Source organism: Plecotus auritus (assembly GCF_963455305.1).
Source record: "Plecotus auritus genome assembly, chromosome: 8".
Classification (NCBI taxonomy): domain Eukaryota; kingdom Metazoa; phylum Chordata; class Mammalia; order Chiroptera; family Vespertilionidae; genus Plecotus; species Plecotus auritus.
The window spans coordinates 149,822,213-149,966,391 of record NC_137782.1 but is presented as its reverse complement, the minus strand read 5'-3'; the positions used below and the strand labels follow the sequence as shown (position 1 = coordinate 149,966,391).

At 43.6% G+C, this 144,179-nt stretch overlaps 5 protein-coding genes and 1 pseudogene across 10 annotated transcripts; 4 read left to right on the top strand and 2 right to left on the bottom strand.

The window, feature by feature from the left end:
* The first annotated feature begins 1,194 nt into the window (after positions 1–1,194).
* LOC308256999 (large ribosomal subunit protein uL11-like) lies at positions 1,195–1,713 on the top strand (annotated as a pseudogene). Its single transcript has one exon. The product of its transcript is annotated as a large ribosomal subunit protein uL11-like (transcript).
* Positions 1,714–35,571: 33,858 nt separating this feature from the next.
* Positions 35,572–39,997, top strand: TMEM247 (transmembrane protein 247; the record flags this gene model as incomplete). Its single annotated transcript, XM_080684961.1, has 3 exons — positions 35,572–35,781; positions 36,504–36,836; positions 39,809–39,997. The coding sequence occupies 3 exons, from the start codon at positions 35,572–35,574 to the stop codon at positions 39,995–39,997; spliced, it is 732 nt and encodes a 243-aa protein (XP_080541087.1).
* Positions 39,998–64,870: 24,873 nt separating this feature from the next.
* On the bottom strand, positions 64,871–65,551 carry ATP6V1E2 (ATPase H+ transporting V1 subunit E2; the record flags this gene model as incomplete). The annotated part of the gene is made up of 1 exon (XM_080684221.1): positions 64,871–65,551. The coding sequence occupies one exon, from the start codon at positions 65,549–65,551 to the stop codon at positions 64,871–64,873; it is 681 nt and encodes a 226-aa protein (XP_080540347.1).
* A 16,321-nt stretch (positions 65,552–81,872) lies between these two features.
* RHOQ (ras homolog family member Q) lies at positions 81,873–114,171 on the top strand. 2 transcript variants are annotated; one of them, XM_080682875.1, is made up of 5 exons: positions 81,873–82,519; positions 83,105–83,163; positions 107,108–107,272; positions 107,588–107,683; positions 110,972–114,171. In XM_080682875.1, the coding sequence occupies exons 1-5, from the start codon at positions 82,378–82,380 to the stop codon at positions 111,125–111,127; spliced, it is 618 nt and encodes a 205-aa protein (XP_080539001.1). In that variant the 5' UTR covers positions 81,873–82,377; the 3' UTR covers positions 111,128–114,171. The 2 variants fall into 2 exon arrangements, with proteins under 2 accessions (XP_080539001.1, XP_080539002.1); XM_080682876.1 differs by having other exon boundaries at positions 82,265–82,519; positions 110,976–114,171.
* On the bottom strand, positions 111,330–135,196 carry PIGF (phosphatidylinositol glycan anchor biosynthesis class F; the record flags this gene model as incomplete). 4 transcript variants are annotated; one of them, XR_013961344.1, is made up of 8 exons in its annotated part: positions 135,109–135,195; positions 133,140–133,388; positions 132,494–132,585; positions 130,966–131,082; positions 128,322–128,359; positions 127,456–127,497; positions 120,800–120,908; positions 111,330–111,640 (listed from the first exon to the last, which is right to left on the bottom strand). XR_013961344.1 is itself a non-coding variant. In XM_080682872.1 (6 exons), the coding sequence occupies exons 2-6, from the start codon at positions 133,365–133,367 to the stop codon at positions 111,527–111,529; spliced, it is 660 nt and encodes a 219-aa protein (XP_080538998.1). In that variant the 5' UTR covers positions 133,368–133,388; positions 135,109–135,196. The 4 variants fall into 4 exon arrangements, 3 of the variants coding, with proteins under 3 accessions (XP_080538998.1, XP_080538999.1, XP_080539000.1); XM_080682872.1 differs by lacking the exons at positions 127,456–127,497; positions 128,322–128,359 and having other exon boundaries at positions 135,109–135,196; XM_080682873.1 differs by lacking the exons at positions 127,456–127,497; positions 128,322–128,359 and having other exon boundaries at positions 133,140–133,384; positions 135,109–135,170.
* Positions 135,197–135,295: 99 nt separating this feature from the next.
* Positions 135,296–143,637, top strand: CRIPT (CXXC repeat containing interactor of PDZ3 domain). The gene is made up of 5 exons (XM_080682877.1): positions 135,296–135,447; positions 139,161–139,226; positions 139,904–139,958; positions 142,094–142,197; positions 142,504–143,637. The coding sequence occupies exons 1-5, from the start codon at positions 135,432–135,434 to the stop codon at positions 142,566–142,568; spliced, it is 306 nt and encodes a 101-aa protein (XP_080539003.1). The 5' UTR covers positions 135,296–135,431; the 3' UTR covers positions 142,569–143,637.
* The last annotated feature ends 542 nt before the right edge of the window (positions 143,638–144,179 follow it).

The following is a 144,179-nucleotide window of genomic DNA, read 5'->3' as shown; positions in this document are numbered from 1 at the left end:
TGAAGGAAAAATAAGGTAGGCAAAAGCAATAAGGCAAGGAGTAAGATACAATGCTAGGTAGAGAGAAGACCACAAATTTGACAGTATTCTTCCCAGGGCAAATGCACAGAGGGTAATATTGGTTATAAGATGTTTGGTTTCTAAAAGGTTTTTTTTTTTAAAAAAAAAGTGCCCAGTTAATGCACAGTTGTACTGATACGTAAAGTAGAGAGAATTTCCTCCTAGCTGCAATGTAGTGCGTTGAATTCCTCCTTCAATAATGACCCACAATGAATACAACAGCAGGTTCCAAGAGGCTATTCTTCAATACAGACTAATGGCACAAGTCAAAGTTCAATTCATCAGAATTATTTATTTGAAAAAAAAAAAGAGAGAGACAATGTAGTCCAAGTCTGCAACCATCTGATGGTACCCTTTTACCCAAGGATGACGTTTAGAATGTAAAGAAGTAGATGAATGGCTTCTCCTTCATGTTGTCCTTAATTAACATTATTAATTTTAAATGAGCTTCTGATCCAGGGTAGAGGCTCCAGAGTTTGAAGTTATACTATCAAGCAAAAGCTTGAGGTTCAGATCACCTATGGTTCCTATTAAAGGAAGACTGGATATGCTTTGGCCACAAGCCAAGTGTAGGGTAGGGCCAATGTACTCTTTTGCCAAGGCAAGGATCCTAATCAGGATTGGAGCCACATGAAAATCTACTGAACCTCCACATAGAAGGGGGCCAAGAGGAGCAGCAAAGTTTCCCACAGGAATTTACTCTGCATCTATTCCAACCTGTGGCAAAATCCCAAAAGCTCTATGTCATAGAGAACAGTCACTGCATGTTAGCCTAGAAAATGTTCAAGTCAACCATTACCAATTGCCCACTAAGACCACAAAACTTTTAATAAAGTGCCCAGGACATTTAGAATCTTAATGCCGGTTCATGGATAAAAACACTGCCCCTAACCAAAACAAGCTATACACAGTTATCTTTACAAGTCATAGAATGAGCGTGCTAGTATGAGAAAGAAGGGGGAAGAGTATACCAATGTTTGGGGGAGGGGGGAAGGTTTGGCTATCACTATGAATTATTGTCTTAAAATAGATATTTGAGGGGGTTTTCTTTGGTTTTCAGCTTGGAGGAGGCTTAGGTGCAACTTTCTTTGGTGGTCCCAAATCCAGGTTCATCCAACACCAGCTGCCTCCACCATGCCACTGAAGCTTGACCCCACCAAGATCAAAGTCATATAACTGAGATGTACCAGTGAGGAAGTCGGTGCCACGTCTGCCCTGGCCCCCAAGATCTATCCCCTAGGCCTGTCTCCAAAAAAGGTTGGTGATGACACTGTCAAAATAACTGGTGGTGATTGGAAGGGTCTGAGGATTACAGTGAAACTGACCATTCAGAACAGGCAGGGTCAGATTGAGGTAGTACCTTCTACCTCTGCCCTCATTAATCAAAGTCCTCAAAGAACTGCCAAGAGACCGGAAAAAGAAAAAAAAAAAGAAGAAAAAAGAACACCATTAAGCACAGTGGAAATATCACTTTTGATGAGATTGTCAACATTTTCCTGCAGAGGTGGCACCGATCTTTAGCTAGAGAACTCTCTGGAACCATAGAGAGATCCTGAGACTGCCCAGTCTGTGGGCTGCAGTGTTGAAGGCCACCACCCTCATGACATCATGGATGACATCTGCAGTCGTGCAGTGAAATGCCCAGCTAGTTGAGAACTACAAAAAAAGATATTTCAATTAAAGATGGTTTGGCAACCAGAAAAAAAAAAAAATTGATACTTGTCCCCACAATGACTTCTGATGACATGAAAAGAAAGTTCTAAGGAATTCTCACCTGTGTTTCCCCTCAGCTCCACTGTCTACAGCTCACTCAGCTCACCCATGCACCCTGAAAGTCTGCTTCCCACGCAAGCATTACACTGACAGTCTGGCCTTTCCAAACCACTACTGGCCACTTCAACTGAAGTGATTGATCATATAACATTTAAGTTTAGGCCAGTCCTGATCCCAAGAAACTATGACATTGTCCCCATCAGAAATCACAACCCTCGTCTGACAAGCTGGACTCATCCCACAGGTGAGTGAAGGAACAGTTTCTCCTGTTATTTATCTGAAACAATGAATTTGGAACACAATTCAAATTAGCCTTAAGTGCCTTAAGAGAGAAGGATTAGTTTATACACATCGATTCCCTATAGCACCTAGTGGAGTTTTGTGTACACTATAGGAGTTCACTAATCGCTATCATTTGGTGAATACTTACCTTAGTACAGGTGCTGCACTTGAAGCTTTACATAATTTATTTCACGCATACCCTTTGTCATTCATTCTAACAATTCTCCTAAAAAGGTATTATTATCCCCATTTTAAAGGCTCTGGTAAATCCATTGACTCACCCAAGACAGTACAGTTACTAGTAGCAGACTGGACTTTTATCCCAAGACTGCCTGATGCTAAAGCCTAGGCTCTTTCCACTACTCCATGCTATCTCCCTAAAAACACTTCATGAAAGCTATAAGCTCCTCCAGTCACTGTTGAACGAATGATGGAAGTCATAGGTGGGCAAACCTTCTACAGTTACAAAGTCCAGCAGCAGAACAGACCATGAGGTAGTAAATAATTAGCACAGAAACAATATTCTGTCTGAAATAGTACAGAGGGAATCACTTCTCAGCTTGAAAAGCTGGACTAGATGTTTCAATATCTGAAAAAAAAAAAAAAGACAAAGTCAGATCCTGACAAGGGAAGCCAAAGCTGAATCCCAGGCTCTTCCTTATATACATGAGACTCTGTGTTTCAGGAGACACAGAGATGAAAAAGACACAATTCCCAAAATGGGAAAAGGGTTGTAATTTGAGCTTGGTAGTAAACAAAACTAGGCTTTCAGAAAATGGGAGTGGAAAAGAGTTGACTATTATTCCTAGTTCCCAATGAAGGGAACAGGGTATTTAAAAACAGAGTGGGGGAAAAATAATAATGATAAAATAAATAAAATAAAAACAGAATGGTGAGAAATTATAGAAAATATTTAGGGAAATAGAGGGTACTTCACAGAAAGGACTGGGAAACAAGCATAAAAGGGTAAATTGGTGGGCCAGTTTATAGAGAGCTTTGAATCATGAAGGGATCTGGATTTTAGTTGCTTACACTTGGAAGCCACTGAGGCTTTTGAACAAGTGAACGATTTATCCATGGCTGTGGCTTAAATAAAGTTATATGAATCCTCAATAAAATATTAACAAACAGAATCCAATAATGAATAAAAATAATTATATACCAAGACCAAGTGAAGTTTTTTCCTTGTATGCAAAGCTAGTTCAGCATTCAAAAATCAATCAATGTTGTCTACAACATCAACAGGCTAATGACAAAAAAAATTATACGATCATATTAATTGACTCAAAAAAGCATTAACATTCATTCACGGTGGAAAAAAAAAAAAACCTTAGCAAACTAGGAATAGAGAAGAACTTTATCAACTTGATAAAGAATATCTACCAAAAAATGGACAGCTAACATCATATTTAATGGTGAGAAGTGGGTAACTTTCCCCTAAGACAGTGGTCAGCAAACTGCGGCTCTGTTGACTAATGAGTTTGCTGACCACTGCCCTAAGATAAGGAACAAGGCAAAGATATTAACTCTCACCATTCCTTTTCACAATCATACTGGAAGTCCTAGCTGCTAAAGTAGGACAATAAAAGGGGGGTGAGGTGGAGAAAAGTATACAAATGGAAAGGAAGGAATGAAACTGTCTTCACTCAGAGATGACATGATTGCCTATGTAAATAGATCAACAGGGCACCCAGTATCAGAGGAACCCTTACTAATTTGGTAGCATAAGTTTGAGTCAAGAGAGTGAAACTAATTTCTTAAGCTCATGCTAGAGTAAAGAACTGCCAGAGACCACATAAAAAAGGATATCCAAAGCAACAAGCAAACAAAGCCAAACTCCCAATTTAAATGGCAAACCTGAGCTGAGTTGATATGGATGCTAAGACACCTAGATGAAAAGTGAGGAATTTCACTAAATGTCAGATATCAAGTCATCTTTTCTGTCTAGGCCAGTGGTCGGCAAACTCATTAGTCAACAGAGCCAAATATCAACAGTACAACGATTGAAATTTCTTTTGAGAGCCAAATTTTTTAAACTTAAACTTCTTCTAACGCCACTTCTTCAAAATAGACTTGCCCAGGCTGTGGTATTTTGTGGAAGAGCCACACTCAAGGGGCCAAAGAGCCGCATGTGGCTTGTAAGCCACAGTTTGCCGACCACGGGTCTAGGCCAACTCAGTAGCACTCTCCCTCTCTTCCTCCACCTCAGAAATCAAATTCTGTTCTGGAAGGTGGGGCATGATGTGATAGCTGTGTACTAATAAGCTGCTTTATAATGGCAATATATTTATTTCATCTTTGTCTTCATCTTCTTCCAGGCTCAACCCAAGAAATTAGGATAACACTAGAAACAAAAATGGCCACAATCCAATCCAGTATTTCCATATTTCTGTGATGGTTTCCAAAGTGAATGTGTGCCTCTATTAACATCAAACTGGAGCAGAAATCTTTGGAACAATTCAATCGACGAGAATGTAGTTGAGTGCTGAGAATATCTAAGACTCAGAAAATAAAAGGAAGTTTAAGACAAGTAGAGTGGGGTGGAAGACAAAAAAGTAGAAGTTTTAGAGTCAGATGAACCAACCAACCTGAGTTCTGAAGTCTTGCACTGTTACCCCCAACCATGTGACAAGCAAGTTTCTTAATCTTCCTGAGCCTTCAGCTTTCTCACCTTTGCCATGAGAATAATGACACCTAATGTCATAAGAATTAAAGTAAAAATACACATAAACTTGGTTGGCGGCAAATGGCTAAACAACGTTAGGTTCATCTATCCAATTGGTAAGGCAGAGCCTACATCTGAGAGCATTACGTGTTCAAAGCAGTTGAGAGGTATAGATAGTAAAAACAACAAAGCGAGGATTCTGTGGGCTGCAGTGGACAACAAAGGCATCCCAAAGGATGTGATATTCCAATTGAATCTTAAAGGGTTCAGGGTAGAATTCAGATAGAGAAGAAGGGAAAGTTGCTGGCATAAAGGAAGCACTAAGAATAATTACTGAATGAATGCATGAAAAGCAGAGAGAAACAAGTGAACATATTGGAATGTCCAAGATATAAGAAGCAGTGAGTAGACCTGAGATTAAAATTAAAGATGGCCCTTGACTCTACAGAAATTTTGTTTTAAATGAGTTTTCTCCTATGGGTGCCCATGTGAGCATTCAGGTGTTTTCTAGAGATGGGCATTTCTGTTCCCCTGGCCCTGGAGAGGACGCATGTCTATAGAAACCACACAGTGGCTAGTTTGATTCCCTGGTACTGCACCATCTCTCTGACCTACCTGTGACATGCATATTTGGGTGAAAACATTTCCTGTAGCCCCAGTGGGACAAGACAGCTTTACACCTGCTGACGTATGTAGACCCATACATTGTCTCAACGGCCACTGTTCTCTTTTGATAACCACCACAGCACCTAATTGCTAGAGTCAGCTTCCTCCACAAACCACAGTGTAAAAGATTCTCATGGGAAAGAGGAGAAAAAAAAAAAGTGCCAAGGCATTTTCTGGCTTTGGTGCTTGTATTTTGAAAATGAAGCTTTCAGGTAAAAATAATGGTCAGATGGGTTGGGAGCAGATGCAAGGGTAGAGTCTGAGAACAGGCAAGGGAGAGAGGAAGAGGAAGCAGAAATTGATGGAAAGAATCCTAGAGATTTGGGCTTTGCGTTAGGGCTTATCATTAGCTCTCTGTGATCTTGGGCTTTTCACTTAACTTCTCTGGGCATTGCTTTTGTCATATGAGCAGTGGGAGGTTGATGGAAGTGACTTCTGAGACTCTTGCAGTGCTTCCTTTCTAGGACTGCAAATAAAAGAGATCCTGTGCTCTATGCTGGGAGAGGCGAGTCAAGCCAACTCTTCTGATGCTCTTTTATCCGTTCCCACCCCCATGACCCTTAATGACTCAGGAAAGTAACTGTCCCACCACTAGAGAGCCAATGATGAACTCAAGTTGGGTGCAATTACCAGGCTTGTTTTTCTCTTTGTTACTCTCACTGTCCCACAGAGAAGAAAAAGTCACTGCAGGAAGGTTATCTCTACCCACCAAGGCTTAAGTGGAACTGATCACCAAGTCCTAAGCCCATAAACATCACTATGGGTACCACACTGTTAGATGTTAACACACTGGCCTTTGCCTGGAAGAGACACATTGGAATGGCAATGTCTGATGAGGAATGAGGAGGAATGAGGGCATTTAGGCTGGAAAGGAGCACACCTGAGAGAAGCATGATGACAGCCACAACCACCTGAGAGGTGGACAAAGAGGTTGGGTTTGCTTGGCGTTGCTCCACAGGGCGGAACACAGGGCCACCCAAGAAAGATCCCGGGGAGGCGAATGACATCACCACTGGAAGAAGAGCTTACCCACAAGCCACACATCTAAGGGTATCTCATCGGGGTAGGGACTTCCCACACCAGGAAGTGTTCTAGGCCCAAAACACCATGCCCATCTGCCAGGAGACCTCAGAGAGTATAGACTCCACAGGCGAGGGGGCGAGGGTCCTTCCCAAGGCTGTGATTCTATGATTCCACCCCAGACTTGACTGAAGCGCAGCAAATGTTGTTCACCTTACTTTCTAGGTGGTTTTATTTTTAACTTGCCTGAATTTTTACGAACTGAATCCTGTGCTGTGTGCCTGGACTGATTACTTTTCCATTAATATTCAAGGGGGCAGGGACCCCCAGGCTTTTAGTTTGAAGTCCCCTAATTTCCATCTCCTCTCCCAATCAGAACTCCTACCAATGTGATCAGGAATAAAACAATTTAGATGAAATACTAGAACTCATTATGTAAAGGTTTTATAAAGTCCTTTATCCCTTTGCAGAGTTAAAAATGCTGTAAGTTTGATTTTTCTGTTTAGACTATTATAGAGAGGGTCCCACCCTGCTCATGCTGGACAGAGAAGAGTAAAATGCCGTCACTGACACAGTATCTGGGTCAGCCTAACACAGGGCAGTGGAGGGGATTCAGAACAAATTCCACAGCATCCCGGAGAACATACCACATCAACTGTCACCCTGGGACACAGAAGGACAACTGACTATGACCTCTTGTACTGGTTTCAAGTTTCTTTGCCCACTTCTGGAAGCCTTGGCTTAGCTTTCCTTTCTTCTTTTTCTTTCTTTTTTTTTTTTTTTTAATATGTTTTTGTTGATTTTTAAAGAGAGGGGAAGGGAGAGGGATAGAGATATAGAAACAATGATGAGAGAGAAACATCATCAATCAACTGCCTCCTGCACACAACCCCATCGGGGATCGAGGCAGCAACCCCTTGGTTCCTGGGTCGACGTTCAACTGCTGAGCCACACTGGCCGGGCTAGCTTTTCTTTCTTAAGTTGTTCCCTAATTTGTATCCAAGACATTCCTCTTCAAGAAATCATTATATTTGACATGCAATACTGTCTATAAACAGAAACCACCTGGCTCTCCAATGCCAGAGGAACATTCCATTAACCCCTGAACTGCTCATGCACTGCAATATCATGCAGCCCCGAGCAAAATCTCAAATCCATAAAGCAACATATAAAGATGCCAAGGCCAGGTGGAAAGAATATATACATACTTAAGGGTCATAGCGCTACCAAATATGCATGCATATGTACAATGATGTGAAAAGAAAAACTGTTTAAGGCAAGCAGTTGAAATGACCTCAGGGGACAGGTTTTCCCTCTTCTCTCTCCCCCAATTTAAATTAAACACTTAAAAGTGGTTGCATGGCAAGCAAAAACATAAATAAACAACTTATAAAAACAAACATTACCCTTTTTTCCAGCACTACCTTTTGAAGGCTAGTGTCCTTCCCCCAAAACACACTCACGTGTGAACTGGAGCTGATCTGATTAATCTGCTTTTTATTTGAAGTTGCCACAGTGTTCACTGTGAAGCTACATGCATGGGAAAAACCTCATAGGGAAATAGCAATAAGCCTCCTGCTTCATTTTCTCAGCTAGAAAAAGTTCCTAGTCCCTCACAACAGGAAGAGGCCTGCCCGTGGTAGCACGGACACCAATAGCAAAACCCACCCGAAAATGCTGGCCCTCCACCTCGAGGGATCTATCTGAGCTTCCTCTTCCTTTGGGGATAGCTGGTGCTCTGTTGCTTAACACCCCACAGGCCCTGGGGCCGAGGCATGGACCCCAGCTCATCCCCAGAATGAGACTCATGACTGCCAGGGGCTTAGCCGAGTTCTCCTTCTGGAGAGTCAGTTCCCTAGACAACACCCTCGTCCTCCGTTTTTACAAATGAACCCACGGCCTTAGAAGGACTGGAATAGGACCCTCCCCGCACAGTGTTCCTGAGTTTTTGCCATGCTAACATTCCCCACAATCTGACCGTTGTGGAGGGACCCACTTCTGAGGAAAGCTAAACGCTCTTGACGGGAACTGAACCCAGGACTCTTCAGTCTGCAGGCCAATACTCTATCCACTGAGCCAAACTGGCTAGGGCCTAAAGAACTTTGATGGGTAACTGCAATGTTGCAAGGCCGGGGCACCAGAGGGATGCCCACATCACTGGAGAAAACAGTCCCCAGAAATACGTACATGTGCAGGGGCCCTGGGTTGCTCACATCCTCTGATGTCCCCTCTGTACAGTGATCCCAAAGGATCTTTCCACATGGAGATACACAGATTCTTCTAGTCCCTTAGATCCTAACTGTGGACACTGGATTTCAGTCACCTGGTTTATAAATCATATCAATTGTACTAGAGTTGTTGAACATTCCATAGCATGGGAAAAGCCACCCTGTGTCAGCTGTAGAGAGCCCCCAGCCCAACACTGGCCTCTGATATCTGTTCTAACTCCATTCTGTTTAAAATGGGTCCTTCCCCAAACTCCAGCCGCACCAGCCCTGACTCTGGGGGCCATACTTCGAAGGTGAGTCTTGTCACTGTCTGATTCTCCTCTGGTTAGCCCTGTCTCCTCCACTGGACTGGGAGCTCCTGCTGGGGCACCTGGAACCAAGCCCGGGAAATCGATGCTGGATAGGGGCACACAGCATGTGCTCAGTGGGGACTTTAGGGAATTAAACTGGACACAGAGATGTTCCGAAACACCAGGAGTAACCCTTCATAATCCAAGAGGAATGCCATCCGTGAGCTTATCTGGAACACTCGAATCAAATACTTTGTCCTACAAATCCTCCCAGGTATTTGCTTCTGGAATGTGGGTGGCAGGCATATGCCCCTTTGCCATGACATCTAAAATACGGAACAAGTCCTCTAGCCACAGAGGAATGCTAAAAGTTTAAGTGACAGAAAATGTCACAGCGCACACGTGTTGGACCGCAGAAAGGCATTGCTGGCCCTGCCTCTTCCTCCTGCTCCTGGGCACCAACTGCAGGGGGGACCCCAACACCCAGAGGAGCCCCTCCGGAAGCCCAGTCTCATGTCTCCCCATTCACCCCAGTGTCTCCCTCCTCCTAAGGGCCAGGGTCCTGTGGAGCCTTCCTTTGGGCTCCTCCTCCAGTCATGGCCCTACTCTCCTCAAGGAGCAGAGGTGAGAACTCCTCCCAGTCTCCCTCCAGCTGCCAGCCAGCGACCCCCTAGATGTGAAGAGGTCCATACGCTTACTCCCCACTGACTCAAGTGGGACTGACTAAGGGTCCTAAATTCACACACCGCTCCAAATTCCAGGGGAAACTACCCCTCACGCTTTACATTAGAGCCTTGTCCTCGCTCTGAGACCCTTCCCGGGGCGGAAGCAGAGACGCAGGGAGCGGGGGTTTCCAAGTCGCTGTGCCAACTTGGCCCCTCTCGTGTGCCTGGGAGGGTCCCTCACAGCGTGAACACTTGAGTTTTTCCACAGCTGAGGGCCAGTGACAGCGCACACCCTTAATCCCTCCCAACACCTGAAAAGCATGTGGAATCTTGTGACTTAGTTTTTAACATCTCCAGATAGTCAGACCTTGGACATCTTCCATCTACATCTCCGCTCAGAAGGACAGACCTTTCCCCTCAAGCATTTGCCAATCACGGAAAGGAGGTTTCCTTTTCATGAAACTTTAAAATTATTACTTTTTAAATATCTTTATTGATTTCAGAGAGGAAGAGAGAGAGAGAGAGAGAGAGAGAGAGAGAGAGAGAGAGAGAGAGAAACATCAATGATGAGAGTAAATCACTGATCCGCTGCCTCCTGCATATCCCCCAATGGGGATCGAGCCCGCATCCCCTACACATGCCCTGACCGAGAATCGAATTGTGATCTCCTGGTCCACGATCAACCACCGAGCCACGCCAGCTGGGTTAAAATGTGTTACTTTTAGACTTATATGCTTTCTTAAGTTTATACAAAATACTGGAGCTACCATATTTATACTTTAACGTAATATATTTTTGAAAAATGTTTCAAGTATATAAATCAGAAGATAATATTGATTAATCAGACATTTGGAACACTTAAAAATAAAAATGGAATATATTGAACTGTAAAGGCGGTTTGAATATTCTAGAGCCGTGGTCGGCAAACTGCGGCTCGCAAGCCACATGTGGCTCTTTGGCCCCTTGAGTGTGGCTCTTCCACAAAATATCACGGCCTGGGCAAGTCTATTTTGAAGAAGTGGCATTAGAAGAAGTTTAAGTTTAAAAAAATTGACTCTCAAAAGAAATTTCAATCATTGTACTGTTGATATTTGGCTCTGTTGACTAATGAGTTTGCCGACCACTGTTCTAGAGGAAATTATAATGTTCCCCTTTCAATGTGATTCTAAATATTCGCTGATTGACAAAGAGAATTATGAAACTGGCAGGTTCCACTTAAAAGCTCCAGGGAAAACTAGAGCATTTCCTACCTAAAATGTTAATATAAATTTCGAAACAAAAATAAATCCTAAATAATCTTTTATGTGTCGATGCCCCTTCCTCCTCCACCCACCCCCAGTACCAAAAAGCTTACATTGAAAACACACTCCAGCCTTCCTAAAGCACAGTGTGAAACCCATTGCTGTAAGCTGTGGGCAGTCATTGATGGGTTTTCATGAGCCTAATGATAGCTAACCCTGATTGAAATGTGTCAACCAATAATCATTGGTGCCAATTCAATGCCAATGGGCCACGCCCCTGTCGGCTAACCAGCTCTGCTTCCAGATGGTCTGCTTTGCTCTTGGCACTGTGCCAGTTCGCTCTGCTCTGAGATGGTCTGCTGCACCCCACATCAGCTTGATGGTCCAACTCAGCCAAGGGCACATACTCTTCATTCTTCTGTGGGAAGAGAAAGTTCACTCTCCAAGCCAGAGGGGGGGTGCTGGCTTATATGAACAGGAGGCCCCATCCTGGACCCTGATTGGTCCATCTTCATGCAAATGAGGGCTCTGAATCCTCACAGTTTGATTGGCCCAAAAGGCACTGTCCTGACTGGTCTGAATAGAGCTGCTCTGATTGAATGGAGAAAGCCTCAACCCTATTTGTTGAAATAGGATTTCAGGAAACATTTATAAGGGCTAGCTGAGCTGGCAGAAACACACTGCAGTCAGGCAGTTTAGCACAGAGACCTTCTGAGAAGTGTAATTTGCGTGAGCAGCCCCGTGTATAATGTTCCATAGGCTCTGCCTTTTTATTTTTTTTCTTTCTTTTTCTTTTTTTCTTTTTTCTGAGCCTCGTTAGCCACCAGGAGCCCTTCTTAGGTGTCCTTTCTCTTCCCTCTCAGGATTCACAACAGCTAACTCTGTACCAGGCACAGTGCTTTACAGATTCACTCACTGAACTGTCATGATATCCCTCTAAAGTAGAGATTACTTTTAGTCCTGGTTTTACCAGCAAGGCAACCAAGGTTCACAGTCAGGAAGTGTAGAGCTGGGGTTCAGACCCAGGCCTCTCAATCCAGAGTCAGTGCCCTCAGCCACTGTGCCATGTGCACTGTGATCCCTGTATGTTTTTTGTTTGTTGTTTGTTTTGTTTGCCTTGGCTTTCAAAGTACTAGTATATTCCAGCAACAACACAGAGGATGGGTCTGCGAGAAGGCACAGTCAGGGAGGCCAGCTGGGAAAGGGCTGTCCCCATCCAAGTCATGGGTAACAGGGACATGAGCCAGGACTGTGCTCATGGATGGAGTTGGAGAAAAAGAGGACAGATTTTAGAGGAAAGTTGGGAAAGGGAAGTACCCATCGGACTAGATGAGAAAGATGACCCTAAGTTACTGTGAGGGGTTGGGTAGGAGCACTGGGAAGAATCGCTGGGATCAAAGTGGAGAGAAGGGAAAGGTTGTATGTGGAGTGCCTGTGAAACAGTCAGTAAACTGCTGGACATGTGGTCTGAAGGTTAGGACAAGGAGAGGGGTTAAAAACTGGGGAGGCAAGACATTTACTAACACTTATAATGATATGAAAAGAATATTGTTAATCCCAATCAAAAACTAGCATAGCTAGTTTTTGGCTAAAGCTATAGTTTGGTGTGTTTTTTTTAAAAAAATAAAATATATATATATATATATATATATATATATATATATATATATATATAATTGATTTTTTTACAGAGAGGAAAAGAGAGGAATAGTTAGAAACATCTATGAGAGAGAAACATCAATCAGCTGCCTCCTGCACACCCCCTACTGGGGCTGTGCCTGCAACCAAGGTACATGCCCTTGACTGGAATTGAACCTGGGACCCTTCAGGCCACAGGCCGATGCTCTATCCACTGAGCCAAACTAGTTAGGGCTTGGTTTGGTTTTTGTTTGCCAATTTTTACAGATCTAAGTCTCTGAGGGCTAACATGGAATCAAAGTGTGAACTAGAACTGCCTTTTACAAATCACCCTCAAAAGAGAAAACGTTGTAGCCAACTATATCAGGAAAACCAGCAAGTCCTCCTTATTCAGGGGAGCAAAACTGAGCGTTCCTGAACCAACTGTGGCCAATGCCTGGGTACCCAAGAGTATCAAACATGGTACCTGCCTAGAGGGGGCTACCAACATCCCTCTGTCCCTCTATCAAATCTGCTAACCAGCAGCAGGTTACCAGGTAAAGGGCTTGGTCTAATATGTATTAATGAGTCCTGAAGTAGCTTTCATAATTTAGGATCTGGTCTTGCCTTGAAATTGCCAGGTTCTAGAAACTTCGTTATTTCTTCTTTTATTCACTTGCATCATCAAAGGGATAACACATATAATCATTTTTCCATTGTTTGAGCAGAACCCATTACAGTTGCTGAGAAGTGGTAATTGAGTTTATCAAATATAATTACCTCCACTCAACCCACCTTCTCTCTAGTTTGCCTCGCTCAATCAGAAAGAACCAACTCCACCTTCCACAAAGGACACTTGCATATTTGAATGGTTTCCCAAGAGTCTTTGAGTGGCATATAATTACACTTAATTTAATTTTTTTGACATTAGTCCCCAAGGCTTTGATTCAAAGTCTGTATTATTCTGATATAAGGAAAATAAAGCTCCACCTCAAATTAAATATTTGCTTTTGCGTACAGTTTGCTGTTCACTGTACAACTGATCTTCTGGTAGAGTCTTTGGTTTCCAGCAGCCTCTTCTGGGCTTGGCATCTTTTCCAGTTTCCTGTGTTTTCCCGTCAGCTGTCAGGTCCCCAGCAGCCTGCGTGTCCCCAGGTTTCAGGGACACTTTCGGACCCCAAGGCCCGAGGAGATGGGAATCTAACATCTCTCTTATTTTCCATGTGAGAAGCAAACCATCCTGACTTTGAGTAGGGGGTGGGGTGTTTATGTTGAAATACACATTGATGAGGGTAAATAAAGCTGTCACAAATTTTGTTTCAAAGTTGGCCAGTCACAATCTGGCCAACTTTCCCAACATTTATTAAGTACTTGCAACGTGAGAATACACTATACCTGTCCCTGAGGACCTAACAATATTGTAAAAGAAAGAGACTGAAAAGGTTGGTAATAGCAGGAGGCCAGATGAAATACAGGCTGTCCTAAAGATACAAAAATTATGCTGAGGAACCTCAGAAAGAAGAACTTATCAGGCTGTTCCTCTTTAGCTTTGGGGTTAAACCCCTTCCCTCGTTGGTGACTAAGCCAAGCACCACATTGTCCTGACTCACCATTATCACTATTCTTTAGGAACTGCCTGGATCTCCCTAAATTAGATTGAGGAGACCCACTGACTTCCTTTTCACCCAATTCCCAGAATCATCTTGGGAGAATTTTGCATTCATGTTAAATGATATCTAATGTCCCAGTCTCTAGGTCCTTAACATTTTCAGCCCTAGTGACCTTCACCTCTTCTCCACTTTGAAGTCTTACCCTCAATACTCCACTCCCAGGTCACAGCCTCCGATTCCTCCAGCTCTCACTCGACCTCACCTTGACCTCTCTGAGCTCTTGCCTCTACCTGGTTCTTCATAGTCATCAGCATCTACTTCATTTCCTTCCTATCTAGCCAAGATCATACAGTTTCAGTTCAGTTCAGTTGTTCTCTTGAAAACCACCTCAGCGTTATCTGCTTGTCTTTCTATCATAACAATAGTTCATCCACCCCCTAAACTCCTAAATATGGACCTAAATATCCACCTCCTATAGCAAAGTTACCTTTAGGACTGCCATGCCAGGGGAAAAAAATCTCACCACAATGAAGAATGGTGCCCCACAAATTTCCAGCATCAGTTACACCTTCATCACTCTCAGCATCTCCACGATTTCTCCCACTCCCCTCAGGGTCTCTTCTAACCTTTGTTTTTCCACCTTCCCAGCTCAACTACCTTCTCTTTTAGTTGACCATGGTTCTTATTTTACAGAAATATAAAATAAAGTCTCTCAACTTCCTGCCTTTTCATCACCACTACATCTGCCCTTAACATTGCCCCTCCTCAGAGGAAAAGACAAGCTAGATATTCAGATGTATCCAGTATCGTCGACTCCCTCAAGGGCCTGGCTCCATCAAGTCCAATTTCTCTCCCATGATTGTCAACCTATGAATTCCCACTGCATTCTTCACTTCTTGCTGTAAAGAAACTCATGCCTCTTCTTTTAAAAAATATTCTCCTTGAACCCATCCCTCCCGCCTTTCACCACATGGTAAAGAATACCCTCCTTCTGTAGCCAGGCTCATCATGTACAGTTTCCACCTCCACCGTCTCACCTCCAGTCCACTCCCCAACACAGATAATCTGGTTTCCACACCTCTTGTGCCACTGAAAATGCCTACTCAACATCTATACTTAGGTGTCTAATGGACAACTCAGACTCAAATGTCCAAAACTAAATTTCTGGTCTCTGAACCCGAACCTTCTTCACCCATAATTCTTGCCAACTCATTGGAGGGTAATACTCTCCTTCCAGTTGCTCATGCTAAGAAATTCAAAGTAATCCTTTTCTTCTTTCTTTCAGACCCCATAGCCCAATCCAATCAGGAATTCTGTTGGATCTACCATCAGAATATATCCAGAATTTGACATTTCTAACCATGTCCAGTGCCATCATCCTGACTTAAGATACACCATCTCTTGCCTGGATTACAACAGCAGGTCTCCCTTGCCTTCCTACACTCTCTTAGCAGTGCAGTAGCCAGAATACCCCTTTCAAAGCATAAGTTATACGATATTGTTCCTTGGCTCAAAACTCTTCAGTGCTCCCCAAAGTCAAAGTCCTGCCAATGGTCTACCAGAACCTGGAAGATTTGACTTCACCCTTACCTTCTTGACTTTATCTGTTTATTCTCCCTCCCTCACCCACTTCCAGCCACACTGGCTTCCTTGTTATTCCTAGAACATGTCATTCACTTTAAGGCCTTTTCATGGGCTATTCCTTTTGCCTGAAATCCTCCCCCTCACAACCTCTCCGGACATTCACATGGTCAACTTTTCACCACTTTCAAGTCGTTTCTTACATGTAACTGTCTGACCAACATATTTAAAATTGCAACCCCTGCTAACATCCCTGATGCCCTCTTTAACAGGTTAAACTTTTTTATCTACTAGAGGTCCAGTGCATGAGATTCATGCACAGGGCGGGGGTGGGGGGGGGGCGCGGGGTGGGGAGATGTTCCTCAGCCTGGCCTGCGGTCTCTCAGTCTGGGACCCCTTGGGTGATGTCCCTCTTACAGTTCCGGACCCCTCGCTCCTTACCACCTGTCTGCAATAGAGACTGGAGAGGCTCCTGCTACCGCCACTGGGCTCGCCAGCCATGAGCCCGGCTTCTGGCTGAACAGCGCTCCACCTGTGGGAGTGCACTGACCACCAGGGGACAGCTCCTGCATTGAGCGTCTGCCCCCTGGTGGTCAGTGTGCATCATAGCAACCAGTTGTCCCACTGTTTGGCCAATTTGCATATTTCACTTTTATTATATAGGATAGCTCTTACCAGCTTCTACCATGCTATAAAAAGGCTTGTTATGTCCATTCTTTTTTAAAAATATATTTTTATTGATTTCAGAGAGGGAGAGAGAGATAGAAACATCAATGATGACAGAGAGTCACCCATTGGCTGCCTCCTGCATGCCTCCTACTGGGGATCGAGCCTGCAACCGGGGCATGTGCCCTTGACCAGAATCAAACCCGGGACACTTTAATCCACAGGCGACGCTCTATCCATTGAACCAAACCAGCTAGGGTTGTTATGTCCATTCTTTATTAGCTGGTTCCCTTCACTAGAATGGAATTATTTGCCAATATATCCCAAGCGCTAAAAACAGTGCCTGCCATAGTAGGCATTCGATATATGTTTGTTGAAAATGAATTGAATTACCAAGGTCACTGGTGACCTTCTGCCAGATCCAAAGGGAACTTTCCAGTCCTCACCTTTTTGGATGTCCCCAACACTGTTGACTACTGCATCCTCCTTTCTTTTCCTTCCATATCTCCAGCCACCCCTCCCTTCCTGCTTGCAGGTTTCTCTTCCTTTAAGGAGCGATGGTCCTCCCAGCTCTACCTTCAGTCCTCCCTAGTCTTCATATTCTCCCTAAACCAAGGTCATCTACTCAAGGCTTCAACTGCTACATGAACATTGACTCACCTAAAATATACCCCTTCAGAAAGACCTCTCTCTCTCTCTCTCCTTCTATCCTTCTCGCTCCTCCTCTCTCTCTCTCTCTCTCTCTCTTTCTCATCTATATAATCATCTGGTTCCAGAAAACCTGAAATTCACTGTGTCCAGCCCTGCATCTCTTGCAGAGAGGTCCCTTTCTCGGTGAGCACTGTGTGCACAATTGTCCAGGCCAGAAACCTGGGCATAGTCCTAGATCACTCCCCCTCTCTAACCCTCCACATCCGATCTATCACCTTGTGACCAACCCCACTGCCATCTCCTAGTCACCTCTCACTTGCTGCCATCACAGGCTGCTCACAGTCTTTGTGCTTCTAACCTCCCACTCCAGCCCAACCTCTGCATTGTCTCTGTGTGGTCACTCAGCCAGGTGGGAACCCACCCCCCCACCCACCCCCGCTGAGCAGGAATGCTGGGCCCCTCCTATAGGTCCCACTCCTCAATTTGACAATCCTGAACACATGCTTCAGGCTGCCCTGAAAGTGCCAGGCCTGATCAGGTCTCTGAGCCTTCGTGCATGCTTTTCTCTCTGCTGGTAAAGTCCTACCCTTGCCTATCTGTCTTTAGATGTCTTGTTTTTTGAAACTCAGGCATACATAACATTTTCCTTGTCTGTTTACCTCCAGGGAACCCACAGCATTCCCCTCATTCTCCAGCCCTGTTTTGTACATACCTCCACCATGGCAATTATGTTATAGTCTTGCAATTATAATAACCATCCCTAATGACCTTCCATGATGGTTCTGGGGATCAAACGATAATGGGGGGAAGGGCCTGATAAACTGTAAAACCTCAAATAGATGTTAGTCACCCAGAGAGGTAGGAGCCAATAGTGAGAAATGCAAGAAAACTAAGAATTACAATACAATACAATTAGATGATTACTATCATGCAGCTCTAGATGTGGAAATTAAGGCTCAGAGAACCTCAAGCTTCAACAGAGAGCAAAAGACTTCGATCTAAGCATCTGGTATATCAGGAGTGTCAGTCAGGGTTCAAGTACAGGAAATAGAATCCACTCTTATTTGTTAAACAAAAATTCTGGAATGATGACTTCTGCATAGTTACCAGGAAATGCAATTCTAGTTCTCACAATCGAATTAGCCCAGATTTCTGAGAAGTGATATCTAGAAGAGAGATTATGTCTTCTCTCAGTTGATACATAGCCATGTTTGATTACCATCTAAGATACAAAGTAAATAGTCAATATAGGAAGGCCTGGTTCAGGCTGGAAAACTTTGGTGCTTACAGAATGGACCACGGAAAGAGCAGGAGAAGAGGGCTTAGGCTGGGCCATCAGCAATGCCGATCAGAACCCTGACTCCCAACTTGCCCACCAGGGGAGCTGCCACCTCTGCCCAATCAGGATGGCAGAGAATCAAAGTCCAACACACAGAATCATGGAACTCAAGAGCACACCACCCAAACTCCAGGATCAGGGAGGCACTGCCACCCCACCCATGTGCCGTGACCCCACGCAGCTAGTGCTGCACACCGCTGGCTGCCAGCGAGAGCCGGTGCAGCATGCCGACCCCCTTCATGTCCACCGCCAGATGTCTCATGAGTGCAACTAATGGTGGAAACTAATCCCAGAACCCTAGGGACAGGGGGATCTGGGAAATGATATTTTTAGCTTTTCAGCCTCTTGGGTACGGGAAAACACAAAGGAGGAGTTTGAAATGGATGCCAAGTGCCAATCCAGGGCACCCAGCCCACAGCACAAAGAGAGAATTGCATGAAGGTCCTCTCGGGGGACATGGAATCGGGGGCCTCACCTGTCCCCATATCTGTCATCAGAGTCTGGTCCTAGGTCAGCCGCTTTCAAACTGTGCTCCCCAGAGCCTGCAGGTGCCCTATGTCCCTTTTACACAGTAGCCAGAGTCTTACCTGTGCTGACTGCCACATAGAATTCCCTTTGAAACAGGGTTTAATTGCTTTTAAAATGTTTGAAATTTAGTCTTTGACCATCTCTCATAAAACTTATTTGTTACAACCAGCTTTTGGGAGGAGCCAGGCTCTGAACAATGTGAGGTTTGACACTGGCCCACAAGACCAGAATTCTGTTCCACTGGTCAAGACTGATTCACAGCTTTTGAGGGGCCCAAGATAGTCGATTTTGCAGTGGCTTTTTCCAGACGACAAAGTGTGTGCATCTCTCCCCACCATTGCCCACAGAACCCAGGTCCAGGCTGGGATGGGGACACAAAATAAGCTGTAGAACAACAGGGTACAAAAGGAGCTAGAAGGTCCTCCAGCTGGGACTCTTGTTTTACAGGTGAGAAAACTGAGGTCTGGAGGAATAAGGGACTGGTTAACCACAGAGCTGGGCCTCCCTCCCCACCCAACTCCTTGTGGGCACTTGCACCTCTTCTCCTGCCGGTTCTGTGCTTACTCCATGTCTTGCGTGCACCTGCAACTCCCTTAGAATTAAAACGCACACCTCACAATGCCAGCAGCATTCTCCTGCGGGCTGCTGAGCATTTGCTAGAGAGTCGTAAGTCCATAAACTACAGCAAATATATGTCTCCATCAAGCATATGGGCAGCTGCCTGCAAGGACCTGAACAGAGGAAGCAAAGGCCTCCTGCCACCCTGTGCTATTCCCAGAAAATGACCTGCCAACTTCGTTGTTCCTCTCCCCATTCTTAGAACTCTGGGTCTTGACTCCCCAGACACAGCCTACCCAACGTGGCTAAGCTTCCTCCCTGTCCAACAAGAGCAGCTGAGGCCTGGCCTTGCAGGGAGAGGATCGCCAGCCACTGCTGAGGTGAAGCCCAGACAGAGCCAGGGATCGTTCTGCCTCGGTCAAGGTCAAATCTCATCAACATTCCTAAAAAATAAGGTTAGAGTGTGAAGAGCGTCTGTGGAGGAGTCCTATCAATTGTGGGCCTCCGCTCTCCTCCTCACCTGTTCCTGCTTGTATTTGGCCAAATGAACCCAGTCACCTCACGTGGAATCCCCTTCAAGCTGAACCTTCTGCCCTCGACGACCTTTGCCTCCACGACCTTGCCTGTTCCTTCCACGGTAGCACCATCCTCCTAGTCTCTGAGGCCTGCACTCAGTCCAGTCCTGTGGATTCTTCCGCATAATGGCATTGATCTCTGTCCCCAGGTTGCCATCTTGGTCTCCCACACCAGTGTCTCTGACCCAGAACTTCCAACGTCTCCTAAATGGGCCTCCTCCCCTTGGTCTCTCCAACCCTCTCTCACACACAGTCACACTAGTCTTCCCCCCACTGCTCTGTATGTGATCCTTGCTCATAAACGTGCAACGATCCCCAGAGGAATGAGCTGGTCTTCAAGACACCCCATAGTTAGACCTCACACCAATTTCCAGATTCGTATCCCGATTATGAACACACTTGCATGTGTACATGTACACACACACACACACACACACACACACAGCTTTTGACTAAGCCAGAATGATGTACCCACTATTCCTAGGAAATGTCCCATGGATTCCTGTCATTGTGCCATTATCCCACCATTTCCCCGCCCGGCACCCCTCCCCCATAATGTGCACCTGCCTACATCCCTCTCATCCTCTTGACCTTCCCTTGCTCCTTCACCTTCCAGGCCCAGGGAGAGCCCTATCCATCTTGAACGCACACCCTGTTTGTCAATTCAACCAACTATCTATATCATATAGATTCTATATGAACGTGGACTCCAGACAACTGGTAAGTTAGACTGCACACAGGTTATTATCCTGTTTGCAGGAGAAGGAACTGTGCCTAAAGAGCTAAAAAACAAACAAACAAAAAAACAACTCCATCTCCCAGTTTGCACACAATGGGCAGTGTCAGCAGAACTAGTCCTGGGCTCCAGCCCAGCCAGTCTGCGCTCACTACCCAGGGCAGAGGTCCCAGGGTGCTGGGAGGCGGAGGGAAGAAGGGGCTGTCACTCACTCACGCTCCAAAGACCCTGAGGAGAAGCAGTGAGTAATGGGCAGCTCCCCAGTCAACCAGGAAAAAATAGGCCAAGCTCGTGGTTAAGGAAGCATCCAGCCCAGCATCTGCCACGTGATCAGCCAGACCTGGGCAGAGGCGGCCGCTTCTTGTAAACAACCCCGCTGCTACCTGGTAGAAACACCAGGGGGCAGTGTTTCTGGCTCCCTAGGAGGGCGGAGGAAGCAACTGCCATCTTTGCATACTTCTATGTTATCACATTGACTTTGGGGAGTTCGACACCCTTGGTCAGCCTGTGTAGGAAAACACAGCAGCCAGACCTTCAAAACAGGGCGCCTTTGTCCACAGCTGACACCCTGGCCTGGAGCCCGGCTCGGCTTCAGGGGAGGATTTAGGTCAGAGAGAAAATGGGGGTGGCAGTGGCTGCAGCCTTCAAATCTGTTTTAGCACAGGATTCGGGAGATGTTTCCCACTTCCCAGTCACACTTGTGCCTGTGAGGCAGGGGGCAAGGGGCAGCTGGCCTTGCCTTCGTAATACAGCTGACCTTCTGGAGAAAGAAAAAAAACACCTCTTTGGCAACTTCCCATCATCCTGGAAAGTCTCCGGGCCATTTTGTTAGGCCATCACCTCCTTCCAGAGGGCGCAAGCCTGGAAAGTCTTCACTTACCTCTTCGGAGTGTGCAGACTTGTGCAAAGCAGGACGGCGTGGGAGAAACTTCCAACGGGAGAGGCGGCCACAGGACTGGGAGTGAATTTCAAGGCAAATGCACTTCAAGAGACAAAAAAGATGTCGTCCCGAGTCACTTAGAGTCTGAGGGGTGTGTCAGCTCTGTTCTAAGTTCATTCCCACACGTTTCAAAAACATGAAAGCCGGGTTATAAGGAGCAACCTCTTCCCGGCCTGCTGTCACATTGTCCCTTTAAACACACTTTCCAAAAGGCTGCTCCTCAAGCGATCAGCCATAGAACCGACCGGAGGCCAGGTCTTACCATCCATGCTCTTTTATAGGGTTAGCTAATAGGTTTCAGGTTTGTGCATTTCTTATGAAAGGGGTCACCTGCGCGGGCCTGGCTGCAGAGCGATGCTTACCTACTGGGCCTCGCGCGCCATCTTGTGGACAAACGTGGTACTGCGTCCAGAGAGAGGCTTCTCTTTCAGAGACTTCTAGAGCAAACTTGAAAATCAGGGCGAGGGGGGAGGGGAGCAGATTACTCTTAAATGCCAAGAAAGCAGAACAGGCATGCCTCAGAGATACTACAGGTTCCATTCCAGAGCACAGCAATAAAGAGAGTCTCACAATCAAGTAAGTCGTAATCTTTTTGCTAGTGGAGGGTCTTGCCTTCAATTTGTAAAACACGCAACATCTGTGAAGCTCAATAGAGCCAAGCTCAATAAACGTGCTATACCTGTAATAAAGTTCCTTTCCTCCAGCAAAGATGTATGCTATGTTGTTTTTAATCATTTCCGTTGTGTCTTACATCACTCGACAAAGCATGTACTTGAGCACCTACTATGTGCCAGATATCCTGCTGAGTCCTGGAGTAGAGATGAATCAAGCAGTCCTGGTCCCCGCCCCGTGTCCCCCAAAAGTTAAATTTATCAGAAAAGAAGCCTGAAGTCCAGAGGTCCAGAAACACATAAGCCAATAGTACATTTCAATGTGTAGTGCCTGGAAGGGTGTGCCACATGCCCCGAAGCCCCAAAGAGGAAGTCTGCTTGGGGAAGGAAGGAGAAACGGTCCCTGGGAATAGAGGTGACATTTGTCTGGTGGTAAGAAGCACAACAGGAGGGCAGAGAAGCTTTGATTAAGTCTTGTTGAAAGGAAAGCTCTCACCACTTCCCTCACACTCCATAGCGGTCAGCAACACGGTCAGTAAAACGCCCGTCACTGGGAACCTGAAGGGCATCCAGGGAAGGGAAGAGGTGAGAGGTTATGGGATCTTCTTGAAGATGATGTGGGGGCTGCCTGTAGGCCATTGGCTCAGTCTGTGGCTATGGGACAATACGTGCTGGGGCCAAGAGGAAGTAAGATGCTGGACTTTGGAGTTAAAGAAACTTGGATCTCAACTTTGCTACGTCACAGCTGTGTGACCTGGACAAATCACGTAACCTCTCTGAGCTGCAGTTTTTTCACCATAGATCAAAGTGATAGTAGCAACCACTCCTGAGGGGCAGGAAAGGAAGCAATGCATGCAGAGCCCCGCCCGAGGCCTCACACACAGCTGCCCCATACATGACTGGCTGTGGTGGTGTCAGGATGTGATGCCAGGGTCCTAGTGTGGCTCTCTGGTGGAGCTGTGTATTCATTCACTGTTCCCAGAGGCTCGCCACACCTCACACGTATCTTCAAATGGGGTTATCACACACTGCATGGAACACACTTACACTAAAACATTTGTTGTTTATCTGAACTCAAATGCAGCTGGTCCCCCTGTAATTTTAGCTGCTACATCTGGCATCCCTAATTACAATGCCAGGTTGGAGGCGTAACCCTGGGTAGCCCAAGGAGCTGATGATTTGGGGCTGCCATGGAAGCCCCTCGAAGACGCAGGGAACTCAGGAACTTCTGCAAGTCAGAGCTTCATTTTCATTCGCCCTCTGATAATGATCCCAGCACACGCAGGCAGGTGCCCTGGGAGTTCCGTAGAAAACCAGTTTTAGGGCAGCAAGCACCAAGCACGCAGGGGAAAATAATTCTGGATCAAGTAAAGCTGGGAAATCGCACTAAACTCAAGTGCAGTGTTCCTTCGCTGCTAGACTTCTCAGGCCTTTAATCTGCTGGTGTGAATTGGGGGTTCCAGCAGTGGGGACATGGTGTATAGAGCTTCCCAAACTGACCTGGAAACTTGACCTTCATGTGCATCCCTTAGGACTGCCTTTGGAGAAATGACACCTGAAAACAAAGCCACATCCCAAACACCATAAACTGCAGGCAGGACACAGGTGCTCACCCAGTCCCTGTCAGAGTGAGCCATTCTTGACCCTACCAGTGATGATTAGCCTCTTGGCCAAGTAATAACAGCACAGCCATGGCTCATCTGTGGGTTTTTAAGGAAGGTCCCACTCTCAGTGCCTGGGTATTTATTGTCTTGTGGTGCAATGAGGGGTTCTGAGAAGCTTTCCCCAAACTCCCACCCTCTCTCCCATCATTCTGCTTCTGCACCTAAAATTCCATCATTTGGGTGTAGAGGCCTTCACACCAGTCCCAATGCAAATATGCCGGGGAAGAGGGGCTTGTTGAGGCACGTGGTGGGATTCAGTAGGTGGGATCTCTCTCAGGTATCAGCTCCAGCAGCAGCCTTGTGTACCTGGCAGGAAGTTACTCGGAGACCCAGAGCAGGTACACACGCTGAGGGAAGGAGCAGGCCTGGCCACCAGAGAGGAGCAGGGCCCTGCGGGGCAGGCAGAGACTGCAAGCTCAGCTCTTTCAGAATGTACCAAGCTCAGGCCTTACATGAAATCTTATAGAAAGCTAAACCCAAGCCTGAAATGACAGCCCCCCACATACAGCTAGAGGCTTAATCCTTTCCCGTAGGTTTGGCCATCCCCTTGGAGCCTCCATCTGTCCAGGGCCTCTAGTCCCCTGTGTGATTACAGAGCATTTACAGGCCCAGGTCAGACTCAGGGCCAGGCCTGCTCTAACCTGGCCCCCAATTCTAGTAACTGAACCCACCTGCTACCCCAGTTCCAAGACCTGAGTGCTTACTTCTATGTTATCACATTGTCCCCTCACCTGATTTCCTAAGCCCCCAAATTTTTTAAATCCTCACTCAAGGATATGTTTATTGATTTTTAGAGAGGGAGGAAGAGAGAAAGAGAGAGAGAGAAACATCAATGTGAGAGAGAAACATCAATCGGTTGCCTCTGGTACGTCCCCCAACTGGAATAGAATCTGCAACCTTCTGGGTATATGGGATGACTCTCCAAGCAACTGAGTCACCTGGCCGGCTGACTAAGCCCTGAATTTGATTCCCTGCCAGACCCTCCTGTCCTCCTGTCTTAATTTTCTGCCTGTCATTCCATTTCTTTCCCCCCAGATCTGTAGCCCTGTACCCTTTAAGGACCAGGGTCCTACCCCAAGCCCGAGGACATACCCAGCTGTTTGCTGTCACCGCTCTCCTACCTGCTGGAGTGAGCCTCCAGGGGCCCCGCCCCACCCCCCTGCCTGCCGGGAGGGCTGCTGGCTGCTTCCTTTAGATGCCCCAAATGCCTAATGCCCACCTTGTGGCCCCTTTCATTGTCGGTGTCATTGTCAGAGCTCTCTCTGGGCTCAGTTCCCAGGAGTTTCTGTTGGCGACATATTCCATCCCACCTTGACCTCCTCCCTGGAACACAGACCTCCGCAAGCCGGTTCTGAAGACTTGGGTTGCCTCCAGGCATTCTCTTGGGCTGGAGCTCCTCCCAAAGGTCTTGTAGGTCTAGCTTTTCTGGGGTGACTTTCTGATAATTCTGCAAATGGCCGGGAGCAGGAATCTATAAAAACTCCTGGCCTAAAAGCCTCCCAGTAAGGACAAGCTGGACCACCAGAGGGCAGTATTGGCCAACACCAGCTTCACAGAGTTGGGGTCTCTTTCCTATAGCTAGGGAGAGGAGGGATGGAGCAGCACAATGATGAGGCGAGTAAAGTTCTTTATGGGAATACATTTTTTACGTGAAATGAAAAGGGGTATCATATAAAATATCCAAGGAGGCTCCCTGGTGGACAACTTCAACAATGTTAATGTCATTACCTCATGCAGCTAAGCCCGACTGGGCCCACCACTAGGAAGCACATGTGCAAAGTGGGGCAGCTCTAGTAGCAAACACATCACAGGCCTCCAAGCCCGTGCAAGTGTAAGGTAGGAACCATGGTAACAGGCCTGTATGGAGAGGGCAGCCTTACCTGCCCCAGCTTTGTACATGTAGAGGCTGCCCCCCACCCCCACCCCAGCCCTGGAGGTTTCAATGACTTGCCAAGGTCTTAGCTTAGCTATGGCAGAGCTTGGGCCAGAACCTCAGGACCCCAGTCTCTGGTACACTCCACCAGGCCGCTCCTCTGACCCCAAATGAATTCATCCGAAGTGGTTACTGAGAGCCACTGTGTCTGGATGTCTCCCAGGTAACCTCCCAGCTCTGGATGGCAAGTCCAGAATTTCAACCTTACGCAGAATCTTCACTGGAATATCCCCCCATCAGGAGCTCCAACCTGGTTAGGGCACAGGCACCTAATTCAGGCTTCTCCAAGGTCTCCAAGAGGTGGGCTTTGCATTAACAAGCCCAGAGCATGAATAGCTGTCAGATTTACATAAACTGTAGGTTCGGGAAAGCATCTTCGTGAAATTATGCACAAAATTCCTTTAAATAGTGAAGCTCCCACATCCATCACCCTACTTCCCAAAATTGAGTTGAACTTACAGGACTGATTTATACCCAGCTTTGTGGGAATTTGTCTACTGCTAAGTCACACCCATTAAAGTAGAGGGATCAAACAAGGAGCGTGCTTAGGAAGTGGGGTCTCCGGTTCTGCTTGGGGTGTGTAAAGACAGAAGGTGTAGCCCCTTAACTCTCTGCTCTGCCTGCCTATGTCACACTCACTAGCCAGAAAGGAGGCACAGCCTGGCCAGGGCCATTGGCTAAACCAGCCCTTTGTTGGCACCTACTGGGAGCAAGGCAGTGTGCTCCGCGCTCACCCAGCCCCTACTCCAGGGGGAGTGATGCGACAAGCATCATATCTTTTTAACACCAAGCAGCTTGAGACACAAAGCACTCAGTTTCACAGGGAGCAGTAACTGGCTGGGTCCTGAAGATTGGAGGGTTTTCCTCAGGTGGAGATCAAGGAGAGAGTGTTTTGTAGGCTGAGGAAACTGCCAGCAAAAAGTCAGCAAGGCAGGCAAACTGAGGTGCATTCAGGGAACATCGGAAAGTAGTCCTTCTCTCTCCAGCTAGGTTATGAAGTCCACAAAGGTAAGAACGGCATATGATGATCCTTGGTTTTACCTCCATGCCTAGCACAGGGTCATGAACCTGGAAAGGGCTTGTGAAATATTGCTTTGGATGAATTCTCAAAGGGCAGGACAGTCCCCCGGGACAACGGGGCAGGTGCGGTGAAAGAAAATTGAATTCCTGGTGTGCACCTGCTGTGCCAGTTACCAAGGCATTGCCTCTCTGCTGCAAACCCACCCTTCATTGCCCTGCTCCTGATACACCAGGGGAACACTATAAACATTTCTTTGCCAGTCCACGATGCTAAACTTGGTCAGTAGAGGGCGTTGGAGAGACACTGCAGAGGGAAGGGCCTCGTTCTGGCTCTGGCCCACATTCCTCTGTCTTTCTCTCCATCCATGGCATTGCAATGCCTGATCAGCACACCTCGTGGCACTCACCTCCCATGAGTCCCAGGGCACCTTAGGGGCAGCTTCTCGAGTTTCCCACCAGAGATTCTCTCCAGTGACTTCCTGGCAAGTTCAACTCCACCCCCTAGGCAGCAATCTGGTCAGTTTCACTGGCACCTCAGTGAATAGCTTCCTGTTTGTCAGTCTTGACCTCAGTGAGCTTTCACACCATCCAGAGGTTTAGCCACACCCTCCCCAGTGAGATCTGAATTTCAGCCGCAGAGGAACTCCTCTCCCAAATGTATAATTTAGAGTTCTCATGACCCCTTACTAGGTGTACCGGTTAATAATGCGGATTTTTTTCAATAGATGGAGTTACACATATGTTGATAATGTATGCCATTTTGTTGTAGTGACAACAAGCTGCAAAACTTCATATGTCAAATTTTCTGAAGGTATTAATATCATAGATGTTTTTATGCTCAAAAATGTCAAATTTCATGCCAAAAAAGAAGAGAATCTGCAGGAAGTTTTAATTCATTACTTTATTTTGAAGAAAAGTGCTGCTGAAAGTTATCTATACTTCAGGAAGCTTGTGGTGACCATGCTCCATCTCAAGATCCTTGTGAACGCTGGTTTAAAAGTGATGATTTTGATGTGAAAGACAAAGAACATCCAGGTCAACCGAAAAAAAGTTTGAAGACCAACAATTACAAGCATTACTGGATGAAGATGCATGTCAAACTCAAAAACAACTTGCAGAAAGATTGAATGTTGCTCAGCAAACAATTTTCAAACGTTTAAAAGCAATAGGAAAGATTTTAAAGGAAGGAAAATGGGTGCCACATCAACTGAACAAGAGACCGAATGGAAAACTGAAAAGTCATCAGTAAAATGTTACTTCAATGGCACAAAAGAAAGTCTTTTTTGCATCGAATTGTGACTGGCGATGAAAAGTGGATTTATTTTGAGAATCCCAAACGCACAAAAATCATGGGTTGACCCAGGTCAACCATCAACATAGACTGCAAGGCCAAATCCCTTTGGAAAGAAGACAATGCTCTGTGTTTGGTGGGATCAGGAAGGTGTGGTGTATTATGAGCTTCTAAAAATAGGTGAAACCGTTAATACTGATCGCTACCGACAACAAATAATCAATTTGAACCACGCTTTGATCATAACAGGACCAGATTGGGCCAGAAGACATGCCAAAGTAATTTTGCTTCATGATGACGCACCATCACACACTTCAAAACCAGTTAAAGACACGTCAGAAGATCTTGCCTGGGAAGTATGAACCCACCCACTGTATTCACCAAACCTTGCTCCTTCAGATTACCAATTTTTTCAATGGATGGCACACACAGTTTCTGAGCAGCACTTCAAAACGTACAAGAAAGTGGAAAGTTGGGTTTCTGAATGGTCTGCCTCAAAACAAGAAAAGTTCTATTGGGACAGAATCCACAAATTACCTGAAAGATGGGGAAATGTGTAGCTAGCAATGGACATTACTTTGAATAATGCACTTTTGATGTTTCTCTTATCGTGTTTTCTTTGATTACAAAACCTGCTTTATTAACCGGTAAAGGTCAATCCACATTTTTAACCTGTATCAGTTAATAATTCGGATACCGGTTTATAATGCCAATTGAACATTTATAGGTTAATAATGCGGATTTTGTAATCAAAGAAAACACTATAATTTCAAGAGAAACATCAAAATTGTTTTATTCAAAGTAATGTCCATCGCTAGCTACACATTTTTTCCATCTTTCAGGTAATTTGTGGATACCGACACAATAGAACTTTTCTTGTTTTGAGGCAGACCATTCAGAGACCCAATTTTCCACCTCTTTGTACGTTTTGAAGTGCTGCTCAGAAAATGCCTGTGCCATCGATCAGAAAAAGTGGTAATCTGAAGGAGCAAGGTCTGGTGAATACAGCAGGTGGGTTAATACTTCCCAGGCAAGATCTTTTAATGTGTCTTTAACTGGTTTTGAAGTGTGTGATGGTGCGTCATCATGAAGCAAAATTACTTTGGCGTGTCTTCTGGCCCAATCCGGTCCTGTTATGATCAAATCGTGGTTCAAATTGATTATTTGTTGTCGGTAGCGATCAGTATTAACGGTTTCACCTGGTTTTAGAAGCTCATAATACACCACACCTTCTTGATCCCACCAAACACAGAGCATTGTCTTCTTTCCAAAGGGATTTGGCCTTGCAATCTATGTAGATGGTTGACCTGGGTCAATCCATGATTTTGTGCATTTGGGATTCTCAAAATAAATCAACAAAATACCATACATATATTAACATGTGTGTAACTTCATCTATTGAAAAAAATCCGCATTATTAACCGGTACACCTAGTAGTAGCCAATTCTTATTAGCAGTTAATCATTCTTTAGAGTGTACCTTCCCTGTTGGAATTACTGTGTAATTACTTCTAATTGCCCTACCCCACACCACTCCCTCACCCCCACTGATTCAACGTTCACACACTTGCCTTCACACACATCCCTGCCCTGCTGGGGGAAGAAGGCGTGTCCCCAAACAACTCCTTGCTCCCTCCTTGGTGGGATTTCCCCAACTAATCCTCTGAGCATCTTGAGTCTCCTCCTCCTATATCAGCCAGAGTTCAGCCAAGAAAACAGAAACCACTCTCAGTAGTCAAGCAGGAAGGGACTGAACACGGGGACTTTGGTGCTTCAGTCTCGGCGTCACCTGCTCCTCTTCTTGTGCCAGGTGCTTTTGTCTCTCTGAGACTCACTCCCCACCCCTGTAATGACAGAGATAATACTAGTACTTACTAGTAACTCATATGGTTCCTCAAAAATTATGTAAAATAATCTATGAAAAATTCCCGGTGCCTGGTACATGGTTAGTGCCCAATAACTGTAAGCTAGTATTAGTGTACCTGTTATAATCTCCTAATTGTTCCAGCACATCTGACCTGAAGTGCCCCCAAATCACAATAGTCTGAGGCTGAGGCAGCCGGGAAGGGAAGAGGCCATTTCAGCAGTAAGACCTTCATCCTGAAGAAAAACTACCCTAGACTGGTAGGGGGCCATGGGAGGGGAGATGATGTGTAGGTTGGATGTGGCTCAGTGGCTCCAAGATGCCCCTCCTGTCCTCAACTAGAACAAGTTCTGCATCCTAAACTTCTGTCACTCATACTGAGCAGAGCTCTCTCTTCCAGACACCTTTTTAAAAGTCTAATTTAAAATGTAATATATGCACATTGTTTTCTTAAAAACCATAGGGTACAAAATGCTATACAGTTAATAATGTCCCCCACCCCACCCTAAACCCCCAACACCGCAGTTCTCTCACTGCGAGACAGCCATGAACCACTCTTATGTAGGCACATACACAAGTATGACATGTTTGCATACCCCGATACATATGGGAGCACTGGTTTTGCTTTTCCACTGAATAGTATATTTTGGAGAGCATTCCACATTTGCACTGATGCCTCTACCTATTTGGATTTTTCTTTAAGCTTATTCTTTTTAAAATCTGCATACTATTCTTGATATGGATACAGCACTAATTAACCAGATCCTTCCTGGCAGAAAGTTCAATTTTCCCCAGTCTTTTGCTGTTATAAACAGTGTTGTACATACCACCTTCTTTCATTTTTTGAGGTAGAAAATCATCTCACCTCTTAGAGTTGGAGTCCCTAAAAAACCATCTCCATGGTCTGGTATTAAAAAGACAACAGGAAGGGGGGGTGGAAAACGCATTCCAGTCCTGGTTCGGCCGCTAACATCCTTTGCGCTCAGACACCAATCACTTCATCCCTCTTATGACTCAGGATCCCTGCTTGCCAGGCAGCAATAATTGTACCTGCTTCAAATTACCTCACAAGGGCATTCTGAGAATCAAATGAGATCATGTACATGAAAGCTTGTGAGCCCTGTGTTAATATACAAGTCTCTCCTCTGGTTATTTGCCAAAGCTATGATTGATATGTGGCTCTTTGAATGTGCCCATAATCATCAACATGGTGCCTGCTGCCCCTTCTAAGGGAAACTGACCCCACACACACAGGTCCCACTCATGGACAATCCCAAGCTGCTGTGCCCCGCACTGTACGTCCCTGCCTTCCCCATCTTTCCACTTCTCCATGGCCGAGTGACCGGGCTGGGCACTTTCCCAATCATTCAACTGCCCAGTGGCTAGAAGGAAACACTTTGCCCAAATCGAAGGCAACCAGGTCGTTCTGATTCTTGCCCTTGGAAAAGTCCACCAGGAACCAGAGAGTTAGGACAAACAACACAAGAGAGTGGCCACGAGGCGCCATGAGAAGCTGAAGTTACAAATACACTGAAATCGGGAGGAGGCAGAGACCCCAAGCACCTGGGGCTATGAGGTAGGAAAATGTCAGGAAGGGTGACAGTGAGAAGTGAGAGGATAAGCTGCAGCAGCAACACCAGAACCAGCCGCACCGTAACAATGACAGGGCATATGAAGGTGCACCAGCCCTGGCTGTTGAACCCAGCACAGTCCCCAGACACCTGAGTCCCTGCCCTGTCTCCACTGTTCTCTCATGTGGCCTTACTACACATCCCTTCCTCTGGGCTCAGTGGAGGAAGGGGGGACCCTTTCCATACTGCCAGGAATGCCATATCACCCAAGGCTTATGAGACCTACCTTCCCAGCTTCCTACAAAGTCCCCTCAAGGACAGGAGTGTGAGGATTCCACCTTGGGACAGGGGAAATGAGAATTCTAGACTCCATGTTGCATTAGAGCATATTGCTTTGCTTAATGAATTAGTGCAGTTTTGTGAGGTCCACCTCCAAGGGAAAGGGGAGGGTGGAGAAGGACAGAAAGCAGAAATTGAGATGCAAATGGATAATAATTATCAATTGAGACATTGCTCATGCTAGTCCTACCCTCTTGCCCAAATCCCACCCATCCTTCATGTCACTGCCTCCCACAAACGTTCCCTAGCTGCTCCAACCATATCAGTACAGACCTTTTTTTTTTAATATTTTATTTATTTGTTACAGAGAGGAAGGGAGAGGGATAGAGAGTTAGAAACATCAATGAGAGAGAAACATTGATCATTTGCCTCCTGCACACCTCCTACTGGGGATGTGCCCGCAACCAAGGTACATGCCCTTGATCGGAATCGAACCTGGGACCCTTGAGTCCGCAGGTCGACGTTCTATCCACTGAGCCAAACCAGTTAGGGCAAGTCCTTTTTTTAAAAAAAATGTTTTTATTGATGTTAGAGAAAGAGGAAGGGAGAGGGAGAGAGATAGAAACATTGATAAGAGCCCTAGCTGGTTTGGTTCAATGTATAGCGCATCAGCCTATGAACTGAAGGGTCCCAGATCCAATTCTGGTCCAGGGCACATGCCCAGGTTGCAGGCTCAATCCCCAGTAGGCGTGCAGGGGGCAGCTAATCAATGATTCTCTCTCATCATTGATGGTTCTCTCTTTCCTTCTCCCTTCCTCTCTGAAATCAATTAAAAGTAAATTAATTAATTAATTCATTAATTAACTTAAACAAAAGTGGGTGGTAGACTCAGGATTTTAAAAAAAGAAACATTGATGAGAGAGAAACATCCATCAGCTGCCTCCTGCACACCGGCTACTAGGGATTGAACCCGCAACCCAGGCATGTGCCCTGACTGGGAATCGAACCAGTGACCTCTTGGATCATGGGTTGAAGCTTAACCACTGAGCCACACCAGCCAGGACCAACCTTCTTGACTATGATGACAGATTGCGTTTGGGGCCCTAACTCTTCATCCGTCCCATAGCCACACTTGTTGCCCTAGGTCCGTGGTCGGCAAACTGTGGCTCGTGAGCCACATGCGGCTCTTTGGCTCCTTGAGTGTGGCTTTTCCACAAAATCCCACGGCCTAGGCGAGTCTATTTTGAAGAAGTGGCGTTAGAAGAAGTTTAAGTTTAAAAAATTTGGCTCTCAAAAGAAATTTCAATCGTTGTACTGTTGATATTTGGCTCTGTTGACTAAAGAGTTTGCTGACCACTGCAGGTCTTTGCAGTTCCTCCCACTAAAGGAACAGAGCACTTTTCACCATCCTCTGACTTTGGGTTTGGCCATATAAACATATTATTGGCCAAAGGTGATGGTGTGTCAGCTCCAGTGCCTCTTGTGCTACTCCCATTGCACTGAAAAGAGCATGCTCAGGCTAGCTCACTGTTCCCAACGAGAGGACAAGGGACATGTGGAATAAAACTGCCTTGGCCAAGCCCCCTAGACGAGCCCAGCCAACTCGTAGATATCCAAGCTAAATAAATGTGTATTGCTGTATACCACTGAGATTTTATGGTGGTTTGATATACTGCTGACCTAACTACCCATAGCACTTATTATATATTTCTGTACTTGGTGGTTTGAATAGTAGTTAATTGTTTCTTTGAGCAGATTAAAATTGACAGGTTTAGCAACTAAAATTACAGGATCTCCAGCTACTTGTGAATTTCAGATAAACAATGAATAATTTTAGTATAAGTGTGTCCCATGCAATTTTTAGTATGTATTTATACTAAAAAATATTTACCTAAAATTCAAATTTTACTGGGTATGTTATGTTTGTCTGGTAAGCCTACTCCTAGTGCTTGAGGCCGGATCAACATCTTACACAACAGCTGTGAGACAGTTCCCATGGTCACCATCATAATGCTGGGAGAGGGAAGTCATGGTTCCGTTAAAGGTTTGCAAGAAGGTAGATCTTGAGCACTTTCTTCTCTCAGTACAAACCCATCCCTTATAATAATGATATGATGGTTACCATTTACTTAGTCCCTGTATAGGCAGGTAGTGAACAAATACACATTTTATTTTTACATCAGTGCTGTAATTGTAGGGGACTGGCTAAATCCTAATCCCCTTTAGAATGAGCAGACAGCTAGAGTGAGTACCAAAGCTAGAATTTAAATGCAGCCCTTTCTCTCTTCATAATATAACCCTGCCTTCAACTACCAAAAATGTTTGATGTCATTTTCCCCAAAACTGAAGATGGCAAAGTGTATTCCCCAGCCCCTCAATCTCTTTGCTGGCCCACCTTAACCCATCAATGAATGACAGGTTATATGAATTTGCTAGGGCTATTGTAACAAAGTACCACAAACTGGGTGGCTTAAACAATAGAAATTAATTTTCTCAAGTTCTGGAGGTTAGACATCCAAGATCCAGGTGTCAGCAGGGTTGGGTCCTTCTAAAGGCTGTGAGGAAAGAATCTGTCCCAGGCCTGTGATTACTGTGTCAACTTGACTACCCATGGAATGTCCAAATATCTGGTTAAGCAATATTTCTGGGTGTATCTGTGGGGGTGTTTCTGGAAGAGATTAGCATTTGAATTGGTGGACTGAGTCAACCAGATTGCTCTACACCAAGCATGTCAAACCCACGGCCAGTGGGCGGCATGCTCTATACAGTGTGGTTGGCCATCACCTAATTCTTTGAGGGCCTGCATAGAAAAAAAGAAGGTGGAGGAAAGCTATATTGGTGCTATCTGCCTGACTGCTTGAGCTGAATATTGGTCTGCTCCTGGCCTTGGACTGAGAATTATACCAGCAGCATTCTTAGTTACTAGGCCTTTGAACTCAAACTGGTTTTCCTGGGCCTCCCACTTGTAGATAGCAGCTCAAGCCACTTCTCAGCCTCCAGAATTACATGAGCCAATTCCTTATAATAAAGTACATGTATAACACACACACACACACACACACACACACACACACACACACACACACCACACACCTATCCATCCTCCTGGTTCTGTTTCTCTGGAGAACCCTGACTCACACAAAGGCCCTCTTCTTGATTTATAGATGACATCTTCTGCCTTATTGTCATGTCATCTTCCTCTGTGTATGTCTGGGTCCACATTTCCTCTTCTTTTAAGGACATCAGTCATAGTGGATTAGAACCTACCCTAATGACCTTATTTAACTTAATCACATCTCTAAAGACCCTATCTTCAAATAAGGTCACATTATAAGGTACTGGGGGTGAAGACTTCAATATATGAATTGAGAGTGGGGGCCATAATTCAGCCCACAACAGGGTTTGTGGAGCTAATTGTGACCCATCACATACAGTCTACATTTAAAAGAGGACTCGAAGGGAGCAGATTTCAAATGATGGAATTCTGGATTTCAAGTGGTGGAATTCTAGTTTTCAAAGCAGCCCCTAGGAGTGGCAAAGGCCCACCCTGCAGTTCTTAATAATGGCACCTCGAAGGTGTGACAACCTCTACCAAAGGGGCCCTAGCAACTGGTAGAATGTGGGTTATTATGAGGGCAGGGGATTGTGATGGTGGCCAAGGCTGTGGAATCTGGTGAGGCCAAATGTGAGTCCCTCAAAAGATGTCCTTTGGTCCCAATTGGCAGCATTGTGGATTTCAGGATGACAACAGACGCCAGGGAGATGATGGAAGCCCGGGGGGCGGGAGAAAGCTGCCCAACCTTCCCCAAGACGGTGCCTGATGACCCCATGTTTGAAGGGAAGTTCAGGGCTGCTTTGGTAAGGAGGATACCTCATCTCACTGCTCCAGCCAGACCCCCAGAGGGAGGGAGAGGACTGTGGGGAGATGTGATAGGAGCTGAGTGCTATGAGATTCCAGAGAGCTGCTAAGAAGAGCAGGTGGTGGGCACCCCATCCCCACAACTGGCATCCAGTTATAACCTGGAGCCAGAGAGCCCTTCATAAGACTGAAGCCACTTGAAGTTGAAAGGTCTTTCCCATACACCTCCCCATTTGGGACCCTTTCTTTCCTCCGTGTATGGGGTCTAGCTCCTATATAGCCCTTTGGTTGGTCCCCATATATTTAGGTCCCCTTAACATAGACGCTGGGTTTCTTCCTCCCACTGTAGCCCCAGAGGACTGGGTGTCTAGATCTTCTCAAGGATAAGTGGAGTAGGAGGTGGGGAAGTTACCTCCAAAGTGATTTGAAATTACCAGGAAGAGAGCCTTTTGCCTCAGCTCCCCATCATCTCTTTCAATTCTAGGGTTTCATTCCTTTGTGTCAGCTTGCCCTCTTCCTCTTAACTCAGGTCCTGATAACCCCATGTAAGTGCATGTCTAGTAAGAACTCAGTCTAGATCTTTATAACTCCCAACAAGCACTCTTCCAAACACTGCAGTCCACTGTGGCCTGGGGCTCTGGAAGTGCCCTGGGGTGGGAGAAGGGGAGCAGCTCCATACTGACTCCTCACCATCCTTCTACTTCCCCCTTCCCCACCTCAGGAGGCAGAGTCCCCTAAGCCAGACTCCTCCTCTGACTACATGGAGGAGATGGAAACTTGTGAAGACAAAGGCTGCTCAGGGTCACCCAAATCACTGTCCTCCAAGACTGGCTCCACCACCAAAGGCCAGGCGGGCGATGGACCTGAATTCTTCTCAGAGCGGCCCATGACCCTGGGGAACCCAGGAATTGAGCTCAGTGCTGAGATGGAGCTGGAGAAGGTGCGCATGGAGTTTGAGCTCACACGGCTCAAGTACCTGCACCAGGAGAATGAGCGGCAGCGGCAGCATGAGGAGGTGATGGAGCAGCTGCAGCAGCAGGCACGGCCCCGCCTGGTAAGTGACATGAAAGTGGAGGGAACTTTGCAGGTCTCGCCAGATGGCCAGGGGCTGACTTCAGGGTTGAGGGAACCCCCATCCCTGAAGCCCACTCTACCTGCTTCAGAGCCGCATCCTGCCCTGGGTCCAGAGCTGGGAGCTCACTGCTTTAGAGTTTCCATGTTAAACTGAGAGTTGACCCTGGAAGGGCCTCCACCTGGTCCACCCACCTGCCCATGGTTTTCCTTCTCAGGGAAAAGTCTTCAACATTTCCTCCTGGGCTGGAATTCCACCACTCTTTGATCCTCTCTGCATCTGAGATGCAGTGCTTAAGCTAGACCCAGAACCCCCACTGCAGTCTGGCAAATGGAGTTTGATAAAACCACCACCTCCCCTGATCAGGGCTGCATTCGCTCTGTTGGATCACTCTGCCTTATTGTCAACTAAAACTTAGACATCTTTGGCAAGAAATGGACCATTCTCCCCTAATCTGTACTAAATGGGGATGAGAACGCCTACTTGTGATTAAATGGGATGTGAAGTGCTTAGCACAGTGACTGGGCCATAATTAACACTAAGTAATGAAAGATGTTATTGTTTAAAGAAGTCTCTTCTGAGCTTTAAAATCAGACAGTTAAAATCTTGGCTCCATCGCGTATAAACTGTGTGACATTGGGCAAGTTACTCATTGTCTTGGAGCCTGGGTTTGCACACCCATAAGGTAGTATCTACCTCATAGGGTCATTGTGAGGATTAAATGAGAGAATGCATGTAAGGCACGTTGCCATGAGCCTAGCACATTAGGTAAGCACTCAATAAATGTTAGCTATTACCATTTTTATGTACTCATGCAATTCACTTCTTGACCCAAATGCAACATTCATCATTTTTCAGTTTTATTGGAATATAATGTATGAGCTATGCTTCCCAGCTCTGAGTCATCCTCAATTCTGAGAAACTTGCCTTTTGCCTTTATTCAAGTCATTGCTATAACTGTTAGGAGGGAATGATCTAAAGAAAATACCACCAGAAAATCTCCCTGCGTGTTCCATTAATCACCACCTATGTGTTACATTTTATCCAGCTCACATTTCTCTACTTTGTCCAAAACACTGTCTTGAGACACACTGTCAGATGGTTTCTCAGAATTATGATATTACACTACCTGTAGCATTTCCCCAATATATAGTTTTTAAGAAAATGGAGTTGGTTTTGCATGATTTGTTCTCAAAGAATACATGCTGTCTTCTTAGCAATTATCATTTTTTTCTTGCTCACAAAATACCTCCTTTATCGTACACTGAATGCATTTGCTGAGCCAGGTCAAGCTAATTGAATGGGGATTTCCAGAATCCAACTTTTCCCCCTGCTTTTTAAAAATCTGGAAAATATTTGCCTATTTCTAAGATTCTGGCACATTTCCTGATGTTTTTGACATCTCACAAATAATTTCCATTTTAAACTTGTTGTATTCTCAGTATCCTGGGATAAAATTTGTTATAAGTTGGAGCCCGAAACTATTGAAAACAGGTATGTATGGAACTATGCCTTTGTTCAATGTCTCCTCCCAGCCATATTTATTTTCCCTTTTCCATTTGAAGACCTTTGTCCTTGCCAGATGAGATAGAAACCTTTGGTGCAGAGTCCTAATCTGCTTTCTGACTTTTACTCAAAAGATAAACCATTGAAAGTGTTTTAAAAGTCTAAAAGGTTTCACAAATGCATGCTTTGTTATCAAAATCATACATCTCACCCAGCAGCATTTCAGATGGAAAACGCATGCAGACCACAAAAGGTGGCAGAGGTTAAGCCCGAGGATCCAGAGCCATAGGGAGTCTGCAGGGGAACATTAGACCCGCCTAGCCCTCCCATCCTGCTAAAACACAGGCTTCCTCCTCTGGGCTCCAGCCCTGCTTGCCCTTCATTCTAGAGTGGGCATCACGGAATTATTTTCTTCCCCCTCTGTTTGATTTCGTTGCCCTCACATTTTATGTAGCGATTTCAGCAACGCTGTGTCCAAATCCCCAGTCTCTAGCAATAGTTTACAAAAGTGTTTTATGGAAAGGTGGAGAGCTGACTTGATATTTCAACTTCCTCCCCGCTCTCTCTTTTCTGGGTGAATGGGATACATTCCATTGCATTGAAAACTACCTCTGTGGGTGTGTTTCTACTGAGTTTAGGGAACCACAGTCCCTGCCCTCTGCCTGCTTACAAAAAATGTGGCATGGTTTTAAAAGATATTTTAAAGAATAAACCATGGGTGGTATCTTAACTGCAGATCAAAATATCACCTTCCTTATATGTTGGCACTTTCTACAGTTACAATGGGCTCTGTCAACCTCAATTATATAGATTCCCAAAAAGAACAACACACAGGCAGGGTCAGCCAGACAACTTCAGTAACTTTCCTCGGGACTATGATTCTCAGGGTTGAGGGAGGTCCCCACCCCCCATCTCTCACCACCTGTCCACAGGAAGACCAAACCCTGGGCTGAAGGACCACAGACTAACCTATGTGCCATGGGACAGGACCCAGAGAGTCAGAAACAGTCATTTGTGCCCAGGGGACACCTCGCATTGTGCTACTGTGCAGAAAACAAACTGTTAAGTGTCCCGGGAAAACTGTCAGAGGACACACTGAGACCCGTCCTCCAGATCTAGGGTCTCAGAGACCCAGGAGACTGCCTACCTGTGTGACTCAGAGGCAGCATGAAACAGAGAGGGAAGGCCTGAGTCAGGAGGGATAAGAGCAGCCTCAAGAAGTGAAGGCCCATGAATGCCCTCTCTGTGCCAGTGACCTTGCTAGGAATTTATTCCTTGCCTCTCTCTCCTGGTAACCCCATGAGGTAGGCACTATTACTTCCCTCAGGTGACGGCAACGACCTGCTGGAGGTCCCATTCAGGAAGGCACAAGAGCAGGATGGCAGCCCAGCTCTGCCTGGCACCCAGGCCCCCGGTTTGCCAGCTCCACGCTCTTCTTTCCCCCACAGTTCTCAGGAAGCTTCCAGGACCTCCTGCACCCCCAGAACCAGTTTGCCATGTTCCTGTACTGCTTCATCTTCATACACATAATCTATGTCACCAAGGAGATGATCTTCTTCCTCTTCTCCAAGCACTACCTGTTCTGCATTGCAGCCATCTTGCTCTGTTTGATTAAAACTTTGTGGTCATACTTCTAAGTGCCTTTGTTCTCTCCATCACTGAGAGCCTCCGTGCTGGTGTTAATGGGACATGATCCACGTGAGCCCAAGCCACCCTGCCTCCTCCCTCCCTGGTGCCTCCTGCCCTAACATGCTGCCTCCTGGCAATCAGAACTCGCTGTTAGAAATCACCACTGGCTGTGAGCCTTTTACACCTTAGTGTGAGTGACATGTTCAGGCCTTGCACTCAGCCCAAGTTCTCACTAAGGATGGTGATGCTCAGTCTGCTCAGAGGGCAATTTCACAAGTTAGCAGGTTAGGGGCGCATCTGTAGGAAGAGGGGTTTAGAAAGCCTTTCCAGAATCACAGAAATCATGCCACAACCAGGCTGGCTTTGGATCCATCACATCTCCTCACTTTCATAGATCTGAGGTGTGGGGAGCTGTGGTAGCCTTGGCGGTGGGCCCTCCAAAGATGTCCATGTCTCAGTCCCAAGAACCTATGAATATGTCACCTTATGTGGCAAAGAAGACTTTGAGGTGTGACTAAATGAAGGACCTTGAAATGGGGAGATCGTCCCCAGTTATCCAGGTGAGCCCAATGTAATCACAAGGGTGCTTATAAGAGGGAGATGGGAAGGTGAGGACTGGAGAGGAGATGTGACCTTGGAAGCAGAGGTTGGAGTGATGTGGGTACACAAGCCAAGGACTGCAGGCAGCCTCTGGGTGCTAGAAAGAGCAAGAAGATGGGTTCTCTCCCAAACCTTCAGAAAGAATGCAGCCCTGGCCTTCAGAACTATAAGAGAATACATGGGAGGTGCCCTGCGCCTCTAAGTTTATAGTCATGTGTTATAGCAGCAACACTAGTGCAGGAAACTAGTACAAGACCCGGGACTCCCTGAGCTCTTTCCAGCTCTGCAAACGTGTCAGCGGAGCATCACTAGGCCACTGGCAAGGGTTCATGTATCGCTGGGCTGAACAGGACTGCACAGTCAGTCATGCAGACTTGGAGCCTGCCCTCGGGCCACACAGAGGGATGCTGAAGCTCTGGGAGCCCAGGACAGGCCTATCCGAATCTAATTGGCAAAGGGTGTCCCTATCCCTGAGCAGTGCATGCCTGGGTGAGGCAGGGGAGCAAAATCTGGACATCCTCCTAGGGAAGGAGGAATTGAATGCCTGATTGAGCCCAGAGCAAGTCAGCAATGCAGCTCCAGTTGGAAAAGTGGGAGGAGGAAAAAAAACAGGCCACACAGCCCAACCCTCAACACACACACACACACACACACACACACACACACACACACACACACACACACACACCACAGCAGATAAACAGTTATCCACAATAGAATTGCACAAACCTTCCTCCACCCCAGATAAACAGGCAGCCACAACCTAAAGGAACAGACTTTGAACACTAGAGGGCTCGCAGGAAGCACCAAATGAAGCTGTAGGGTGCATATGTATCAAGATAAAGAACTTCAACTCCCCATTGCCAGCCCCCACCCCTTCTCACACACATCCCGGCTCACTGTCAGCTGCACTGACCCCAGCAGCCCCGTCCAGGAATGATGGCTGACCGGCTGCCGAAGGAATAGGAATCTTTAGGGGATACATGCAGCAAACTGAATGTGGCTGGACAGCTGTACAATCAATCAAGTCTTTAGGAACCTCTTCTCTTCCCAGGCATAGGGCTCTGCCTTAAGAGGACAAAAGAGTAAGTTTCTGTCTCAGGCTCCGAGTGATGCTCAGTGAAAACTCATGAAAAGAAGATGACCTCCCCAGGATTCAATGTCATTACACATTATCCTGCCATCCAAGTCTATGGTGACTTCTCATCTTCCACTCTACTCAGTGCATCCACCCCCATGTGTAGCTCCATGGGACAGGTTACTTGGAAGTAAGAAAGCTGTCATTTCTCATTAAATGCTCAATGGTAGGGTTTTCACTATGGGTCCTTTTCACAACCTTCTTGGAGAAGATGGTCAAGTGGCTGCTCCTAGCTGCAGGGCATCAGAGATGGCAAGTTTTGTTTTGTTCTGTTTTTTGAATGGACACTATGGCAGAATTGAACAAAATTAGGATTCTGAGAGTATGGGAAGAGGGAGGAGTGGATATTGAATAAGTGACTGTGTCTACCGTACACAGCCTTTTTTAGGCCCAGCTCCCACTCCATTCCCCAGCGCTGAGCCAGAGTCATGGTGGGGTTGAGACAATTGGGTGGAGTACAGCTGCAGCCAATCTGAGCCTGGCCCACTTCTGTCTGAAGACCTCATTCTCATACCACAGCAGGAAGGTCATGGTTTCCCCTGGATACATGACTGGAACAGCTCTGCCCTCATCTTCCTGACCTCTGCCTGAGGCCCCATAACCTTACACAGCCAGTACAGCAGCCTGGTCTGGGGACTTAGAAGGATGCCCCTCTGTGCTGGGTACTTTCAGCAAAAATGCAAGAGGAAGCAAGTTTGTTCCTAGATCCCTCCTCCTCCTGAGTCCCAGATCCCACAGGGCGAAGCCCAGTGTCCCCTACAGCTCAACAGACAGCTTGCCTGTCAGCCCACTCACACCATACTGAGCTGCTCAAGACTGAGGGTGTAACAGAGCCGCACATTACACTCAGCTTTCATCCAAACAATCATGTGCTCAGAGCCAAGTTTCAGGCAGGCTTAGGGAGAGGAAGATGGAACTATCTTTCCTGCTCCCCAAATGGAATCACACTGGTGGCAACTGGGCTCAAGGGCAAGACCAGTCCTGGAGACTGCTGGTCACAGGAGGGAAGGGGGAGCCGGCTGGTTCCAAAGGCCACTTCCTGCCATGTATGTTTCTAATCCCGCTTTAGGGGATGACTGGCTGCAGCAAGTTGGTTAAGCTTTCTATTTTGGTGACCTGTAAGTTATCTAGACTCAGTTTTTTGTTTTTTGTTTTTTAAATATATACTTTTTTTTACTGATTTCGGAGAGTAAGGGAGAGGGACAAAGAGATAGAAACATCAATGATGGGATAGAACCATTGATTGGCTGCCTCCTGCATGCCCCACACTGGGGATTGAGCCTGCAACCCAGGCGTGTGCCCCGACCCGGAATCGAACCAGTGACCTCCTGGTTCATAGGTCAACGCTCAACCACTGAGCCACACCAGCTGGGCTCAAACTCAGTTTTATTAAAAATTTAAAAAGAACCAAAGCCTAGGGTTGAATTTAATTGATTTGTGATGGTGTCCAGGGGGGTTGGTAGCCTTAAAAGTGCCCCACTGGTTGTACTGGGCAGCCACATTACAAAACCTAAATCCTTGCTACTCAACATGCCATCCGGCCACCAGCTGCATCCACACTGCCTGGGGCATCTCAGAAAGGCTAGGAAGCTCTCTGCTCTAGGTGACATAACTCAATTCTACCTGTGCCTTGTTGTGAAGACATTGCTCTTAGCCTCGAGGGTCTGGGGGAGGAAAGGTGCAGATGGGCAGGACAAGAGAGAGAGGATAACTGAGCCCATAGCTCCTGGAAGTACTCGGGGAGCCTCCATCAGCTCTGGGTGCAGCCCGGGGTGTCCATGCATATGGCCTCCCTCTGTGCTCTTTCTAAGTCCTTGCCCTGGGCTTCTAAGGAACCAAATGATTTTTCCCAGCACTCCAGGACTCACAGAAACTTCAGGAATCCCCCAGGCCTGTCTCTGTCTCTGTCCCTTTTTTGATCCACCTCTAATGTGTGCAGCTTTGGGAAAATCTTGCTAGTAGACGTTCATTCATTATTTAAAGGCTGCCACTGTTCCTTCAGGAAGGTTAAGCATGATTAAAAGATGGGGTTTTTCCACAGGGCACAGCAGAAAAGCTGGGGCTCCCGCATTTTTAAGCTGTTTTGACCAAGCCTTGTTGCATAATTTAAAGTCTGTGACTTATTTAGACTTAATTAGCCACCGGAGCAGCAGCTGCAGGTTCATTAGTCAGTATTTATTAAGCACCCTCAGAGGGTTTGGTTGGCTTTTAAGAGCAAAGTGGAGAATCAGCTTCGGACTTGCAAATTTCCTACACTTCAGTAGGATGGGTTATGCATGTGTCAGGAGGCAAGCGTTTTTGTTCCTCAAGGGGAACACAGGGCCTGAGGGCATGGGACAAATCCCCACAAACGACCTCCTCCTCAGCCGCGAGTGGGTGATGTAACCACCTCACAGGGCTGTGGTGACAGATGCGTTTGATAAGGGGTGCAAGCTCATGGTAAATGGGGAGCTATACAAATGATAGGTGTTAGTAAGAGATGAGCAGGGAAAGGTAGGAATTGTCCACTCGATCTCAAGAACTGGGAGAAGTGAAGAGGACTGGCTCCAGAATTTGTGGGGCCCAGTGCAAAAGGACAATGCAGATGTTCAAAAATATTAAAAATTGCAAGGTGGCGATAGCAGAGCCTGAAACCAAGCGTGCCCCTTCCCACAAATGCAGAGGTACCTTTCAGCTTGGCATCCTCTCAGCACAGGGGTCCCTCTGATCACAGGGTCCCCTTGAGCATGGGGCCTGGTGCCACTGCCCTGGTGGTCCACACATGAGGCCAGACTGGGAGTTATATGAAGGAGACCCCCTGAGGTAAGGGGCTTTGGTAGTACTTCTCAAATCCCACCCTGAGAGACTATGTCCTTGGACACCCGACCAGCAGGAGGGAGGGGAGCAGGAGCTGTGCATTGTGAAAGGGGGTGGAGGATGCTGAGGCCTCCTCCCAGGTAAAGTGGACCCCTGGTTCACCCATGGGCTCTGGAAGCAGCATCTGAGGGAGCAGGAGGCACCTCTCTGCGCACAGGTCACACCCAGGGCTGGCAGCTGCTAATCACAGGGCTAATGACCTGAAGCCTCAAGCTCTCCAACTCCTCCGAGGTTCCCCTCCCTCCTGGCTCTGCCCCTAGCCCCATTCAGCTGACCATTTGGCTCTGGGTTAGAAAATCCAAAATTAGAAGAATAAAGCTCAACTTGTACCCCCAGGAGCCTAATTTGTATCAAATGACACAGTCACTTTGCCTCAAACTTTTCATCAAAGGGGCCTTTGTAAGGTCCTGGGACAGAAAGCAGGCCTTGGATGCCAGCCACCAGGAAGCTGGGCAGAAAGTGCTGAGCAAGGCAACTTTTGGCGAGGAGGTGGGGTGGGTGGGATGGAGGTCTCCAGGTCTCCCCCACCCCCAGGAAGGGCCAGTGCTATAGCTCCCTACCATGAGCAGCTCTTCTCCCAGCTCTGGCTTCAGCCAGGAGACACCAGAGAAGCTAACAGTGTGGCTGCAGGGAGCTCCCAGTACTTGAGGAATAAATGAATGAACAATCCAACAAACAAAAGGATGCAACAGGCTGAGCAGGGCTCTGTGGGCTGAAATACTCTGTGAAGGCTTCTTGGAGAGGGGAGAAGGGTGCGCACAATACCTCCTGCATATTCTGCCTGTCCAATGCACTTTATGTCTCCTCATTTCATCCCATGCCCACCCGCACCCCACCCCATCCCATCTCCCGAAGGAGCATGATTACCACCCTCTCTTTGCAGCTGAGAAAGCAGACTTAGAGAGGTTCAGGAGTTGCCTGGGCTTCCTCAGCTGGAAGATGGCAGAGACCAAGTGTGGCAAGGAGCTGAAAGTTGATTTAAAGAAAACAGAGAAATATATATGTCTATTTGGGCTTGTGGATGAAGATTCAGAGCTGCTTTGAAGAGTACTGTTACTGAATTTCCAATGGTATTGTGCAGCCCTACTGTGTGTCTCTCTACTTGCGCACTTAGCAGTAGCAAATTCAAAAGTGTTTGAATTAAAAGCCTACCCTTTTATTCTACCCATTCTCTTCCTGCCTCCCATCAAAGGCTGTGGAGGGAAATGTCTTTCAGAGGGGACATAATGTAAGTCCTCACTCACTGGCCCAACCGGTGTCATACCCCTGCCGTGTTCTTGAGAAGTACACAGGAGATCCATACTCAGAGCCCTGGAGAGCTTCCTCTAGACCCCAACCAACATCCTCTATTTTGTCCCTCAAGTCAGGTGAGTGGGTCTGTAGCTGGCCTGGAGGTCTTCCCTCTTGAATCAGCCATACCTAGCTCTCTCTCTGGAGACCAGGATACTAAGGCAGGTATAAAAAAGAAGAGGAAGGTGTTTGGACCCCAAGAGAAATCTTATAGCTCACACTCACTAAGGTTCACTTGTGGTCAATTTCTGTATCCTCACATGCACAAAGCTCCCTGGTACCAGAGCTGCCCCAGTGGGTTCCTAGAAATCAGTGTGCTTTGATTGGAAGAGTCTGGAAGCAGAAGTAAAGTGGTAAAAAGCTCACCTGCCCTCAGATACCAAGCTAACTTCAGAGAAGCTTCAGATGGCTCTCCTAAGCAAACCACACACTGCAGGACAAGCCCCATTCACCAAATTGGGATGCCCAGAGGGCACAGACAGGGCAGGTAAAAGAGGGACGCTGGTCTGGTGTAGTTACCAGGAAAGGAAGAGCGGATGTAAAAGAAGCAGCCCCTACTCACCTCCCTCCTGCCCATCTTGACCATGTGAGGATGCAGGCCTCATGTACAGTTTTTCAAGGGCAGCAAGAATTGAATCTTTTTATGTGAACCTGCTGATTTTCAACTGCTGGTTCAAGTTTCTTAGCTACTCTCCACACTGAACAAAAGTCTGGGCCACCAGCTCACAACCTCTGAACTTCAGATATGATTTCCCTTATGATAGAGTCTGTTTCACTCAGAGACCTGCTGAGGGATCTCTTTAAACAGAATGCACTCTTAGTACAAAAATAGAACATGATCGCTCTCGTCCACGGTTTAAGCAGCAGTAAGGGACTCTTCTCTTCACAAATTGCCTCACTTTGAGGTGTTTCAAGAGAGACAGACCTCTTAATGCGTTTCAAATCAAGTTAGAGTGGTTAAAAATCTAATTTTCATATACAACTTCTTGAAGAAAGATAGGACTTTGGCTCAAGCCTGGACTAGGAATGAAGAAGGGGCCTGGAAGCACCAAAATGAGGAGGGAGGGAGTGTTGGGGTGGAGGGCAGAGCTGGGTGCCCAGGCTGAGTTATGGAGAGAGAGGCTGACAACAGCTCTATGAAGTTGGTCAGACAGAGCAGAAACAGCGAGAGAGGGGAATAGGAGGAGGAAGCATCATTTGTTGCCATGGTGATAAAAGAATAAGGAAATGGGGAGAAAGAATGAGGAGGGATCTCTGAGAAGAGCTATATTGTGCTGCTGTCTACAACCAGCTCTCTCCTCTCCACCAGGGGCCTTGCCTATGACTCCCTGACCCCTTTCTTACCGCCCCCACCTGACTCGGCTCATCCCTGGCATGCATAAATTACTATGACATTATATCAAGGATATTTAGATCCTAAACATGAGTGGGCTGGGTGGGTACCTACTTACTGTGCCTCTGGGTCTCAAAGGGCCTCTTGAATTAAAAAAATATTTTCTCCAGGCTTGTGTGGCTCAGTTGGTTAGTGTCATCTGTGCACTAAAAGGTAAGGTGGCAGGTTTGATTCCTGGTCAGGTTGCATGCCTGAGTTACAGGCTCCATCTCCGGTAAGGGGCATGCAGGTGGCAACCAATAGATGCTTCATTCTCACATCGATGTCTCTCCCTCTCCCTTCCTCTCTCTAAAAATCAATAAAAAAATCTTTAAAATTTTTTTATTTCTCTAGTGTTCTGCGATAAAGCTTATATACCATTAGGGCAAAATTTCTTAAACTAAGGATTTGTTCATGTTCAATTACAAACCATCATTAGGAAGGTAATTATTAAATATCAATTTCTAGAATCTAATAAGAAATTAATTTATTATATTTAGCAGGGACCTCAGCTGCAGCCTAGGAAAGTCCACTACTCGAGTTAAGGCATATCTGAACATGTATGATAAACTGGTAGGGCAGATCCCAGACAGGCCAGGTCACAGGATGATTCCAATGGCATCCAATGCCGGATGTGTCCAGCATTCATTGTCCCTTGATTCTCCTTTGAGGAACTCCTTGTTACTCAATCTCTGTCCATGAGGTTCAGGTGGGCTGACTTTCAGTCAAGGGAGGTCCAAGACCCAGACCTGACCGATTGGAACTTTTCATCTCTTGGCCAAAATACTTGGTTGTTGTGTTGTCACATGATCCAAGCCTGACCAATTAATCTCAGAACTAGGACTTTTCCTGGAACTCTTGGGAAAATAAACTGTCTTTTCACGGGGTACTCAGCTGATAGAATATATGTCCAAAGCTGCTGGAGGCCATCTTGTTCCACGTGGAAAAAGCCTTCCTGAGAACAGAACCAGTAGAGAGAAAAGCAGAGCCAAGAAAAGATGAGAATGCACAGATATGGCGGGGGGAGAGGGGGCGGGGAGAGGAGAGAGAAAGTGAGTCCTTGTTGGCATGCTTTGAGCCCCTGGATTCATTTAGAATAAGGGACACCCTAAAGCTTTCAGTTGCTATTAACTTGGATTGGAATTGGGTTTCTGTCACTGGAACCAAGAGTTCTAAATCATACAAGGGCTTTCCCATTTGGCTAAAAAGTTGGAACCTGGGCTTAGCAATGGCTAATAGAAGAGGTATCATGGCATCTGTTCCCAGGCTGTCCTATGGAGAAAGCTGTGGGGATGGAACTAAACAAGGGTGTTTGGGAGACATTGGGGAGAAGTGGTGTTCTCTCATGTGCTCTTCCTCAGGAAAAGGAGCCATTTCCCCCATTCCTTGAGAAAAAACAGCCCTGCTCTGGCATCATGAAGGTGGAGATATTGATGACAGAGCCAAGGGAAATGGCAGCATGGCCCGACTGAGAGGGACACCCAGTGGGAAACTCCACAGACAAGCATATGCCATGCACCACCAACATTACAGAGTACTACACTCAGAAGAGGGTCCATTGAAAAGACCATGAAAGCTCGGCTGGCATGGCTCAGTGGTTGAGCGTCAACCTATAAACCAGGAGGTCATGGTTCGATTCCCATCAAGGCACATCCCTGGGTTGCAGGCTCAATCCCCAGTGTGGGGCATGCAGGAGGCAGCCAATCAATGATTCTCTTTCATCGTTGACATTTCTAACTCTCTCTCCCTCTCCCTTTCTCTCTGAAATAATTTTTTTTTTAATTTAGAAAAAAAAAGACCATGAAAGGTCGGGAAACAACCCCAATGTTCATCACCTGATGGGAGGATAACTACAGTGAGGAATAGCCACACAGTAGAAGATTATTTGGGAATACAAAGGAATGAAGCACTGACATATGCTACAACATGAATGAACCTTGAAAACATTATGCTAAGTGAAAGAAGCCAATCACAAAAGACCACCTATTCTATGACTCCTTTTATATGAAATGTCCAAAATAGGCAAATCTATAGAGACAGAAAGTAGATTAGGGCTGGAGGAATTGGGAGCTAAGGTTCCCAATTGACAGCTAAGGTTCTGGGTTTCCTTTGGGATGATAAAATGTTCTAAAATTGATTGTGGTGATAGTTGCACAACTCTGAATACACTAAAGGTCATTGGATTCTACACTTTAAATAGGCAAATAAAGTATGAGTATATGAATTATATCTCTAAAAAAAAGTGGCTCTTGTGGTTCCTACCCATCTGCATGTGGTGAGGATAAGGGTGGGGGGTAGATCTCTAAAAGGCCCAGGGCACATCATGTAGCTGCTGCTACTCAGAGACTGGTTCTACCCTTAGATCTGATAAGTGGGACATCATGCTGGGCTGGCACTTTAAGAGGGCCCCACTCTGACTCTTCTCTGGTCTCTTCCTCCCTCTCAGGTAAGAAATCTGTAGGGTCAAGTGCATGTGTCCACCATGCTCACACATTTTTCCTAGACCCTGGGTATATAGGATCCAGGAATGCCTTGCCCAAAAGATACCAAACCTGTTTTTAAAGCCTGCAGGCTTCTTCCCCTCCCCAGAGGAGACTGAATTGGTGGTGAGCATCCAAGAGATGTGATTGGGACTTAAACATGTAGGCTGAAATGTCCTTACCAGGTCCCTCAAAGGATGAGGCAGAGCTGGGGGAGAGAAGAAAGAGGCAGGCCATGTGTCATGAGTATAGGGTCAGAGGAGGTATGGGACCAGCTCTCCGCATAATCACCATGTTCCAGCATAGTAATGTAAGGAGTATAAAAATTCTCAATTCAACTTGACCTTCCAGGTCATTATGAAGATTTTTTTTTTTTTCAAGATAGGCGGTTAGAACATTAAACAATATGTTAGCTAGCTTTAAAGTTATTTAAACACATGGTTTGTGGACCCCCACAAATACAAACATCTGACCTGCTGGGAGATGATGCATTTAAGAGAGAAATCTATCTGAGCTTTTCTTTCTAATGAATCCTGTGTGGGATTTTCCTAAGCTGCATTTACGGGTTTAGGAAACATGGTTTATGGATTCCTTGCTCCAGGCTAAAGAGAAAGCTGACACATGCTTGCCCACAACCTTGAAATTTAATGATCTTTCTCAACATTTTCTCAGCTGAGCCCAGGGTTTAGGCATGTAGTGAAGTGTGGGCTGAAAATGGGGGTGGTTGTATAAGCCATACTAAGGAATTTTGTGGCTCTCTTTTTGTTTTATCATGGTTTGTCAAGATATAATGTAATAGAGTCCAATTGGCAAGAAATTCTAGCAGAAGCTCAAAAGTAAACTCTGAGAGCATCTTCTACATCTTCCTGACAGCCCAAAACCCTGGGGGATCTGGTGCTGGTTCCCTTCAGGCATGGTCTCTGTCCTCCAAGAATTCACCATCTGGTTGAAGAAGTACCCCTGACACTGAAGTCATAAAAATACATTGTAACTCTACCCAGTTTGCTCAGTGGATAGAGCAGGGGTCCTCAAACTTTTTAAACAGGGGGCCAGTTCACTGTCCCTCAGACCGTTGGAGGGCCGAACTATAGTTTAAAAAAAAAAACTATGAACAAATTCCTATGCACACTGCAGGCCCGGGACGAGTCGGCTGCTAAGCAGGACAGGCAACGGCATCGGTGGGCCGGATAAATGTCCTCGGCGGACTGCATGTGGCCCGCGGGCCGTAGTTTGAGGACCCCTGGGATAGAGCATCAGCCTGCGGACCAAAGGGTCCTGAGTACCTCAGTTGCAGGCTCCTCCCAGGCCCAGGGCCCTGGTCAGGGCTCATGCAGGAGGCAACCAATCGATGTGTTCCTCTCACATTGATATTCCTCTCTGTCTTTCCCTTTCTCTCCCACTCTATCTAGAAAATCCATGGAAAAATATCCCCAGGGGAGGATTAAAAATAAATAAATAAATAAATAACACATTGTAAACCAACCAACCAAACAAACAAACTCAAAAAATATTATTTAGGGTGTGACATAAAGTCTTTTCAAGTCTAGAGATCATGTCATCCAGAGTTTCTCCTTGACACTACTGACATTTTGGGCCAGATCATTCTTCATTTGGGGGGATGGGACTGGGTGGGAAGGGGAGCTGTCCTGTGCATTGTAGTATGTTTAGCAGCATCTCTGGCCTCTACCCACTAGATACCAGTATCAAGCTCCCTGCCCTAGTTGTGACAACAATGTCTCCAGACACTGCCAATCATCCTCTGGGGGTGAAAATTGCTCCCAGTTGAGAACCACTGCTCTAGTGTAACTCCCCACCATTCCCAGTGTAATTAATGTGTATAGACTGACAGTCCTGCAGGAAGCCTGGGGAGGGGGAGATGACTGTCGGGGGAGGAGCCTGGTTCCCGACAGAAGAGGCAGCACATGAACTGGGCTTCCAAGCATGGGTAAGACTGGCTAAACTATCTAGAAGGCCAACACTCCACATAGGGGAACAGTGAGCTCAAAGGCAGAGAGGCGGGAACCTGTAGCATATCCAACATGGCCATGCAAGTGTGCAATGCCTAAAGGTGCCCAGATGAGGAGACAAGTGTGAGCTGAAATGCAGCCCACCCTCCCTGGCCAAACCATGCCCCATGCACTAAGCTGTGTCTGCCCAGAGGAAAGGGAGCCTCTTTCTTAGTACAAAGGTGTCTTGTGCTCTCCACTTCATAGGCTCATAGTGCTGCATGTGCGCAGAGAAGCCCTTTCCTAAGGACACAAAGGCACCACAGAGGCCAGCCAAAGCCTCATGAGAGAGCACGTCTTGGAATGGAGAGGAGACGCAGGCCAGCAAAGAAGCCAGTTCTCTGTTGGGGTCTGATGGAGGCTCTAGCTTTCTCTGGCCCTCGTTGGTCCCACTATGTTCCTTTCCACTCTACCTGGTCTATGGTTACCCCACCCTGCCCTGCAGAGACCTCCACATGGAAGAATGAGAAGGAAGTTCATTCAAGAGCTCAAAGCAGGTTGAGCCAAAAGGAGGAGGAAGGCTCTGAGAGAAGAATCTGGATCAGGAGACAGACAGCATCCAGTGTACCTAGGATTCAGATTACTGTTCCTCTGCCCCCTCAGCAGAGAGGTCCTACAGAGAGGTGGTCCCCCCCAGGGAGATCACCTCTACCTAGAGCATCTTTCCTTCTACCACTAGAACTTCACCCCATTACCTTCCCTTCCTTTGTTCATCAATCCAGCAATGGGCCAAATCAAACTAAGGTTCAGATGCTCTTGGGGATACATGGAGACTCTCCACAGGGTCTTTTTAAAAGCCTCACACAAGCACTCTCTCATACAGATGTCCTATCTGACCTCTTGGTCAAGGGTTCCTGCTGTTTCTCATGATCACCTTCCTCCCACATCCCCAAAGAAAGGCACACTTCTGACTCATCCCAAATCTTACCATGTGCATTGATGTGGAGGGAAAGGCACAGTGCCAGAAGGGGACAATCTAAATCCTGGTATCCATGTTGAAAAAAAGGAGGGACTGATAACTGGGCACATCAACTAGCCTCCAATTCTCTCCTTTAATTCAAAATGAAGGAGAACCTATTCCACTTGTCGACTGATAAGATGCTTGATGATTCACTCATGCGATCTTTGGCATACAGCTCGAAAGGAGTTCATAAAATTGAGTGACATTGTTGTAACAAAACTCCTTACATGCCTTTGTACTTACGTATGTGAAACTGTTTCTGAGCTCAGCTCTTGTATCTATTAAAAACAAAACAAAAAAAATACAAAACACAACACACAAAAAAAAACCAAAACACACACACACACACCACACACACACCAGAAATAGAATGCTGAACCCTAACCCCTTCTAGCAATGAGTAATAGTCATCCAAGGATATATGAACTAATTAGTGTAGGGGAAAAAATAGCTTCATCTCATTAAGAGATGTGTTTCCAATTAAGCTTTAGTTTTTTATGCTTCCTTAGTATCTATTAAATTTTCTAATAGCATTTGTTTTGATTAATTGTGTACTAGTTGTCATGGTACAAATCCAGACAAAATGTTCCCTAACATTTAGAGTCTATGGTCACAGGAAATTTTAAAAATAAATTCATTTTATATACACAGCTTTGTTGGAGAGAAATATGAGAGGTGATACATAAAAGACATTCAATCATAAAAAAATATGTTAAGATAAAATTCTATAGGGGAGGTAGAATGAAAATATAAATTCAAGGAGCAAAAAGAAAGATGAAATATTTTCCACATTTAAGGACGAACTTTATGTATTTTTTAAAAGGATGATGGAGGGTATTTCATTTAGAAACATTTTTCAGAGTACTAAAACAGTTTTATTTTAAAAAGTCAATATTTGCATACATCAGAAGGCACACCCTATGTAAGTATTTATACTATGAAAAATTTTTGAATGTTTGCTTCTAACAATGTGCAAACAGGTACACTGAATGTTTGCTTCTAAAAATGTGCAGATCCATAGGAGGATGCAAGAAAAACGTTTAAAACACCTGGGTCATCATGGCTCTTGCCTGCGAGCAGAGTGTGCCTACAATGAATGCAATCAACAGCGTTCCCTAAATCTTGGGGGACCTGTGGGCACTCTCAAAGGGGAAGTAGGACTCTCACTGGTGCCCACTTCATCCTATCAATACTTTCCTCGATCTTTTTTGTTTTCTTGCTTTATTTTAAGCTTTCCTCTAAAATCCCATGCTCTCTACTACAAATCCCCATCATACTTTTTCCCACGTGGCCTCAACTCTTCCTTTCTTCCAGAAGCTTTCGGTGCCCCACCCCCACCCCCAGCCTCGTGGGGGCAGTCTAATACCCCTTTTAACGCCTGGCACCCACTGTTTCCTCCCGTTTTCTGTTGCTTTGGGCCTGTCCTCACTCCCCAGCTAGGCCGTAAGTTTTCTCATCTGTGTCTCCAAGTCTCTTTCCTCAGCAGTAAGAAGGGTGTGGATAATAAGAATTGAGCGAGATGAAATTTGCACAGAGTATGGCCACAAGCCTGGCCTGCAGCCAGAACTGGACACCCAGTTGGTTCAGCAAATACTTGCTAATCATGCTGTTAAATTTTCTCGCTGACCAGTGATTACAGAGGTCTGGGCATTCTAGCGTCCCCCTTCTTCGCCCAGGAAACCAAGGACAGTTACCTAATCCCCGGGTCTCCTTTAGGTAACTTGCTAGCTGGGAGTGACGAACACGCCCTCCCCCTCCTGCTGCCCTCGCTGGGTCCGCTGGCGGAGGGGGTTGGGGGGGAAGGGGGGGCGGGGCGCGCGGAGAAGCCGGGGAGCTATGAGGTCATGCTCAGGTCACGTGACCGCTGCTGCACTGTCAACTGTGGTACAATTACAGAGACTGTCTGGGCTTGTGACATTCAAACTAGTATCTCTCCCTCCTCCCTCTCCCGAGCGCTGGCCCCTTTCACATCAAGGGACCGTCTCAAAAGTCTAGGACCCTGAAGGTTATGGCTACAACTTAAGATCTGGGAAAGAAAGATTGAAGGAGAGAGGAAAATTGCACTTCTTGCTGCCGCAGTTTGAAAACCATGTTTAAGCCCCGGGCTCTTTAAAATCTTTTCTGCCAACGCAATTTGGCATAAGCATTAAAGAGCCTTTTAAAAATCGTCATACTCCTTAACCCATTAATTCCAGTTCTAGGATGCCTGCCTGTGGAAATAATCCAAACTGAGGCAAAGGTTTAGGTACATAAAATTCATGCCTTGTTATTGAAACTATATATATATATATATATATATATACTGACTAGATTACAGTATAAATAAGCAATATAATATTGGGCAGTCATTATAAATAGTGATTTCCAAGACATTTTCAATACATGGAAAATGCATGAAAAAATGGCCATGGGGCATATTTGTTGAGCATTTACTTATGTGCCAGATGTTTTTGCTAAATGCTTTATATGGATTGAGTCCTACAACCTCAGGAGACAGATACTATTATTATTCTTTTAAAAACTGGCCTATAGCCCTGGCTGGTTTGGCTCAGTGGATAGAGCGTCGGCCTGCGGACTGAAGGGTCCCAGGTTCGATTCCGGTCAAGGGCATGTACCTTGGTTGCGGGCACATCTCCAGTGGGAGGTGTGCAGGAGGCAGCTGATCGATGTTTCTCTCTCATCGATGTTTCTAGCTCTCTATCCCTCTCCCTTCCTCTCTGTAAAATATCAATAAAATATATTTAAAAATAAAAAAAATAAAAAAATTAAAACTGGCCTAGAGAAGGAACTTCCTAAGGTTAGCTAGCTAATAAAGTATGAAAATTGAGGCTTAGAGTTTATTCAGAAGGCTTAACTGAGTAAGTGGCAGAGGCAGCATTTAAAGTCAGAGTATCTCAATCTAGAGTTCAGTCTCTTAACTCCCATGCTCTCAGCTGCCTGCCACAATAGTAACTTGTAGAGATCAGGATGCAACACAGTACATACACACCATCAGGTCAATAATGTGTATCCACATGTGTGCTCCTACATACAACATATGTAACGAAAGAAATAGAAGTACAGACTCCACATTTTCTTGATGGTACTCCCAGTGGTATAATTACCAGTGAGATAAATTTTCTTTAAACTCTTCTGGATCTTTAAATTTTTCTACAGTGTGTGTGTATTAATTTAACAAATAGGCAAAACGTTACATACAGATAAATTCCACTAAAAGGCCATGTGCCAATCACAGTATCATTTATTATAATGAAAACTTGAAAGTAGCTCAAATGTCTGTTTGAATGGTTAAATAAATTATAAAACGCTAGAGGCCCAATGCACAAAATTCATGCAGGGGCCTCTGCCGTCTCTGCCTCAGCCCGCTGTGGCTTTGTCCAGAAGGAAGGATGTCTGGTCTAATTAGCATATTGTGATTTTATTATTATAGATGACAGGTACAATAATTTGCAGGCATGGAAAATGAAGGTACCAAAGATCAAGTATCACTATGTGAAAGATCACAGTATAAAATGGTAGGCATATTATGCATAATTATTTGAGAATATCACTGTGAAATCTGAAAGAAAATAGAAAAGGGTAACTGTATCAGGATTTTTAAAACTTTTTAAAACTTCTATGTTTTCCTATTTCTTGTATAACAATAAAAATATTTTCATTAAGTTAAGGTTCAGTAATCAAAATTAGCACGAAACACATGGGAATCTGTTTTTTCCTTTCTGTTTTATCTCATTTCATTGCCAAAACACCCCAATAAGAATAGGCCTTTTACTGATAAGAAAGGTGAGGCCAAGAGAAGGTGAGTTTCTTGGAGTAAACTAGCAAATAAATGGCAACCCTGGGACTAGAATCTCCCACCGCAGGGCTCTGGCTGATAAACCACACCTATCCTTCTGTAAAGGGCTGCATGGTACTGCCTGAAGAATACAAGCTACAGTTAGTAAGACCCCAAACTCTGAGATGCAAGTGTGGATTCTCTCCAGTGGGTGAGAGCCTGGAAGCAGGAAGCAGGCCCGATTTATGCTCTTTGTCTTCAGAGTGGGAACGCCTAAGGCTGTCTCCATCCACCCTCCAAACCCATCCACCCACACCCACACACACAGCCTGCCTTGTCCCCAAAACAGGCTCTCAGAGAACATGCCTTTCCCTTGGATGAGGAGGTCAGTAGGTTTGCAGTTTATCCTTCCCCACCCCCTTTAGGGTACAGTCCTGCGCACAGCCCTCATAAGAAGAACTGTGACCCCCATAGGCCAGCATATGTCAAAGGCTAGTTGCAAACCAGGTGGATACCAGAGAAGCAAACCTGGGAAGAGAGATCAGAAGAGGTCAGAGGTCAACAACAATGGGTGAAGCTAGCAGTGGGGACCTGGGAAGCTGAAGTGCCCCAGAGAACATGGTCATCAGGCCCTGGTCCCTTATTTAACAAAGTGTGATTTGCCAGGTTCACACAACAGCTAGAGAGAGTAGGAGTGAGTCTAATCCAAAGCCCCAGGGAATCAAAGGCCAGGCGATGACGCCACAGAACCAGGCTCCATCATCTGTTCAACACACCTGGTGCCATTCCTGCTTATCCCATCTTTCCTTTCTCATGGGGTCAGAGCCAGTACCCGATCTCCAATTCCACTTCACTTGGGGGTCCAGTGACCCATAGCTCAAGGTGGAAAAAACCTGGGAAGTCACGGGCAAAGGAGCAGCTCCCCCTCCAGGGAAATAAGCCCAAACTTCAAAGCACATGAAACAAACCAATGGGCTGAGAGCCCAAAGATGTGTCCAAGTCCAAGAATTCCAGAGCCAGGTGGGGAAATGTTCCAGAAGGCAGGAGGAGTCGGGAAGAGTCACGACTTGTGTGGTCCAGAAAGAGGGGCCTGCTATAAAGGGCTCAGAGAAACGCAGAGGTCCCACAGGTACGGTAATGCCACAGAAAGTTCAGATGTGGGTCTAAGCCCAGGTTTACCAATCCCAATGGCGGGGTGGGCCCCTAATGAGGGGAAACGGAGATGGCCGTGCTTGGATGGGGTGACTCTTGTCATTCGTGCATTGAAGTGTTTGTTCCCACCTTGAAGTGGAAACCATGGAGTACCTGAATGCTAGCAGCTCCTGCTACTGAAGATAAACTGAAGTTAATGGACTTTTTGTAAGAAGAGGAATGGCGTTGGCCCCAAATGCTACTTACAGGGGGCTTTTCAGGGGGGGGGGGGGGGAAAGTGTTACCTATAAAAATACCTGTGCATTGATCTGAACTGGCTGGTGACTGGCTGACTTGGCTTTGATATTTCTGTGGGGTCAGTGTGGTTTCCTTTGTGCCAAGAAGGGGAGGGGCAAGTGTTATATCAGAAACCTAACAGAGAAGCTGATACATTTTACACAATAAAATGAAGTCATGCCCCTTTCATGCTTGCCGGCCCTCAAGGGCTTTCCACTGTACATAGAATAAACCTGAATTTGTCGTGTGCCATTCACAAGATCCTCTCCCTTCCCTCCCCTCTCCCCTTCACACACTTAGTGAAGCTCCACTGGCCTCCTCTCTGCTCCTCAAACTGGCATGGCTTTTTCTACCTCAGTGCCTTAATTTGTGGTTCCTTCTGCTCAGAATGCCCTTCCTTTCTGCCCACTCCCAGCCTCCTCCTCTGCTGTTTGCATGGCCAGCTCCTTCTCAGGCGTTAGGTGCACGGGGGAGCCCTGATTGAGCAGGGGTCAGGGAAGGCCTCACTGCCTACAGCTCTGCACTGAGATCAACCTGAAATCACCAGTTGTCCACTTGTTTGGTGTCCTCTTCCCAGTCCTGATGCCTTCCTGTGTCCCCACCCCCACACATCACATTAGAATGTTCCTTTCTGAAAGCTGGGGCCTTAATTGTCCTGTTCACTGCAAGGGATGGAAAGCCTGGCAGAGCATCTGACATTTGGTAACCACTCAATAAATATTTGTGGAATGAATGAATGAATGAATGAATGAATGAATGAATGAAAGTTCTGCTGATGGGAATTTATCCAAGTGAAAACCCAGGGCTCACACGCCAAACCAGAAAAAAACAAGACTCTTAAAACTCTTTATTGTTCCCCTTCCTCCAATGGAGCCCAGCGCATCTTGCTTCCTCTTTTCCTCTCCTCCTCCTTCCCTCTCTCCCTCCATTAGCTCCATTAGCACCTGCTCTGTGCCAGTTCTAGGCTAGGTACTATGCCACCTTCCTACCCACTCTGCTCCCCAACATGCCCCCTGTGCCCTGACCTCCCACAAGGTCCCAGTCTTCCCCTGGGCTCCGTCAAGTCACATCCCTCGTGCAGTCACCCACTGGTACTCCTTCTCTGTGGGCCTTCATTACGACCGAGGCCTGAGGCCAGAACAACCGGAAAGAGAAAGGAAGGATTCTCTGAGGATCCAGCTATGGCCATGTATTTGCTACATCTCTGACCTGCAGGGAGTCAGCGTTCTGGAGCTTCTATATGATAACTGTTTCATAAAACGAATGACAACAACATGGTCTTTTCAGGTTTTTTTCTTTGCTGATTCCCAAGTGTCTTAGCTGATTATGACCCTGGACAGTGTCCTTGCTTCTTCTGAGCTTCAGATTCAAATGAACCTTTGGCTCTCAAGATCCCTTCAAGGTCTAAACATTCTGGAACCTCTGGGACATGAATCCACCCAGATTTGTAGGCACCAGGATGAGTTAACACTTCACCCTGTATGGGCTTATCTCCCAGAGACAAAAGAACGTGCTCAGTTCTATCGTGCCCAGGGTGTGTGGGAGGGTGTGGCGACTGGGCCAAGGGTCTGCCAGGACTGTCTCTCAGATTTAGAGATTCTCTCACTGTGTCTGCAGGGAGAAGTGGAGTGGCCTGCCTCCCCGTGAAAGGGCTGCTGACCTGCAGGAAAAGGCCACGGGGTGAGCTGTGAGATGGTGCCGTGAGAGAGTGCAGGTTTATCATGCTTTAGAACAGTTTAGAAAGGTGGGATGGACGCGATGCTTCCCCAGTGCCTTCGATAACAGGTATGATTTCAGGATGAGGTAATGATTTAGAAGGGTATAGGGACAGAAACAGGAAAGCATAGGAAGGGGCAGACTTGAGCAAATTTCCCCTGGAGAGCTCAGTGAGGGGCTGCACTTGATCCCCAGAGGTGTGTGTGTGGGGGGGAGGGGGGATATGATTGGCCTAGAGTAGATCTGCTGACCCACTTCCAGGGTCCTGGGACCCCAGAGAGACAGAGAGGAAGCCCTGCGCATTTTCTGTTCTGCCAGTCTGCTCTCCCTGCCTTCTCTGAGCTTCCAGCCCATGCTCAACGCATCCCCTTTGCTTCTGGCTCTCCAGGCAGCTCAAAATCAAAACTAACTCTATACTCTTCCTCCACCAGTCACCCCTGCCAACAAGATTCCTGGGGTGGAGGCCTCCATGAGGGGCAGGGCCTGGCTGGGTGTGTTTCAGACCCTCCAGCCCTCTCCCAGAGCAGGGAGTGAGCCGACCAAAGCAGCCTCGCCCTAACTCAGCACAGCCTGTCTCTGCCTCTGCAGCAAACAGCTTCCCTTGCACCTCAGGAGGAAGTGTTAATGAGGAAAGGGGTGGGGAGGGTTGGGCCTGCCTGCGGTTATAACAGTTTGCTCACGGGGATTGAGGAGCTAAAAGGAGAAGGGCGCCTTCTTGAGGATAGGACAGTTAACAAGGCGGGTGGAAAGGGATCAACCAAAGAACTTGTATGCATATATGCATAACCCATGGACACAGACAATAGGGTGGTGAAGGCTTGGGGTGGGAAGGCGGGCTAGAAGGGGTCAATGGGGGGAAAAGGGGAACATATGTAGTACTTTCAATAATAAATAATTTTAAAAAAAGAATGCCTGTACATGTGTACCAGTCAACTAACAAAGTGCCAGTGCATGCATTTCTAAAGCAGAGACCCCTGTGGGGGTGCAGCTATCAGAATGGTGACAAACAGCCCAAGGCTAGCGTTGGGGCTGCAGAAAGGTAAAGGCTAAGGTTTGCCTCCCATGCCTGAGCCCCCTAAGGATGACCCCGCCTCTAACTTTGCACCCAGGTCCAAAGCAAACCTCCTCCCTCATGTATTTCTGAGGGAGGGAGAGAAGCAACAGGGCCCCAGGTTTGTCCAGGAGGTAACCAAACCCAGACAAGGTGAGGCAGGGGCACAGGCCCGCCTGAGTTCAGGCTCCGCCCATCCACAGCCTTCCCCAGGGAGCAGAAGAGAAGGGTTTTCTTGTCAAGCACCATCCCTGGACTACAGTGCAGGCCCTTATTCTCCCTACCCTTGCCCCCATCTCCCATCCTTGCCCCTTTCTGTGGCACAATCTAGGGGCCAAAGAGAAGAGAGAGTCCGAAGGCCTCCATTCAGGAAGCGGAGCCAGGCGGGAAAGAAGGACGTAGCAATCAGAAATGTCTGTTCAGAACGTACGACGTGCACACCCAACGTCAGCACTGAAATAACGAGGAGCAGGGAGTGTAAAGAGGGAAGAGTATACACTGTCGCTGCCCACGTGGAGCCGAGTCTAGGAAGGTGGGACAAGTGGAAACAGGGGCTCCCAGTAAATGAAGGTGAAGTACTCGATGGAGCTGCTGTCCTTGCAGCCAGGACTGTGGACGGCCAGGCATGGTGGGCCGCCAGTCTATGTTTTGCTGAAGGGACATTATGAGGGAGGAGACTGGAGCCCATGGGTTGAGAGGGCTGAGGAGAAGAAGGTTGAGGAGAAAGAGAGAGTGTCTGGCAGCTTTGGGATAGAGAAAATTGGGGGGAAACAGATATTTAAATGGGACTTAAGGGAAATTTTGCCCCACAGGCACTAAACCTTTCATAAAACCTATCAATTTTTTTGAAGATGAATTAATGTCATGCCCCAGTAATGGATGGGAGCCAGTTCAGGGGGCCAGAGCTGGGGTAGGCCAATGGGGTCCAGTCATTCCTGGGTTACATCAGGAAATGGGGTTCCAGGTCCCAGAAGGAGCAGCAGCTGGGGGCTGGGTCAGCTGGGAAGGGACTGCTATGCTGGGCCTGGAAAGACGACTAGGAGAGAAGTTGGAAGGAGAGAAGGCAGGAGGAGAGAAGGTGGGAGGAGAGAAGGTAGGGGAACCCTGATTAAAAATTGTAAGACGGTGTGAAACTGTGATGGAAAGCCTCGGGGCCTGGACAGGTAGGAGGAGTAGAGGCGGGAGTAGATAGGACATACAGGTCACTGATTCTAAACTCTTCCAGTCTATGTATCAATGAATTTGATGACCTCACACAAGAGCTGGGTAGGGTATTTATCATCTCTCACTTGGGCTGATAGATTGTTCCTAACGGGGCTTCTACCTCCCCACTCTCCCTCCCTCCAATGTGTCTTCCACATACAGTGACACTAAAATAATCTTTGAGAAGTCCAGTTTCCATGGTATCATTCTTATCTAAAGTCCTTCAATGACCCTTCACCACCCTCCCCCCACCCCACCAGAATCAGTGTAACTCCTAAGCAGGGCATGCAGCACCACCTGCAGATCAGGCTCCCTGTGCCTTCCCAGCCTCTACATGGTCACTCCCCCCTCACTCCTCACACTCATCACCATGAACCACACACCATTCCTCTAACACCACTTGCTTTTTCACTCCTTGGGGCCTTGCATATACTTTCCCCCCTTTTCCTGGAGTACTTTCCCTGGCTCCATTGCCAACACCCCAGAAGCTTTCTGTGACCCTCTCTTTCTTGTATATAGCACTAGGCTGGCCTTTCCACGTTGTAGCATTATCATGATCCTCATGATAATGTTTATGTGCCTGTGACTAGTGAAAGGACAGGACCAGATCGCATTCTTTGCCCCCCAGCACCTAGCACAGGGCCTCGCTAGCTCTTTATTGGCATTCAGAAAACGTTTATTGAATGAGAGAATGTGTAACTCGAAAGGGCCCACATAGAAGACACCTTTTGGAGACTCTGTCTAGCTGACAAAGACCCCCTTTTCTCTGAGAACTGAAGACCAACTGGACCATAAGAGGACATCTGATCTGAGCTGGGCCAAACGGACTCTCAGGAAAGTGGAACTAACTCCAAGAGAAGCACATTTGTTTCTGGAGCCACAACATGTAAAGTTGGGAATGTAAACTCTGTGGGGCATGCACACTCCATAATTTAAACTGCACAGTAGAGAAAGTCACTCCTTAAAGTAAGAAAATGAGTGGCCACTCAGGGAATTTCAGATGGCTTTCTGATCCCCACGTCAGTTCTCTCCTGAGACCATCAAAGAGTCCTGTCCTTTGGTACTGGGAGGCACCCAGTTGAGCAATAACCTGTCCCTAAATTTCTATACCTTACACAGTCCTTACTGCACAAGCCAACCTTTGCTGTTGGCAAAGTTACTTGGGTTTTTCTCTTTAAAAATCTTTGATTTTAATATAAAAATTAAGCTCTAATTTATAGAGTTTAATACATTAGACTCTAAATCACCATATCATGCAGAACTGGCCACATTATTTACAGGGGCCCAAAGCAAAGTGAAAATATGGTGTCCTTTGTTCAAAAAGTACAACGAGAGAGATAAACTATAAAGCTTTTTCCTTTTTTCTGCAGTCTCTCTTTTGATTTGTCATAGTTTTTATTTACAATGTTAGTGACTATGTAAATAAAAATTAAAAGTTTAAATCATAAGTATGAATTTTATTATTTATCTTTATATTGTGCCTGCCCAATGGAGAGTCACCAAAGTTACAGTGTGTATTTCTTGGCTTCTCCCAGAATATTCACCAAGCTGGCGGGAAGAGATGACCCCAAGTCTCCTCAGGCACTGACGGAGCTGTTTGATGAGAACTCTGTGAGTCACGGGGATACTTGGCAGGGCAAGTACAGACCCTCATAAGCTCCCTAAGTTCCCGCCCTGAGACTCAGGCCCAGTAAGCTTGACAACTGCTGTGTCCTCTTTCCCACAGATCTATGTGCTACGTGCTGGCTGGGAACAGGGAAGTCCTGCCATTACAGCATCTGCCATTACAGCAGGCTGGCTGGCCCAACCCACAGCAGACACATGAACCCAGGGTCTTTAAACCTCCACACCAGGATGTGCTCAGTATCTGGTGGGAGAGATACTCACCTTCATTGAGTCACCTGCTGAATGGAGCTGCCAGCCAGGGTGCTGATGGCCACTATTATGCCCAGTCATAAGACCCTGCAGAGCATGTATACTCCCCTCTGACCCTCCCTGCATGCACACCGGGCCCTCACCAGGGGCAGAGGGCAGCAATATTTACTGGGTGAGGAAGAGGAAGGCTGGGGCACAGGGAGCTGGCAAGTGGTGGCTAAGAAGCCATCCAAGGGAGATGGGCAGGCTTTGGGAGTTGGCACCAGGTGTGAGCCAAGGCTCCAAGCAATAGTGCATGCTCCGAAGCCACATGGGGCTTCACTTACAAAACACACATTCAAAGTTAAATTACGAATTTCAGGCCCGGCCGGCAAGGCTCAATGGTTGAACATTGACCTATGAACCAGAAGGTCACGGTTCAATTCCTGGTCAGGGCACATGCCTGGGTTGCGGGCTCAATCCCCAGTGTGGGTGTGCAGGAGGCAGCCTGTCAATGATTCTCTCTCATCACTGATGTTTCTATCTCTCTCTCCCTCTCCCTTCCTCTCTGAACTCAATAAAATTTAAAAAAATTTTTTAAAAAACAGAATTTCAAGGCAGTGGCTACAGAGCATTAAACCCCAAGCACTGAGCTCTTTTGAGCATGGAGCCCTGTGTGAGTGACTGCACTGGTCGCATATGCCCATGGAGTTGACCCTGTACATAAGAGGAAGATCTCTAAATCTCTTTAAACAACATAAGTACAGGATGTTGAAACAAAAGAAGGAAAACATTCTTCACACACATACTAAAGAAATTTAGAGCACTCAGACCCATAAGCCAAAAATACCACTCACATCTCACCTTGAGGATGAGCTAAAGAATAGACATCTCGTCTTTACTCCCTTCAACCAGACTGCAGAACTGAGCAGAAGCTGTGGTATGGATGGATGAACTGGAATTAGATTTCTAAGCATTAAGTCAGGCTTTATTCCAAAGTAGAATGCCTTTAGCTATTCAAAGGGTATTTCTTAAAAGAAGATAGAATCATTTCAGAGCAACAAAGAAGAGGAAACATGACTAGTTTTCTTTGCCTTAATAACATGCTTTTATGGCTCAGAAGTTCAACATGAGCTTCATTTCCCAGAGGTTTATATAAAAAACTTCCTGGTGGGATTGGCTCCAAATAAGGTCTTTCGGATTTCTGCCATCTTTTGATGGGCTAAGAGATCCAGTCGACTCTCTAGAGTATTGGAAACCTTTATTTTCTGATTGCTACTGTAGACCTCCACACCTCCCGCTGCATTCATAGGCAGGTGCACCTCTAGATCAAGGTGGACATTCACATGTTTTTTGGAGACTGTCTTGTATTGAGGGATGGCTTTTTTCACTGCATCCTCAACCAGGAGGTAGTCCTGTGGCCTATAGCGTATAATTACCTCAGGCTCCAGCAGTCGGAACAGACCTTGTAGCACCAGTTTATACAACATCTCCTGGTAGACTTCTGGGTCTTCCACAATCCTGATGAGTCTCAACTTTGCTTCACTTAGCAACTCTGAGACGAGGTCATTCCGGGCTTTCAGGAAATTCAGCCTTGCCTGACTCCTCATGGTGGACATCTGGATTTTCTTCTGCTGCTCTATTTGCTTTTCCTTTTTCTCATAATACTCCATAATCTTCAGTCGCTGGGTTTGCACAAGGCGTCCTTTCTCGATGTTGAATTCTTCCTCAGCCTTGGCATCTATTTGTTCTGCCTTCTCAATGGCTTCCTGCTCAATGAAAGCCATCATGTGCTTAATCCGCTTCTGCACATCGGCATCACTCAGGGCCATGGCTGCTCCTGGAAAAGGAGGTGGAGGGAGAGCTGGCAGACCCTCTGGTTGCTTTGATTAGGGCAGAGTTTTAGGAGTTCCACTTCCTTAGCTGTGGAGTGTGTAAGGGGAGGAAGGAGAGAGTCAACATCCAAAGAAAAGGATCCTAGAGACCATCTATTGGCTACTCGTTTCACAGATGAGGAAAATGAGACCCAGAGAGGGAAAGCCACCTGTCCAAGGTCATACCTTAGAACAGTGGTTGGCAAACTCATTAGTCAACAGAGCCAAATATCAACAGTACAACGATTGAAATTTCTTTTGAGAGCCAAAAACCGACTTCTGTGCATGGGCCACAAAGTTTCAATCGCACTGTATGTGCGCGCCCGCACGTGGTATTTTGTGGAAGAGCCACACTCAAGGGGCCAAAGAGCCGCATGTGGCTCGCGAGCCGCAGTTTGCCGACCACTGCCTTAGAAGAAGAAAGACTTGAACCTGGGTTCCTAGGGTTCTCTCTTTATTATACTTTCCACCTTTTTGTCATCAAATAATAATGAGACAATTAGGGCAGACCTAGTCCAGAAGTTTTCTAGGCAGTGATGGTTCAATACACAGAAAGCATTACTATTGATGTGACAGAAATAAAAAGAATTATAAGATACTACTACGAACAATTATATGCCAACAAATTGGAAAACCTAGAAGAGATGGGTAGATTCCTATAAACATACAATCTACCAAGACTGAAGAAAAAGACATGAAGAAATAGAAAATCTGAACATGTCTATAACTAGTGAGGAGATTAAGTCAGTAATTAAAAAAAAACACAACAACTCCCAACAAACAAAAGCCCAGGACCAGATGGCTTCATTGGAGAATTCTACTACAAATAAAAATAAAAATGAATGTCAATCCCTCTCAAATTATTCCCCCCACAAATGAAGAGGAAGAAATGCTTCCAAATATATTTTATGAGGCCTACATTACCTTGACACCAAAGTCAAACAAAGACACTATAAGAAAACTACAAGACAATATCCCTGATGAACACAGGTGTGAAAATCCTCAACAAAATACTAGTAAACCAAATTCAACAGCACATTAAAAGGTTCATACACCAGGAACAAGTAGGATTTATCCCTGGGATGCAGGAATGGTTCAACATACAAATATCAATCAATGTGATACACCACATTAACAGAATGAAGGATAAAATTACATGACCATCTCAATAGATGTAGAAAAAGAATTTGAGAAAATTCAACACCCTTTCATAATAAAAACCACTTAACAAACTAGGAATAAAAGGAAATAACATCACACTCAACAATGAAAAAGTGAAAGTTTTTCCCTCTAAGATCAAGAACAAAGCAAGGATGCCCACACTTACCCCTTTTATTAACATAATATTAAAAGTCCTTGCTATAGCAATTAAGCAAGAGAAAAGAAATAAAAGGCATCCAAATTGAAAAGAAAGAAGTAAAATTATTTCTATTCCCAGCTGACATGATGTTATATCTAGAAAACCCTAACAATTCCACAAAAAATAAAATGCTAGAACTAATAAACAAATTCAGAGTTGCAAGATACAAAATCAATATACAAAATCAGTTGTGTTTCTATACATTAGCAACAAATAATCTAAAAGGAAATTAAGAAAACAATCCCATTTACAGTATCGCCCACAAAAAACAAAATACTAGAAATAAACTCAACTAAGGAAGCTAAATACTCATGCACTATAAACTACAAAATGCTGCTGAAAGAAATTAAAGAAGACTCAATAAATGGAAAGATATCCCATGTTAATAGATTAGAAGACAATATTGTTAAGATGTTCATACTACCCAAAACTATCTATAAATTCAATGTCCCTATGGCATCTTTTGAAGAAAGAGAAAAAGACAACCCTAAAAATTCATATGGAAACTACAAAGAACTCTGAATAGCCAAAAGCAATCTTGAAAGAGAACAAAGCTGGCGGTCTCACACTCCTGACTTCAAATCATATTACAAACCTACACTAACGTAAATAGTATGGCACAATAAAGACAGACATATAGACCAATGCAACAGAACAGAGAACCCAGAAATAAATCCACACATACACAGTGAAATGATTTTTGACAAGGGTACCAAGACTGTGGAGAAAGGATAGTGTCCTCAACAAATGGCGATGGGAAAATTAAATACCTACATAACATAAAAACCAACTGAAATTGATTAGAGACTTAAACATAAGACCTAAAATTATAAAACTCCTAGAAGAAAACATTGGGAAAGACTTCATAACATTGGTCTTGGCAATGACTTCTTGACATGATAACCAAAGCATAGGCAACAAAAGCAAATAGGACTATATCAAACTCAAAATCTGTGCAGCACATAAAATGATCAGTATAGCAATAAGGCAACTTATGGAATGGGAGAAAATATTTGCAAACCATATATCTGATAAGGGATTAATATCCAAAGTATATAAGAAACTTCTACAACTCAATAAGAAAAAAAATTAAAGAATAGATATTTCTCCAAAGAAGACATATAAATGCCCAAAAGGTATATAAGAAAATGCTCAACATCACTAATCATCAGGGAATTGCAAATCAAAACCACAATGATATATCACCTTATATTTGTTAGGATGTCCATTATTCACCCTCCCCCCGCCCCCCGCCAAAAAAAATAAATAAATAAAGCTGAAAATAATGTGTTGGAGAAGATATAGCGAAATTGAAACCCTTGTATAATATTGGTGGGAACGTAAAATGGTGTTGCAGCTATGGAAAACAGCATGAAGGATCCTTAAAAGGTTAAAACGGAACTACTATATGATCTAGCAATCCCACTTTAGGGCATTTATCCAAAAGAGTTGAAAATAGGACCTCAAAGAGACCCTCCCCCATGTTCATTGCAGCCTTATTCACAAAAGCTAATAGATGGAAACAACCTAAGTACCGTTGAGAGTTGAATTGATAAAGAAAATGTTGTATATACATACAATGGTATATTATTGTGACTTGAAAATATGACAAGGATATCCTGTAACCCGCTACATCATGGATGAACCTTGACATTATGCTAAGTGAAATAAGCCAGTCACAGGACAAATACTGCCTGATTCTATTTACATGAAGTATTAAAAGTGGACCAATTCATAAAAGCAGAAAATAGAATGGTGGTTGCCAGGGGCAAAGGGGAGGGAAAGTTGGGGAGTTGATGTCAATGGTTATAGAGTTGCAGTCACGCAAGATGAAAATGTTCTAGAGATTCAACAATGTGCTTATAGTTTACAATATTAACAATACTATACTGTAACTTAAAAATCTGTTAAGATGGTAGATTTCATGTTATGTGGTGTGTTTTTTAACACAATAACAAAATAGAATGCTGTCCCAGAAAGATACACCAAGCTTGGTGAAAATGACCCAGTGATGGTGACAAAGACCAAGACTCTGGATTCAACCTTACAAACTGCTATCAGAAATTAAAAAGAAAATTCCCACATTAATTTAGGATGTAATTTTTTTTAAGACTGCACTTTTGTAAATAGAGCAAAACATTCTCTGCTCCTAAATAAGACAAGTCAACTAAATGGTTAGGCGGGGGTGGAAATGCTCCCTGGGTAAGCAGAGAGAGCAGGAGATCTAGGACGCCCCAGCTTATGTGTGTAGAAGGAAAAATGTACCCTCACCAGTCCGCTGCCAAGGGCCTGCCTTTGCTCCGGCGCCTGGAGTCCTCAGGCAGAATGTGGAACTTGGAACACACACTGGAACCTGGCACTGTTTCTTCCTTCTTTCTGCAGGCGACCCTCGCAGTCTGCCCAGGCAGCTTGATCTGAAGAGCCAGGCTGTCACCAGGGAAGGCTGGCCAAGTCTGCAAAAGGAGGCCAAGAGGGATTTCCTTGGCACACAGGCCATGCTGGGGGCTTCCCTTGCATGCTCAGAATCTCAATAAAGTTGGCATACAGTGGGCTTCAGGTCTGGGGTAGGCTGACCTTAACCGGGATATCAGAAATGGATACGTGTGTGAACCAGGCAGACAGTTTATTAATTTACTAATGAAAAATACAGCTGTTGTGTTGGCAGATCCTGGCCTTCCCCCCTCTCCACTCCTGTATGTGAGAAGGCAATCCAAAAGCAGTTTAATGAGAAACCAGAGCAAGCAAAATTTGCCAGATAGTCTTTAAGGGGGCCACACCCACCACAGGGGCTGGCCTGCTCCAGTGGGGAGGGACACCCTCTCCAGGCCAGGACGAGGTTGACCTGGGCATCGCTGGCTCCTCAGGGTGGGCTCGGGAGTCAGTCTGCCAAATTTAGGTCCTAGTGCTGCATTTACCATTTTGTATGACTTTGGTAAAGTAGCTCACCACTTGAAGCCTCATCTGTATAATGTAAATAATAACATCCCCAACAGAATTATTGTGAAGATAAAATAAAAGAAATGAATATATAGCTTAATCCTCATGCTTGGTAGTTATCATCATTACTACTACTATTACTACCATGATTAGTGTCTCTTCTCTGCTTCAGGCCTCGTTCCTCCTCACAGTCACTCTGTGTATTCAGAGTGCCTGTGACTGACTTGGTTTCCACTCGCTAAAGTAAGTGGAAACACAGCCTAGTTTTGCCTCCTTATATTACACTTAGGAGCCCTGCCTGGAGTTTGGGAAGCTCCCAGCACTTCATGGCATCTTCACCCACAGCCTCAGGTGGCCGGCCACATCCTTGGTGATGGTGGGTGAAGTCCCAGGGCTCCAGGGCTCCAGGGCTTGGGTGGAATCCCCTCAGAGCCTGTCACAGTCACCGTCCAGAAACTCAGTCCTGAGTTCTCCTGCCCCCTCCCACTTCTCAACAGCTGATCAGTGCAGCGACCTGAAGGCAGCTGCAAGGTGGGGCAGGTTTAAAAGTCAGGATTGAGCAACCGTCTCTGCAGGCATGTGGGTGCCCGTGTAATGCATCTGGCAGCTGTAACTCTTAGTCTGTCTGGAATGGGGATTATGAGGCCAATGGGCCTGTGGCTTGAGCAAAACAACAAGACAAACCAAGAAATGAGAATCCCACATGTCTGCTCCTGCATGAGAGCCCGTATGCCTCCATTCCAATGAGGCAGGCTTGTGCTATAAGTGGCATCCACTTTGCCATTGTTTGGGGCCAGGGAAGGGCAGCATCTAGGGTTCTTTAAGAAGGCCTTCCTCCTATAAACTATTCAGTACCGGGGTCTTTCATTGCCTGCCCAACACATCAAGCTCCACTGCACCTAACAGCTTCTGCTCATACCATTTTCTCAGGTAAAATGCCCTCCTCTGCTTCTTGTCCCACCTATATTTTCAGGCCCAGTTTGAGCCCCACCACCTCCTTAACCTCTGGATTCCTTCTCAAAACAATGACAGCATGGTTATTTCCATGACAGAATCAGAGCTGGATTCAGTGTCTTGTTTTCTCAATGACTCTGCTTCTTCCAGGAACTTCCTTGAAGACAAAGGATCTCCTTCTCTAGCAGGGGCTGGGCGCAGAGAGACATGGGTTCAAATGGATCAATCAGATTAAGAGTTGGGGAAGGGGCAGGACTTCCTTTTTTTGTCTTTTTTTTATTGTGAATATACATATATTACACATATGGAGAAGTGTATAGAATGTAAATGTATGGCTTAATGACTTACTATGATATACAAATATCCTGTAACCACCACCCAGGTCAAGAAATAGAACATTGCCAGCACCCCCAAAAGCCCCTCCTTATGACATGAGGGAGACATTTCAAAACTGGTGATTTTGTATTTGTGGGCATAGGAGGGTTCTTAGAGGAAATGTGAGTTTGGGGATCTCTTCTGGGCCCTCACAGTTGCCCAGTGAGCATGCGTGAGCCTGGGGAAGGAAATGCAAATCCCCAGCCATTGAAAGGGAGGAGGGGCTGGCAGGAGTGCCCTGTGCGCAAAAGGTAAAACCTGTCCTTTGGCCTGGAGCCCTGCCAGAGCCTCCAGCAACTGGTCTTCATTCCAGCTAGGATTTGTAAGCAAGTCTAAGGGCAAACGTCTGGGTGTGGGCTCCCTATCCCTGACCAGAAGGGAGGCAGCCCAACCTGGGCTGCCAGACACTTGGAGATTGCAGAGCGAGAAAGGGAAGGGACTTTCCAGAGTTAGGAGCACCGGGCAACTTGCAGAGCCCAGGAAGTGGGTGAGGAAATTGAGAGGAACACTGATTCCTTCAGGGGATTTCAGATGCTAAATATGTGGGAAGGCCGAATCCCTTTGTTGTCTCTCAACAAATGATTGATGACTATCTGTTATGTGCCAGGTGTAGGCATTGGAGATATAAGAGAGAACACGTCAGACACCAGCCCTGCCTCTCCAGCCCACAATGTAATGGGGGAGGGAAACCAGGTAACCACTTGACAGTGTTCGGTGTTAGCAGTTTTAAGAAAGCTAAGTGAATGCAGGGGTTTAGTGTCTTAAGTCCCCTTCCTAATTCATCACGGACTCTTTTATAATACATTGCCTTACAGATAGATAAGCCACGTCGTGGGTGGTTTGAGATATTTCATCATTGACAACAGATGTCTTAACTTGGAGGCAAGTCACCTGGCAAAAGTAGCAAGTTGGGATAAAGAGACCAAGATGGAGGCGTAGGCAAATGCCTGGCCGCCTCCTACAACCACATCAAAATTACAACTAAAATACAGAACAACCATCATCCAGAACTGCTGGAAAGCTGGCTGAATGAAAGTCCTACAACTAGAGACATAAAGAAGAAAGCACACTGAGACTGGTAGGAGACACGAAGGCACAGAACGGGCTGGTCTGGCACCCTCGTGTGCCGCTTTGTTAATTAGGAGGGAGACTGTCTCTGTGGAGGCTGCCTAGAGGAGCAAGGGGTCTCAGCCCCACAGCAGATGCCTAGCCCACAGTCCCAGAGCTGAGAAAAGAAGTCCCCGTAACTATTGGGCTGTAAAAACCAGTGTGGATTGGGTCTCAGTGACACAGAGGCTGCTGGAGACCCAGCTGCTCCTCTTAAAAGGCCTGCACACAAACTGAACTTACAAGCTCCCTCTTCCTCTGAGCTCCAGTGCCAGGGCGAAGCTCTGGGGGACACAGACACATACAAGGAGGAGCTGGATTGTCTGGCATCAGGGCAGGAACTCGAGGGCAGCTTTCTTCCAGATGGAGGTGCTTTTAGGGATCATTGTTCCTATGCTGGGATCTTCCCGATTGCAGGGCTTACTGGCAGCCATTTCCGTTTGCTCTGCCCTGGTGATTCCCTGAGAACCCGCCCTATCCAATTTGCAGCCCCACCCAACCTGTGTGGAGTGGGTTTTGCATATGAATGGCCTGTCCTTGAAAATCTCAAACAAGCTGCAGCTGGGTCAGGGAGCCCCAAACCTATCATTAAAAGGCCCAAGACCCAGCACCAGCATCAGCCTGCCTTGCTTCACAGCCGGGCCTCATCTGGGCATTTCAAAACCTAATGCAAAGAGGAGGGATCTGTAGATCTCTCTGTAGCTCCTGTTGGGGGGCCTCAGGCAGGGCTGACTTTACTCCTCCCTGGAAACCCAAGAGCCAGTGTACCCAGTGGTTAGTGTCAGACCATACCAGATTATAATTCTACACATCCATTAGCAACACACCCAAGGGTCAGTCTTAGCACCAAAGCCCCACTGAAGCAAGTCCTGCTCCACAAGGGTTCAAATGGATCAATCAGATTAAGAGTTGGGGACACGCCGAAACCGGTTTGGCTCAATGGATAGAGCGTCGGCCTGCGGACTGAAGGGTCCCGAGTTCGATTCCGGTCAAGGGCATGTACCTTGGTTGCGGGCACATCCCCAGTGGGAGGTGTGCAGGAGGCAGCTGATCGATGTTTCTCTCTCATCGATGTTTCTAGCTCTCTATCCCTCTCCCTTCCTCTCTGTAAAATATCAATAAAATATATTTAAAAAAAAAAAAAAAAGAGTTGGGGACACAAGGGTGTCTCCTGCACAGCAGTTCTCCCACTGTAGTTGCAGCTGGTCCTCACAGCCATTGGCCTGGAGGTCAATTCCTCCCAGTGACACCAACAGCAAACAAATCTCAACTACATCAAGACTGTGCACAAAGCCCACAAAGGGGTGCACCTAGAGTGTCCACCTCAGGTGATTGGGGATGCTGAACCACTGTGTTCTATAGGGCCACTCTATCAACTCAAGGAGACCATTAGCAGCTCTACCCAATATATAGAAATAAACACAGGGAAGCAGCCAAAATGTGGAGACAAAGAAATATATCACAAATGGAAGAAAGCAAACTACTAGATATAGAGTTCAAAATCACAGTTATAAGGTTACTCAAGAATCTTCTAGAAACCTCTAAGGGACTTAGTGAGACTTTCAAGTATCTTAGTGAGAATGCCAAAATAATGGAAAAGGACCAGTCAGAAATTAAGCATACTGTACACTGACTGAAATAAAGAATAATATACAGGAATTCAACAGTAGACTAGAGGATCAGGAGGATCAAATCAATGATTTGAAATATGAGGAAGCAAAAAACACCCAACCAGAAGAGCAAAAAGAAAAAAGAATCCAAAAATATGAAGATAGTGTAAGGAGTCTCTGGGACAACTTCAAGTGTACCAACATCCACATTATGAGGGTGCCAGAAGAAGAGAGAGAGCAAGATATTGAAAACCTATTTGAAGAAATAATGACAGAAAACTTACCCTACCTGGTGAAAGAAATAGACTTATAAGTCCAGAAAGTGCACAGAGTCCCAAACAAAAGGAACCCAAAGAGGACCACACCAAGACATATCATAATTAAAATGCGAAGGGCTAAAGACAAAGAGAGAATCTTAAAAGCAGCAAGAGAAAAGCAGTTAATTACCTACAAGGGAGTGCCCATACGACTGTCAGCTGATTACTCAACAGAAGCTATGCAGGCCAGAAATATTCAAAGTGATGAATAGCAAGGACCTAAAACCAAGATTACCCAGCAAAGCTCTCATTTAGAATTTAAGGTCAGATAAAGAGCTTCACATACAAGAAAAAGCTAAAGGAGTTAGCTTTTATATGAAACCAGTATTGTACGAAATGTTGAAGAGTATTCTTTAAGAAGAAGAAGAAGAAAAAGAAAAGGATCAAATATATGAACAACAAAATGGCAACAAATACATACCTATCAACAATTGAATCAAAATAAACGAATAAGAGATCTAATGAACAGAATAAACTGGTGAGTAAAATAGAATCAGAAGCATGGAAATGGAACAGACTGATGATTCTCAGAGGGAAGAGGTGTGTGGGGAGTGGGAAGAGATTAAACAAAGATCTTATTTGCATATATGCATTACCTATGGACACAGACAATAGGATGGCGAAGGCCTGGGGTGGGGCAGAAACCAGGTGAAGGGGAGCAATGGGGATTGGGGAAAGAGGGACATCTGTACTAACCTCACCAATAAAGACTTAAAAATGATAATAATGAAAAGAACATAGAAAAAATAGTAGCAAGTTGGTAGTATTCATTAAGGAGAATTTATCCAAATAGACAAGAATTGATTAGGTTGTTGTGGATACCTGACTCTACCCAATCCAGAGAACCTTGGTTCAGAAATGTGGAAAGGTATTTGGCACCCAAAATGGGATGGGATAAGAGCCAGGAGAGAACACAGGATGAGTTGCTGTAGGCGTCAGCTGAAGGAGTGGCCTTGGGGGAAGGGGTCAATCCAGGAGGCAGGAGTTAAGACGATTATTGTGGGACTGATCATTGAGATAAGCAGAAAGAGAGAGCCTCTAGATGGGGAGAATGCTGTGGGCCATGGCATAGTTGTGGGGATGTGTAGGAGGTCTGAGTGCAAAGAGTAGATTGGGTTGGCAGTAGCAAGCAGGCCTGCAGTGGCAGTGGGTGTGAGCAGTGTCCAGAAAGACTGGTGTTCAGTTGGGGAAGGTTGGAAATGTCAGACTGAGATTGGGGCAGTAGGCGAAGGAGACCCATCAAAGGCTTCTGAGCAGGGCTGGAACTTGGCCAAACCTGGGTTTAAGGAGATTAGCAGAGGCAGGAGAGTCTGGCTATAAGCCAAATAAGTGCCATGTCGAGACTGCCTGGGTGAGGGTTTGGACAAGAACACAAGGACAGGCTTTGGGGTAGAAGGAGATTTTGTACAGAGCCAGCTGGCAGGTTTGATGAGTCAGGGGCAGGTCCTGGCAGCCTGCTGCAGCTCACAGAGCCTCGAAGCTCAGCTCACGGTGAGGATGTGGGAAGCAGAGACTGTGCGCCCTGCTACCTTTGGAGCATGCTGAGGGAGAAGAGCATGAGCCAGAGAGTTCATTTGGTCTGGAAGTAAACGGAGACACCAGAGAGAAAAAAGTGCCCAGAAAGCTTCAACTCTTTTCCAGTGCTGATGAGTAAGGGGACACATACAGTTTTAATCCAAGAACTCGAACCCCCAGTGCAAAGCAGGCTTTGGTCAGGGCAGGAGAAAGCTAATGCCTGCAGGGGCCAGAACCAGACAGGGTAAGAAACATTTCTCCTCAAATAATTTACATTAAGAATTCACACCTTGCCCAGCATCCACCTATGAACCAGGAGGTCTCGGTTCGATTCCCGGTCAGGGCATATGCTTGGGTTGTGATCCCCAGGGTGGGGTGTGCAGCAGACAGTCTATCAATGATACTTTCTCATCATTGATGTTTCTGTCTCTCTCTCTCTCTCTCTCTCTCTCCCCCCTTTCCTGAGATCAATAAAAACATATATTTTTTAAAAAATAATTCACACCTAAGCCAGTGTGGCTCAGTTGGTTGGAGCATTGTTCCGTCCACTAGAAGGTTGAGGGTTCAATTCCTGGTCAGGACACATATCTAGATTGTGGATTTGATCCTCAACTCAGGGTGTGTACAGGAGGCAACTGATCGATTGATCTCTCTCCCCCTTCCTCCCTCTCTGTTCAGGTTTCAGTCCTGATGTCACTCATAGGCCAGGCAATCTGGATAAAGGCTCAAAATCTGCCTGAATTCCATCTGGATCAAGACAAAAGCCTCATCTATAAAATAAGGATATTAATGAGGAATTCTGCTGCCTTGTCAATGGAGCTGTGAAAGCCAAATGTTGTAAGGAGTGAGCAAGCTTTGTGAAGTGCTAGGTAAATGTCAGATGCCATTCACAAAATACCCTGCCCCTCATCTGCCTTCCTAGAACCACAGTTCTTCAGCTGTCTGTGGAGAGGCAGGCCCAGGCCAGAGCCCAGGGAACCTGCAGAAGGCTGGGAGAAAGGATGAGGAGAGCAAGGAGTCCCAGGACAAGCCTCCAGTGAGCTATAGGCAGGAACAGCCCCAAGGAGTACAGATGCTCTGCTTGCTCAGAAACACACAGTCCTCAGCTCAGAGGACATATTCAGATGCCAAACATTGCTTTATTGTTGACTTAATTCTCAACTGAATTAAGTCCTGGCTGGCCTCACCTCTGCTAAGAGGCACATCTCAATGCCTGACACAAGGAAGAGAGTGTGTCCATCCAACCCTGCCCCTCACCATGGGTAGGGACTTCCGTGATGACCTTATTGGGGAAAGTACTATTTCTGATTCATCTTAGTACTTCCCACAGAGTCAAGCACACAGCAATCACTTAATAATAATTATAGTTGGATAGATAGAGGAATAGATCGGTGGTGAGGAAACAGTCTTCCCTATAGACTGTCAAAACTTTAGGGGTTTGCAACTCTCTTTGAGAAGAGAGAGGAAAGGGAAGGTGCAAAGAGTGCTGCTGTGGCCTGCCCTAAGGGGTACCTCCTCCTGTCCTGACCACACTCCTAGAACACAGAGCTCAATAAGAATTTTAAAAATGTAAGTTATTTGGATGAATTTTCCCAGATTCTCTAGTTGAGTCTATTCTTCTCAGAAAGTGACTTGAAAGCCCAAGAATGCTCCCACAGTCCTAACATGTCCCTGTAATCACCGATCAAAATTAACAGCTAACCAACCATAATTGTCCTGCCTCAGTTGCAACAGGGTTCTGCCAGGCATTAACCCTTTATGTTGAATCAGGAGGTCAGAGGGAGCCAGGGAAAGGCCTGGGGTCTGGGGCACCTGGGGGAGGAGGGTTCAGGGCAGGGAGCTTTGACCAACCAACATGAAATGATTTCATTTCGTTTACTACCTGTTCTACTACATTGTTGTAAAGGGGTTGAAGGTTAGCCCTGCCCCCTATGGAATCCGTTGGAAATTTCTACCTTTAACTAAATGCCTCAGGAATGTAGTTTAGGACACAGCAATTGTGTTTTGTTTTATTTCCTTAGGCCTTTTCTCTGTGTGCTTTAGTTTGGATAGGTTCTATTGTTATGTCTTCAATGTCACATTTTTTTTTTTCTACCATGCCCAATCTGCTGTTAAAACCGGCCAGTGAATTTTTCCTTTCAGGTATTATGTTCTTCAATTCCAGAAGTTCGAAATCCTCATCTGCTAATTCCATTATCTCTCATTTCTGGGTTTGTTTCTACTGACTAATTTTTCTCCTGATTATGTTTTCCTACTTATTTGCATGTCTATTAATTCTTGACATTCTGAATTTTATGTTGTTGAATGTCTCTATTATGTTGCTGTTCTTTAAAAATGATGAAATCCATTTTGCCTGGCATTTATGGTAATAGTGGATGAACTTGTTCTTTAGGAGGCTTGTTTATAAACTTTGTTGGTGGGACATCTAAAGTTACTTTTACTCTAGTGCTAACATAGCCCTTCAACAAATGCACACCCCTCCTGTAGTTTCTACTGAATCCTCTGGACATTCTACAAAGTCCCTTCCTATTGGCTGGTTGGAACTCAAACAGCTCCTAACTCTGTGTGAGCCCTGGGAACCAACCAGCTCATGTTCTCAGGCAGTTCTTTGCCTAGCATTGTGGAGTTTGCTAGGAATGTACAATTTAGTATCAGCAGCAGACTCAAGAGGATCATGTTGCTATACTCCCTCCATTCTGGTACTCCGTCTTGAAAAGTCTCCTCAGCTATCTTTTCAATTCAGCAAGCCACTGCCATCTACTTCAGTTCCCCCCTCATATGCTGCAATTCAGAAAGTACTTTCAGTAGAAATTTAGGGTTATAGCAGAGCTTGCCTCATTTGTTCTGTTCTTTTAGGAACCACTGTCCCTTGCTATGTTTTGTCCAATTGCAGAAAAGAGTGGTCTTGTATATTTTGTGCAATTTCCAAGTTACTTACATTAGGAAGGTATTATAAGTTCAATGTGTTCCCCCAAATTTGTATGTTAAAACCTAAAGCCCAAAGTATTGGTATTAGCACGTGGGACCTTCTGGAAGTGATTAGGTCACCAGGGCAGAGCCTTCATGAATGGGATTAGTGCCCTTATAAAGAGGGTGGACAGAGCTCCCTAATGCCTTCTCCCATATGCAGACACAACAAGTCTGCAACCCTCACCAAACCACACTGGTATCCTGATCCCAGACTTCCAGCTCCAGAAATATGTAAAATACATTTCTGTTGTTTATAAGCTACCCAGTCTATGGTATATTGTTATAGCAGCGAGAACAGATTAAGACAGAAGGTAGGTATGACAGAAATGGGAACCTCTGCATGAAGCACAATCAATATTATAGTGCCCAATTAAATACAAAGCAGTTCCCCGGCACCACTAATCCTGCACTCTGTCCACCCTAGATGGCTCACTATTCCCACGAAATTGTGTGCTGTTCCTTCTTGCCCTGGTGTGGGGCTGTCTTTCGCAGGCACTCTTATCTTGCTCCTATTAGCCTCTTAAACGGCAGGCCAATGACACCCTTCTGCAAATCCTTCTTCAGCTCGGTACTAATAGCCTCCCCTGCACTTCCAGAAGTCTGTTCTTTATCCTCTACCACAGCACTGATCACATTATTTAGTAATTATCTATTTGCTCATCAGTTCCTTTCTGCCTCTCCCTCCAGCGATTGCGGTTTTCCAGCTTTGTCCCCTGCCCAGGAATAAAGCCTGGCATCTAGTAAATCCCAATAAATGCTTGTTAAATGAAGTACTGGATGAATCAACGAAGAGTAGGAACTACAGGAAAAAGAGAAGGCTAAGTAGAGATTTCCTGATTCTCACACAGATTATTGTGTTTTGATATATGCAATTGACACAAAAGGAGAAAAGCAAGCACAGAGCCTATGGGATGCTTAGAAACAAAGTTGATTTCTGTCTCTCAAGTCCCTGAAATTGGAGAATTATTTTTGTTGTTGTTTTGACCACTTGAAGCATTATCCTTTTTGCCCATAGGAAAAAGGTTTCTGCTAAATCTATCTGGTCCTTCCAGCTAAACCATCTGTGGGCTGATCTGGGGCATCCAGGATAATCCTCCCTCCCACTCCGAATACACACTAGTGGAATCAACCCAGAGCACTAAGTATTCCTGGCAGTCAATTTTGGCTTTTCTATGGGCCAAAGGGATGAAGTCATCATCACCAATGAAGTCATCTCTGCATGATTCATCTGACATCAGTTCCCCACGTGAAGTGCTCTGACTTTTTCAGAGCTTCTCCCAGACCATCCAGAACCTGGGGGCCCTGACATTTTTCAAGGTTCTGAAGCAGGTCCTCCACCTCCTTGGATCACTAGTAAATGCCTGCCCCAATAGGAACTGGGAGGCCAGAGTCCTGAACTGGGAAGCCTCCCTACTCCAGTCCTGGGAGAGACCTTGTCATCCTCATAAAGGCCTTCCCCATGTCTCCAACAATTGTTTCTCCTCTTGTCCCAAAACTGTAAGCAGGACACATTCTGAGTCACCCTAGAGTTCTCAAGGGTGAGACCTGTTCTTATTCTTACAGATGCACTCACATTTATAGATGAGGAAGCTGAGGCTTAGAGAAGTGGGCCTCTAACTAGTATCAGAGACCAAATGCACTCTCCTGGCTGAGTAGACTACAGTAGCTCCTAACCTCTTCCAATAGAACTTCCTTTCAGAATACTGGACCCAGCAAATGCTGCCTGAAGAAATGGTCTTATAGGCAAAGGGAGCAAGTCCTCCTTTCTTCCCTTCAAAGTGGCAGAAGGTGACCTTGAACCAAGATCTGACTTCAAGGCTGCCTTTCTTGTCATTCATACAAAGTTTCTTCCAGATTCATTGCAGCGGGCAATGCACATGCCCACGCACACTTAGATGCATTTGGAGGGATCTGGTGAGATCTTGAGTGTGATGCCACAAGGAACTACCAGTAATCCAGGAAGTCCTCCTGGGACAATGGAAGTCAGATTTGGGGTTTGAGAGCTGAGGCCTCAGAAGTGAGGCACAGGGACCTAACAGTGAGCATTTCCCAAAGTGAAGTGTCCTTGAGTGCTGGAATTCGCTGGGAGCCTTGAGATAACCACTCCACCTCTCTAGGTCTGTTTTCTTACCTACCACCTAAGGAGTCTAAGGAAGATGGTCCAGTTGACTTCTGCACTGCCTCTGAACACAGCATTTTCTAATCCTGTGAATCAATGAAAGGAAGTGGTTTCTCTCATGTCAGCAGGGGGTGCAGCGTCAGCGCAAGAGTACCTCCTCTCCTCCACCCCTCTCCCCCAGTGCCTGATGTTCAAAGCAGCACTATTGGTCAGTGAATGGGACCTGGGCAGCCCGGTGTTTCCAGGCTTTGCCCAGGCAGGGGGATAGGCGTTGCTGCCTGGATCGCAGGCCAAGGCTTAGAGCACCATAGAGTGTGGCTCCTCAGGGATCACAACCTAACACCTTCGAGGGGCACTGGGGACTGCAAGGGGGCCTCCAAGAATGTCTCCTCCAGGGGGAACAAAGGTCCATTTGTGGGGTCCAAAGCCAGCGGTGTCTCCCTTTTCTGGCTGGTTCTGGGTGCTTCCATGATTCAAGATGCTGTAACTTCCTTAGTCACCAGTTTCAAAGTAAAGGATTCAAGCTTCTGCTGCGAACGGCTTGGGTGGTTGTGGGAAGGGGGAGCCAAGCAATAAGCCAGGAGTCCCTACTTTCTAGCCCAGGATCGACCACTACCCCTCCCCCATCACTCTACCCGCCTTAATGAAAAACATTTTTAATCCTCTTGGTCTTTCTTCCGTCCCGGTTTCTAGTTCTGTTGTACGTAGAGGCCGATGGATCCTGCCTTCCGGGTGGAGTTTAAATATATATATGTATAATTTTGCATGGCTATTGCGTCATCGTTGGAGTCGTCGTAGTTCCCCAAGAGGCCTCCTCATCTCCCAGCATCGGGGCCTCTGGACGCTTCCGGGCGCTGCGGGCACTTTCGCGAGGAGCCCTCGGCTCCTCCCAGGCGCTCCCCTCACGGCCCCCTCCCCCAGCCTCACCTTTCTCCCCTCCCTCCTCCTCCTCCGCGCCTCCGCCTCCTTTCCGCTGCCCTCGCGGGGAATCCAGCTAGGGCAAGCCGACTGGGCCCGTGGCGGGCGCGGGCGGGGCGCGGAAGCCGGTGGCGGGCGCGGGCGGGCGCCCCGCACTCGGGGGAGGCGCCTGGGACCGCCCTCCTCCGGGCCCAGCGGGGAGGGGGCCCGGGCCCGCGCGGGGCGGGGACAGCCGCCTGGCCCCTCCCCTCTCTGCCCTCCCCAAAGTTGCGGTCTCCCCCGGGGCCGGACAGTCTTATGATCCAGCGGATCCTCCTGGGGAGGCCGGGTCGGGGAGCGGGCGCGGGCGCCGAGCAGCTGGGGCAGCGGGCGGGCGCGGAGACCGGGGCCCGGGCGGGGATCCGGGCAGCGACCGAGGCGGCGGCTGCGCCCCGGACCCGCCGCCCCCTCCCCTTGGGCGGGGGGAGCCGCTGCATGGGGCCGGGGGGACGGCCCAGCTGCGCGGAGCGGCGGCGGCGGACCCCCCAGGCGGGCTGGGGTTGAGCCGGGGGCCGGGGCAGGGGCTCCGGGGGGACCATGCCGGGAGGCCGGCCGGCCGCAGCATGGCTCACGGGCCCGGCGCGCTGATGCTCAAGTGTGTGGTGGTCGGCGACGGGGCGGTGGGCAAGACGTGCCTGCTCATGAGCTATGCCAACGACGCCTTCCCGGAGGAGTACGTGCCCACCGTCTTCGACCACTACGCAGGTAAGCCTCGGCGCGCCGACTGAGGGGCTGCCCCCGGGCCGGGAACTTTGGAGCAACTTTGGCGGAGCCCCCTCGCCGCCTCCCCTGAGCGCTCTCCCCACCCCTCCCCCGCCGCGCCCTCCTCCGGGCGCCAGCCCCACCCCCAGGCTTTGCCTCAGGCCACCCCTTTGGGGCAGATTGGACCCTTCTTCCTACCCCCACTCCCCTACCTCCGCACTCAGTGCCAGCTCCCCGCACTTCCCAACCCCCTTGGCGTCCTGGACCAACCTCCTTGACCTTCCTAACCACCGCCTCCCCTACTGCTCCAAGCCCCCGGGGAAAACATTTGGGGGACCGGGCGGGAGACACGGGGCTACGGGACTTGGGAGAAGGGAGTAGGCTGTAGCTGGGGGTCCATCGCACCCCCACCTCACGCCACTTCATAGTGAGCCGGACACTAGGGAAAAGGGGTGACATCTCCTTTACAGCGCCCTCATGCCTCCAGCTGGGTTGGGAGTGGAAGGTCGTGGTGGGAAGCGAAATTGCCCAGAGTCTAAGTAATTGCGAGCTTTTCTTCCCCCCCCCCCCCCACCTCTGCCCCTGCAGTCAGCGTCACCGTAGGGGGCAAGCAGTACCTCTTGGGACTCTATGACACGGCCGGACAGGTGAGTGTCTTGGCTCCTGGCCTACACCCCCTTCCCTTTCTAGATTCAGGGTGCTTGCGAAGGGCCTTTGGAAACTGAGGTGTCTAAGGAGGGAGGGTGTGTCTGTGAGGGGCTGCTCTGGATCGTCTTTATTTCTTTTTTTCAAGTCAGCAAATTAGGAAAAGGAAAAAACCCAACAACAAACCCCAGACCTGCCCACCCCATGTGAACGCTTGGGCTGTGAAAGTTTTTGCTTGTGTGTGTGTGCCTTCTGTATGGTGCCTGGTGTGTGGGTCCCAACTCCTGTTGCAAAGTGGCAGCAGCCAATCGTGAAGCGCCCTTATTTTTGGTTGCAGATGCCCAGGTCTCCCCCTCACAGCCTCTGTCTGGTCCCTCATTGGTGAGTGGCCTGCCTGCCGGAGGAGCCTGATTGGTGGAAAATGGCATCATCTAATATGATGGGAAGGCATTTGGTCCTGGTTATGTTTATTACAACATCACTGCACTCTGGGACTGGAGTCCCTGAAAACATAATTTGTGGTGTTACCAGGGGACCACAGGGAAAAAAAGAAAAGAAACAACAACCATTTAGCCACTCCCTGGGACTGGGAGGGGCTGGAAGGGTTAGGAGTTCAGTGTGAATCTTGGAAGAAGGACTTTATTTATTTTCCCTAGGAAGGCCAGGTGACTGGCTTTTTTTCTGGGAGAGATTATTTTGTAGAAATTCTGGAAATGCACACTTCTTCTGGCAGCCTCTGACCATTATTTGCAAATTAGAGGTGTCTCCTAAAGGTTTAAGGTCTCTTCTCTCTTCCTGTCCCAGCTCCACCCTCTTCCCAGACCCACGATTGCTGTGGGACTAGATTGTATGATGAAGTTTTGCAGAATGCAGGCATGTGATTAGATATGAAGACTCAGACAGAAGTTTCCACATGTCATGCAGAGTTGGGACCTTGAGGATATGTGAGCAGCTGAGAGAAATAACGAGTGTCTTTGGGGGATGCTCTTATCTGTAAAATGGGGGCTTATCACCAAGTCTGGCACATACTAGGTAGGTGCTCAATAAAGGGGATCTGTTCTTTGTGGCTTTTCTAGTTTTGGATTTCAGAATTGTGGTACCAGGTTAGATTCTGAAAAATGTCTTGTTTGGGGGGTTCCTTGATGTGACCTCTGGTTTCTACACTGCTAAATTAGAGAAACATCTGAGGGTTGAGAAACTGTTTCAGTGGGAGGTGCCTGAGGCTGCCCCTTTATCCAAACCGACCCAAGTCAGTACAACCAGTTCTGGGCCCCTTTTGGTTGCTTGCTTTGTATTCTTTCCAGCTATCAGGATGCATGGAGACCAACTTTTAAGCAGTACACTCTACTTTTAAACAACAGGTTAAAATTATTGGTTGACAGGAGCCAGGTTTTAAAATATGGTCTCTATTTTTAACTTCTGTCACTACCCCTTCTTTCCTTTTCTCTTTTACTTGTCACCACGACTGTTTTTTGTTTTTCATTGTGTTTTTTTTTTTTTTTTACCACAGTCTCTATTCAATAGGACGTGTATATGTCAGAGCTGTTCCGTGCACATTCAAACCCAATTAATATTTACTGAGTTTCTTCTATATATCAGGCATGGGATGACCACTTGCAAATCCTATCTAATAAAGAGGGAATATGCTAATTGACCCTCACCCCCTCACAAAAATGGTGGCACCCGCAGCCAATAAAGAGTAAATATGCTAATTGATTGCCACACCCTCAAAGATGGCGGCGCCCACAGCCACAAGATGGCGGCACCCAGTCCCCTCAGCCCTGCTGGGGTGGCAGGCACACTGCACGGCCGGGCCCGTCCCCAGGCGGGTCCAGCTGCTCTGCACGCCTGCCTCCGCAGTGCCCCAGTCCCCTCAGCCCCCGAGCCACCCAGGGCCAGCCCAAGGTGCAGGCAAGCCTCAAATGGTGGCTGCCTGGCTGCCCAGGGCTGGCCTGAGGTGCAGGCAAGCCTTGGATGGTGGCTGCCCAGCCACCCAGGGCCACCCAAGGCTCAGGTAACCAGGGCCAGTTGAGGCTTGTGCTGCCGGCAGTGGTAGCAGCAGAGGTGTCATGGGGGCATCTCCTTCCCCTGATCGCTGGGTCGCCTCCTGCCCGTGAGGGCTCCCAGACTGCGAGAGGGGGCAGGCCAGGCTGAGGGACCCCCTCTCCAGTGCATGAATTTTCATGCACCAGGCCTCTAATATTATTATATTTTCTTCAGAAAACAACCCTATGAGATAGGTGATATTTCATCTTTGCTAATGAGGAAACTGGGACTCAGAGAGATGAGGTTGCTGACCTAAGGTCACAGCTACTGAGAGGTCTTGCTTTGTTTAGGACATGGGTCTGAATCTGTCCTACTTGAGGCAGAAAGCCATGGGAGGTGCCGAGATACCACCTGATGGAATTGCTTGTGTGTCTGTAGACATGGTATTGGGAATTTTTTAAAAAATGTTTTTATTGATTTCAGAGAGGAAGGGTGAGGGAGAGAGAAAGAGAAAATCAATGAATGAGAGAATCATTGATCAGCTGCCCCCTGCATACCTCCTACCGGGAATTGAGCCCACAACCTAGACATGTGCCCTGACTGGGAATCAAACCATCACTTCCTGGTTCATAGCTCAATGCTCAACCATTGAGCCACACTGGCTGGGGAGTATTTGAAATCTTCACAGCCATTTTCTGAGTGGGGGCTGTATGCCACCTTTACAGAAAATAGAGAACCCCGATCCAAAAAGTCACTTAAAATTAGGGCCCACTCACAAAATCGGGGTTTTCCATATGTCATTATAATGGCTGTTTCCTATGGAGATTGTAAGATATATACCAAGTGGGGGGTCAACCTATTAGTGAGGTTCAAATATTAATGTTTTTGCCCAGTGGGTGGAACACCTCCTCTGTTGGTCAAGTTGGTGTTTCTCCCAATGTCTGAGACTTTTGTATAAAAGTTAGTGATAATTCATCTTTAAGCATCTAAGGGTTTATTACTACTGTAATATGCAATCATAGCAAAGTAATCACCAGTGAGATTAAATGGCAAGTGCCCACTGTGTACCTAGCACTGTGCTAAGCACTTGGCAGGTCAAAAGAATAAATTTATTAGAAGGATCTGCCGTGACTGATGACAGTATAGGGGGAAGTGTCTGGATCAGATGCCTGTTTATGCATGTTATGTAGGAGATTTCAATGTTGTATTTGGTCATTAAGACCCATGCCTCTATGAATAGGTATCAGGTTAATCTTATAGTAATAATGATAAACACATGTACGCATACACACACGCATGCATGCACGCACACGCGCACGCAAGAATTCTTAAGCCTGATGGGCAGTAGAGGAAAGGCCATGGACTTTGAAACCAAAGGGGGCTCGATCTCTCCCTTGCTCTACTAGTCATGTGATTCTAGCTAAGTTATTTTCCTTCTTTGTGATCTAGTAAAGATGTGGATAATTAGACTCTATACTGCAGTGTTTTAGGCCAGTTTATATTGTTTAATGTATGTAAATTTCTTCATTCATAGTAGATGTATAATACTATATTACAACAAATTATTATATTCCACCCTGGGCAGCTTTGTGGGGGGAAGGGATCACAGGTGGAAGAGGACAGTGTATTATGCCTGGAGTTGATAGCAGTTCCACTAGGATTCCAGATCCTATACTGTTCTCAGCAGAGGTGTGGAGCCAGCTTTGCACTTTATGATTCCCACAGTCCCCATCACGGACCGACCCATGACACAGTCGAGTGCTCCCTGCTCTAAGTGCCCTGTTGTGTCATAAGGCTTTCTTTCTGAATCAGAGCCTGCATCCTCAGTGATGTAAAAGAAACTCTTAGAAAAACTAAGAGTTCAGTGTAGAATTTGAGAAAAAAGTGGGTTGTGTAGGTTTCAGTTGATTCTACTTTGGGAGACAAAATGGGATGAGGAGGAAGCTCACAGCACTGGAAACAGATGCTTTCCCTCATGCACATGGGCGCTCACTGTATTTGAACAACAGCAACACTACCTCCCTCTGGTTGGAACTTGTAGTCCATGTACTTATTCTTCTTGGTCTCAGACCCCAGTGAAGTTCAAAGCCATCGGCAAACATTTGCCCAATTTATGTATCAGGGAACTCAAGAGATGACTACAGGTATAGCTTATTTCATTGCGCTTCGCTTTATTGCACTTCCCAGAGGTTGCACTTTTTTACAGATGGAAGGCAAGACCCTCCACCAGCAAAGGTTACAACTCACTTTATTGTGGTGGTCTGGAACTAAACCCACACTATCTCTAAGGTATGCCTATAGTGGATGACCTTTTGCCTTCCAGAGCAGGCTGCTTCCCCTATTGACTTCCGCTGAGACCTCTGAGAGACAGAGAGAGAGGAAAGAGGAAGAAATATGAATGTGATTGTGTTGGCCAGTATTGGTCCCCATCACATTTTCTGCCTGGGGACATCCCTCAACATCCCCAACACACTCACTGGCATTTCCTGCTAAAGGGAAGCCCCCTCTCCTGGCCAAGCCCCGGGGTGGTCCAGGAGCAGCTGACATTTTGACTGCCTAGCATTTTGGAGTGGAAGTTGAGGCCAGTGCCTTCCTACTCACTGGTGCCTTTCCAGGGGTCTGGCTTCCGGCTCTGTGCAGCTTCTCCTTTCTTGCTTAGCTTTCAGGATCAGCGTAGGCTCTGCAGCAGTCCCACTGTCTGCTCAGGGAGGGGCTGAAGAGGCGAGACTTTCCCTCCTGCCTCTGCACTGTTTGGAAGCACATGGGAAGTGGGAAGAGCTCTTGCTCTCTGTGCAGATGAGAGGTGGGGACCTGCTTGGCAAGCTGCTCTTGAGCTTCTGGCTCCAGGCTGATCTCTTAATCCTTGGCAGGAAGGCAGAACTTGATACCTTGAAGAGAGAGGACTGACGCCCAGTTTATCCCAGGCCCTGGAATACCCACACTCAGGAGAGTGTGTTGGGGGTGAGTTTGGGTTCTCCAGAGTTCCAGATTTAGCCACTGCCTCTGTGTGTGGAAGTCTATATGTGCGCTTTTGGGCGTGCCGTTGCTATGTCTGTTAACTTCAATGCACACAAGTTTAAGGGCACATCCATGAGAGCTATAAATACCCTTAATTCAGATGTCCCTTGGGGTTGCTTTTTTAGTGACAAGCCAGATCTGTTTCTCTGCTAACAGCCTAGCATCTGTGGCTGCCCTGCAAGCCCTCTGGGCACCCAGGGAAGCACTTCCTCACCAGAAGGGAATCTCCCTGAGAGGCAGCCTCAGAATTCCCCGCCAGGCCCCGCCCTCTGCATTTCCTGGGGCTGCCCCCAAGGGCCCTGTGTAATGGGAAGGGGGAAAGGGGAGGACCAGGGTGAGCTCCTCCCACCTTTAGGCCGCGTTCCTCCCTATATCTTCCCAGGTAGACTTTTCCCAGATGAGAAAATTGGGCTTATATGAAGCAGAGATGTGATTAGGAAAAAAGTTTACTTTGGAGGGGGCCTGCGGGGAATATCAGTTGGGCGTAGGAAGTGCCCACTCATGTCATCTATGAGGGGCCCAGGGAGCAGAGTTTAGGAGGAGCCACAGGGTTCCTTCCAGACATTAGCTGCAACAGGTGGGATGCTGACACTAAGCATCCTGGTTTCCCTTAGTAACCTACTGTAGATTTGTCATCTGTGCATTTTGCTAACCTTTTTAGAAGCTATTTATATCTCCAGCCTGCACCATGTCACATGGAATGCTGGCTTCCTTCTCTGCTGGGAAGGTGGACGGCCTTTGTTGACTCCAAAGCCTTTGCAGTGACTGAATGCCCTGTGTTTCCCTCTCCTGGGACTGGGATGTGGGTTTGGGATGTGCCAGCTCAGGCAGGCAGCAGGGACCTCAGGGTGGGGCAGTCCTATCAGATCTGATTGGTTTCTCTTTGTGCCTCACACGGGTCCCTCCCCTTCCTGACTCTTTGATCCATCTGGCTTCTCCACTTCTGCCCTGATTCTCTTGAGGTTTGGTGACATTTACACTCTGGGAACCAAAGTTTTCCAGCAGGTGTATCAGGAATGGGTGTTACAGGTGGGCCGCAGGGGGTGGGGCAGTGTGCCATTCTCAGTGTGTGCCAGGGTATCAGAAAGGTGGGGAGCACGGCTGTAAAGCTCCTGGGTCAGAGGCCTAATGGAGAGCTGGGCTTTTGCGATTTTGTTGTGGAATTTGGGGTTTCAGTATTAAAAGGAGACAAAACAAAGCAGCTCTCCAGGGGGTATCAGTTTCTAGCAATGACACACATGTTGGCAGCAGCAGGTCCTACCAAGAGGCCTCCGAAGCAGAAAAGCAATACTGCAAGGAGGAGACAAGAGAAGCAGTTACAAAGAAACAAAACTAAGGACCACACATGTCTTTTTAAAGAAAATGAAATTCGTGAGCCTCTGCTGAATTTCCTTTCACTCAGAGGGGCTTGGTTTTGCCCTGATTTGGCATGAGGGGTGAAGGAGCAGCTTTCCTGGCCCTCAGCAGTTCGCTCTTCCTTTTTTTTTTTTTTTTTTTTTTTAGTTTCAGGCAGGCAGTTGCTTTGCTTGAGGAAGTGAGGGGACACACAGCCAGGGAGGCTGCATGGGGTGGCAGGATGGCTATGGCTAGGCCATCGGAGCTCCCCCAGGTCTCCCAGCTCCCCCAGTAGAGATCTCCCAGATCCACTGCCTGCAGCACCTCCTGGCCGGTGCTTGCTCTCCGGAAGCTCCATGGGGACAGACCACTGTGTCTGTTTTTCTCCACATTTCCAGTACTTAGCCCAGAACCGGGTGCATGGAAGGCATACATCAAATATTCCTTAGATTGAGTTGATTCTCATTTGGCTGTCAAGTCATTTTTGCTACAAGGTTAACCAAAGACTAAGGTTATGGCTATTAGAGAATAACTTCAGGCAGAACCCCTTTCTTGAAAAAAAAAAAAAAGCTTTGTTAACCCAGCAGTAGGCTGGAAGGTTAAAAGGAGTGATGGCATGGAGGTGTGCAGGGGCCATCAATTTCATCCCCACCCAGAACCTGCACATATGGTCACCAGTGGGTCCATCCCCCAGGCTCAGGCCTCTGCATCTCACCTGAGACTTCTCAGCCTCAGGTCTCCTGGGGAGGTGGCAGCTTGGCAGTGATGGATTCTTGTGGGGTTTAGATTCTCCAGACCAACCTTGAACCCCAGGTCCTCTTCTCTGTAGCTGTGAGACTGTTGGCCAGCAGCTCACCCCTGTGAGCCTCCTCCCCTCCCTGTAACAGGAGATGATGTCTACCTTGCAGGGTGGCTGTGAGGGTTAGGCATGAGGTGTAGTTGCCCTATATGGCCTGATGCTCAGCCTGTGGTTACTGAGAGTGATGGCCCAGGCCAGCCTGGGCGGCGCCACACCAGTTCATGTCAGTTGGTGTGGATTCAGGGCCTGCTCTGTGTTCTGATCTTCTGTGGAGAAGAAAGGGGGGATCCGAACGCAGAAAGGTCCGCCTGTGCAACTGGGAAAGCTCATTGTGTGAAACTGAGCGCTGCCCGGTCCCAGCCAGGAAGGGGTGGCAGGGATGAGCTTTTGGGGAGCTCTATGCTTTCAGGAAGAGTTGGGAAGCAATACAGTATCCTGGTTACCTCTGTGGGCCCCCACATTGAACTGCCAGCGCCCACTTTCCAGCAAGGAGCTTGACCTCTCAAAACCTCAGTTTCCTTATTTGTATAAAGGGGATTGTATTATGGAGGCACTGGATCAAATCAGAGCTGCTCAGCTCCCAGATAACGGATTTTGTCTGGCTCGTGGAGGCTGGGTGGAGCCTGGGACAGACAGCCCTGGGCTCAGGTTGTCCCTTCTGACTTGAGCAGTCCAACCTCAGTCACTTAACCCATGGCCCCTTCATCCCACCCGCTGTGTGTTGAACATGGCATCTCTTTTCTCTGTATCATGAAGTGAAAGCTTGGGAAGCATCAGACTAAATGAGGTCATGCCAGGCAGAGGGTCCATGGGAGCTCATATTCTGAGTGGGGAGGAGTGTGGGCATGGGGGTGTCTCAAATGTGTCCTTTTCTGGATCTCAGATCCCTGCTGTCAGTGTCAGCATGTGGAGAAGGGTTGATAACTAAATTATGGAGTTTTTTCACCCAGTAACTGACAACTTGGTAATTAGGAGATACTAATCTGGGGCTGTGTTGCTTGTTGATTTTAATTAAAAAAAAGGACAAAAAGTAGGGGAAGGGGCCTTTATTATTGTTGCAGTTTCTTTTCAAGAGGCTGGTGAGAGTAGTGAATCAGCCCATCCTGGACTCAGGACAGAATTTGGGGTTTAGTAAAGACACACTAGTCATTGAGCGGCATTTTTACAGAGTGCAAAGCATGTTGCATTTTACAGATTGCAAAGCATGTTGCACTTGAGGCTTCTCACCTGCTCCATTAGTAAAGTGGTTAGCACCTGGTTGCCTTGTTTTGTAGGTTTTTCGAGAGTAAGTGACGTGCTCCAGGCCACACAGCTGGTAAAAGGCAACACCCAGATTACAGGGCAGGCTGTCCAACTCAGGTCCCGGGTTGTGTTAAATTACTCACACTAAGCAGCTTAAGTGTCTCCTTGAGTTGTATCTATTCTGTTGTTGAATATTTCATGTGAAAAGTGCATTGCTTTTACAAACGGAGTTGGTGGAGTGGTGTCTATAGGTGGGACAGTAGGGGCTGCTGCTAAAGTGGCTCCAAAAAAACTACTCCCCATCTACCTGGGAAGTTGAGGTTGTTTTGTCAGTTTGTTCACTAACCTCAACTCTTGCTTAAAAAGAGAGATGCCTGGTGGCTGCATGGCTGGTGAGGGTGTGGGGGAGGCTCGGGGCCATTTGTGTGCAGGTGTAGCCTCTTCCCAGGAAGGAGGAGCGGGGACTCTGTTGACATGAGCTGACTTCTCAGGCCCAGGAGGCAGGGCTCCCTCCCTGCCCTTGGAGCTCTCACCCCTGCTCTGCCTGCCAGCCTTCGCTTGGCATTAGCTTGCTGTTTGGGGGCTGCCGAGGAGGGCAGCTTGGGTCTGCAAGTGACAGGTGTCTTTCCTGTCCCAAGCAGCTGCCCCAAGTCTTTCTTTTCTCCAAGAGTTCTTATTCAGGTGAAAACTGCCATTTCAAATCTGTTTGTCTCTCTTCCACTTGAATATGCCCTGGATACACCCAGAATGTTTTCTGTCGCCTGCTACTCATTTTGCTTGCCTTCCTGGGCTGTCCTCATTGGCACCACCTCTGCGTGAGCTCCTATATCCTCCTGCCTGGCTGGCTGTCAGCACGAGATGAAAATATTCATGCAGTCAGTCAGCAAACATTCCCCAAGTACCAGATCTGGGCTGAGCCCTGTGCCAGGGGCAGGGCTTACAAGACAGGTCAGGCACAGGCCCTGCCCGCAGGAGCTCACAATTCAATGAAGGAGCCAACAGTGAGTGATGGGAGAGGAGCGGGTGCCTATTCACTGGGGACATAGAGGCAGCCGTGTCTGTCCTTCCCAGGAGATGAACAGCTCCTAAGAGCTAAGTGGACCAAGGGGTTCTCCAGGTCAATTTTTGACGGAGAAAGTTGCTCAGATTGGATTCTTACACGTACTAGATGCTTAAGAAGAATGTGATTTACTGCACTTGTTTTCAGATGTGCAACTCAAACCAACATGTCTCTCCAGTGAACTTGTTAGAAATCCGAATTCTTAGGCTCCACCCCAGACCTGAATCAGAAACTTCGGGACATCTCTGTTACAATGAGCTCTCCATTCTGGTGCAGGTGGAGATGTCAGAGCTGCAGAGGGAGTTCCTGAATGCTTGTGTACTTATGTACTTCCTCTTAGCAAGCCACCTTCCCACCCCCTTCTCCAGCACACACACACACACACACCCACACACACACACACACACACACCCACACACACACACACACCCTCACCCTCACCCTCTCCCTCTCCCTGGAGTGCGAGATTTATTCATTTTTAACCCCTGCCCCACCAAACACACCTCCTTTCTAGTTCTTTGCACATGGTTGTGACTCTCCATATTTGTTGCAATGAGTTGAAGCCTTCCTAGCTCTCCTGGTGATGGGCCCAGGAAAACACAGAAGCAGAACTTTCTAAATCTCCCTTGGCTCCATTGGTATACTGTCAGGCCCAGGGCTGTGCACACAGTAGGCTCCATGGGTATTCTTTGCTAAACCATTTTCTCTCCTGTACATTAGGCAGCCAGATAAGTTGGGGCCCAGACCCTTCTCTGTTCTCTATAGCTGAGGTTAGCACTCTGAGTGGTGACAGGCCTGCCCCTACAGAGGATGCCAGTGTGGTTTGTGCTAAATTAGTTCCAGAGCAACAGATGGCGATGAGGTCCTTTTGTTTTAAAACTCCTCAGGCAGGTCACCAGGAAAGGAGGGAGGAAGGGCTGTTACTCAGACACCCATCTTGGCAGGAATTACTTCTCTGGCTGTCCTCCTCCATTCCTCCATTCTCCTACACACACACACACACACACACACACACACACACACACACACCCCACTTTAAAATTAGTTCTTCCTTCCATCCTCATCTCTTTCCCTCCCCCCCCCCCCCACCCCGTCTGTCTCTCTTCTAAACTGTTCCAGTGTAGAAAAGACATCCGCTTTCAAATGGCATAATGGTTGGGGTTACAAATGAGTTGGCTCAAATTGTGCTGCCTCTGAGAGCCACTGCTGAGAAAGAGCATTTAATTCTGATTGTCCAGTTCAATTAAAACTCCATTTGCCCCAGCTTAATTTTCAAAGGGCTGTCCTCCCAGGCAAGCTGGTTCGGGGGCTCATATTTACAACCTTAAGGTGTTTTTTGAGGACTCCTTGGCCCTGCTGGGATAGGGAAGGGGCTTTGTCTGGCAGGAAGTAGCCCTGTCTCCATCCAGCTGCAGAAAGTGAGAAGGTCCTCTTGAGGCTGGGGCACCCCGTGCCTTCCTCCTCAGTGACTCCAGCCCTCTTCAGGTTGAACCCCTTCTTTCAGTTTCAACTGAGCCAATTATCTGTTAGCATTTGGTTTCATTCACATGTAAATATCTATTCAGCACCCAGATGGTAATGGAGCACAAAGCACTTAGCATGAGGTTTGGGGGAGGGGGTCCCAGTAGGAAACCAGGTATGTGTTGGATTTAGGGAAATCTGTCAGAAAACTTATGGAAAGAACCTTTCCCACCTCCATGTTGGCTTTCTTATCAGTTCACTTTGAAAGGAATTCTGATCTGTCTGGACATGACTGAAGGTCTTTAAAATCAGGTTATAGCCCTGCCAGGTGGCTCAGTTGGTTAGAGCGTCATACCAATATGGCACGGTTGTGGGTTTGATCCCTGGTCAGGGTACATACAAGAATCAACCAATGAATAAGTAGAACACAAATCAATGTTCCTTTATCTCTCCCTTTCTCTCTAAAAATCAATCAATAAATTAAAAAATGACATCAGGTTACAGGTGGTTGTTCTAATCTAGTGCATTGCTCGTTTAAGCACAATAGAACTCATTTCTTCACTCATGGAGCCCGTTAGTAGAAAGGCTGTCAGGGCTGTCAGGGCTATTTGTTGTTCTCTAGCAAGTCTGGATCTTTAGGAATCCTTCAGCATGTTTGAGGCCAGTGTCCCTCCAGGGTGTCCTGTGGCCCTCTGTTGGAAGCCAGGGTGAGAAGGTGCAGAGAATGGGCTAACCTGCTCAGCTCCGCCTCGATAGGGGGGAGACTGAACGCTGCCTGCTGCCCCGGGGGAGCCCTGACATCCTGCTGCCTGACCTAGCAGGCCACTGTGGAAGCAGCCACACCTTGGTAGGCTGGTGTTAATGAAGAAAGTGATCACTCAGAATTCCTGGTGGACCAAACTGCTTATTGTATAAGTTTATTCCTCTTTCCTTTTTTATTTTTATTTATTTTTAAAAATATTGTTTTATTGATTTCAGAGAGGCAGGGAGAGGGAGAGAGATAGGAACATCAATGATGAGAGAGAATCATCGGATCGGCTGCCTCCTGCATGTCCCACATGGAGAATCGAGCCCACAACCCGGTCATGTGCCCTGACCAGGAATTGAATCATGACCTCCTGGTTCATAGGTGGATGCTCAATCACTGAGCCATGCTGGCGGGTTCCTCTTTCCTTTTTTAAAAAATTGAAATATAACTCACATTCATTGGATCTTATATATTCACAAAGTTGCACAACCATCAGCACTATTTAACTCCAGAACATTCTCATCGCCTCCTAAAGAAACCCATTTAGCAGTCACTCTCTATTCCCCTTTCCCTCCAACTCCTAGCAACTGCTAATCCATTTTTTATCTCCGTGGACTTGCTTCCATTTAAATGGAATCATAGAATACGTAGCCTTTTGTGTCTGGCTTCTTTCACTTAGCATAATGTTTTCAAGGTTTGTCGTGTTGAAGAATGTGCCATATTTCATTTCTTTTTATGGCTGAGTAACCCTTGCCATACCCTTGGTATTCTCTTTCGTCAGTCTGTGTTACATGGCATTTTGCCCCCGGCTCTAGGAACCATTTTTCAGGTTGTGAGGCAAAGAGTGAGGTTCCGCTGGTCATGAACCTGCACGAGTTCACTGACCTCGAGTTCTCCAAACCCTGTCCTTTTGGGGTTTTATGGAGGTTCCATTGCGTAGGCACGATTGAGTAACTCATTGGCCATTGGCAATTGATTCAGCTTCAGCCCCTTTTCTTTCTCCTCTAACCACTGGTTGGATTCTCGGAGCTGTGAAGTTAACACGGCGATAGTAATGTGATGTGGTTATTTGCTATAGGACTGGAGGGGCTCTGTTGGGAGCCTCCTGGAGGTCAAGAGGGCTAGAGCTGGCAGGAGAAGATGAAGGAAGAAATGCAGAACAGTCAGGGGGTTGGTATAAAATATGCACGAAGAAGGATAAGCTGAGCTCCGGTGCTCACCAATGGGGAAGCCTGCCCCGGGGATCGGTGCGGGTCCTGAGCAGTTGATGTGTTGGGCTCCAGGGACTTCCTGCAGGGTATTCCTGCTGTGTGCCTCACCTCTCTGAATTTCAAAGAAATCTCTGTTACTCTGTGTGTGTGCACGTGTGCATATATGTGAGTACTTGCAAGGTTCCAGCTTTGCACACTTAGGGACCTGTATTTTTCTTAAATTCCGGTGAAATTCACACAACAGAAAATGAATCATTTGAAAGTGTATAATTCAGCCCTGGCTGGTGTGGCTCAGTTGGTTGGAACATCATCCTGTGCACTGGAAGATCACTGGTTCAATTCCCAATCAGGGCACATACCTAGGTTGCAGGTTCGATCCCCAGTTGGGCACCAACCAATCAATGAATCTCTTTCACCTTTCTCTCTCCTTCCCTCCCTCCCTCCCTCCCTCCCTCCCTCCTTCACACTCTAAAAATTAATAAAAAATAAAGAAAGAATAAAATAAAGTGTATAATTCAGTGGCATTTAGTATACATTCACAATGTTGCAAACCTATACCTTGATCGAGTTCCAGAACATTTTCATCAGTCCAACAGAAACTGTAATTTTCGAAGGGTCTGTTCTGTGAAAGTGTATTTGTGAAGTGCATTAGGTCATCCTGATTTTGCCTGCCTGCCGAGAAGACTTTCTCATCGTCAGATGGCAGATTTCACTGTATGTTTGGCCAAGGAGTGTGGTTTAAGTACTCAGATTCCAAGTGGGTTTGTCAGTCATGGTTTAACTCCTCCATGCAGCTTGGCTGCCTCCTCTGGGCATGGAGAAAACCAGAGTGTCATTCCTAGGGTCTTCTCTTATTGTTTGGCCTCTTGTCTTGGTGTATTAAAAGGCCAATGAGAGACTTCAGTCTTTGTAAGCCTCTTCCCCAGCCTCAAAGGCAGGTGTTAGTTCACAACTAGGAGAACGATGTTTCCTCCGGATTTGGCCCATCTATTCCTTACAGTTCTGTATTGGCTGTTTCCCTCCCCTGATCCTACTCTGGCCCCCACGATGGAAGCCCAGGTGACCTGCATTCACAATGGCCAAGACTCCTCTGTAGCCCAAGTGTTGGAAAGGGTGAGAGGGATGCTCCTGTGGAAGTGTGAGGCCTGGTTATTATATGTGCCTCCCTCTAAATAGCTAGTCCTGGGTATGTACTCCGTGTGATACAGGGACCACAGCATTGCTGATGAGGAAGGGGTCCCTGAACAGTCTTCATGATCTGCAGAGGTAGAGCCTAGTGAATGGCAACTACATACTGAGTGAGAGAAGGAGGGCGGGAGAAAGGAAGGGAGGAAGGGGGAGAAAGCAGAGGATAGCAGAAGGATAAAGGAGTGAATGAGGAGCCACCTTGGATGATCCAGGGAATACTTCTTTCTGATTGGACTTCTTAGCTCATGTGCCCACAGAGAACCAATGACTTTGGTAGGGTGGGGGCTGGGGGAGGGGGCAGGGAATGAGTCCCTTGGATAATCCAGAGACTACTTCGTTCTGATTGGACTACTTAGCTCATGTGCCCATATGAGAACAAATGCCTTTGGTCAGGGGGTAGGGAATGAAACTCTATGATTGGCTTAATCCAACCAGGAATTCTTTTAGATAGGGGCATGTGCCTGGATGAAGGAGTGATGGGGTCCTGAACAAATTCAGTTTGGGGAAGAAGAAGGAAATAGGAGAAGGATGCTTAGTTGACAGCCAACAATATTCCTTCATACTTAGGTAAAATAAATGTCAAGACAGTGAGTAAAAGGCAGTGGTAAAAATAGTAGCAGGAACTAAAATGCTGAAAGTATGCCCACTCTGAGGCTCTCCTCTTTAGAGCTCCCATTATTCAGGCAGGTGGGTTGGACCCATTGGTGAACCACAGAATAGCCCTGATCACAGGAGGCAGTTTGATTCTTGGCTGAATGTGGTGATGGCAACCTGAGAAATTAGCCTGTTACTGGAAAAGTCAGATACCTGATTCACCTTCTCCATCTTTGTATCTGGTGAAGGAGATGCAGGCCAGCTCTGTGCAAGCCCCCATGATCTGGCTGCACTTGGCCTTTCTGACTTCACCTTCCCACATGCTACCCTCATTCACTCAATAAGAATTTGGTAGCAGTTACTATAAGCCAGGCTTTGAAGAAGAGCCCCCTGCTCTCAGGGAGTCCTGTGCAGCTTACAGAGAAGAAAGAGGCAATCCTCTTAGTGTAAGAAGGGGAATAACAGAAAAAGCCTGGGGTGCTACAGAAGTACTTAGTGATACTTAATCTAAATGGAAGATCTGTTGGATGAAGAGATTTCTAGACCAAAGCCTGAAAGACGAGTAGGAGCTGCCCAGGTACGGACATGTGGAGAGGGAAAGGGCAGTGAGACTGGCTGGGCAATTGACTCACGTGCTGTGTGTTTGGGGTGGATATTGAGGACCTCCAGGGGTCTGGCTGGAGCCTGATTGAGTGGTGATACCTTTTACTGAGATGGTGAACACAGGAGAAATTGCAGATTTGAAGGGGGAATAAATTTAGTTCAGAAATGTTGAATTTGAGATTCTTCTGGTTTAGCCAAAAGGAGTCATCTGGAGCAGGAGCCTGGACCTCAAGAGGCAGAGAGCTCCTCCAGATACACTTTTCTGACAGTTTTCTTAACATCTCAAGCTTAACATGTCCAAAATTGGCTTCTTGCATTTTCTCCATAATGTGCTTCTCCACCCTCAGTCTTCCTCATCTCCCTGTAGAAGACAAGACCTATGCAGCTACATAAGCCGAACCCCGGATTATTCCAGGGACCTCCCTGACCTCTAGCCACACTTCCAGCCCATCACTCAAGCCTGCGTTTACTTCCAGAATATATCTAGAATCCCCCATTTCTTTAGCTGTCAGCTGCTGCCACTCAATCCAAGCCACCATGTTCTCACCTGAATTGTTGTAATACTTTCTCTCCTTGTACTCCTGCCCACATCTGATTCATTCTCCACAAAGCAGCCTGAATTGCCTTTACAAAAACAAAATAAAAAAAAAACAAAACAGAAAACTCCCCAAATTACATGACTCGCGTTTTTCACCTTTTTGGTGACTTTCCATTGCAGTAGGCTCTGATAATATAGGACTGCTAGCTCTCCAACCACCTGTCTCCCTGCCTTTTCCCCAGGATCTGCCAGGGCTTTTGTGCCTCAGGCTGTTGCGCTCACAGTCCTGTATTTGGCTCTGTAATCCCTCCCTCAGATCTCAGGTTAGATGTCTCTCCCTCTGAGTGATCTCTCTGCTAGTACCCGGCTCTTTTCCTTCATCACATGTATTTCAATTTGCATTTAGAGTTCTTTTTGTCCCAATTTGTTGAATGCCTAGCTCAGGGCCTCAACCAAATCAGACTCATCCCCTCTTTTATAACAAATGTTTCTCCTTTACTTATCCTTGAATGAAATCTACAGGTAATATAACCTCTCTATGCACCTAATTTTAAATCAATATAACATCCTAGCAGCAATAGGAAAGAGAAATAAAAGGAAAGTGATTCATCATAAAAAATATTTATTTCAGTATAAAACTCCTAAGTCTTTAGAGCTGAGTTCTCCAGAAATTATAATGAAGTGGTCAGGTGCCTATACCTAGAGGTAGAATTACCATGAATTATAACAGCTACAAATGTTGACTAACAGTTGTGGTTTATTGGTGATTCAGTTATTAAGAGCAATATTGCTGGTGGTGTGCAATTTTCTAAAATGGTAAGCAACTCCTGTAATGTTTTAAACAAAATAAAATACAGCCTATTTTTCTCCTTCAATTTGCACTGAAATTACCTTCCTAAAAAATTCATTAAAACCGTGCAAAAAATACTTTGTGCTTTTATGTGTACCAGAGTTAGATCCTAGACTCGAGTAATTATAAAAGGGTTTTCCATGCTCATCAATGCCAGGCAGTACACTCACCAGTCATGCACACAGGTTATGGTAGTATCCTGGCTCGCTGAACGCCAATAGGGACACCATAAAAATACCATTTCACAACTGAACTGAAGAGTGTACGGGAGCGGGTGGGGAGGAGAGGCAAATATTTAAAAAGTTTCTGAAGTTACCTCTTAGGCATTTATAGCACTTCAAAAAATTCTTTTTCCTCCCCCAATTTTCATCCTTCATTCATTTGACTATCAAAAACATCTCCCACATTTTCCAAACAGCCCGGGACACGGTAGCACTTCCCTACTTGGGAGGCACTTGCTTTCTCCTGTCACATTGTGAACTTCGTTGGGGCAGGGTCCTGTCTGTTTTTCACTAGAGCATTCACAGTGCTCAGGCCTGAGCTGACAGATAATTGTTAGAATGAATGAATGAATGAATGAATGAATGAATGAATGAATATTCCATCAGCATGAATTTGTGCCAGGAAAGTTAGAAAAGGCGTAGACCGCCTGGAAGCATGACCTGACATTTACCTTCTGTCTGCGTGCCTTAGGCCAGCTGACCTCTGTTTTAGTGAAAAAGACTTGTCATTATAGCTCCAGACAGTGTAGAATTTCAGCTCTAAATCCTTTACAATGAGGGAAGTCATCTCACCACGCACAGAAGAAACTGTACTGGCTCCGAAGTTGTGGTTTGTCTTTTTTTGGAAAGTCAGGCTTGTCTGTTGCTCAGAACACTTGACCAGCTCTCTCATTTATCTTCACATGTGTATGCTATATTTATTCTCCCCTCACAGATGGGGAACTACAGCTTGCCCGAGGGCCTTATTTAGCTAAATCTTGATCCTCTGCCTTGTGGGGTCAGCTTAGATAAAACAGAATCCTAAAGCTTGATTTTTACCCAATCGGTTAAATCTCCTCCCACATTAAATCTGTTACTAAGGCTGTTCACTAGGGTAAAAAGTGTTCTTTTGAGCATTTTTAACCACGTAATGTGGTGATCTAGCTCAGCCCCTCCTTTTAGAGAAGAGGAAGTGCTGGTTCATAATGGCACTGTTGGACAAGGGCTGGGCCAGTGCTCTGGCGGATTGCACATTTCAACTTTCCTTTTCCTCCAGCCAACGTACCCAGGACTTAGGATCAGTCAGACAGTCAAAAGGAAGATAGTGATGGGAAAAAAGCTGAAGATTTGGTTCACTAACTCCTAAATAATTGGTAAATCAATTGAGCCTGACTTACTATAAATCAAAATATATGAAAATGACAGTTACTGAAATTTAGAAGCTAAAACTTCAAATTCAGGAATTCTTTTACTGAAAGCTATTCAGGCCAGTGATATACTCTGAGTGGCCAGATTATTATGACCTCAGAACGTATAATAATCTGGCCACTCAATGTATAGCCTATATAATAAAAGGCTAATATGCAAATTATGCCCTCGACCAGGAGTTCGACCAGCAGGCAGGCCTGCCAACCACCCATGTCCCCTACCCCTGGCCAGGCTGGCTGGACCCCACCCATGCATGAATTCATGCACCGGGCCTCTAATATATATATATATATATATATATATATATATATATATATATATATATACACACACACACACACACACACACACACACACACACACGCACACATATATATACTGAGTGGCCAGATTATTATGCGTTCAGAGATCATAATAATCTGGCCACTTAGTGTATACATAAATACCATTTCACAACTGAACTGAAGATGAGGGAAAACAAACCAAACAAACAAAAAAGCCAAATATTTGAAACGTTTTTGAAAAACAGTTACCTCTTAGAAATTTATAGGACTTAAAAAAATTTTTTTTCCTACCCAAATTTTCTTTAGTTCCGTATTAGTAGGAGCTGGTAGGCAAATTCAATACACTCATCACTGATGTATTTAGAACCAAACTTATCCAAATGCTCCCCAAAGGAACCCAACCCAGCTTCCGTGAAAAACACAATTATTAAGGGGATGAAAAGTGATATATTCATTTCACAAAGTCAAATGTAAAATGAACTCAAAAGTGAAGGATCACACAAAGGAAATGATGTTTCACGGACCATCATTACTAAGAATTTTTGTAGGGGGTTCCAGTGTTCCAGGAGCCATACCTGATACCTCTTTTGGGCTTCTCACGAGAAACAGATGGAGATTACTGCTGTGTGCTTTGGAAGTGACAACGTTGTTCTTTTATGTACCACAAACCACCAGTTGTCAGGGGCATTCTTCATTGTCTTACATTTTATGTATTTCTTAAAGTAGTTAGAAGCTGTTTTAAACTTTAGAAGTTTGGGCTTGTCAGTTAAAGAATTATTCCCTTGTGGTCCCACATTTTATCTTTCAAGGCTGTTACAGAGGAAAACTCTTGTAGGTTTTGATGAGCGACTATCTCTTAAAGTAACATGCTGGATTATTTGGGAGTACATAATATGTTCTTATGGCACTTTATAGTCTTCAAAACAGTTGTCATTGATGTTCTCCCATTTTACAGACAGAGAAACTGACCCTCTAAGAAATCCGTGACTAGACCAAGGCCACATTGCTAGTAGGTCATATATGAGCCAATTCCCTTCATTCTTTAAGGCCACCTCCTCTAAGAAGTCTTTTAGCATTCCCTAATTACCACTCTCGGTATTTACCACATTCTGACATGTAATATAGTGTTCACCCACATTTGTCTCCATTACAATGAACTCCCTTAGAACAGGGACTGTTATAAATTTTTGTGTGTCTCTCCACCTGTCAAATTCTTCCTCTCCATGCTGACCTTATGCATGTGCCCACACCAGGACTGAAATTTCTTCTTCTCTTCTAGGCTATGGCTTTGAGGTCTGCAAAGTTCTAGTGAGGTGCATGAGCACATAGTGGGTACTATTATTGCTCATTTGAGCTGGTTGCCTCATTTTTAACATACAAATACCTTATGACAGAGCTTTGCAAATGTATAAATTATAAGGGTGTTATATACATCAGATATGATCAGAATTTTGTCCTTCCTTCATTTCCCTAATGATTGCGCTTCACACTATTCTGGACACGTAGTAGATGCTTATTAAGGTTTTTTTGGATTAAGCATTTATATGTTTACCTGACCAGTTTCAACTTTTATTTTTCCCATTATTGTATGTGCCTGTCATTTTATATGTATATATCTTGAACTCCCAACTAAACTGTAAGCTCCAGAGAGGATAATTATTACTTGTAATTATGTCTTCCATGCAGTACAATCTCAATACATTTTTGCTAATTAATGTTACGTGACCAATGTGTGATAGCATACCAGTTAACAGAGCATGGTAGGGGCTGTATTATCTGATGTGAGTGGGTTTACTTAAAATTCATGTTTGGATATGTATTTTAAATAGGCATACACATGCTAAAACATATGTATTTTAAAGAAAATTCACTAAAGTAGGAGAGAGTACCAGGCCCACATGAGGGGACAAAGGTCGTTTAGAAGTAGGGATGGTCATGGGCACTGCTGGCTGCCTGTAGTGAAAAGGGGTCTCCTGCTGCAGTTCTGTTACACCTAACCGTCTTTTCTTTCCTCTCAGAACACTTTTATTCAGTCTTTTTGTCGGAGGATTCTTGTCAGGTTGTAAGTGTGTGATATTTTTCCAGGGTTAAGGCTGTCATCATCGCAGATCAAAGACTCTTGACAAGAGCTGAGAGCTTAATCACTAAGCTACCAAAAGACATTTCTAAAAAAATTTGACACTTCTGGTACTTAGCCAGTTGGTCAGAAACTAAAGCTTTTACTAAGCACTCTAATAATCCTGTTGATTGAACTCATGATTGTTTTTCATGTTTTTGATGTAAGAACAGTTATCTTTAATATGGTTTTCTCTACTCCTAAGAAAGTTCCAGTTACCATGCTGAAATATCTAAAACTCTATCTTCTTTTAAAGAACTAAAATATAATTGGTTTGTTAATTAAGAAGACCACCAGAGAGTTGGCTTTGGGAAGTTACTGACTTTGATAAGTGGCTATTTAAAATGAAGGGCAGTTGTTCCACATTTAACTTTCTTTGTGTTGTCAAATTTAAACTAGATAGCTGGAAATGAACTGTATTCATCCCCAAATCCAGAATTTCACCGTAAGTTCACTCAAGATACTGCATAGTGGATATAAACAATTTTATATGATGCAGGGTACAGGATGCATAGGAGATAATTTATTTATTTTTAATATGCTATTATTAGACTTCTAATTACTCAGGCTAGATGGAAGCAGAAGGCTCTCGTTCTTATAATAACTGCCAATTATTTAGTTGCAGAGTACAGGCAGAGTTCATTTTAGGTAGTTCAGACTTCAGAGGTAACATTTGTTTTTAAGGAGTTCTAAATGTACTTGTCTTTGTCTTGTGTTTTTATAACCCAAAGCCTTCACATTTTCATTATTTTAACAAAATCTGCAATTAAACAAATATCTATAAATGATTAGTCTAATTTATTTCCTTTGTGCCCACACATCTCTCATTGAGGAAAGTCAGGCCTCACTATGGTTATGAAAGCAAACATACAACACTTATGTTCTGTAGAATATTTGCATTAATATTATTAGGCATATCCAGAGAATTGGTGTGCCTTCATTTTCTTTTTATTCTTTGCAATACCCTTCTAGAGAAAGAGTGCACATTCAATTTCCCAGATGAGGTAAACTTGCTTGAAAAGTAAAATTTCATTTAAAAATCTCATTTGGTTTTCTTATATATATATTTGGTTACATTTTAAATAGTCTTAAGGCTCTTGAGTCCTCAAGTGACTAATTAGTACAGTAATAATATTCTCTTTTATTAATCTGAAAATGATGCTGTCCTCAAGAGACTTCAGTTTGATTTGTGCGTTTTGATGCCAATGTAGAAATTTTATTTCTCACTAAAGGAGTTTCTTCTCTGTGGTTGGAGAGAGATGCAAAACCAGGTCTGGAGTGGGACTGCTGGGACACTGCGTGGTTTTATGGAAGGATAGAAGCGTCAGTTCCCCATGGGATGAAGAATTTATGTGGAAGCATTAGAGGTTTTTATGTGCCTGGCACTACGCTGAGGGATTGAGTTGCATTCTTTCATTTATTCCTCATAATCCTATGAGATAGCATCCCCATTTCTAATTCTGTGAAAATTGGAGATCTAAATATGGATGAAGAGAGGTTTTGAACAAGAGTGCCCCATTCCCTGAGCATGCCAAGTTTTCTCTCTGGAATGTAGAGTTGCTGGGTGAACGCTGAGATTAAATGCTGTCACTTCCCCCAACCCCCCGCCCCTTATTAGAATATATTTTTAAAAATCAGCTTGAAATAGGCAGCAGAATACAGAAAGTATATTTAATGCGCCTAATCATACTATCTAACCCTCAAACTGATTTTAAAAAAAATATATTTTATTGATTTTTTACAGAGAGGAAGGGAGAGGGATAGAGAGTTAGAAACATTGATGAGAGAGAAACATCCATCAGCTGCCTCCTGCACACCCCCTACTGGGGATGTGCCCGCAACCAAAGTACATGCCCCTGACCGGAATCAAACCTGGGACCCTTTAGTTTGCAGGCCGACGCTCTATCCACTGAGCCAAACCGGTCAGGGCTCAAACTGATTTTTAAAGACATATTCTAGTATCAGTCCTTCGATATTAATTGGCTGGGGTGCAACATGTTTCATACCCACATTACTTGATTTATTTATTAGTATTTTTTTTATTGATTTCAGAGAGTAAGGGAGAGGGAGAGAGAGAAACATCAATGATAAGAGAGAATCATTGGTCAGCTACCTCCTGAACGTCCCCTACTGGGGATTGAGCCCACACCCCAGGCATGTGCCCTGACTGGGAATCAAACCATGACCTCCTGATTCACAGGTGGACGCTCAACCACAGAGCCACTTCGGCCGGGCTATTTATTAATTTCTTAGTAGCAGAGCACTGCTTTATTAAAAACCAATTAGAAGCCTCCACTTTTAAAAATAAAGGTTGAGGATGGCTTTTCCCTTCTTGTCCTGTAATAGCCAACATCTGAGAAACCTTTCAATGCCCAGGGCTCTGGGTTGTGGCAGCATCACAGAGAAAGAGAAGGATTAACTCCAGAGTCAAAACTTTGAGACCTTAATTTGCTTGCGTTGAACATTACACTGAGAAAAATGTTAGAAGATAACATGCAAGAAAATTTGTTCCACAAGGGAAATACTGCTGCTGAAACTCCGAGTGCCAGGTGTTCTTAATATTTGTTCCTTTAGCCCCACATTCAGGCAGCAGTTTAGACTTTCATGGCAGTCTAACACATTCTGGTCTGGAAAGATCTCCAAGACATACCCAAGGGTGCAGGACAGCATGGATTGCACAATCTCGTCTAATGCAGAAGTTTGCACGTGTACAGTTGTAGGTATATACATGCATAGAAAAATAACTAGGAAGATACACGTGAGAACATCTCCATTTCAGGAAGGGAATGGAAATTGGAGAGGAAATGGTTTTGTGTGAATTTCCTCTATCTATTTCTATCTTTAAATTTTCACACAACACACACACACACAATTTAAAAAAAAAAACACACCTATATTAATAGGGAAAGCAAAGATTTAAGGTCTCAGAGAAAATGTATGGTGGGTAAGGCATAGGCTCTGCAGTAAAATTGCCAGGGTTGAAACCCCATCTCTTTTACTTATTGGCTATATACATCCCCACCTCAGTTTTCTCAACTGGAAAACAGGGATAATGGTACTTACGTTATTACCCCATAGATGTTAGGGGGATTTAATAAGTAATACTTGGGAGAGCATATGGCTCAGTCCCTGACACAGTAAACTTTCAGTACATGTTAGTTATTATAAATGGTAACACTTAGACTACATCTAGCTATAATCAATTCTTCGTGCAGACTTTTCAGTGAGAAATGTTCCCAGTGACAGCTTTAGTAATCGCAATATATTTTCTGCAAGTTTCATTGTAGTTGTCAATGATCTTGTCATATTTTTACCCCACTGGTGTTCAGAACTTCAAAAGGAGAAATAACAAAAACAAATGGGCATTATCTTGTTTTATGTAGCGTGCCATACATTTCAGTTGTGGAATAGTCCTAACGTGTGTCTTTGACCATGTTAATGTAATGGACATATTATGAGTAAATTGAAGAAATGGAAATAATTAGGTTTTTCTTCCTTCCTTAGGAAGACTATGATCGTCTGAGGCCTTTATCTTATCCAATGACTGATGTCTTCCTTATATGCTTCTCTGTGGTGAATCCAGCCTCATTTCAAAATGTGAAAGAGGAATGGGTACCAGAACTTAAGGAATACGCACCAAATGTACCCTTCTTATTAATAGGAACTCAGGTATGCCTGCTTTGATCTTACCCTTTTAAGAAAACGCTCTCTGGTCTATCTTGTGGTGTTGCTCTCAGACCAATGGTCCTAAGGTTTAGCAAATTATATGCGTGTTTAAGCTCAGTTATAAGTTATGAGAAAATCGATCACATTTTTTTTGAAAATGTAGTGCTGAAAGAAAGCAATTATCTTAGTTGGTTTAAAAAGTTCAGATCCTTTGTTTAATCTTTTACTGGTATGTGGGAATTAAGTGGGGCTCCATGCTTTGATTCATCTTTAAAGATTTGTAATTATTATGAGACATTATTGACCCTTCTTCATTAGATTGATCTCCGCGATGACCCCAAAACTTTAGCAAGACTGAATGATATGAAAGAAAAGCCTATATGTGTGGAACAAGGACAGAAACTAGCAAAAGAGGTAATGGAACCTTTACAGAATTTATAAATAAGTGTAAAAGCAGCTAAAGTAATACTAGAAGCTGACATTTATTGTGCACTTACTGTATGCCGGGCACTGTGCTGAGCGCTTTCCATGCATTATCTCATTTAATCCTTGCACTGACTCCGAGGTAGGTCTGACGAGTTCCCTGTTTTATAGAACAGAAAACGGAGGTGTGGTGATATCAGGTAACTTGCAAGGTCCCGTAGGTAATAATGGCAGAGCTGGGCTTCAGTCAAGGCCTGACTCCAGAGCCAGACTCTTATACCACCAACAATATTTTCTTAGTAAGTCATGTGTAGCTAGAGGCATTATAAAAAGGTGCTGATCTTTAAGCCCTTCTTAATCACTTAAATATTTGTACTGTGCCAGATCAGGCTCTGTCATCAGTTAACACTCATGGAGTAGATAGTGGAGTGACATTGGGCGACAGATTAAATCTGCAGTTAAAAACAAAAATGGCTAGGTTTGAAATAAACGAGTTGAATTTCCTTCCAATCTTTTAATGAAAGATATGAAATAGTAGCATTCTAAAAAAGATCTAACTGCGATGCACATAATATCTTTTAACTTGTATTTTTCCTCATCCCAAAGCTAGGCTTGCTTTTTTCTCTATTGGGTCCAAACATTATTGGATTCTATTTTTTTGATACGACTTTAATAGGACTTTGGTGGAAACAGATTCTAATAAGTTCCTTTAAAATGTACTCTCAGGAGGCAGAAGAAAGCAAGAAAACTTTTGGGAGGACAATTTTTCCTAAAGCGAAAGATAAATAGCTTCACTAACAAATCACTTTAGAAATTCCATATATTAATTTTGTAATCTTGGGGAGAGAAGGAATTTCTAAATGACACAAAGGTAAAAGTCATAAATGAAAATATTGATGATTTAATGACATAAAAATTTAATACATCAAATGCCAGGAATAAAATTAAAAGTCATATAACAAACTTGACACATATGGCAGAAAAATGGATTAATATCCTTAGTACACAGGAACCCCTTGCTTAGAAATTAATCAGAAAAAGAATTATATGCCCAATAGAAAAGCGAGCTAAGAACATCAGTGGAAAATTCACCAAAAAATGCAGATTGCCATTGAAGATAGAAAATATGTTAAAATTCCTTAGTAGTCAAATGTAAGTTAGATTTTTCACCTATAAATTTGGCCAAAAAAATGAGAAATGAATTACAATAACCCCTGCCAGGGGTGCAGGGAAATGGGCATTCTATTGTACTGTAGGTCATTGAGTAAAAGCAGTCTTGATGATATGCAAAAGCCTTAAAGTCATGCACACTCTTGTTCAAGCAATTCCATATGTTGGAATTTATCCTAAGGAAATTATTTGGATGTTCTTAAAGAGATGGCTACAAAGTTGCTGCATTGTTTATAAAGGCAAAAAATAAAAAACTCCGCATCTATTAAAAATTTATGCTAATATATCCATTGAGATGTTCAAATTTATTATGTAGTTTAAGAAAAAAAAGTGGTTGCAAAACAATATGATCCCATTTTTAGGCCTCTCAGCAGCATTTGGCACATTTGGTTCCTTCATGAAATACTTGCACTTGGCTTCCTTGAATGCTCTCTCTTTGGTTTTTCTCCCTGCTTGTTGGCCTCTCCTCTATCCCTTCATCACCCTGTCTCAGAATGATGGAGGGCCCAGAGATCAGCATTCAACTTCTTGGACATTTTTTCTTCTATACCCACATTCATTCTCCAGGCTTAGGTTAGCTTCTATCAGTCTTGTGGTTTGAACCATCTTCTACTGAAGACCCCCAGATTTCTGTCTCCAGCCTGAAACTCTTCCCTAAATTCTAGACTTGGTTATCCAGCCATTCACCCGACAAGTCCATCTTGGTGGCTAAGCATCTCAAAGTTAACATGTCCAAAACAATTCCTAATTTTACCCTCTAAGCCTGTCCTCCCAGTTACTCAGGTCAAAATCCTTGAAGTCACACTTGACCTTGCTGTTCTTACATAATGCTCTACCTTCATAATATATTCAGAATCCAAATGCTCCACCTCTTCTATCAGTCAGGTTTGGGCCCCTCCATATCTGGCCTGATTACTGTGAGTTTCTAACTCACCTTTCCATTTCTCTCTGTGCCCCGTGTTAATCTATGCTCAATAGATTATGCACAATATCCCGAGCGAGTCTTAAAATATAAGCCCCATCTGATCACTGCTCTGCTCAGGATCCATCAGGGGCTCCCAGCTCACACAGTCAAGGCCAGAGCCCTCACTGTGGCCCCTGGTACCTCTCTGCCTACTCAGGCACTGAGCTCCTTGCTGTTCCCTTCTGCCTCAGGGCTTGGAATTTTGCTCTGGAATGTTCTTCCCTCTGGAACATTGTTCTTTCTCCTTTCAGATCTCTGCTCAATTTGTCAATGAGACCTTGTCTGATTTCATCCCTACTCCTTACCTATCTCGCTTCTCCATTTTTCTTCAGACCACATAATACCCTGTGACATTCTACCTCTGTATTTATTAGTTCATGGTCTTCTCCCTCTAAAATGGAAGCTTCATGAGTAGACACCTTTTTGTTTCTTGCTATATTCTCTCATTTGGCAAATAAAAGTGCTCATTACATTTTCAATGAATGAATGAATAGGTTTCCCCCAATGTAGAAGCCAAAGTCTTTAGAGTGGCCTCAAGGCCACCTCACTGACCTCATCTCTTGCCATCCACCACCCTCTCCCCACCCGCACTCACTCTCTCCTGCCACTGTGGCTTCTTTAGCGTTCCTGGATCACTCCAAGCAAGCTTCTCCATCAGGGCCTTTGCACCTGGGCTCCATCTGCCTAGATATGCTTCCTCTAGTTATCCCTCACTGCTCAGACTTCGCCTTGTAGAGCTTTCCCTGACCACCACCACCGCCCTCTGCTCTCCCCATCTTCCTCACTCTGCTTTCCTTTTCTCCAGACCATGTGCCACCATCCCTTTGTCCCTCCCCCAGAACTTAAGCAAATGTAAGCATCACACAGCAGGAACTTGGCTCGATTGTTCAGTTCCTTGACAGTATCCCCAGCACCTAAAGCAGTGCTTGGCATAGGGTAGGTACCCGGTAAATATTTGATGAATTATTCCCAAAATGTCTGGAAGGATATATACTAGTAATTTAACAGTTAGCTATCTCTGAGTATTTTGATTTCATTCTTTTTGCATAGCTATATTTTTAATGTTCCTTATAATGGTGTCTGTGTCATACCAGTTGTGGAAAAAAATTTTATGTTTTTGTGTTTGTTCTTTTTCTCCCTCCCAGATAGGAGCGTGCTGCTATGTGGAATGTTCAGCTTTAACCCAGAAGGGATTGAAGACTGTTTTCGATGAGGCTATCATAGCCATTTTAACTCCAAAGAAACACACAGTAAAAAAAAGAATAGGATCAAGATGTATAAACTGTTGTTTGATTACGTGAGAAACATCTTCAGTGGCCAACAAAACTGTCCATTTCTCTCTAAAAAAGCATATGAAATGCTACAGCTATACCCAGACCTCTTATAAATACTGAAGCAGTTTAAAACTTGAATGAAAAACAACCCTGTCCTCAGAATTCTATAAAGTTCATTAAGAATGTTTCTTAAAGGTCCAAGAAGCAGCAAACAGTATCTAAAGCCACAATCTATTATAAATACTTTATTTCAACTAGAAGGTACAATCTCTCAGGGGTTTCATAGTTTAAAAAGCTACAAATCACATCATGTAACTACATTAAAAAAAAACAGTGCTGTAAATGGGACTGCCTGGCTTAGACCGTATACATTTCTGCACAGTCTTTATGGAATCTGCACACACAAAAAATCTTCCTTTGTTCCAATTAATTGTTCTTGTATGTAAGTTGCTTTCTATTCCAGTATATCCAGAGTGGTGAAATAACGAGGCCAGCCACGTAGCCAAAGGTCGCTCCAAGCGTGCAGGAGATGGGCCACACCTGAGGAGAGAATGTATGAGGTCAAAAGAGAACAAATGTTTTATTATTACTTGAGCACAAGTTAAGTGTAACCTAAATATTTCTATATTAAAGCTTAATGTGCTTTCTTAAAGAATGCCAAAAGTGTAATAAGGTCATAACTGCATTTATCACGAACACTAAAAAATGTACGTGTTTTAGTTAATGTGCATTGAACTGTAACAAGGCTTTTGGCGACTGTAGATTTAGTTTGATACTCCCAAACTGCATGAGACACATGCTAAAATTACAAATTAAAATTTTGGGTCAGACTTTGCCATAATCTTGGACTCAATTTAGCTCTCTGAAGTTGATAATTTTGTTTGTGAATTTCCACATTGGCTTGTATATCAAATGAAATGAGAAGTGTGTATGATGACCAAACCATACGAAACTTTAAATTGTGTTAAGGAGAAATGACCTAGAATTCAAGCATGTTACATGCAATTTATAACAAAGCAATTGCTTCCATTATAAAACTGATGTTACCTTTCAGGTAGATATTGGAACCCAAATAGAAGTTACAGAACTACAACTTAAGTCAAACGCCCAGAGTGTAAGTTAAACAAAATACTGGTTTCCAGAACCCATTCTGTTCCAGCCATATTACATTTCACAATATTACACCAAGCCAGAAGTAAATCATGTTCATTTATTCCATCTACAAACAGTACATGTTGGTCCCTAGGTGAAAGGCCCTGCTTTTAAAAACTTCTTCATGCTATCTGTGAAGCTTATTTGGCATACTTGAGCCAGTTCTAACCTTTCTCTGGGGGAACAGGCTATAGAACTGTGTTAGAGGTGAACCATCTTAATTACCATGTTACCTATTTAAGTTCCTGTTGTGGATCTGCCTTATTCCACATACCATGCAACAGACAACAGAGTTAGACAGTTTCAGTGTGAACAAACCAATGCAGTTCAGAAAGGCGTAATCTCATCCATGCATTTCCCCCCAGCCTTTTCTACATTTAAACTCGCTGTTGCCTAAATTATGATTTTATGTCTTTGGTAGGCTCTTGTTAATTTCCATGACTTGAGCTTATAGCTATATCTATTGCATAGATTGGTTAACGGAACATTAAACTTTTATACTTGAAAACGACAGCCTTAAATACTCATATCAGTCACAAATCTAGGATGCACTGGCTTGTCTGAGCTTTGTAGAGATTTTTTAAAAACATAAGCATCATCTTCCACATTGAAGAGTGGAGAGTCTACTGGGTAACTAGTCAGGAGCTTTCTCTCAGAACTGGACAGTGGATGTCTTCTTTCACCCACGAAGCAGTAGTTCACATTAAGTACCATGGCCTTATGTATGCTTAAAATGAATCATGTAATGTTCTCATTTACTTTTGGTTTGCTGGTTTTAGATAGAACTGAAAGGAATTGTATAAATCAACTAGTATATTATCTAAGTTGTCCAACACATGGTATAAAGGAATTAAGACAGTAAAGTATTATGTATTTCCAACTTGTCTTTGGGGATTTGATAGGAATTTTTTTTTTCTCAAACTCACATCTCTGGAATTCTTCACACTTGGTTTTGTTTTACTAGCCAATGAAAGTTAAAATCTAGGATTTGTCCTACCCTAAGAGAAACAGACTTAGGAATCTGGAAACACAATTCTGTTATCACCTGTTTCATGAATGGGCCTCAGTTTCCTCATCTACAAATATGGATGTAGAACAGATGATCTCCAATGTCACTCACTTTTATCAACTCTTATGATTCTCTTCTTCTTCACAATTATAATGGTTGGCCATTACCTTTTCAGCTTCACATTATTTTTATTTTCAGCTTCACATTCTTAAGGTGGTACAATCCTGTGCATAGATTATTAGAACTTTAAGCAAAGATGATTGTATCATCCGAACCTGAGGTGCCTTAGGTACTCTATTGACCTTGATGGGGTTTGGAGTTTCCCATTGCTTATTAAGAGCCTTTTCATTTCTTTGGTTCTTGATTATTTCTTTTTGCAAAATCCTTCCTGCCACTTTACCTAAAAACCAAAGATTTGTTTTCTAGTCATTTGTTTTCAGATTGTAGAAAATTGCCTTCTTTCCAGAAACACATCTTTATTAGGTCTTCATAGAAATTCAGACTAGTCACTGAACAACTAATTCAAAGAAATGAAATATCTGGGAAATAAAATACTTCAAAAATCTTAGTGACTTGAATTTTATTAGTGAGTGCAAATACACTGCTTCAAATAAGATCACGTATGAAAGAACTTAAACTTAGTTAATATTTTTTATATATAATCAGTTCTGATGTTCTTAAAAGTAATTTTAGTGGCTCCCTGAAATCTTATTTAACACTTTGCTAACTTATCCCTCATTCTATCTCTAAAGGTACATTTTAGGTTGGCCGATTTCGAATTATCATATTTCCATAAGCAGAGCCTGAATTATGGTTTTTATTGTGAATTATCTTAGTTACTTTAGACATTGCTTCTATTTGATTTTTAATTATTAATTTTAAGTACCAAATTAAATACTGGTTTGTTGGTTGTTGCTTTTTAAGTGATTGTTAATTTAACAGTGTCCCATCTTAACACATGGGGTTGCAAATAAAATAACATGCATAGTTTACTAAATATGTAAAGCATTGAACTTCTTACCTTAGTAGTTTTAATTTAACACCCTGTGTAAACATTTGGAATAATACTCTTTCCTCTGTTTCTCATGCTGTGAGTCTATTCATCATTGGCCAAGTGTAAGCATCTGCACTTTGTTAAAAAGCATGCTGTCCAAGAATAGGGAGAAATATAATCCTTGGGAATTCCAGCCAAATTCCAATTTGGGTTACTAAATTCTATTTTAATCACTTGGTAATTTCAGTGTGGCTCTTTGTTTCTAAACACATACAGACATTCGCACACACATTCTTTAAGCAGTTGTTGTACATCACCTCCGGTGGAATGCCAGAAATGAAATAAATATTGGTTAAAAAGTTTTATCTAATGAGGGGGCAAAGCTTCTTGAACATTTATTAAATATCTCAAGAAATCCATGCCTTCAGCAAATTAAAATGTTGGACTGGCTGTGAGATTGTTTCCTAGTGATGGATCAGGCTTTCTTGAGTGGTCCTTAATTGTAACATGGTCATTTTCTTAAAGAGAATTTCTTTGTACAAGGGTAACTTCCCTGATTTTTGTAGACCAAGATAGGGAATGGCAAATGGAGTAGTTGACGGGAGGTGAGAGAGGTTGCCCACTAATAATGGGTTTTTTCTCAAGCAATTTCTTATTAACCTTTTTACAACTGCTTTAAAAAAATGTAAACCTATACTATGGCAACAGAATTTATATTAACCTGTCAAATAATCCTATCTTAAACATGTATTTCATAACTAGATCTTGAAGTTTATATTTAAAACTATTTACTTGTCTCACACATAGAGATGTTTCTATTTAACATTCTTCATGCCTAAAAGGACCAAAAACAACAACGCATGGTCATCTACTGAACAGATGATTCAACTACATTGCTACAAATTTCTCCAAATTGTAGTAATCTGAGATGGCTATGTATAATTATCTTGTTTTGTTTAAGGAAAATAGAAAACTTAAAGACATCCATGTAAAGGAAGTCATTCACAAGTTTTTGCCACCAAAACGATGGTCATCTTTTTATCCAATTTTTATAAGTTTAACAAATTTTTAAATCATGAAATAGAAGAAAAGCCCTCTGTTGCATAACAAAGATAATACAATGCACGTAGGTAAAATTATTAAAATTAATGTTGCAAGGGAGGGAGTGGGGTGGGTAGAGGTGGAAGAGGGTATAAGGGGGATCAACGGTGATGGAAAAAAATAAAAATAAAGAAAAAACAAGCAAAAAGTCATTTAAAAAAATGAACAGTTACATCATGTGAAGAAAGTATCTTACTTAGTGTACTATTATCCTTTATACCAAATAATTCATATTTTTTGCCACTTAAAAAAGGTCAGTGTTCTCTTAAAATAATCAGCTTTAACAATGCCCTAATAGTATAGGTTCTGGGTACATGGCATCTGGAAATTTCATCTTTATAAAAAATTTATTAATAACACAGTTATAACTTGGTGTTTTCTCTTAAAAACTGATATATTTCTGGTTGAAAGGAGCTTCAAAATTACACAAGCTTATTCCCACCTGAAGACCACACTGCTCTCTCTGATCAGGCATTACTGTAGAACTCTGCTTACATTTTAGGAAAGCGAAATGTGTTAATATATCAATGTAGTGTTTGATTTTTTTTTAATTGATTTTTTTTTTTTTCTTTTAGGGAGAGAGAGAGACATCGATCAGTTGCCTCCCGCACTCGGCCTGACCAGGGATTGAACCTACAACCTGCGTATGTGCCCTGAATGGAAATCAAACCCACAACCATTTCAGTGTACAGGACGACACCCCAACGAACTGAGCCATACCACCAGGGCTTATTTGATATTTTTCAAAGCATGTTCTGAGTAGTACAGAATAGGGATTAAGAACACTGGTTTTTGTATTAGACTGAATGAGTCTCAACTCTGCCACTTGTTAAATATGTGACTCTGGGCAAGTCACCTAATCGCTATGTGCCTTGGTTTCTCATCTGCAAAATGAGGATCATCACAAAACTCGCCTCCTGGGGTTGCTGTAATGACTAAATGAGAGAATGCACTATGCGGAATTTACAGCCATACCTGTAACAGTATCTGGCACACAGTACAAGTGACTAATACATGTGAGCTATACTTGATAATCTTTTAATTCATATTCCTAATGGGTACATACAGGATGGGGCAAAAGTAGGTTTACAGTTGTTTGTATGTAAATAATACAATAATGATAAATAAGAATAAACTCACGAATTCACAACTGTAAACCTACTTTTGCCCCACCCTGTATAAGTTTTTACAATACAGAAAATTGTCATTCCCCAAATCTCTATAGCTGAGATTTCTAAAGCTGCTCCTATTTAAAAAACAAGGTCCTGCCCAAATTTTAAGTACTTTAAAAATAAATTTTAAAAATGACATCTAACAGAATTCGTGCTTCCTTGTCAAACACTATCCAGATATATATATACAAAGTGCCTATAATTCCAGGAGTTCACAGGCCTCTGAAGCCCATCTATGAACTCCTGGTTAAGAGTCCCACGCTCTAACAAGTATTTTTACTAACTGTTCTAGTTGGCCAAAGAAATATGATGACCCTTTACATTTTTGGTTTCCTCATTTTAAGGATCATCAGTGCTGTAGATGGCATTTGTTTGTTGTTCTGTGATTTGAGAGTAAACAATTTTAATACATTTTACTTAATTATAAAATGCACAATATTATATAGGTCCCTTTAGTATATATATATATTAAGTACAAATAGATGTTTAACCTTGTAATGTCATTGAAGTGATACCCACACTTTCTGATACTCGATGTAACAGCTAATTTGATATGTCACTGACTGGCAGGGTATAAGCTGCAGTTTCCCTAAAGTGATGATCAGGTATTTATTAGGTAATTATGATTATATAATTATGATTTCTGTTGAAACTAGTTATAAATACTCAACAGAAAGTTTTGACAGTGCTCTGCTCGCAAAAAATTACACAAAAATAATTACACAAAAACATTAGGCTACTTTAAAAAATACTTCCTATTTTACTTTCGTTTTCTGGGAAGGAGCATGGGACAGTGGGCTGAGAAAGATCCGAGTCTGCAGTGCCAGGTCAGCCACTTATTGTCTGTATAACCCCGGCCAGGTCACTGAACACCTGAGCCTCAGTTTCTCAATCTGCAATGCAGGAATAACAGCACCTCTTGTACTTAAAGCATGGGGCTATTGTATTTAATAAAATAGTATTTTAAAACTGTCATGGAAGTTGTAAAGTACCATGCATTGGTATAATTTTGTATATCACATGTCCTAACTTGAAAAAATTAAACTTATGTGATCAATAAGTATTTCTTAGGTAACTGACACTGCTAGGTAATAATTAGAACCAGCAGTTTAGAACAAATAAATTTGTTCATGAGCAGTGTTAATACCCTGCTGTAAGAACTATCCCCTTGCCTTTGCAATATTATAATTTTTAATATGTTATTCTTTACATGAAATGTCTGGAGAGTATAAAGTTTACAAGAGAACACACACTTCATTCATTGTATTACTATACTAGAGACGCGATGCACGAAATTCATGCAAGAGTAGGCCTGCCTTCCCCTGGCTGCCAGCACCGGCTTCCCTCTAGCACCTGGGATCCGGGCTTCCCTCCAGCCCTGGCTTCATCCAGAAGGACGTCTGGTCTAATTAGTATATTACCCTTTTATTATTATAGATGCACCCCCCTCCTTAAAAAAAGGAGGGGGGGGACTCCTGCTCCTAGTTATCATTTTTATAAGTTTAAGAGTGTAAGTACAGAAATTGGTTCTACACCAATCCCTGGGAGACATCTGTCATTCTCATATGAATGACTCCATTCATTCATAACTATTGAACCTCTACTATAAACCAAGGTACAAACTAAGATTATTTCATTCAGGTATTTTAAAACAAATTTTTAAAAATATGTGTGGCAATCTACACTAATAAAAGAGAAAGATGCAAATTGACCATACCTTCACAACACCCGCCAGCCAATCAGGAGTATGCAAATTAACTCAACAAAGATGGTGGGTTAATTTGCATACACAGGCGCTGAGCGGCCAGGGGTGGGACGCCTGCATCATTGCCATGGCGACGACGCAGGCGTTCTGCACTGTCCCAGCCACTCCGGGCCTCTGGGCAGCGTGGGAAGGTGGAAAGGCGGCTCCAGGCTAGAGCGAAGGCAGTGCCAGCAGCCAGGGGAAAGAAGGCCCGTTCTTGCACGAATATTCATGCATCGGGTCTCTAGTATAATTATAATTTTTGGAGAGATATATCATCACAGATATCATGGGGAAACCACCCTATCTGCAGATCAGAGGACCTAGACCACTTAGAACAAAGCAACCACCAATAGGATTACTAGCTCTTTCAGATAAAAAAGGAAGATTAAACCCAGGCAGGCAGTTCTAAATTTCTCACAAGCTGTTTTTTAATGTTTTTATTTATTGTGCTTATCACAAATTTGCATTTGCATGACAACTTATCTTTCAAAGCCTGCTAACACTTCTACTGGTTTTAAATGACCATTTATATTTTCCTCTGAATTTGACTGTGATGTTTTTCCAGATGTTCCTAAAGCAAATGCTATTGTCTGTGGTGAGATGTGTAGTCTCCAGTCTGGAACTTTTTGTCAAAGTGATGGTAAATGGTTCTTGCTAAGATCATACAAATGAGTTAATGTGGCTAGCACTATTCTCTCTCACATTGAAAGTCCTGCGAGCAGAGCACTGTCAACACGACTGCCTTACAATGAATCCCCCTTTTAAATCCAAAACCATTTTCTAGCCCTGGCCAGTTTGGCTCAGTGGATAGAGTGTCGTAGGCCTGCGGACCAAGGGGTCCTGGGTTCAATTCCAGTCAAGGGCATGTACCTTGGTTGCAGGCTCCTCCCCAGTCCAGGCCCTGTTCAGGGAGTGTGCAGGAGGCAACCAATCAATGTGTTTCTCTCACATCAATGTTTCTCTCTATCTCTCCTTCTCTCTTCCACTCTCTCTAAAATCAATGGAAAAATAGCCTCGGGTAAGGATTAAAAAACAAACAAACCAACAAACAAAACCATTTTCTGTCAGTTAAGTATTATAGTTTTTTTATCCATGTTTGGAATGTGGCATATTCATATAAATTAGTATTTTATTTTGGTCTATCTAAAACACTGCTTAATACCTTTGATAATGGAAATACCAAGTAACCTAAAAATAGGCTACTCTTCAACAATTAAATCCATCTTAATTTCATCCCTCACTCTAGCATTATTTGTAGTAATTTACTTAGTTATAATCCTTATGATCCCTAGCTTCAATTTATGAAAAAATTATCTGTGGCATCTCTGACTGTGGAAAATGAATATATGTTTCCCAAATATTAAATTTTTAACCTAATTAAAACCAGAGAAAACAAAAAAATATAACAATGCTTCATTTATCTGGTATCTGATGGGAATAAGTACAAATGTTTTTGAAATAACTTTAAATTGTTTTAAAGACAATCTCAATTAATTTTGCTTTTTAAGAAATAAGTATGCTCAGAAGAGATTTGATTATCTGGTTTAATTCCATTTTGGAGATAGTAGCATTAAAGTCCAAAGTCTAAAGGCATTTAAGTGGCTGGATACTGGATAATTTTTCTTTGTAACTATAATTTCTCTTTGTAATCTTTCTTTTTAACTATTAATATTGCTTAAATTTTCTAAATACAGTATATATACAGTCTCTGTAATCAGAAAAAAAACTTTCTTCATGTTGGAAAAAGAAAAAATATATTTTTAAAAGCACAATTCCATTTAGGGGAAATTATCTTAATATAATTGGGAAAATCTGTGAAGATACAGAGTCAAAGATGTTTATGATAACACTATTTATAATAGTAAAATATTGGCAATAACCTAAATGATCAATAGTGAGTTTGTTAAATAAATTTTAGAATAACTATATAATGGCATACTACTAAGTCATTAGAAATTAAATAATGATATATGCATTACTAGCTCAGTGAAATTTAAAATATTACATATCTTCTTGGTACCAGTTTCCTCATCTGTAAAATGGGGATAAAAAGAAAACTTATCTCATAGTGCTTTACCTAGCTTATTTAGCCAAATCCTATTGGGATAGTAAACGAAAAACCTGATGTTAATGAGCTTCCATCTATATAATGTACCCCTTTTAAAAACCCACTTTGCTACATGCTTTTAAAAAATATTTCAAGATCAACATAATTTGGCCATCAATCACATTAACAAAAATATGACCCTAAGGCCACAAAGGCAATGAATATCAAGGTTAAAAATAGGGAATTCCTGCAACTTCTAGCTTATTTTTTTAAAACTTATTTTTTTATAGCTTTGTTTATTCACCTATATTTGTAGGGGGAAAACAAGTGCTGGAAGATAGAACTGTCATCGCTACTTAATTGAACAAAACAATTTACATAAATAAATAAATAAATAAATAATAAATAAAATATGTTTGCATCATCAGTTTTATTGTAAAAACATTTATCTTTTAACTTTAAGTAGCTAAAACCAACCTGCCATGGCCTTTCCCAATCGAGTGGAATAGGAAAGGCTCCAAGCCATGTTCCTAGAAAACTAGAAATTGTGGTGATCTGGAGACTATTCTCCCAAACGGATGTAACTCTGTAAAACACAAACATGTAAATAGTTGGTGGTATATATCTTAGCTGCTGCAGAATCTAACAGAAGCACAAGTTAACACTATGCATACATACTGTTCATTTAAAATAGGTACCTCAAATTGACATATATTTACCATGAACTATTAACAATTGGCAAGAAGAAAGCATTTTTCAGTTGAAAAGCTAACACATGCACACAGTATAAGTCAGACAAAATGAGAGTGCATTTGCGGTGAAATCTAAGTCTTCCTCCTGCCCTTATCACTACTGGTTCCTTTCCTCAGAAGCAACTGCTACACCATCACCTTGTAAATTCCCGTTGCTTCTCAGTGATTTTGAGTCTCCTGTTTTCTAGATTCCAAGACTTCCTCCTATTTTCCTTCTTCTTTCTTTTCTTTTTTTTAAGTATCTCCTTCAAACTATTATTGTTGGAAATCATTTGCCTCAGAATTTTGAAGGCATTGCTCCATTGTTTTGATTCCCACCTGAGAAGTTCAGTGTCCTTCTGGCTCCTAGACTTCTCTGGGGAACATGTTTTCCTCACCACCCCCTTCTGGGACCTTTTAGAATCCTCTATTACTGGTTATCTAAAATTTTACAATAATGTGTCTTGAAGTGGCTGTCTTCTCATACATTATGCTGGAAATACATGGGCCTTCTTAATCCACAATCTCAGGTCTTGAAATTCTTTTACTCAAAGATTTGCTTTTTCAGCCCAGATCCCACTGTATAACTCCTATTGCTTATATTAATTTTTTAATAAATATATTAATGAATAAATATATTCTATTCTGTAACCCCAAGTCATTCAATTATTTTCTTGATATCGTGAGCCTCTTAATATACAAACTGAATAATTCCTTCATTTGGGAAAACTGTCTTCTACCTTTTCTTTGAATTATTTACTTTTTACTAGTACATTTTAGGTGCACTAACTCATCTTAAGTTTATTTCCTTTGTCTGTTCCCTATATTTATTATTTCTTCTTGAACTGGTTTATTCTTCCAAACCCTCTCTCCACCTCTCATTTATTTTGATTAGCTTTTCTCCATGCTAGAACTTGATTTTCTAATTTGTCTATGTTTCTAACTTATGATTAATAGTGTGGTTTGGATTCTCAATTTATTTCATTAATTTGGAATCTTCTCCACCTCATTTTGTTTCGTTATCTCATCTTTGAGCTCTTATTTAATTAAATTCATATCCTTAATAACATTTTTCTATGGTAAACTATGTGGGTTTTCTTTTTTTTTGGTTTGTTTTTGTTCTGTGGGTAGTATTTTCTTCTAAGCTGGATTCTTTGTTTTCTGCATGCCTTTTTCTTCTTTTTCTATAGTGTATCATTAGCATATCATTAGCATATTACCCTTTGGTTGGTTGAATGGACAACTGGACAACCAGATACTTAGCACATTAAGCTTTTATTATATAGGATAAATAAGTATATAGCTATTCTTCACATCAGAACTTTAGTTTGGCAGTGTCTATCAATTTCTTCTTTTTTAAAAAATATACTTTTATTTATTTCAGAGCGAGGAAGGGAAAGGGAGAGACAGAAACATCAGTGATGAGAGGGAATCATCATAGTGTGTTTTTAAGGTTGCCATGCCATTTTTTTCATCTTGCTCACACTTCACATGGGCAGGCTACTACACCATCTATTTGCTCAGATACAATGAGTGAATTATCTTTGAAGCTGTTATCCCATCTTAACTGGTACCAATTTTTCCTGTCTCGAAGCTGCATTCTGAGGATTATATGTTATTTTCTATCCAGTTTTCTGTAACATGGAGGAGAGAATGGGGGCAGGAAAATGCTATCTACAGTTTAATCAGTAATATTCAGCTGAAATTTAATAAATGATAATTTCATAAGTCCAATTAAAAAAAAGTTTTGACTGGGGCTTATACATCCCATTAGAAATCCGATGGGGCTACTGTAGCATAGTCTGCTCCCTCAGCAAAGGCCCCTTGGCAGAGCCCACTATGCAGCAGCCCCAGTAGATTGATAAAAGTAAACAGCCCTGCCCTGGCCGGTGGCTCAGTTGGTAGGAGCATCATCCCATACACCAAAAGGTCGTGGGTTTAATTCCCTGTCAGGGCACATACCTAGGTTGTGGGTTTGATCCCCAGTCAGGGTGCATATGGGAGGCAACGAATCGATGTTTCTCTCTCTCTCTGTCTCCTCCCCATACCCAATCTAAAATCAATAAACATATCCTTGGGTGAGGATTAAAAAAAAGTAAACAATCTTGATGGGGATTCAGTGAAACCGTTACTCTTATGTGTGCATAAGTATGTATGTGTATACTCTCCAATTCCTTCATCAAGAAAACACCCATATTTGTATATATACTTATATATACACTAGAGGCCCGGTGCACGAATTCATGAACCAGTGAGGTCCCTTGGCCTGGCCTGCGGGATCAGGCTGAAACCCCCTCTCCGACATCTCCCAAGGGGTCCCGGATTGCGAGAGGGCACAGGCCAGGCTGAGGGACCCCACCGGTGCACAATCGGGGCTGCGGAGGGATGCGGGAGGTTGGCCAGCCAGGGAGGGACTGCAGAAGGGCTCCAGGGCATGTCCGGCCCATCTCACTCAGTCCTGATCCCCAGCAGCAAGCTAACCTACCGGTTGGAGCATCTGCCTCCTGGTGGTCAGTGCACATCATAGCAACTGGTTGACTGTTTGCCCCCTGGTGGCCAGTGCACGTCATAGCGAGCAGTTGAGCAGCCTTAGCATATCATTAGCACAGTGGTCGGCAAACTCATTAGTCAACATAGCCAAATATCAACAGTACAACGATTGAAATTTCTTTTGAGAGCCAAATTTTTTAAACTTAAACTTCTTCAAACGCCACTTCTTCAAAATAGACTCGCCCAGGCCATGGTATTTTGTGGAAGAGCCACACTCAAGGGGCCAAAGAGCCACATGTGGCTCGCGAGCCACAGTTTGCCGACCACGGCATTAGCATATTACCCTTTGATTGGTTGAACGGACGACTGGACAACCAGATACTTAGCACATTAGGATTTTATTATATAGGATAAATAGGTATATAGCTATTCTTCACATCAGAACTTTAGTTTGGCAGTGTCTATCAATTTCTTCTTTTTTTATTTATTTTTTTTTCATTTTTTTTTATTAAGGTATTATATGTGTACATATCTTACCATTGCCCCCCCCCCACCCCACTCCCATACATGCCTCACCCCCCAATGTTTTGCATCCGTTGGTTACTCTTATATACATGCATATAAGTCCTTCTGTTGATCTCTTATTTCCCCCACCTCTCCCTAACCTTACTGCTGTAATTTGACAGTCTGTTTGAATTTCTTCTTTTTTTAAAAATATACTTTTATTTATTTCAGAGAGAGGAAGGGAAAGGGAGAGATAGAAACATCAATTATGAGAGGGAATCATCGATTGGCCACCTCCTGAATGCCCCACACTGGGGATCCAGCCCGCAACCCAGGCATGTGGCCTGACCGGGAATCGAACCATGACCTCCTGGTTCATAGATCGATGCTCAACCACTGCGCTATGCCAGCTGGGCTCTATCAACTTCTTTTGACCTAGGAATTCTATTCTAGAAATCTAATCTACAGAAACCCTTGCACAAGTATACAAAATTAAATAGTACAAAGATGTTTATAACAATATCATTTATAACCATAAAAATGTGATAATAACCTCAATAGCAAACTAGTTACAGTAACTGTATGGAATACTTATAATAAGGATTAACTGCCCAACATACATCTCATCCCTGATTATTAGAATAATTAAATAATGGCAATCCCATTCTCCTTCCCAATGATTAGTTTAGGAAAACTCAAGGATGAGAGCTGCTGCCATCTCACTACCAGCCCAAGGATGAGAACCAGGAGCGTCAGTGAGAAGCACAGCCATACCTTGACTATCTGGTATCTAGAACCACACAACCTGCTATGTGACATAATCAGTTTCCTTATTGTTCACACCAATATAAGCTGAAGTTTTCCAATGCTTATAGGTTAAGATATACTAAGTAAGAATACTATGCAAGAAGATGTAGTTTATACACACATATAATGAAAGACATTTCTAATAAATGAAAAAAGCAATTTATAAGAGCAGTGACTAGTGTAGCCATTTTTGTTTTTAAATTACATATGTTATATGCATAGATAAAATCAGAATATGTAAAATGTTAGTAATAGCTGCTTCTTTGATAGGTTTACTGGGATCTTTAACTTTCTATATATTTCCATTATTTAAAATTTTACAATATGTGTTTCTTAATAAATAATTAAGATAAAAATAAATAAAAAATAAATTCCTTCCAATTAACTAATTTATAGCCATATTAACATTGGTTTATACTTATTTTATAAGTTTCCATAATAAAGTCATCTGAATTCGATGGTTATTGGCTAATTTCTTAATAATAAAGGAATGTATACACATAGTCAATAAGGCTGAGAATTAGAATAAATGGTTCACTGTTCAGTAAATAATGAGCAATATTACTGATCAATTTTCATGTCAATGAGCCCCAAGTAACTGGCCACACTGACTCCACTGAAATTCATTATGCCAATATTAATTGAAGTAAATAGAATATTTTAAATGCCAAATACTGTATCAGGTACCTGAGGTAGTTCACATTAAACACTGTGGCTGGACAGACGGTCATCAAAACAAAGCTTGTTTAGATGGAGTTGATCTTTTTAACTGTTCACTCTTCATTTTAAAAAGAGACACCACACAACTCCTCCTAGTGGCTAAAAATATTTATAGAATTCTTATGCAAATTTTTCCCTTAGCCACTGAATGAGTAGTAAAACCAATCCCTCTTTGCCACTAAATTTCTGTGCCCACATTAAGGTGAAATTACCTATTTTTTAATATGTATACATTTTTCATCATTCATACCTTTTCACTCTTAATGTCCACAGTGGCTTTTCCAACACAAAATCCACTTCAATACAAAGATGAAAGAAAGAGGCTTGTTGTTATGGTCTACAAATAGGTCCTATTAACTGTCTTTACCTTGGCAAGATAACTACAGATTCAGGCACCTATGCAGAAATTCAATTTTTTCACTTCACCAAAAGTGATCAGATTCTCACTTAAACATTTACCTAACAACATAAAAGAACTAATAAGTCAAAAAGCAAACTTCAATGACAAATATAGGTTTAAGATAGATTATTATTTTCCTTTAGAAGAAAGTCTACAAATGAAAAAACCCCACAATAACTATAATACACAGGCAACAAACTGAATTAAAGTAGTACAAATTGAGTACATTCATTCAGCAATAAGCACATCAAAAAGTTGGTAGAACTTTTTAAGAAACCAAATGACTTTTCTACCTTCAAGTCTCTTTAAAACAACGTTTTTAAAAAAATCTGGAATAACTTTGCATTTACTTTAAGGGAAAGTCTTGTTAAAATAGTGTCATTTAATTATGTATTAAATCCTGATAATATCCCAAGGTCCTTTACTTTTGTAATTCCAACACAATTCTCAGTTAAAACTTTTGTGTTTGTCGGTCTTCAACTGATATCATCTACTTAATTTAAATATGCAAATAAGTAACATTAAAAATTAGGATGCAATACTTATTTCACTTAAAAGTAGTATAAAATATTTATATTGATTCAATACTGAATGAAGTGTCAAACCCAATTCAAAATTGGCCTGTTCATACTGAACATCTAAATGATCATATTTCAGTAATACTAAAAGGGCCAGCTTTACACAAACAAAAACAAAAACTCTACCACGTTTTATACACTAAAACACAGGATGAATAATAAAAATATTTTAAGCTCTAAAATCTTCAATTCAAACTTTTTACATAAATGGTAGCATCTTATACACATTAAGGTATTTTAAATACTTTTACTTAATTAGAACTACAGCGTAAGAACTTCAAATCTGAACTTTAATTTCTGTATATAATTATTGGGTAGTAAAAACATATTCATATGTTTTGTGTAACCTCTTTAAATAACAATAGAATTCTTTGAAATTAAAGTTGTGACTTAACATAAGTAATGTGAACTGTATAATGGAACAATTTCAAAATAACACAAAAGTAATTGGGGTTTTTTTGTGGGTATTTCATATTTTCACCGCAGAAGAGCCAGATCTTTGAATTTTAAAAAGATTTTTGCTTAACAGTGAACATTTAAGAAGGCCAACTCTAACATTAAACAAGTTAACCCATCGAGTTAATTATTTCCTAAGTCATTCAAAATTTGACATGCTTTTTATTCTAAATTCTTGAAGTGTAATGAAAGTACTAGGAGAAAAGGTGAACTATCACTAATGTATGATGGAGACAGGAAGACTTAAGTTCCCCTCTTATGAAAAAGTTCAAATTAATTTTACATTCAATGAACTGAAAAACTGTTCCTCCTTCTCCACGGTTGCACTCCTGGGTCTGTTACCTGAACCAAGAAGAGCTAGTAAGACAAACAAACTGGAAGTCTGAGTTATAAAAATGCTCCCTGACATTTGTTAATCCACTGGACAAACATTTCTTGAGCACTTACTATTTGATTTCACTCATCGTTTCATCAGTTCTCACAATAATCCTGGAAAGTACAAATTCGTATTATTCTAATATTATATATGAGGATCTGTAAAGTTAAATAGCTTGTCTAACATCATTGGCCAGTAGTGAAGACAGGGTAGGAACTCGTTTTATGACCCGCAACTAGTGGAGTCTTCTAAAAATTTCTATACCATCGGATGATGCGGATTGAAGTCCCATCTCTACCTCTTTCTGGCTATTGGACTTTGGTGAGTCACTTAACCTGTTAGCTTTCCAATACCTTCATCTAGAAAATGGTGAAATAGGAGTATCTCACTAAACTACTGTGAAAATTAAATGCTATAACATATATGAAAAAGTTTTAGAAGTTATTAAAGTATTTTTGCATATTTCTATTTCATGCCATGCCCTGTGTGATGTTAAAGAAAATGTTTTATCTAATCATCCGAGAGATGCAAATAAAAACAACGAGGTACCATCTCACACCTGTCAGAATGGCTATCATCAACAAATCAACAAACGACAAGTGCTGGTGAGGATGCGGAGAAAAAGGAACCCTCGTGCACTGCTGGTGGGAATGCGGACTGGTGCAGCCACTGTGGAGAACAGTATTGAGTTTCCTCAAAAAACTAAGAATGGAACTCCCATTTGACTCAGTGATCCCACTTCTAGGAATATATCCCAAGAAACTAGAAACACCAATTAGAAAGGACATATGCACCCCTATGTTCATAGCGGCACAATTTACAATAGCTAAGATTTGGAAACAGCCTAAGTGCCCATCAGCAGATGAGTGGATTAAAAAACTGTGGTACATCTACACAATGGAATACTATGCTGAGGTAAAAAAGAAGGAGTTCTTACCATTTGCAACAGCATGGATGGAACTGGACAGCATTATGCTAAGTGAAATAAGCCAGGCAGAGAAAGATAAATATCACATGATCTCACTCATTTATGGAATATAATGAACAACATAAACTGATGAACAAAAATAGATCCAGAGACAGAGAAACATTGATCAGACCATTAAACCTCAGAGGGTAGGTAGGGGAGGGTGGGGGTAAGGGGGAGAGATCAACCAAAGGACTTGTATGCATGCATATAAGCCTAACCAATGGACACAGACAACAGGGGGGTGAGGGCATGAGGGGAGGGATGGGGGGAGGGTAATGGGGGAATAAGGACACATATGTAACACCGTAATCAATAAAGAAATTAAAAAAAAGAAAGAAAATGTTTTATATTACAAATTGATTATTTTTAGTCATAGTTTTCTAGCAACTGAACTGTTATCTGGTTGTATGTTAGAAATTTTAGAAGGATATTTTTGTAGTCTACAAAACGTTAGGTGGCATCAGAGATATCTAACAGATTCTTGATACTGATCTAACTTTCAATTACTAAAAAGTAAGTTAAGTATTGGCAAAATCCTACTCATTTAAAATTTTCATTTTGACTATGTAGTACATGAATCTAGTTCAAATTCAAAAGATACCAAAGGGTAGTCAGTGGAAAGTCTCCTTAACTTGTCTTCTAGCTTCTCAGATCCCCTCCCCAGAGTCAATGGGTGTTATATTAGTTTTTTATGTATTCTTCCAAAGGTATACAGGTATATTTATTCTATCCTAAAACTTTTTACATAAATGGTAGCATCTTATACACACTTCTTCACCTTGCTCTTTTCCACTTAACAGCATTTTTATAAATAAAGACTTTATTTTTTAACAACTGCATAGTATTCCATGGTGTAGATTAAATTAAATGTGATCCATCGTATTAAAGGACATTTAGACTATTTTCAAAGCTGCAAGGAATAATCTATAGTCAATATTTTACAGGTATGTCAATATATCTATGATAATATCCTAGAAGTAGAATTACTGGGTCAAAGTTATAATAACTTACAGGAGACAACTATTCCCACACCTATTTGCAAAAGCAAATTTCAGGGTTTTTCTCAAGGAAAAGTGCTACATTTATTACAATATTTACGTATCTCTTAACATGTCTAACATGTATAAAACCATTCTACCATTTCTCTTAAGTTCCCACCTTTCTTTGTGTTTTTTATTGCCCAAGTTTGCTTAGTGCAGGGATTTTTAGGACTGCATATGCCATATTATAGCAGGAATCAGATGTCTCCCCCAAATACACTATTATCAGAAACAAAATTCAAAGCTAGATAAATCACCAAACAAAACCAGTAAGATTTCAACCAGTTTCCACTGTTTAAAATTTTCAAACTAAAATGCTAAAAGAAATCAACGCCATTTGGGATACTGTGGTAACAATATGGGAAAAAGTTTCCAATAATTACACTTTTGTTTTCTAGAGGTGTTATGAACACTAGATGGTTTGAAAGGGGGAGCAAACAGCATTCATTTCAAAAACAAAAAGTCAGTTATTTATGGAGCCTCGATACTCATCAGGCATCCTCTGCTCTAGCTGGGTTGTTCCCTCTCAAATCCCACAAAAATACCATGTTCATTTCAGTTTCTATGGTTTCATTCATTCCCTTAGCATGAGGTGTTTTTCCCTTTCCCTAGTCTCCCCAAATCTCATACGCCTGATTCAAGTCCTTCATAGATCATCCCACCTTCAACTCATTCTTCAGTGGTCTCTTACTCCTCTGAGTTCCTACAGTACTTACTGTCTGATTTACACAATTCTAGCCTCACACTGTTTGCTCATTTCATTCTTGTTCTGTGAACATACAAGGGACAGGGAGAGAATTATGGCTAACACTTCAGAATCCATACACATATACAAAAAAAGAATCCACACAGAGCTTGCACCACATGGCACAGAGTAAGAAGAGCTCAAGAGTTTTTGCCGCTGAGTGATAAACAGGACAAAATTATGGGCACCAAGGAACTTTCTAGTTTTATTAGTTATGATTCAACCATTGTTCCCCCCCAACCATTTCTGATACAAATCATCTCAATGCCTTTCAAGAAGCTAAAATTTTAATTTAGTTATGCTGAAAATATATATGGCTGCTAAGGAAGTAAAATCCTGTAAAACTTGCACTCAGATGTCATATCACAAAAGAGGCTAAACAAGAAATGGCAGTTGTGACACTAAACATTTTTAGATTGTGGACTCCAATTCTACATTATAATACATAAGGAAGCAATTTTATCTGTCGTAATTTTATCACGGTGACAAATTATACCTGAGGAGCGGTTTTCAAAGATTACCTTTGGTAGCAGAAACCCTTTTTCAAACAAAAGGCTAAGTGGAATTCTACCATATGGAAAAATGCAGAGCTGATCTTGCTAAAGAAGAGGGAGGGGCCTGTAGTTCTGCCAGCTTGGATCTCCCTTAAGTGCATACAACTCCTTCTCTCTCTCCAGTCCCCAACTGCAGTGGGCCCTTAATGCATTTCCGAGAACCATACAGAGCTGAGAAACACTCATGAAATAATCAGCTAGCCGCCATGAATAGAAAAATACATTAATTTAAAATATTTTTCAAATCACTAAAACATAAAATTAAAACTTACCCGTTTCTACTGAAAACTCTTAGCCATGCTTTGATGTTTGGTCCTAACAAACACAAACAAGGCACAGTAGTGAAAGTAGACAAGATCACTGCAAATAAAAATGTTTCCAACACCAGCCTAGGAAAAAGAAACTTCATTAATTTTTTAAAAAGTATTAAAGTAGCACATATGCATACATACATAATCTTTGTTACTTAAATGGATTTAATATAATAATATTTTCTTGTACTTTCTTTTGAAAGGTAACGTAAGTCCTACCAAAATGATGAGTATAAAAAATGTAAACTATAAAAAATAATCTACCAAATATCTGGCTTTAATTGTAGAGTGCAGAAGTGTTGAAAACCTTATGATCCATTCTGTTCAAGGCAAGAAATCTCATTTCCAGATAATTAACTTTCTTCCTCAATAGTCTCTGGAACTTTCTCTGCAACCAGTGGTTCAACTTTAGCTTATATCAGAGCCACTTTAAAAACTGGATAAACTTAGAGATTAGAGGACCACACCTCTAGAATTTCTGACTGACTGAGGCCTGAGAATTTGCATTTAAGTAAAATGCTGATGCTGGTTTAGAACCACACTTTGCACACCATTGCTCACGAGCCACATGTGGCTCTTTGGCCCCTTGAGTGTGGCTCTTCCACAAAATACCATGGCCTGGGCGAGTCTATTTTGAAGAAGTGGCGTTAGAAGAAGTTTAAGTTTAAAAAATTTGGCTCTCAAAAGAAATTTCAATCGTTGTACTGTTGATATTTGGCTCTGTTGACTAATGAGTTTGCCGACCACTGCTCTAGGCATTCATTCTACTCTAAAATGGATTAGATAGAAATATCCATTTACCATTACAAAGGTCTTGTCCTCCCTTCTCTTGAAAAGAATTATCTGCTAATTTAATATGTATATATAACAAACTATGTATACATATATATAACTATGTACATAGCTATGTATTTGTGTATATACATAAATCAATCATTTCACCATGATCATTAATCACTGCTAAAGTTTCCCAAATTCTAATGTAAGAAATATTCATGAATTTTTGCTAATTTAAAATTGGTCAGTTTTGAAAAAGTATTGAGTTAAATTTTACCTTTAAACTATAAGCATTAACTTATTAAGTATTTAAATACCGGAATCTATTGGCTTTTCTTAAAAAAACAAATTTTTTCAAGCACATCAGAATCACATTTACCAAGAACTGATATGCTAATACTACCTAAGTTATCCGTATCACTATTTAAGTCCCACTAGAGGTTCTATGGGTCACACATTTATTGGTATAGTATAGTTTCTCATCTACCTCCCACCCCCCACATGCAACTGTGTAATAGAAGGCTAGGTAATAGGAGCAGTTGATGAATTAAGTTATTCCTGCTAAGGAAGGGCAATGATGTCAGTATCCTTCCTTGATCCAATAATAAAACACAGCACAGTCTTTCTCTAACCATCAACAGAAGTAGCCCTTTGTTTAGCAAAAAAAGTGTTTTAAAATATAATTGGCTTAAGGTAAAAATTTCAGACTTACTCTATTAATGGTGCTCCATATAGAACAAAAATTACATGAAAGACGAAACAAGACATAAGAAAGTAGATACAGCATTTCAAAAATCTGGTTACCTTAAAAAAAAAAAAAGAGTAATTTAAAGACTCAAGAGAATGCCTAAAGGACGGTACATGTTTCCATTTTATTTACAAACATAACTTATTCCCATGTGTGAACAGTTGAATGTTCTTTGGATTTGGGTATCCTGAAGTCAGATTACATTTTGTGCACAGTCAGGTACACAGCCCTCAACAGAACTCCCCCCGCCAATATTCTACCCACCCAACTAGCACTAAGTAAAAAACATTTCTGTTTCTATGGTATGTATTGAGCTATGCTGTTAACCAGTATTTATGAACTATTTACCAATAACAGACTGCTAGAATACAATACAAGCAGTCCTTATTATTATGAAATATTTGCTATATTATTCACGAAGACACCTTAATTCCACAATTAATGCCCAACAAGGATCTATCGAGTGCTGTGGGCAGCCTTCCAGCAACCAACATTCTCTTTAGTCACTGTAAATAACTCAAGTGAGTACTGGAATAATGCTTTATTTTTCCATAAAAAACAACAACCACTACCTCTATCTAAAAATCAGTTATCAAGAAATGAGCCTTACCTTGTATGATAATGAACTTCTTTTAGTGGATGCATTTGGTTTCACAAATAAATATAATACTAGATTGACGGCAGTTACAAAAACAGAACAGATACACAACCATGTCAAGTGAGTTTCCAATATTGAGAAGTTCTCCAAGAAGAATGATGGAATGAAGATGCTTAGGATAATTGAGAATATGCATAAAAGATGGGTATACAGTAGTCTCTTGATATCAGTATTTTTCATGGTGTTTCCTTGAGTGGCTGTCTAATAAAAAACAAATTAAGAGCATATGCAATAATGACTTTTTCCATTGTTCTAAATGTTCCAACACCTAAGGATAATTATGAGCCAAAGTCAATTTTCTAAGTATTAGTTTCCGAATATAGGAAGATGCATATGTGTGTATGCTCATGAAGACTAATATAGTAAACAGCTCTCATAGCCTAAGAAGGACAAATTTTCTAATTTCTTAAATATGTGTGACTGGTTTCTGCAAAAGGGTCATGTGCTAGGACCAATTAAGTGATTTCTTTTCCTTTTTTTTTTTTTTTTTTGCCAAAATCAGAGATGAGAACAAACTGCATGGAGTAATGATCTGCCCCTGTTGGAAATATAACCTATGCATTCTAGAAACTCCATGAATACACTTTCGCTAAATTGTTGGCATTTTTTACCATTGTGGATCCTTGTCCAATATCATAGTAGTTCACATCTTCTAACAAATGCCAGGTGATACTAAGTGCACACGTGAATACTCAAACGGTGACTAGTATAATCAAGAGTTCAAAAAACATTATGCTAAACTAAGGGATCCTAGCGCTCCAGAAATACCAAAATGACAATGTTTGTTACAGGTGTTAAATTCCAATAAAAAGTAGAACACAAATGGAAGGAAGAAATAATTTACTCTTTCTACATCACACACACACCTTTATAAATTACCTAGCAGACAGCTTATACAGAGCACAATTGTTAAGTAAAGATCTTACTAAAGTAATAGTCCCTATGTAACTCTGGTTACTCCAGTATATTTTATACACACACAGAAGAGGGGGCGCCCACTAGCAAGCACAAAAGGGCAAGCCCATGACTTACCCCAACATCTCTCCATTAATTCACACTATAATTTTCAAAGGTAAATATTTTACTGATAAGGAAATAGGCTAAAACATGTTAGAGGACACGAGCAAGATCCCAAGCTTCCACGTGCTAAGCCATTTCAAATAAAGACACACACCAGGGATCGGATCGAGAAGCATATGAATGGCAAGAAGGAAAAAGGAAAAATTTCTCAGAGGTCCAATTCTCAGGGGCGGGAAGCAGATCAGCAATACACTGTCTCAACAGACATCCCTTCGCACACTTTTTTCTGGGTCACTCTCACAATCCCAACTGGCATGAGCAGATTTGGATGTAACACATGGAGCAATACCTAACCTCAAATGCTTCCTGAGTCAATGAATGAACGAAAGAACGAATGAATGAACGAGGGACCAAACAAAGGAGAGTGGGTCAAGTGTTAGCCCCTTTGGAGATACCAGCCCTGTGCTAGGCCCCGGAGAGCGAGCGTAGGACACCCATCAGGCGCCTCCTAGAGAGGCAACAGCCCTGGCGTCCGCGGTCACACCTGGCCCGGGTCCGCAGACATTGTGGGATGAGAGAAGGCCGTTCTGAGAGCGGCTCCCGGAGACTTCGCGGGAATTGCCTGGCCCCACCATGAACTGGGTCGCTTAGGACTCAGACCAAACCTCAGCCGGCCAGAGTGCGAGTAGCCGGGACCGAGCTGAGGGGCATAATCAAAAGGCACAGGTGTGGAGACCAGGAGAGGCGGAGAGGCAGCCACAGAAAGTCAGAGGGGCGTCAGAGCAGCCCCTGGGTCACGCGGGCGGGCCAGGGGCACAGAGGCTCGCGAGCATTTGGGCAGTTGGCAGGGTTGCTTGCACCCCCGGGAGACCCGCGTGCCGGACTGTTGGGCTGGGCTTACCTAACTCTCCCGCCCGCCGAAGGGAAGGGGAAGCTACCACCTCCCACCATCAGGTGCGACTCCTCGCGCAGGCGCAAGCCTATGGGGCGGAAACCCTAGGCCGCACAGCCAATCGCGGAAGTGGAGGGGCGGGCAAAGGAAGCAGTCCCGCCTTCCCTCTTAAGTTTATTCCTCCCTTGGCTTTCCAGGTGTTGGAAAGGCGGGCGGAGGGCGGAGAGGCCGGAAGTGGGTTGTGGTAACCCGGAAGGGGTATCCTTCCCTGGCTTGTATTGTTGTTGTCAAGCTGCTTCTGCTACTGCGACTAAGGGAACCATCGCGGAAGGATGGTGTGCGAAAAATGTGAGTTAAGGGGTCCCTTCTACGGGAGAAGGAAGGTAGGAGAACTTAACTGGAGTTCTCCGGGAACTTTGCCCTTTTTCTTTTGGTTCGGCCATAGATCTCTGGTTCTAGTCTCTGTCCTCCTACCCTGCCCTTTGACTACTCCTGCCCCACCCCAACGATCATATTGTCCTATATGTTTTGCATTCCGGGTGGTCTCAGTTTTTGTACCTCTTTGTTTATTTGCGTTGTTTCCTCTCAACCCAGAATATCCCATACAGCTTCTTGACTCGCTCCCTCACCCCACAGACCCTCAAGGTTAGAATGAATTTACTTCAGATCTCACTCATATGTGGGATATAATGAACAACATAAACTCCTGAACAAAAATAGATCCAGAGACTAAGAAACAGTGAACAGACAGTCCAACCTCAGAGAGAAGGCAGGGGAAGGGGTGGGTGGGTAAGAGATCAACCAAAGGACTTGTATGCATGCGTATTAGCATAACCAATGGACACGGACACTGGGAGGGGGCTTGTCCTGGGGGAGAGGAAGGAGGAGGGAGTCAATCGGGGAAAAAGGAGACATATGTAATACTTCAAACAATAAAAAAGTAAGGAAGAAGGGAGCAATGACTTGAATACACATTAACAGTTAATTTTACAGGTGGTGATTCTACAGTGCATTAATTTTAATGCATATTTCAAAATTTTGCATCAGAGGTAATCATGAAATGTGTAAATAATCGTTACAAGTATCTTATCAAATTATTTTGTAGAATCACTTTCTGTGCTTTAAATTATGTGTACAAATATCAGTAGTTCAGATAATCCCGGACATAGTTTTGATATTACTAGTAGTAAATAACCACACCACTTTAAAAATTAAAAACATTTCTGACAATATTCATTGTACCTGCTACTTTAGACAATTTAGTGAAAACATCCATTTTAATTGTGGTGAATGCAATGTGTGAGTTCAGAGAAATGAGACATCTTACTTTTTATATTACCTTGTCAGCTAGAGGTACGAGGCATGATGGATTTAGATTTGAGGAGTAAGAACTGGAATCTAACAGGAATCAGTTGTGGTCTGGAAGCAAAATTCAACAGTGAGGATGTTTCCCATTTAGGCAATAACCAACAACCATGAAAAGTACTTGGCACCTGGCACTTGACTGGAAGAGAAAGTTCGGTGGTCCTCAGAAAAACAGTGATTCAGTTTGGCATTAGGGCAAAGCTGCTTCTCCTCACTGTTTTTGCTAATGTCAAGGAAAATGTGGTGTCAGTGAGGGTGGGGAGAGTCTCCCTGGTTGCCATTTTAGTTGATTTTTCCAAACTCTTAAGGTCTTTCAGACATTAAGCAATATTCTACACACAATCCCAGATATCCTACTTACCCCATACATTTTCTACAATATTCTGTTGGTTAAGGTTCTTTGGGTTTCAATTAACAGAATCTAATTATAGCTCTTTACCTAAAAAGGATATTTGGATACTGTGGCATTTCACAGAAACCAAGAAGGAATGACATATCAGAAATTAAGACAATTCGAGGGTCCTCATGAATCTACTCCCTAGAGCACTGCCATTAACAGGGCCCACCTACCAACCTGTTCTGATCCCTATATCTTCCATTTCAAATATTCTAGAGAAGCGTGTCTCATTTGTCTAGCTTTGGTTATAGGTTTTTCTCTAAGCTATTCAGTGAATTATTCAGGGAGAAGGTTGAGTATTGCAAAAATTATTACTAAGAGCTTGTCCTTATGGAAAGAGTGGCCAGTTTCCAGTAGGTACGCCTTCCACAGACCTTGCAGCCTCTGATCTGAAGTCTCAAATGAGCCATTGTTTTCAGATAATATTATTAGGATTGCATCTAAGTAAGAAATTTAGAAACTCTTCTATCAAAGGGGTTATAAAGTCTTATTGGTATACCAACAGTAAGGCTAGGTCTTGAAAATAAAAGTAGTCTTAAGTTGTTTTTACAAAAATGGAACCAAATGTCACAGTAAAGATTTAAAAATAAAAACTCGTTAAATTTTCTCACTGTTATTAAAATATTCAACAAATACCAAAAAAAAAAGTCACTTCAACATTTGCCAGATTTAAGTAAATAAAAATACCGATGCCAGATTAAATTTGAATTTCAGGCAAACAACGACTAATTTTGAGTGTAAGTATATTCCATGCAATCTTTATGACTTAGTTCTGTTTGCTGCTCCTTATTACTGTGAGGAGTTCCTTGTCCCAAAGCACTTACTTACAGGACATTCTTTGCAAAAATAAGTATTCGTTGTGTATCTGAAATTTAAAGGTAACTGGGCATCCTATATTTTATCTGACAACTGGAAGTCAGTATCCCACCCAATGGCTTTGGGGCTTTTTTCAAGAATACATACAGTATTGAGGCAAGGTGGCAGGAGATTCTCACCACTTTCAAAGCAGTCTGTGTAGACTTCACTGGCTTTTAAAAGAGTCTTTTCCTCCCTATAGTTGCCACTTAATGGTTCTAATGCCAGTCTAGAAGATACCTTATTTTTGACCTCACAAACTGTCTGTATGTTTAAAAATAACTGTCATATGCCCAAGTCTCTTTTTCCCCAAGCTAGACATATCTGACTCTTCTGTGACAGGGTTTCAAGTCCTCTTATGTCTAATTAACATAATCCATTTTGTTTATATATCCCCATTGCCACATACCCTCTCTGTTACCTTTCCCACAGAGCTTTCCTGGATTTCTCTAGCCAAGGTTGTTTCTTTCTCCATGGAATTTCTCCTAGTATGTTACTCTCAAATTGTTTTAGCTCTCAATTATTATACTTTTTTTTAAACTTATATTTTAATTGAATGTTAACTTTTTTTCATTGTTGTTTCTCTGAACCCTTTGAAAATCTGATGAAAGCTATAGACTTATCAGAATCTATAACTACAGGGAATATACAAAAGGTTTGTGTATAATTTCATCTAGTTCATGTCCACTGGTAAAATCCAAGTTAAGGACTACTGTTAGAGAAATCAGAAAGCTCCTTGAAATTTAGAACTTTATTTAACTCATCAGGGTTTTTTCCTCTGTATTTTGTATAATGGTTTATACTTGGTATAAATGGCTTATAGATGTTTAATAAATATTTATGGAATAAACAGATTTGTTTACCTAGTTTGTTTAAAGTGTGCAGAGGAAGCCTATTATAAGCCTACTAGAGCCCCAGTGCACAGAGGGGGGGCGGGTTTCCCTTCAGCCTGGCCTGCACCCTCTTGCAGTCCCGGAGCCCTCGGGGAATGTCTGGGCTAAGCTGGCAGTCGGACATCCTTAGTGCTGCTGCGGAGGTGGGAGAGGCTCCCGCCACCCCACTGCGCTTGCCAGCCATGAGCCTGGCTTCTGGCTGAGCAGCACTCCCCCTGTGGGAGCGCACCGACCACCTGGGGGCAGGCCCTACATTGAGCATCTGCCCCCTGGTGGTCAGTGCGCGTCATAGCGACGGGTCATTCTATTCGGTCAATTTGCATATTAGCCTTTTATTACATAGTATTTATTATACTACAGATTTTACTAAGAGTCTATTATACATTGCCCATAGTTAATAGCTTAAGTCTCAGTTCACTGGCCCCACCCCAGCATTAACAGGATTCTACTATAATATGTCTGTTGAGACCATTGTGAACTTTGGACAATATAATGTATTTCCTAGATAGTAAATACTAATTCCCTTTACTTTTACTCTCTTGTTATAACAGGTGAAAAGAAACTTGGTACTGTTATCACTCCAGATACATGGAAAGATGGTGCAAGGAATACCACAGGTATTTTTCCTTTTAGAACACAGAAGTTGGATCCCATACTTTCTGTAAATAATGTTTTAGCTTTTAGATTATTTGTAAAATGAAATGTTATGTGTACAAAATATTTCATTTATTAAACATTAAAATGTACATGGATCCCCCAACAATTTAATATCTTATATAGTTCTCTCAGTTACATGTTGGGGTTCCTAATTTGGTTGGCACAAGGCAGTAAAATTATTAAATGACTTTCAAGCAATAAGTATATCATAGTAATTGATTTGATTCAGCTTAATTATAGTTGGTATCTAATCCCCCTCTTCTTACCTGATTTTTTTGTATTCTTAAACAAATCATTTAAATGTTTTCACCTTCTTACTCATTTTTTTGGTGTAAGATAATTTGTTACAAGACTAGCCAATATCGCCTTCCTAATTTATTTCTCTGCTTTGAGTCTGAGAAATAAAATGATTGTGTTTTATCTAAATTTTTATTGTTTTCCTAATAAATAATTGTTTTCTATTAAGTAATGTCTTAAGAACCTGGCTAGTAAGTGAGGATTTTTGAAAATTTTGATATAAACTAGTCTACTGGTAGAGGGTCAAAAAGGGAACTTTTTAATTGTTTAATGCTATATGTATGTATTATATGTGACGTGTAGAAATAACTCACTGAAATACATGTATATTTTGACATAGAAAGTGGTGGAAGGAAACTGAATGAAAATAAAGCTTTGACCTCAAAAAAAGCAAGGTAGGTATAAGAGCATCTATAGAACAATAATATATAAAATTGCCACTTTTTAACATCAAGTTTGCTGAAGTGAATTTGGTGTGCATCATTCTATTGTGATAAAACAGGTAGTTCCTAGCATGCAAAACCAAGCTTCCTGTTTTAACCTGCTGATTTCACCCTGTTCTTCCTCATTATATCAATACCTGAAGATACTAGTGCTATGGTAATTTTTTAACTTCATCCGAAAACATGACTTTTATGTTTTCTAGTTTTTAGTTATCCTGCAAATCCTGGTAACAGAGAAATGTAGAAAGAGCACAAGTTCTGGAGTCAGACCACAATTTGAATCTAGACTCTGTCACTGTCTAGCTCTGTGACCTTACACAAGTTAAGCCAGTTGCTTAACTTTTCAGAACTTTACTTTTCTTCTGAGAATGGGGATAAAAATGTCCCCCACCTTAAAAACAATTCTTGACACCATGCTTTATTATATCCAATCTTAAAAATCTCATGAACTCTTCCAGCTGTCACCCCATTTCCTTGCTTCCCTTTACAGCAGAAGTTTTCAGAAATCTTATCTAGATAGTTTCTCAGTGCCCTTAAGTTCCAGTCTCCTTCAGCCATTCTAGTCAGCCTTTTATCCCAACCACATCCCTGAAACTGCTCTTGTCAAGATAGCACATGACCTTTTTTGGTTTTTTTTGTTTGTTTTAAAATATATTTTATTGATATTTTACAGAGAGGAAGGGAGAGGGATAGAGAGCTAGAAACATCGATGAGAGAGAAACATCGATCAGCTGCCTCCTGCACACCTCCCACTGGGGATGTGCCCGCAACCAGTGTACATGCCTTGACCGGCATCGAACCCGGGACCCTTCAGTCCGCAGGCCGACGCTCTATCCACTGAGCCAAACCAGTTTCGGCAGCACATGACCTTTAAATCGATGTCTACTTCTTTATTTTTACCTTATGTAATCTTTTAACAAGTCTTTATTTTTGGAACCCTTTTTTCTTTTGGCCCTGGGACACCACACTCTTCTTTCCTCCCAACTCACTGTTTCTTCTCAAGTGCCCCTGGACTTTTTTTGTCTTTTTATAAATTTATAATTTCTCCTCATAGACTTTAGTCTAATAGCTTTAGGTTCAAACTATCTGTTAATGACTCCCAAATGTGTATCTCTAGTTCTAACTTCTCTGAGCTCCAAACATACATCCAACTGTCTACTTGATTTATTCAATTGGATGTCTAACAGGTAACCTCTTTTTCTTTCAGTTTTCTAATCAGAGTTTTTTCATCATTGCACTATTGTCCAATCCAGTTGTGCAAACCTAAAAGCTAGAATTCCTCACTGGTTCCCTCCTTTTCCTCACTCCCCATACCCATCAGCTAGCAACATATAACCTGAATCCACCTGCTTTTGTGTATCTCACTGTTATTCCCATGTCCCAAACCACCATTATTTCTTACTTGGATACCTTACTTTCTATCTCTCTGCTTCCTCTCTGTTTCCCTATAAAATCTTAGAGTAACCAGAACTGCCTTTAAAGGGCATGTAACTTCTTTGCTGAAAACCTCCTTTGTTTTTCTTTTTATGTTGAATAAAATCCAAGCCCCCTACTATGTTCTTACAAGGTCCTCCATGATCTGGACCCTCCCACCTCTCTGACTTCCTGTTGTATCAATCCCTACATCAGATATGCCAAGCCCACTCCCACTGGAAGAGGTTTGTGCTTATTGCTCCCTTCTAGAGCTCACCCCTCAAAACTGGGGAAGGAACCTGCAACCAAGGTGTGTGCCCTTGACTGGGAATCGAACCTGCAACCCTTTGGTGTACAGGCCAACACTATAACCACTGGGCCACATGGGTCAGGGCTCCATAATATTTATATTATCTATCGATCATTCGATCGATAGATCGATCAGACAAATAGATCAACAAATACATTGGCTGTAAACTGGTTTGGGATTAAGTAAGCATCAGCTTGCATGGAAGGGGTAGAAGTGTGCAGGCATTTTATAGAGTAGCCAGAGCTGGTAGAGTTTGACAGAGGGAATTGAGAGCATGGATTAATCCCATTTGTTGTTCAAATGAGGTTATTTAAGAGTGTTTCTATGGGATTATACATTTTTCTTTCTTTAAAAAAATCTCTAGATTCGATCCATATGGAAAGAATAAGTTCTCCACTTGCAGAATTTGCAAAAGTTCTGTGCACCAACCGGGTTCTAATTACTGCCAGGGCTGTGCATACAAAAAGGGTAAGTTTAATACTTTCTATTCATATCAAACTTATTTTATTTGGTATTGATTTGGATATTATAGAAAAAGGAGTAGCCTTTATAAATTCTATTACAGTCAAATCCTTCTTATTCCTAAGGCAAAATAGAACTTGTTCATCATTAAAAATATATATTTCCTTTTTCTGTTTTCTGATGCTATAAAATTATGGTTTTAGCTTCAGGGTTGACTTAAATTAACCAAACCAAACCATTGTTATTAGATATTTGTTGGTATTATTCGTTGGTATTGTGATTTGACATGTTCACATGTTTTCTTTTGTTTAGGCATCTGTGCAATGTGTGGGAAAAAAGTGTTGGATACCAAAAACTACAAGCAAACGTCTGTCTAGATGTATTGATGAAGATTCGGTCTTTCTGTATGATTTTGCTTTCTGCTTTAAATTTTCAAAGCATATCACAGATGTTCAAGTTATAAAATAACATGTTTTAAGACTATTAAGTTTAAACCAGGGAAGTTGATTCATTCTTTTGCTCTCTAGAAGTTCTGAATAGCAACAATGGTACTAATCTGCCTTGCAAGCATCTTATTGAACTAGAATAAGAGGCAAATTTAACAACAAAATATTGTCCCAGTTCTGTAGCACTTTTTATTTAACAATATTCATATAATTGTTATTATCCTCTCCCTCTACTTTATACTTACATATATTGCAAAAGTGAAAGGGGGATTATTGATATTTCCTCAGAACTTGGCATTAGGATTTGTAAATTTCTCCTCATTCCCTTGTTGGTTGCCTAGTTTTTAGAATCAGCGGTCCCTTAATTAATTTCAGCTTCACAGGGTATTTAATTATCTGAGACCACAATTGCTGAATGGTTCCTTAGAAATTAGCCAAAACCCAAATCAAATACAAGTTCTATTTATGATTTTTAAAAATTTGTTCTTGAAGCCATAGTGCTTTCATATGAGAATAAGAACACAAGGGATACTCCATATATATACAAATGAATACACTGGATTTCAGAAAATACATGTTACACACATAACCTTGAATTTACACTATTATGAAAGCCAGAAGAACAGTGTTCATTATGACGGTGTATAATAGAAATGAATCACTTACTCTTTGGGAAGGTTTTTGAAGCAAAAATGAAACTTCTTTAACCTTTCCCCCCCAAAAGAAATAAATAAAACAAAGCAAACATTTTGATTCTCAATATATATATATCTTCAAAGAAAGATTTTTTTTTTAATGCTACTTTCAAAGGTTTAGGACTTCTGCTTTGGAAATCTGCAGCCTGCTAAGGGAGACCAAAAAAGTATTCCCTATTGCAAAGTATAGTATGTGTAAATACTTACCACTATAAAATGTGTAGAATAGATAACATGATATACATAGTATAGATACTGTATTTTTATTTTAAAATTATTATGGAAAATAAAGTTTTAACTCTTTACGTTTTTAAAATAGTGTTTCTGGGATATGTTGTTATTAATATCTAGAAAAAACACAAGGATAATGTAAAATATAAATAACAATAGCTGTGAAAGCAGGAAGTATCTCCTCATGCTTTAATCAATTTGGGACTTTTAGTTAAAATCAACAAAAGGAACTCAGTTAGAGAGTGGCCCAGATACATTAAAAGTTGGGTTGGCCACCCTAGCCAGTTTTGCTCAGTGGATAGAGCAGATTGAAGGGTCAAGGGTTCGATTCCAATCAAGGGGCACTATCTCAGTTGCAGGCTTGATTCCAGCTTGGTCCCAGTCCTGGCTCAGTTGGGGCTTGTGTAGGAAACAACCAATCGAAGTGTCTTTTTCACATCTCTTTCCGTCTCTCCCCTTCCCACTCTTTCTAAAAATCAATGGAAAAAAATATATCCTCAGGTGAGGATTAACAAACAAACCAAAGTTGGGTCAACCAACTTAGGGAAAAGTACATTTCTCAGGTATTAACCGGGATCTGGACTTCCACAACTCACATTTCATATTTATGCCTTGC

Coding starts and splice junctions, on each gene's coding strand:
- RHOQ (XM_080682875.1), top strand. CDS start 82,378: ATGGCTCACGGGCCCGGCGCGCTGATGCTCAAGTGTGTGGTGGTCGGC. Junction 82,520..83,104: donor CGTCTTCGACCACTACGCAG/GTAAGCCTCGGC, acceptor CTGCCCCTGCAG/TCAGCGTCACCGTAGGGGGC. Junction 107,684..110,971: donor GACAGAAACTAGCAAAAGAG/GTAATGGAACCT, acceptor TCTCCCTCCCAG/ATAGGAGCGTGCTGCTATGT.
- CRIPT (XM_080682877.1), top strand. Junction 139,227..139,903: donor TGGTGCAAGGAATACCACAG/GTATTTTTCCTT, acceptor ATTTTGACATAG/AAAGTGGTGGAAGGAAACTG. Junction 139,959..142,093: donor TTGACCTCAAAAAAAGCAAG/GTAGGTATAAGA, acceptor AAAAATCTCTAG/ATTCGATCCATATGGAAAGA.